Below are 141,515 nucleotides of genomic sequence, written 5' to 3' on the forward strand. Positions count from 1 at the left end.
CCATGGTTATGGTGACCTCGTGACCTCCGGCAGATTTCTGCGGCGACCTGCAGCTGCTCGCACCATGGGCTTGATTCCCACAGGACGCTCTCCTGGGTTCAAGCCCACAGGTCGGTCCGCGGGTTACAGCCCGGTCGGGCGAGAACAGAACCCCAAACAAAAAGTAGAACCGACGTCACTGCAGATGTTCCGTGCGGTTAAAGACTCTTCCTTTTGAGGATGCAGCTTTTCAACCAGAGCTAGAACCAAAACCTTAGATGCTGTTTACAGGGTTTGTACTCTTGGGGACATATATATATATATATATATATATATATATATATATATATATATATATATATATATATATATATATATATATATATATATATATATATATATATATATATATATATATATATATATATATATGTGTGATCCATATATATATATATATATATACATATATATATATATATATATATATATATATATATATATATACACACACACTAAGAACAAAAGACTTGATTTCAAAATGTAAAAATCTTGTTAGGGAGTATACATTTGTCACTTAAAATGTGTGGATTACAGCAAGAACAAAATGAAATATCCATCATGCTGACAGTAAGTATATTTTTGTCCTTTCTACTGTCATCACTACAACGGGAGCCGCAGACAAACTTGACTTTAAGACAGCAAAGACAATGGCATGTACATGATGTCATAGAGGAAGTCATGAGTAATCGAATTCAAAACACTGTTTCCTGTTCTTTTCCTTTTCCAGGTACTATGTGCACTAAATCCTTTTGACATGAGCCTTGAGTTTAGTATAAACTACACCCAGCATTTTATAGTCATTTTATAACTTAGCACATTTCCTACATTTTTTCTGAGGTCCGTTAATCAACTTTTTATTTTGCACCAAAACAGTTCTAGTTTCATTTTTCCTCCTTTTTTCTGTCTCTTAGAATTAAAGGAGTAATTGACCAAAAATGAAAATTTAGTCATTATTTGATGTTGTTCCAAACCCATAAGACTTTTGTTCATCTTCGGAACCCAAATTAAGATTTTTTTGGATGAAATCCAAGAGCTTTCTGCAATTGAAACGTTCCCCCGAGCCAGACACATACAGTAATAAGGGAATCATTATAATCAGTGATTAAACTACGTGTGGTTCAGCTTCATCAAAAATATCATATGTTGTGGATATAGGTTTGGAACAATATGATGTATTTAATGACAGAATTTTCTTATTTGGGGTGAACTAACCCTATAAATCAGAATTTGTGCTACTGTACCTTTAAGAGCTCGCGAGAGCTTTCTTAGGAGGTGAAATGTGTAAAAGTTTGTTCATAGCAAGAGCGTTAACTATAACGATACTTATGTTAGCATCCATAGCGTTTAAATGCTCAGACTCTTTAAGGCAGGATGGAGTGACATGATCAAGGACCTTATTAAAAATAAAGTCAGCCCCTCTATTAATTTTGAGATGCGTTGGAAGTCACATATGTTACAGTAAACGACAGCTAGAAAAAACACTTATCTTTCTCTTACTCTTACCAACTAGTTACCAGCTCAAATAATCATATCTATAATAGTATCTATCACACCTCACTCTCAGTATTTCACTGTGACTATACAGTCTATGCAGTGGCATTATTGTAAGTTTGTGTTGATATGTTTCTCACTTTGACAACAGCTACCAGACATTTTTGCAGTTTTGTTTCTATACATGCGTTTCTTTGGACTAGGACAGGGGTTTTGACATCCATTATTACGTCTATGTTTTGAGCTAAAAACAAATGAAGAGAGATCAATTCAATATTACCAAGAGATTGCCTTGCATATGACTTACAGATCAATGTAAGCATAAGTCCGTCTTATTGTTTGGGAACACACTTAAGTGTATTTTCATCACAGTAAAAAACATTTTAATTCAGCGTTGCTTGGTATACTAGTATGCATCCTATCCATGCCCTAGTTGAACTATACAAATCCTGTATTGTATGTTTGTTTGTTTGTTTTTTGCAAATAAAATAATTTTTGTACATATTTTGTATGAAACTGTAAGTTTGTGTGTGTGTATATATATATATATATATATATATATATATATATATATATATATATATGAGGTGGATTCAGATTTATATATATTCAGAATTGTAACTACATATTCTGAATATGTAGTTATATATATACACATACACACACACACACACACACACACACACACATATATAGATATAGATCGATAGATTTGCATCACTAAAAACAACCTAGCAACATTTGTCAATTTAGCAAGTGAAAGCCATTTTTAAATGTTTGCAATGACATTGAAATTGCATGCCCAAGAACAGCTGTAATCCCGTTTCCCCTATCATCTCCAGCTAAAATTAGGTGGGCCCCCCAAACAGATGGGCCCTTAGACCATTCCTGAGACATGCCAGCTATTTAACTCAGAGTCTGGGAGTAAAGGAAGGCATTCTTTGACCAAACAATGAGAAATGCATCTCTAGTAACGACTAGAGGGCAGGCAGAACAAAGAGCTGCCTACAGGGGACCGGCAGCCCAACACCCCTCCCACCCTCGCGCCGTCAGACCACAGTATGCAAAAGCGCTCATCTGGACCCAAAAGACGTGATTTGCGAACGTGAATCGGAGTAAAGATGCCCGAAAGTCAGCATCGCAAGAGGCCGCGCGGCGAGGGAGGGTGCGCTTCATTCTGACGTAGCGCGCTCGCTCCAGCCCCGCGCCTCCGTTGCGCTCGGTATCTCCAGCGCAAAATCAACCCAAACGCGGCGATCGTTCAGCGTGATTTGACATCGTGGCGTCCAGGAATCAAGAAGATGACATTTATCGCCAACGTGAGTGCGGATACGACTTTGCTTTCTGCATTTAATGGGAATCATGCCGAACGCTGCGCGGTGGAAGCTAACGGGACCGCCCGCTGGCGAATATTACATCACTGCCGCCGATTCAGATTTAACTGCGATTTTGTGCTTTGCTGAGAACGAACCAAGTCGACATTTATGCGCGTTGCTGCTTTGAAACGGTTAAATGCAGGCGCCGAAGACCTGTGCGCGTTCACCGTTATCTTCGCTCACATAACACGCCCGTCTTTACGCTCGCGTCGTCGCTGTCAGCGTTACATATCTGCACGCACACCGCTTTTAAACTGCCTTGAATGTGTTTTTTTTCTCAGCCTTGGGAACAATTCAGCGATCCAGAGAGCGTGGCCCGAAAGAGGCACGTAACGATCGCCGATTGCCGTAACGTTATTTTTTTTTTCTTGTTGTTTTGACGCTGACCCGGCATTATTTATTTATGTTTCTACTTGCCTGTATCGCGATGGTGCATTGCATGTAAAACAGGCAAGAATACACACGTGGCGAAATCACTAAATAGGCCCACAGATGCTGCTGTTATGTCAGATGTGCCGGAGCGAGGCCTGTGTTTGCGCATCGATCACAACACCAGCGGGTCGCCAACAAACACCTGAAAACATCGGGCCTTATAGGTGATAATACGAGCGTCAAAGATGACTGGAGGATAGAAAACGACGTTCGCGAACCAACACCGAAATAAGCCGCGCATAGGCCTGTTAATGACTGTACGGCATTTACGGTGATTCTTCATTTCGGGCTACTTTTCTGATCCCCGTTATGATGCTTTGTAAGTCTTCGGGAGCTTTTAATTTTAGAGGCTTTATGAGGTCTCATTACTGTGAAGGTTATTGTTGGAGAATTGCACATTATTTATTTATGATTAACCGATTAAGTCCAAGGTTTATCTTTATTATAAAAAATGCATGTTATTGTATACCAAATCCACTTGAATTTTAGATAACGGTTCTAATATTTTTATTACCTGACAATTGTTGAAACGCAGACATGCCTCTGAAGTGCCAGTGACTATCAACATCGTCTTCTATAAATATTGTTTTAATGCGCGCTCTGATAAACAAACGGCGAGCTTGTAACATTTTGGATGGTATCGACAGTAATTATGATCATAGCGAAATGTCCTATGAAACATGATCGTTTCTACGTAGAGAAATGGCACTGAATCTAAATTATTTTGGGGGGTCGCGTAACTGACACGGGCTGAAATCGGTTTCTTTCCCTCTCTGAGAGAACTTTCTAGTCTGATTCCATTTAACAAAAGCAGCTTGTGTTCAAGAGGTCACTGTGAGATGCTGTCATTTCAGTTCGAAGCCTGTTATTAACTCTGACTGTTTAAAATGGACCATGATGGTGCAATATAGTAAAACCGGCTGTATCATTTTTGTATAGCATGCAATTTTTCATAACAAACAGCGGTTTATAGTATTGAAATCATCATTGGTTATCGTAGAAGGGCTATGATTGAGCTAGATGTTTACTTTAACCCTGACAGACGTGAAAGAAAAAGTAAAAAAAATATATTTCACCCACACCGGTTTATTACTAATCTGGTTTTGTAAGTTCAATTTTGTGTCTGTGCAAACTTGTGTGTTTAGTGCTTTGGCCGTCATTGATTTTTTTTTTTTTTTTCAACCATGAGTCACACTGGGAAAACTCATTATGGAAACCAATATACCCCGTTTATCTATAGAAGTCTATTCAGAGAGAGTATACTCATCATTTTCAAAATGTGACATGTTTTTTTTCTTTCTTTTTAGATTTACAGGCGATTGTTATCTTACTTCAGGTAGCCAGAATGGCTGTTTGAAAGTGCCATCAATCTTTAAAGTATTTTATCAAATTACGGTATTTTTGTCAACACGGCCTGTAATTCAAATCACTTTCTGCAACTTCAAGTAGGCTTTGTTCGGTCTCGTGTTCAACTGTAAAAAGAATGAAGGTCAATAATTTAGTAGGCCTATATAAATTAGCATAACAACATCTAATATGTCATACTAAAAAGTTCAGTTGGAATTATATTCTAAATTTACCGCAGTTTACCTGCTTAATAAATAACGCAAGCAAGGCCTGTTTGAGTGCTTTTTGCCGTGCATGTGTGAGAATCATGCCGCCTTCTTGTCGTCGGTCTGCAGCTGTCCGTCTGATCTTAGCTAAACGCCCAGTCTGTGGAATGCAGTGGCCGTCATGGCCTGTAGTTATGTAACAATGAGACATGAAAGAGGGAGAGAAAAAGCATTTTCTGCCCCCTTAACCAGCCTCTCTGTCCATTTTCTTTTTTTTGGTTTAACTACAGCAACAGACGAGGATGTTGTGATTTACAGTAGCTTGACTGGTGCTAATAATTTCAGTCAAATGCCGGCCAATAGCTGCCCTGGTCAGTCCAACAGTCTATCACTAGTTGGTCCCTACAGTATGTCTCAGTAGCGTGTGACCGATTAGATGAAGTCAGGCTAAACTGACTCATGAATTACTGGAAATAGATGCTTCAGACTGTGTGGACTAATTTAAGGCCGGTTTTCAGACAGGTTGAATGAGTTTTCTGTAAATTAGTGGACTCAATAAATTGAGTAGTTCATCTCACATAACCAGTATGTCATTTTTTTGGAAGATCGAGGTTAAAAACCATTTTCATAAAGCTACTTGAATGAATAAAACACGATAAAATTAATCGCATGCATTTTGTGACAAATTTTACACACAATATATTTGTTTTAGAATTTCTTTTGAAAATAGTTTTGCAAAAATTTGAAAAGAATATATTTTAAAGCGGTGCGGTACGGAATATATTTTCTTGAACACACACAGGCTGGCAGAAACACACGAGTGTTACGTAATGGAGTTTAATCTGGCCAGACAGCAGGAGGACGGGTTCCGTGAGGGTTCTCACTGACAGGTGATATTTGCTGAGCATCTCTTGCTGTTATATGGCTCATATCTGTTAGAATAAAATGCACAGAATTTCCATATTGTGCATAATCAAATATTGACAATGTATTAAGTGTGTTTACAAGAACAACCTCAGGAAAAAAATTATTAATTACTGTACAGTTCGGTTTGGTTCATACCTGTTAGTTTGATAAAACATGATGCAAAGTAGATTTTCTAGGCATAAAAACATGCACATGATCAACAAATGTAAAATTGTGGTGATAACACTGGCCCAATAGGCCCAAGACGTCCTACAGCCTGCCAGTAACATTCTGTATTGGCCCCAGGGCCGTTCTTATTGGTGAGGCCTCAACCACATGTATAATAAATGCTAATAATCTAATTTTGTAATGTCCAAGTTTAGGCAATTAGAAACTAGAACTAGTTTTTAATGGCACTATTCCGGATTATCCCAATGATTTTGTCATGTGATTATGACCTACAACTTTCACCAACCCATACAGAGACTTACAGATGATGTAATGTGCTCTACTGCTTCACAGAGAGGGTTTTGGGTCGTTGTCAGGCTTTGCACGTCCTATTACTTTTTGCTGTAGCTGTCTGCCCACTCCGAACCCCAACAACAGGTCGCTGACCCACAGCCATTTCCTCCTTCAAGATTTCCGGCCGCCTCAGATAAGGTCAACGTCCACCACTCACCCCTCCCTTCCTTTCTGTAGTAGAGTCAACACCATTGATACACCAAGAAGAATATACTCAGTATCACTTTGACCAAACTAAGAGCTGTGGCCTAGTGGTTGCGTGCAGCAATAATTTACTGAAGTTCAGTCCAGTCCTGTTTCTTGTCCACATAACTAAAGGTTGCAAAAATTCAAAAATATAAACGATTATACTGTATACTGATACTGTAGCTTTATGTAGATCTTCATTGAAATCTGTGGTTATCTCCAAATGGTCACCTTAGTTTTCTAGTAAAGGCCCCAACATACTTTTGTTTGTGTGTAGGAGTGAAAAGAAGTCACCTTTACTTTAAGAACAGTAATAAAAGCAGCATGCTGTTAGCAAACATCCTTATCCTAGAATTTTTGTCTTGTTTCTGGACAAAATGTCGAAAATTCTTGTCTTGTTTTTACAAAAATAATTCAAAATTAGGTGATTTTTTTTTTACCTAGAACAAGCAAAATAATCTGACAAAATAATCTTTTTCTTGTCTTGAAAATCCTTCTTGTTTTTTTAGAATTTCTAAATATTTTGGCTGGAAACAAGACAATCAATGTTGGCTAGAAAAGCATTTTTGGCAGTGTCTGCTATTGACAGTGTATTTGGTTCATAGAAATATTAATTAAAATAATTTTTAAAATCATGCTTTGAAAATATGGTTAATTAATCACTACTTTCCTTCATGACTCATGTATGTTTAAGAATATTTGTGTTGGTTTAAATGTACTTCCTTTATATTAAATAATGTAATTACCCGTGTACCAGATCATAGCTTGAAAGCATTATCATCAGTAGACTGAGCCTAAACTGGATTTACTTTACTATTCATTTGTTGGTTTCTTTTTGTTTTTTGGTACTCAGGATTTGTCCCCATAGATCGTGTTTTTGTTATGTAACAGTCTTTGCTGAAAATGATATGATTACACAATGAGACACCTAACTAAAAAGCCCTTTCCTCATACAAACACAGGATAAAGTCTTGCATAAAGATAATTTAAAACCGAACCCTGTCTTCTGTCTTTTTTTTTCCAGATGTTGACCTTCCACAAGGAGATCCTCTTTAACCTTTTCTTTAATGTTCCTCACTTTCCAAAACCCCGGATTGGCATTGGACGTGTGAACTAGAGCTCCCAGAAAACCACATTCTGCAAATATCCGAGTATTCTTCATCCTCACCCACACTAGGAGAAGATGGATAGTCCGCCTAAGCTATCTGGGGAGACTCTTATAGTCCACCACATTCCGCTGGTTCACTGCCAGGTTTCGAGCTCAAGACAGTGCTGCGGTAGCCCACTGAAAAGGAACAGCAATCCCTTCAGCTGCCCAGAGAATCTGGGATTGAGCCGGACCACCTCCCTTCCTGAGAGAGACATTCTTCAGCGGGAGGCTTTGGTGTACAGCAGCCTCATACAGACGTCAAGCAGCAGCCTTAGCACTAGTGACACTTTTGGGGATGGAGGGATGAGGGGAGGAGACAAACATGGGAGAGGAGGGAGAGAAGGGAGCATGGCAAGCGACACTTCCTCTTTCACCTCGAGCAATTCTGAAGACCAGACTCAAGGCCTGCATATGAAGACACGCGAGCGTCCGAACTCGAGGCGTAACCCCTTTCTGCTCAACGCTGAAGACGAAGACGACGACGAGGATGAAGACAATCTAAATGGATATTTGGAAGACTCCTCCTTTCACCTGCACGGAAACCCGCATGACATCTCGAACGCAGCACTTGCAAACGAAGACTTGCCGCCGTTCCACCTGCATGACCTTGGGTTTACAGCTGAACCTTTTCTCCTGCATGGGTCTACAGGAAAACAGTGGAGTTCCACTAATGGGCCTAGTGGGGAGTCAGAGAGCAGAGACCACACAATAGCTGGGACTTTCGTTTTATCTGCTCACATGGAAGGCCTGAACTTGCTGAGATTAGATAGCCAGCGGCGCCATGGAAGCAGTGGTTCCACCCTTTCAATGGACTGTGGTGAGCAGGAATGGGGTGAGGATGATGATTATGAAGACCAGTCCATGCAGGGCGGCAGAGGAAGCTCAGAGTGTTCCAGCCTCGCAGCACCGCATTGCTCCTGTTGCGGCCTTTCTCAGCCATACCCTGAACCTTTTCACGAGTCGTTTTCCGAGTGCCACCAGGGCTACGGCAGTGATTCCTCCTGCAATAGCTCGGATGGGGTGCTGGTGAACTTCAGCACCATTTACAACAAGATGAACAATGTAGTCCCGGCTAAACAGTCGCTCAATATCAACAGTTCCGCCGAGCAATCCTGTGCCTCTTCTGTGTCTGAGCTCGTTGGGATGTGCGGGACAGAATGTAGCAGTGGACGTGGAGCTTTCTACCTGGACTTACACACGTCCCCGATCGAACCCCCCCAGCGTCCTTTGGCCACTCAAGAACATGCAAACTCTTCTTCTGTATCTCAGCCTCAAGGTGCCACTATGGAACTAGATGCCAACTGTAACTCATACCACAACCTTCTCGGAAGCGAGACGCTGTCCTCTGCTGAAACCTCGGCCAATGAGCTCACCTCGTGTCTTCAAAGCCAAGCTCGCTTGGTTGTAGCAACGCAGAATTACTATAAGCTTGTGACGTGTGACCTTTCTTCCCAGTCCTCTCCCAGTCCTGTGGGATCATCGGTCACAAGCTGTTCTGATGAGCACAGCAAAGGAAGTCCCACTCAGCCAACAGAGTACTATCTATTCCAACAAATGAAAGAGGATGATGAAGAGGAAGATGCAGAGGTATTATATTAATTGCTTTATCCAACTTGGTGTGAGTTTGTATTTAGCATCACTTATTCTTAGAGCTGGGTAGATTACTTACAAATTGTAGTCGGTTACTGATTCCAAATCGCAAATAAATAGGATAATCTTATACATTTACATTTTTTCATTTAGCAGCATTTATCTCCAAAACAACTTACAAATGAGGAAAACAATAAAAATCAACAAGAGAGCAATTTTCATTATGTCATGGTTTCCCAGATCAGCTTTGTGTGTTTAATAAAACGTTATTAATTAGTTAAGTCATAATAAAGTGAAATTAAAATAGATCATTTTAAAATAACTTACACTCACTAAAAAAATTATATTTTGTTTAACTGCATGTCACTTAAGTAAGGGAAATGAAAAATATGTTAGGGAGATTATATATGTATATATAATTATATATGTAACATATGTAATCAGTGATCAATAAAATATGTCAAAACTGTAGTACTTTAAAAGTAATTGAATCTAATTACAAGTACTTAATTTTCAGAATCTGATTACGTAATCCAGATTACATGTAATCAGTTACTACCGAGCTCTACGTCCTTTACATTCTTTTCTTTTTCTTTTGCCAGAATGAAGACAAGGATCCAAGTGAGACTGACTCTACCCGTGACAATGTTATTGAGGGGCAGGTGTATATCAACATCTCCCCACCTACGACAGCCTGTAGTTCAGTTGGTGCTTCGGGGAGCGGTCGACCTCGTTCCCGTAGCTACGATCGAAACTTGGACAAGTCTCCATCTCCTCGTCTTGGATCCTTGGAGCGCATGCTCAGCTGCCCTGTTCGGCTCAGTGAGAGTGCAGCCCCGAGCCCGCCTCCTCCACCACGTGTCACTTCTTTCGCGGAAATAGCGAGAAATAAGAGGAGAACTGGGGGGTCTCCGTCGCAGAAGACTGGGATGGAGGCCACGTCCATGCACTCTCACTCATCTGGGGAGTTCTCGCCCATCCTAGAAGACCTTCCACAGGGTCAAAGCCACAGTTTGCCACCACTCACTCGATGCCATAGTCAAGGAAGCTGTGATTTGTCCTCCCCGCATAGACCATGGAGTACACCACTGCGAGAATCGCCGGGAGGAGCGGGAAAACAGACTCGAACTAAAGCAGAAGGTAAGGAGTAAAGTCATTTTTTACAAAATCTCCGAAAAAGAATGGTTGAACTGTGTTATTTGTAATAGCTGGTTCATTTTGTGGATTGACTTATTTTGTGTTTGGATAAAGTTATTGTGACTGGTTGGATTTATTGAATGGGGAGTGACTATTAAATATTCTCATTGGTTGCATTTGTTTGTTTTAAAGTACTTTATGGTTGCTAGAGTGTTGCTAGTATGTTTGGGGTTGTTCCTAATTTTGGCCCAAGTCAAAAGAAAAGAAATTCAATCACGATCCAAACAAAGCTACTACATGCAGATTGATGCAAAAAGAAACTGTGAAATTATGAAACATCAGCGTGAAAAATCAAACTCAGATTCACTCTCTTAAAGAAATAGTTTACCCCAAAATGAAAATTACGGCATTTTTTACCCCCAAGCCATCCTAGGTGTATATGACTTTATTCTTTCAGGTGAACAAAGTCAGAGTTTTTTAAAAAATTAATCCTAAAATTTATATATAGCAGCAAATACTGTGACACAAAACTAACCTATACGCCTTTTTGCGGTAATCCCATCCCCTAAAGCAGATCAGTGGGTTTTTTATGACAATTTTGTTATAAAACATATTTCTAGTTTATAAAAATTATAAACTATAATTATAAATGATAAACACCCAACCATAATGATGAAGGCACAGAGAAACAATATCGGTTTTTATATATAGCTGATGAACGATACAAACATTGACAGCCAATCAGAATCCATCCTGCTATCACAAGCTGGTGAATTTAAAGTAGCAGACTCACATGGGCTTACACAGTGTTTCCTTGGTTACCACTGTAAACAAAACATGCTGCGTTTTTAAGTAGTACATTAATCTGCTTCATATGATTGCATCTGAACTTTTCTGAGAATAGCCAGTTCTTCTCAGAGATACATTCATATAAACCTCCAATTCAGGATTCATGATTTTCTTCTGATATTTCACGCATGATGAAATGAGTTTGCTCTGTCTGGTATAGTACAGTTGACTTATGTGCCCAGTTAAAGTTGTTTGTTATTAAAAATTCGGAAAGTTCTCCAAACATCATGTAAAAGTGCATGCAATCAGCATTTTTTAAAAATTTGTGCCATGCGTGTAACTCAAAACCATTTTACCATTTGAACCGGTATATTGCCCAGCACTTGGACTCTGCCAGGTAATCTCAAATCTTATGAGCTTAGTAATAACACATCTTCTTCCAGCTGCATTATGTGAGGTGTTATTCATATCTGTAGCGTAAGCAGTGCAAGAGTTACATGATAAAGTTACCTAATACGTAATTTTTTTTTGTTTCACCAAAACAAAATAAATAGGCAGCGTTTGATTAACAGGGGTTAGCTTGTTTTACTCTATGCTATGCTGCCCCTGCTGGATCTGACTGAGTACTGCAGTGTGCAGAAGCTCTGACATATGAGTACTCAGGCATGTGTAGCAAACAGCTTGCGCAATATCCGAGTGACGTTTCACACACACACCGTGTGCCGTCAGAGCACACGTAACACACACACACAACTAGAGGTGTACTCAGAGGAGCTTCATAAACAGACTGTTTTGGTCACAGTATCTTGATTGGCTATACACCTCTTTTGGTCATTATTTTTTTTGAAGCAGTGTTTTAAGGTATGTTTTTTGATTAAGTTTCTGTTTTATGCATGATTTTGTTTCTCTTTCATAATAAGAGCCTGTTGTTGCTGTTGCTCTCCCTGGGTTTGATTCTAGCTGTTTTAAATTGCTGTGTCATTCTCATAGGTTTTCTGGTTTCAAATAACCTGCTTCATGTGAGAATTATACGTATTCATTTATAATGATTTATGCAGCTTTAGATACCGTTAATACCTGCGTTACTGCATTATATGATACTCTGCCACAGACTCTGATGTTTTAATCTTCTAATTTTGTTCCTAATCTTCTTCTTATTTTCTCAGCAGCCCTCCTTGCTCATCTCTGTCTCTTTTTTTCCTCCCTCCCTCTAGGTGGCCTATCTAGCTCCACAGACTCCTCTCCGGTTGTAATTCGCTATAGCAAAGATCAACGTCCGACCTCATTACCCATTCAGCCTTTCACTTTCCAGCACCAATACGGAAAACCACAGGCAAAGCCTCTTCTTCCTCTTCTGGACGGATACATCAGCCATATGCAGACTCGAGGGGCTGTGGCGCCTGAGGGAGGAGAAGATGACTCAGAAGAAGATTGCAGGCCACCACACGGCACCTCCAACGCACCTACAACAGTACGGCCATCCCCACTGGGCAGCTACTCCCCAGTTCGCCTCCAAGGTGCACCCACCTCTTCTGGAACCTGCTCCACGTGCACTCCGACCCCAGGTGGACCAAAGCCACCTCGTTCCCTCTCTTGCCCCATCTCTGCAGGTCTTCTGCCCCAGCATACCCCACCTGGAATGACCACACATACAGAGACACCTAAACACGCTCCCTTACCTCCTACACCGCCTCCACCTCCTCTGATGAAGCAGAGTCCACTGATGCCTGCATTGCCCACTAGAAATCACTGTTTCCACCGAGGCAATTTACCAACGCTTCCCAGCTCTGGGCTCAGTCCTCTTGCATCACAGGAAGAACCAGTGAAGGTTTTACCAGCGTGTGTCACACAGCGACAGCCTAATGGTAGGTTTGGAGCAAAATTTGTCAATTCAGACATTCTAGACACTACTTTGTGTTGTTTTCGATCTTATTAATGACCTAATGATCTTTTTTTCTGCTTTCAAAAACAACAACAACAACAACAAATTTTACACGGTTTTGCCTTATGTATGTAAAATTTGTAATTTTTTTCTTCTGATTTGAGTTGGATAGAATCATATTAGAGGTGGAACGGTAGACATATTCGGTTTGCATGTGTACCAAACAAATAAATAATGCTGTTTGAGCGCTCTTTGACGTGGTGTGACAGATCATCTCAGTTCAAATGCAAAATAAACATGAACGGACATCTCGGTCAGTCAGTGTTTCCATTGCAGAATGACAACTTGTAGCATGGCATTTATCATGGTAGTTATCAGTGTCCATAGCTTGTTGCTTCCCAAGAGAAATGAAGTGTAGAAAAAAAGCATTTCTCTGTAATATTAGACAATGCTCCTTATATTTTACTTTACCTGTTAGTGATGTTTTAGTTATTTAATGTATAGTGAAAAAAATCTTTTATGAAACAAGTTATGACAGTCACTTATTATTATATTTCAACAACAAATAGAAATTGCATTGTGTGCAATTTGTATGTTTGCATGTTGCTTTTGAGTCTAAAAAATACATAGTATTTTAATTGAAACTGTTGTTAATTGTAATTTTTGGGAATTACTAGGAAGGGCTCCCTAGTTTCGAACAGAAGCTAGAATTTTTTTTTTATAATTGAATGTACTTAAAGAAAATGTCATTTGTTCAGTATACCATTGTTTAATTAAAAAAAAGGAATCTGTTTAGTTTTTTCCTCCAGTTGTTCTGAAGACATACCGAACCATGTCGTCAAAACCAAGATTTGTATACCGTTACACTTCTAAATTGCATAAGCCTTAGCTTCCTTACTTAGCTTGACTTTTCTATTCTTGAACTACTGCTAACTACTTCTCTTTTCTATCCCTCTATCCCCGTTTCTCCTTCTTCCCATGTTTTGCATCGCATCGCTTATCTTACCCTTCTAACTGTTCTTTTCCCTCTTGCTACTTTTCACTCTGTATATACGTTCATCCATCTTGCTTGTCATTCACCAATACCTCTTTCTCTCTTTTCGTATTCCATTCATCCTTTTCCACCGTCCCCATTTTCGTCCATTTCGCCCCCAGTGCACCACCTCTCCCCACAGGCACTGAAATGGAGAGAGTACAGGCGCAAGAACCCTCTGGGTGTGGAGCGTGGTAAAGACGGCCCTCATTCTTTCTCTTGCGCTTTGGAAACCAAGAGACCTGGAACTCGTGTCATGCGACGCAATGTGTTTGATTTCCCTCCGACCAATCAACCAATCGGCTTCGGCAGACTGAATGGTGCTGAACCAATTTCTAACACTCAACGAGGGTTGAAGGGAATGAGCCGGAAAGAGGGCTGGGGTGGGGTCATTTTGTATGTAGTTAGTGAATGTAGCTATTAGACACTTGTGATTATGACCTTATCTTTTGTCTGTCACCTTCTTCTTTTGTCTAGCACGGTGTCTGGGTTTGTATATGTTTGCATTTATCTGAGTGATTTTTCGTTTACAGGTCAGTCATTAAGGCAACTGCCGCAGTGTTACAGCGACTTCCTACCTGATTACTTCTCTCAGACGGAGCGCCCCCCGGAAGAATTTTGCTTGTCTCCTGACGCCAATACTGACAAATCCATCTCTATAGATCTGTTGCAGAAGAGAGGTATGTGATTAGTTTTTTTTGTTGTGTGTTTAAGTTAAGTACTTAAGTTAACCTCACTCCTGGTAGAGGTGTAAAAAATCCTTTACAAATGAGTTTGAATTAATACATTTTTGGCCATCTAGCAGTTAAAAAAAATTTAACTTGTAAGAAAACCATTTTTTTGATAGCGCTTCGGCTTTGCTTTGTGATAGGCATAGGTATATTATGGGCACATCGTGTCTTAAAACGGTGGATGGACAAATAAATGTAAAAAAGATGTCTGCTTTTTTACAACTGGTGATTCTCCAGAGGTTAGCTGTTTTGAATGATCTTTGGTCAGTTTTTCTCGTTCATTGTGAGTAACACAGCGCAGCTTCAAACGGCCTATTTTTTATCATTGCTTTCAAACTTTTTAGACAACGTTATTATTCTTCAAACCACATATTACTAAATTAGTCTTGCATAGGAAGGTGACACCGCATAGTGACATAGTAATAGTTTAGATAAGGACAAGATCGAGTAGCTGAATTAGAAAGAATTCTAACACATATTCTAAACTCAAGTGACAATTTTGCTGAATGCTTGCAGTACTCTTACCCATGCATCAAGCATATAGTGAGACTTAGATTAGAAGTGTTCTGATGAATAGCAACATATAATGTAATTTTCCAGCACTTTTCTGCTTTTGTTCCTGGTTTCCCCTTTTGTTGCATGGGCAAGAGCGGTGTAAACATTCTTAAAAACATATACGAGAAATAAAGTCATATAGGTTTAGAACAACATGTAGGTAAATAAATGATCACAGAATTTACATTTTCTGGGTCAGCCACTATTTTAAGCCATTCTTTTTGCCTCTCTCCCTTGTCTTGCAGTTTAAACAATGTCCAGATTGACCTATAATCTCCATATGGTCATATATACAGCAATATATTAACCTCAGCAAGCTCATCTTTAAAGCTTGATGTGGTTAAATATGAACCTTAGTGTTGCGGTGAGCCCTGTAGCTCTTAAATGATTTGTAGTTTTATTGCACCGCATACACACAGCATATGAAAATGCAGTGAATGTTACGTATCCCCTAGTGACAAGGAATCTGATTTTGTTTTCGCTGGGTTCTCATGTCAATCAAACAAGGCTCCTTTTGCTTTCCACTCATCTCATATATAGATAATTCCCATCAGACTCTCTAAAACTGCAAAAGACAGAGTGTGTTTGTGTTAGTTGGAGTTTAATTTAGTTTAGACATGTTGAATGATAGAATATTTTCATTCTGCATCTACTGTATATCCTTATGTACTAGGTTTGGTGAAGGCCATAAACACAGCAGTGGATCTGATAGTGGCTCATTTTGGAACCAGTCGGGATGCAGGAGTAAAGGTACAACATTACGTTGGAAAATAAACAACAACTTTTAAGTCAGTGTACTTGAGTTTAAATGTTTCACTAAAGGCAGTACAACCTTTGACGTTACCTTCTTGTTTACTTCCCCTATTTTATACAGGCTAAATTGGGCAATAGCTCGGTTAGTCCGAACGTGGGTCACCTTATTCTAAAGTACTTGTGTCCCGCCATTCGTGAGATACTGCATGATGGACTGAAAGCGTATGTACTGGACCTGATCATCGGACAACGCAAAAACCAGCCCTGGAGTGTGGTGGAGGCCTCCACTCAGCTCGGTATGAAAGGAATGATCTAGGTGATTATTTTATGAAGGAGAATAAAGGAGATGATTTACACTTATTCTTTCTGTCCTAGGTCCCTCTACACGTGTTTTGCACAGTCTGTATTCTAAAGTCAGTCAGTATTGTGAGCTGACCAATCGCAGTATGAGACTCAATGCTTTCATCTTCGGCCTGCTGAAGTAAGCTTCTTTTGTTTTTCTCTCTTTTCATCTCCTTGCTCTTCATTTCACTCTTTTTTTAATCACGTTCAATTTCGTACTGCTTATGGAAGCACATTTTTGTCCCTTTCATAATTTTTTGCTTGTTAAAGCATCAGCATGAAATCAGAATGGACTTCTTAATTTACATTCCTTTATTGTGCGATTCATTGGATTCCTGTCAAGGTTTTCTCATTGAATATAACTTTTCAATTGGAAATGCCTCGCCTTTTGCTTGCATAAGAACAATGACTTTAAAATGGAGGGTCTGTACTACTTTTTGCTTTTTGCATTTTTAAAGGTCTTTGAAACTTGCATTACTTTTAGCAGTCTCCTGAGAGATAGACAACACAGAGTGTGATGTTCAGATACAAGGATGATAGATTCTGTCTCGGGGTTGATTGATGGAATGAAATGTGCTTCTTAATCTTCTTGGAGTTTCTGACATCAAAAACGTCAAATGCATTGCAAATGCACTGCGGTTTCTGATCTCAATAACAGTGTTGAAGAGAAGAAGCTTTCTCAGTACATTCACTATCGGATCATGAATTTAACCAGTGACATGTATATGTAGTCTCTTTTTATTAATAAATTAGACTGCACCGTCTTTGATAAGCACAATAATACAAAGACAAATCTTAATATTTGGTGGAAAAACTATTTTAATTAGAACTATGGTTTGATTTAATAAAATATAGAATAGAATGCATGCTATTTAAATGCTGTGCATTTTGAGATTGCTTCATCTGAGGATACATGCAATATTGCTTTAGAATTTATTATAGTACTTTTAATACAATTTGCCATTTTCTACCTTTGCAATGGTGCCATAAAAAGGTGTGTTGGTAGGCAGCTCACTAGGATTTGAAACAGATTGATGGTGTATGATTTTTGTTTGCACTATAACAAGCCAGGTCTAAAAAAAAAAAAACCCTCAAATCTCGCTGTCTAAAGCTCTGCAGTGTGTTTCGAGAAGTCTTTAGAAGTCATCAAAGGCTTCAGTTTTGCTTTGATGGGCCTTGATGTACTCATCTCAGCTCCTGTGCAAACTTCCTCTTTTCCATTCCTATTAAAATTACTGTCAGAGACACGGCACTTTGATCATTAGTTTCAATTATGCATTCTGCAACACGCTGATCTCCCTCTGTCTGTCTTTCTCTGTGCTGTGGTCACTCTTCTTCTTAAGATCAATGCAAAGTACAGTAATCACTTTCGAGGCTCCTTGTTGTAGATGCACTTGTGGTATTTCACTTTAAAACTGATTTCCAAGGGTTACTTAGAAGGGGAGCCCCAACCCCTACGAGGTTTGGAGTAATGCTGCAGGGACATATATATATATCTGTGTGTGTGTGTATGTATGTGTCTGTGTGTGTGTGTGTGTATTTTGCGATCAAGATTTTTACATCACTCACTCAATGTTTTTCAGCTTGCGTTCCCTGGAATTCTGGTTCAACCACATTTATACCCATGAAGGTAGGACAATGCTTTCTTCAGTTACATTTATGCTGCAACATCTATGTTCTATCTTGTTTAAGCGTAGCTGGCTGTAATCATAGGAATTGTGATGCTAAAATTTCTAGATTCTACATTCCCACCATAATTCTAATAATTTGCATTTTTTATGTCACCATCTGTCTTTTTTCTTCTGGCATGGTTCCTCAGACATCATAGCAGCACACTACCACCCATGGGGTTTCCTACCCCTGTCTCAAGGAGCCTGCCAGCCACTGTTTGAAGAGTTGCTGCTCCTTCTTCAGCCGCTCTCACTGTTGCCCTTTGACCTTGACCTGCTATTTGAGCCACACCAGCTACAGAAAGGGGAAGAACACCTGAGACGCAAAGAACAGCTGTGCTCTGCTCGCCAAAGCCTTGACCAATCAGATCGCTCCACCTTCCAGCTCATGCGAGGCTGTGGAATGTTGGAGTCTGGAGAGCAGGAAGTGGGAATGCTGCCTCAGAGAGAAAGCTTCATCTTGAGAGATGACGACAGTCAGCTTAGGATTGAGGGAGTGACATTAAAAATGAAACGAGATGGGCGGAAAAGTGCAGGAGCGGAGCGTGAAACCCGATATAAAGAGGCTGGAGTTGGCAAAGAGTGTTTGAGAAAGAGTGACGCAGGACAGATAGAAGGCAGCGGGTGGTGTGGTGGAAGGATGAAGGGAGTTGGAGAAGACAGTGAGAAAGAGAAAAGGAAAGAAAGAGATGGAGATGGAGCCAAACAGAGAAACAGGCAAGCTGGCTGGTGGTACCAGCTGATGCAAAGTTCACAGGTTTACATCGACAACTCTGCTGAGGGCTCCAAGTTTGTGAAGTGGGAGAAGAGGAGGAAAGGCGGTGTTGAGAATCATCGGCAAAGCCACCCGCCTCCAAGAGAAGGTGTGGTTGAGGGGGCTGAGGCCATTCAGCAGATGGATGAACAGGTGGAACATGGTCGGACCAGCGGTAGCAATATTAATCGCGTTGGCAGTGGGGTCCACCACCAATCAGCATTGTCAGAACCCAACAAGGTCGCTAAGGGGAAGCCATCGTGGATGGGAAGTCCGCCGGAATCAGTGCTCACTGAACTGAAGAAGAGTAAGGAGAAGCAGCCAGACTGCCAGGATGCCTATGAAGGGCTTCGGGCCCAACCAGAAGCAGGGGAGGATGGGTCGGCACAGGTGCTTCGCTGGGGTCGGCTGTTTGGAGCTGGAAATGCAAGCAAGATGGAGAAGAGTGAGCCGAAACAACTCAGAAAACAAAGGTGAGTTAATGAGCAATATAATGGGGTTAATGGGAAGACTAAACTAAAAAAGCAAGCAAAAACCTCACACACTTATATAGCCAAATACGACTTGAAATGGACTGAAAACACGATCTGTGGGAGTTTCTAGTGAGTAATCAGCTCGGTAAAAAAAAATACTGTGATCAGTGTTTACTGAGATTTGATGACTGGTGAGCCGCAAAAAAAGTTAAAGGTTAACTATTAAAAAGAACAGCTGAACATCAGTTCACAAATGTGTATGAATTTGAATGCTCAAGCTTTTTAAGGTAAGATGGGTTCTGATTGGTTGCCAATATTTTCTTTCAACTCTAAATGTGATTTCAGTTATATTGTTCCTGTTTTGTAATTATTGTTTTGTGAACTTCTCATAGTTAAAACAATTATCCAAACAATAAAGCTATCGATCTTGGTGTAAATGGGCATATATATATATATATAAATGGGCATATATATATATATACTGTATATATTACAGATATTGCTGTAAATGAATCATTCATTTTTATGGTTGGTTCTACATATTTCCAGACGCTATCAACGTAAACCTAGTAAATTCACAGCTGATTTTCTACCTACGTGTTTGTCTCAGATTGCCGTCTGGTTGGTTGAGTCTGGATCGTTCAGTGCTGGATCTGGTGGCTCAGTCTGTCGGAGTGGGGAAAAGAGAGGACCAACAATCTTTTGCGTCTCAAAGCCAAGAATCCCACCTTGGCCCGACTGAACAAGCACAAACACAAAATCCGCCGACACGGAGACAAGCCCCACGGTAATGTTGTAAGACAAGTCATAACGGCTAGTCTTGTATTTCCAGAAGAAAAACAGTGCATGCAGGGCAAATAATAGCAAGCTGATAGCTTTTAGGGTTTCGAAACAAAATTGGGTTCCCCGACGTTAGCATTTTTTGTCACCTATAATGCGTCATCCATACATCAGCACTTATTCTGTATTCTCTGCTGTCTTTGTAATGTAAAGGTGGTTATAGCTGATTAAATAGATCAGAAAAAATAATAAAGTTTGCAAATATTACTGTACATCATTGATGTCAGTAGGTTATTATTTTTATTATATTATATTTAAATTTAATCTTAAATTTCTTGCTTAATACAAACAAAAGCCTGTACACCGTTCAACATAAACAAGATCGAAAAGATCAAAGTTTGACAAGAAAACTAAACCAGTCGTAAGAGTCATTTTTTATTTAGAGATTTACATATCGTCTGAAAGCTGAATAAATAAGCTTTCTTTGATGTATGGATTGGACAATATTTAGTTGAGATATGAAAAAAAATATATATATACCTTTAAAGTTGTCCAAATGCATGTTACTAAACATAAATTAGGTTTTGATATATTTATGGTAGGAAATTCACAATTTTGTCTGTTGCTACATATATACTCATGCTACATAAGGGTTTTGTGGTCCAGGGTCAAAAAAATAAAAACAGAAATGAAGAATAAGTGCTGCTTCGCAAAGTACTTTAATAGGCTTATTTAACGCAATTATAATCCATAATAATGTAAGCAGATGCATGTAATTGCCAGATTAATTCACCTGATCAATTCCCGACTAATATTCTTTTTTTTTCTTTTCATGTCTCTTTCAGTGAAGTGAAGGCGTTGTGCCATCATATTGCCACAGAGCCAGGGCAGCTCAGTTTCCACAAAGGTGACGTGCTGCAGGTGCTCAGCAGGGCAGACTCTGATTGGCTGCTGTGTGCTCTGGGCGATGGCCAGGGACTTGTTCCCATCATATACGTCACCCTGATCGAGGACAGTCAGGAGCGCTGAATCTCACAGGCTCCGATTGACACGGGTGTGAGATGCGGTCGGGGACAAAGAGGAGGGTCACTGCTTTTCTGAATATAAAATCTGCTGCACAAGGGAGCCTGACGGATTCATTTTGTGCTTGCATGTGTATGTAAACACCAATACACCAGTGCACACACACACAAACATCACACTTTGCTGTCGTGAAAGCACTCTCTTTGTTTCGGTGAACAGCATTGAGCCAACCAGTGATTAGAAAGTGTAGATCTAGTTACTGAGTAGTGAAATCGTTTGCAACGAGCCATCAGGTTTTGCAACTTAGCTTGTAATCATAAATGTCAATAGCCTTTTAAAAAGAACTAAAAAACCAAAATGAAGTTGTTAGATGACACTATTGGCACATATGCCTCGTCTTTACTAAATACTGTACGATTTTATGTAATCTAGATGTTAACCAATTCATGTGTTGTGACTGAGAGTGTGCTCACGTGCCGCTCAGAGGCTGTGGGTGAACCGGAGGTCATTGTCGAACATCTCTTTCTCACACTGTTTGTGCAAATAACTGTATGAGGCTGAATAGCACGTCGCTAAAAAGGGATTCCTCGGTTTTGGAATTAAAGCTCATTAACATGCCCCCCGCCTCGAATCAACCTGTCCAGAGGCAATTTTTCTCCAACCTGTGCTGCTGTGACGGGAGAATTGATCCGCTAATGCTGTCCCCACAATCTCTGTCCCTTCGTTTCAAGCTTTTTTCACTAATAAGGGACAGTTTACAGCAAGATCGCCTGCATGTGACCGAGTGCATCACCAATTTTGTGCTTTTCTGATACTTAACGAGTTGAAACAAGCTCAGTCTTTAACCTTAAATGTTCCGTTCCTTCTTATATCAACTTTTGCAACTCCTGCAAGAGATGTGGAAAGGGAAGATGAGTCTAATGTTTCGATTTTCTGTTGTTTGGATTTGGTTTAAGGAGTTTAATATTTATTAAAATAGATCAATCTGTTGACGAAAGGACAGATGTATAGATAGAACGGGAGTTTTTATGTAAGTAGCTAAATAGATGGTGAGCAAAAAAGAGATTTTGGAGGGGGTTGGTTGCAAATCCCTTACCCTTTCAATACATTCAATTCATGAGATGCTTTCCTCCAGTTATCAACATGAACTCGGATCTCTTAAATATCATCTACTGAACACCTTCCTCTGTTTTTGCAGTAGGAGACAAAAAAAGACATTTAGACAAGGACGGTAAAATACTACATGGCCTTTCGATGTGCTAAATTTAATTTAAGGTGAGGCCTTACGGAAGGGAATGTGTATTGTGTATTTTGTTATAGCATTAAATTCTTATTTCGGGACTTGAAATAATCTTGGGCCCTCGGTATGACACTTGATATGCTTTTGCTTAAAGTAATATATAAATATATATATATGATCATATTTTGATTTGATTTTTTCAAATTGCTTTATTGAGACATCAGTAGATGATCGTCGAAGTATGTTTTTGTTAAAACAGTTTTATGATTATTTTTTATTTATAAAATGCATTAGTTATTATTTTGTGTATTTGTAATTGTAAATATGTTGCGTTCTCATGTTCTCAAAAGGAAAATGACGTTATTGACTTGGTTATTAACAGCTTTAAACACTAACAGTTGATAACGAAAGCCGTTCAGATGTAAATTATGCTGTTATGGGATGTTACGAGTAGAAGAAAATGCTCTCACAAAAAGCTGTGCAATCTAGATTGTAGTGCTGCTGCTTTAGGTCAATCCTGGTCTCTTAAGGTTTGTCTGTCGGTCTTCCAAATACGCTTTGCTTTTCGACTAAATCCACCCGGTAAATATCGGAGAGAGAGAGAGAGAGAGAGAGAGAGAGCTTGCGAGAGAAATAGCTGTCCAGTGCCTTTTTAAACCAATGCGAGATTCAAGAGTGGTTCCTCACAAGTGGTTGGTGCCATTCCAGTTGCTTTTTCCTTCTGTGTGAAGCAGGAATAAATACTGGTAAAACTGGAATCAGATTATTAGAGGATAAACACCAGTGCAAGAGAGGACGTTTTAGTTGGGAGTGTTGGGTGATGTATGTTTGTGCAATGTTCTCTATCTCTCTCTCCCTCTCTCTGTCTGCTTCGATCCTCCCAATATTTTCTGGCCTGTATATACTGTACTATACCTGTAGCTCACCTGGATCTCCCTTCCCCGTGACCATGTTGTGCTCCTATAACATTACCATCATGTATGGATATCAATAACAAAGTGCTCATGTGAACACTGATGCAGCGCCTCTTGTCCTTTTTTTCCGTGGTGTATGTGTTTATGACAAGTGCTGTTTTAATGAAAGTGATGTTTTGAAAAGGTTTGCCCAGTTGTTTAAATGATTGTCTTTTTCAAGACCCAGCTGCCACTAGAATCACAACATAGATACACAGAATATATCTTCAAAAATTGGTTTGAAGCAAATGATAAAATTTGTCTTTTTTCCAAATACACATGGCTAGATGTGTCAGGCTACACATAACCTTCGTTAACATAAAACTTAAAATAGACCAGGATTATGGCTGTTTAAAAAATTAACTAGAAAAAATATAATATAATAGAAATATAATATAATATATATAATAATATATAATATATATTTATATAGATATAGATAGAGAGAGAGAGAGAGAGAGAGAGATAGATATATATATATATATATATATATATATATATATATATATATATAGATATATATATATATATATATATATATAGATATAGATATAGATAGATATATATATATATATATATATATATATATATATATATATATATATATATATATATATATATATATATATATATATATATATATATATATATATATAGATATATATATATATATATATATATATATATATATATATATATATATATATATATATATATATATATATATATATATATATATATATATATATATATATATATATATATATATATATATATATATATATATATATATATATATATATATATATATATATATATATATATATATATATATATATAGCTATATATATATATATATATATATATATATATATATATATATATATATATATATATATATATATATAGATAGATAGATAGATAGATAGATAGATAGATAGATAGATAGATAGATAGATAGATAGATAGATAGATATATATATAACTAAAGGTCAGTACCCACGTTAAAAAAAAATAATAAATGTTATCTACCAGCAAATATATATTTTACTTTAATTATTTAAACGTGGGTAATGACCCTTTGTTTAGTGTAAAATTAAGCAAATTCAGGAAAGACGGTCCTGTACAGCATGAAGAACGTCATGGGGTGACGTCACACGCAGCAGCAACATGGACGGATGAGCAGCAAAACAAACTTTCGAAGAGCCGTAAAGTGTTCAAAGTTACACACATATGCTGGAAAAAAACAAAAAGTGACTGTATAAATGTGTTGCTCTTTTGTAAGTTTGAGTCAGTGACGAGGGTAAGTAGGGAAAAGAAATAAAAAGTCTCGTATAAATAAATAACGGCGTAACGGTGACAAAAAGTCGTGTTGACGTTTGCAGTTAAATCTTGTTATACATTTTATTCAAATTTACTTTATAAGCATTTTTAAGACTCAGCAAGTTCCGTCGTTGTTTATATTGATAAGCGAAGCCACGAGACGAAGTTATGAATCCTACTATGACAAAGGCATAAAAATAATAATATTAAATGGGTTGCGTCGAAGTGTTTACGCCTTTGTCGTAGTAAGAACGTTGAGTAAAGATACATAGCAAAAACATTGATAAGCCTCAGTGGGAAGGCCTAAAAAAGCCTTCGCTACAGGAATATTTATGAACCGGATCGCTATAAAATCCGTGACTTTGACACGAGAACCGTTTGACAGCACCACGAAGCCAATCGCCGTAACCTTTTTTAAGGTGAAAACGTATCGAAACGTACCTTGACCTCGAGTTCAGGTTCAAAGAGTATGTTTTGGTACATCGGTTGTGTCGTGCTTCAGTATTTTTGCCGTTTGTGTCCCGTTACACATCACACGTATTCTGACCTTTGACGCTGCTGTTATTATATTCATAGGTTGTTTGCGAGAGCTACCATTCCCTCCCCCTCAATTCAGACCTTCAAGGCTGAACTTTCCCCTAGATCCCACACAAACACCGCTGAGGGTCCACTCCGTTAAATGACACTGCTGTTGATGTCTGCTGGCCAGTTGTAAAGAGAACAGCACTGAGTACTATACGCACGCTTTTCATTACGAGAGAAGGTCTGGACGCTGACTGACTGCTTCCCTCAAAGGTTTGAGCTAAACTTTTCCGTTTTCTAAAACTTAAATGCTTTTTTTTTTAATATTTGGTTTCTTAATTCGTTAAAGTTCTTGCAGGATATGTTAACAATTAACTGTAGGCTTTGCATGTGGCCACGTTTTTTAAAATGCTTACAGTTCTGTTTACGTGTGTGTGTGTGTAGGCATGCAGTGCTTCAGACGGTTTAACAGTAGCTGTGTGCTCTGGTTGAGTTTATTTAGTAGTTATTTTCCATACTATTTTAGTATTTATCAATATTAGCTTTTAATTCCCGTTTTATTTTGTTATATGCTTATTAGGTTTAATTTTTTTAAACCTTCCTTTAAGCTTTATTTTTAATTTTGTTGCAGTAATTTTATTACTTCATCCTAAAATTATTTTACTCCGGCTTTGTTTCAAAGAAAAGAAAAAATCGTTAAAAGAAAATTTTTTTTAAGAATTTTATATTTTGTTTCCTTAATGGAACTGTTAAAACATCCTCAGTTCCTCTACATTAATTAAAATTTTGCATGGCCACGAGAATATAATACATGTGAGCTATATATCTTACATAGAAATTCAGTATAACCTATGAATGAATTATTCACCCTTCAGCTGTTAAATATCAGGCAAGAGCACATATTGGTTGCATCATAATATTGTACACTGATGCCATCTAGTGTCGCACACTCTTCTGCTAACATAATTGTTGCATGCTTTTTCATTTGTCTTTTCAGTTGAACACTTTCAAAACTCGAGACATAAAAGGAGCCATCACCGCGTCCTACAAGAAGCCTTTAAATTTGTATATATGCCGTCACTCTTAGCTCGTACTCTTGTAGCCCATCTGAATGCATCATCAAGGTCTAAAGGGTGAGAGATGCCATCACAAACACCCACCACAGACTGTTCAGGAGAGCAGTCTCCTCCAGTGGACCTGAAACCAGCAAGCACTACAACAGGAAATGAGGAAATTCCCCCACTAGCTACTAGCGATTCCACTGACCAATCAAAAAGCACAGAAGAAGCCGTTTCCAACAGTTTTCCTATGGAAGCCAGTGAGTCAGATAGGCCCAGATTTGGTTCCAGTGTTGAGGCTAAAAAGAGAATGAAGTTTATTCTGGGAGCTTCTGAGGATAATTCCTCTGATGATGAGCCTTTGGTTATGGGTCAGGCCGCCAAACTTCAGCCCGAAAGCACAGAGACACCTAACACGCTACCTAGCACGTCATCGGAGGTGGTGCCACCCCCGAACCCATTAACCTGTTTGAGGTGAGTGTGCTTAGAGATGTTTTAAGCTGCTGGCATGGTAAAGTTTTAAAGGTCTGCATGAAAGGAGGGAGATATTTTTCTGTAAAAGAAAGGATAGTTTTTGAAATCTAATATAAAGTTAAATCAGAGTTTATCATGCCTAGGTTTCATCATGAGCTGTTATACAGTGTAATATTTATATATATATTTATTATTACTATTAATAGTTATATGATAGTTAAATGCAATCATAAGTTTCTCATAATTACTTAAACTAAAACAGCAGTAGTACAAAAAATAAAATAAATGACAACTACTTGCAGTTTTAACTATAAATCTTTATATATCTTAAAACCAGGGTCTATTTGCATAAGCTTTTCAAAGTTTTCTCATTGTTTTTTCCAATTAATCTCAATAAACATGCAATTGGGTTATTTTGATTAGGTTAAAAAGCTAAAAATAAAATATAAAAAAACATCTTTTGTATTATATTATCGTGTTTTAATAACATTTAATTTAATTTTGTGTTAGCTGTGTTCTTTGCTTTTTTGCTAATTATTTCTCTAAATATTTTTTTTTGTTATTTGGCAAACTACATTATTTACATATTTATTTGCCGAGCTACATTAGTTTTTCGATTGCATTGTGAAATTAATAGAAAAGTTAATAATAGAACAGTTGATTAATAGAATGGTTTAGATTCTCCCTCCCGTGCCTCAGTATGGCCGATGTTAACTTTGCCGTCTAGTCTTGAGATTCGCTCTTAATGCCGGTAGAGGACGCTGTGCATGTGCACATGAAAGAGTCCAATGTCAAACAGGACAGAGTTATGGACCAGAAATACAGCCATATGGTCATTCTCAGTGATCACATGACTTGCTCATGCTTGTCACCTGTTAAAGTGACATGCCACACATTTCTGTACTATTAATGGAAGCTAGTCTCCTGATGCTGGCTTTCAGAGACATTCATTTAGCGTAAAAAACATTCCCCTAGTCTAGATTGTTTCCAGAGACAAAATATACTCACATTATATTTAGGCGTGTGTTGGGACGAGATGTTTTGATGTGGTCTCTTGCTCTTTGTGTGCAATCTGTGGAACGTCGTTGTCCTTTTCAACAAGTCACCTACTTGGGTGGACTTCTTTTAGAACCAACGGACAGAGGTTTATAATACAGATCAGGACGCGGTCGTTTTGTTTTTCCAGTAATGGAAGTGAAAGTGTACAGGCCAAAAGGTAAGGTCGCTCTTTTGGTGGCAGTTGACTACACAGATCTTTTCTTGTGGTGACATTTGTTGAAACAGATCTGTCTTTGGTTGTAATGAAGAGTCACTTGTTACTATGTTTAGCAGTTCGGCAAACTGCAATCAACAAAATAAGAAAACTCTTCTCTAGCGTGCATTTAACATGGCTAGATTTGCAATTTATTTTATTGGTAATAAACCTCCAGAAAATTTGTAGTTTAACAGGCATTTTGCAAAGAATTGCATTTATTTGTCTGCAGAGGAACCACAAAAAAAAATGAACATCCTTACCATGCTCTTTGCATGTTTTTCCTAAACATGTGGTGTTACTGGGGGAGGGGACATGAGAGAGAGCAAAGAGGAAAAGGGAGGGAACATAAAGCATGTTAGATGTTGTTTTTCTTCTCCTGCATTATCAACTGATATTTCGCCATGGACAGAGAAGGAGGGCAAGCACTCAACTGGTTCCAGTGCCTCAAGAGGTTGGTACCGGACCAAACATGCACTTTGTTCGTTCTGTCCTCTAGAAGCGTACAGCATGTTCTTTACAAGAGTAGTACACTGAAAGTAAAAAAAGGGGTGTGGTTTCTGTGGTTCCTAGCAGTGTAGCATAACAGTAGAGATCTCAATTGCAAAGTAGTGTTGGAATAGAGGTTTGGAATGCAGGATTTCGCTAAAATGCACAGCACAATGCAGACTGTTAAAACGGTGCATGAAGTGTTATGTAATATACCCTGGTCATGTTAGCATGTGTCTCTCAGAGTTCAAATACTTGTGTAAGCTCATAAAGCAGGGGACAAAAGAGATCTGGATAATAGCCATGTTTGAAAGGTTCCCTGATGATACATGCAGTTTTCCGATAACAGAACAAAAATGCAGCTGCTCGTTGTTTGTGGACAGTTGAGACGCTGGAAAATTGAAAACACGTGGATTCTGAGAACATAGCATAATCGTTCTAAATCGGCTTTTCGGAGAAGCATAATAAAAATATAAATAATCAAAATTTATTATTTTCTCTCTCTGCACAAAATGAGACAATGACAAAAAATAGGTATTTTTACTAAAGTTTTTGGAGTGCATTAAATTGTAAAACACTGAAGGCTGTTAGGAATACAAATTAGGTAAAAACTAAATTTAGGTTAATGTATCAGCCAATATTAGATTTCTTTTTTTAAAATTGGTATATGCTCAAAAATCCATTTTATGTTTAGATTACTTTTGCCATAATTTTACACAATAAATGTTTTATTTTTTAAAATCATTTAATAGCGCCGTTAAATGTTATCTTTTAAAATTTTTAAAGTATACATAGTTTTGATGCCTAAATGCCTTTTATGTCTTTTATTGTTCATTTATTTAGACAAAATAATATAGAAGCTTAATATTTATTAGTCATCATAGCATGATATTGTCCAATAGGCATTGTTAATATTGATATTGTGTTAAAAGAATAGAAGGTTGCAACTCTGTTACAAAAGGTAACATGATTTGCTTTAAGTAATAGGTGTCGTTTTTTTCAAGTGACACATTCAAAAGATAGTAGTCAGCATCTCGGAGTGTTGTTTCCACTGATGACTGCAGAAAATGAAGCGTGATCCTGCAGGTGATCCACAACTTTAAGCTCCCGCCTTGTCATATAGTTGACAGTATTCTTAAATATCTTGTTTGTCTTCTGCGTTCCACCTTTTACTGTACATTAATTGCATTGCATTCACGTTTGCATAAAGACATGAGTCTGCAACTTAAAGTGTGAACTAGTTCTACAGTCCAGGGCTAAGTTAAGTGTTAGTCAGTAGCGTGTCAAGAATCTATGATAACACATTAAGCGTTGATTGGCTGATTTGCTTGTTCGAGCATTTATATTGTAGCACACTTTGTGAAGAGTACAGAGGCCAGATCGGTAGAGGAAACATTTTTCACACGGACGGATCACGTTGACTTTAAAAAAGGCATGCTGATTTGATGGATTCGTACCTCGTATGTTTGTTTTTGTACCGTTTAATATGCCTCTGTTGGCTAAAATTCTACTTTGTTGATGTTTCCTGTGAAGGCTTACGTAAAACTTTCCTGTTACAGCACTTTCCGCACTTTATATTCCCATTCACATATACCTTTCATTATTCTGAAATGTATTGTACATGACTAAATAATTAAAATGATGTTTTTTTTCCTGTAGGCCTAGCATGTCAGGCCCCCACCTGCTGAAAAAGGGTAAAGAACACAGGAAGATGGACATGCACAGAGATTTCACTGTCGCCTCCCCAGCTGAGTTTGTGACTCGCTTTGGAGGAAATCGCGTTATAGACAAGGTTAGAGTCATGCCTTTATGTGTTGTATTACTTCATTTACAACTGTGAAAAAGGGTTAAATATATATCTCTTATCTTAGGTGCTGATTGCTAATAATGGAATCGCTGCAGTTAAATGCATGCGTTCAATTCGACGCTGGTCCTATGAAATGTTCCGTAACGAGAGGATCATTCGTTTTGTGGTCATGGTCACACCTGAAGACTTGAAAGCCAATGCAGGTTAACAGACCAGAAAAAATGATTGTTCAACCTGAAACACAAATTTTTTTTGTATATGCATGTTTGTGTCCCTGGACCACAAAAACCAGTCATAAGGGTACATTTTTTAAAGTTGAGCTTTATACATAATCTGAAAGCTAAATAAAACTTTCCGTTGATGTATGCCTTGTTAGGATAAGACATTATTTGGCCGAAATACAACTGTTTAAAAATCTGGAATCTGATGATTCAGAAAATTTAAATATTGAGAAAATTGCTTTTACCTCTGTCCAAATATCTTCATTGAACATGATCTTTAAAATGAATCCTTTTGACCCATACAATATTGCTACAAATATACCCATGCCACTTAAGACTGGTTTTGTGATCCAGGGTCACATTTTAATTACATTTGTTTTTAAATTAAATTGATACATTTTTTATTACATTTTGATTGTTGGTTCTAGGCATTCATTTTCATTTTTGGTTTATTTTAGAAATTATGCCTAAATTTTACCCTGTTTTTTGTTAAACCAGAGTACATTAAAATGGCTGATCACTATGTGCCAGTCCCCGGTGGCTCGAATAACAACAACTATGCCAATGTTGAGATGATTGTGGATATAGCCAAAAGGATTCCAGTGCAGGTACAGCCTGTCCAATATCTGTCTCCCAGATACGTATTTTCCATCATTATTAACAATGTTCTTATTGTTTTATAAGGCGGTTTGGGCTGGATGGGGTCATGCTTCTGAGAACCCCAAACTACCAGAGCTTCTTCATAAATCAGGGATATCCTTCCTAGGTATTTCATCTCATTGGGCCTCATTTATCAATCTAACGCAGAAGTGAGCACAAATCAACTAACGACAGAATTCACGTGTGATTAATGATGCCGCCAACCTCATCGTATAAATGATTGCACGTTGTGGCGGATGAAAACAATCGTTATTTGAAGATCACAATAGTGTTACATTCGTTTATGTATTTTATATATTTATATATAAAATCCTATTACATTTCTCCAGCAGATGCTGTGGCCAAGATCATGTTCCTCAAAAATCTTTGTGTAGAAATGACTGTACGCACAATTTTTGGTTTAGCAAATGAGGCCCAGAATGTTTTTTAGATAGCTTAACTTTGCTAGTTGAGGACAAAGGGTGTTGATGGGGTTGTCTTTTTCAGGCCCTTCTAGTAAAGCCATGTGGGCATTAGGAGACAAGGTGGCATCTTCCATTGTTGCCCAGAGCGCAGAAATCCCCACGCTGCCCTGGAGTGGAACCGGTGAGAGATCCCGTTCATGCTAGAGCTCACATTGTAATGTCTTCATCCCTCTTTCCATGTCTTTTTTTCAGGTCTAAGGGTTGCTTGGTCAGAAGAAGAACAGAGACATGGCCGTGTGATCAGTGTTCCACCTGAACTTTATGTGCACGTTTGTGTAAAAGATGTGGACGAGGGTATAGCGGTGAGTTTTCACTACCGAATCGGTTACGTAATTCAGACAGTTTTGATTTAGTTTGCTGCTAATTTCGTGTTGTTTTTGTGGTTAGAGTGCAGAAAAGATTGGCTACCCTGTGGTAATCAAAGCATCAGAGGGAGGTGGAGGGAAAGGCATCAGAAAAGTGGACAGTTCCGAAGACTTTCCCAGCTTTTTCAGACAGGTACGCAGTCCATTGATGTAACTTTATTATTTTGTATATTTATAAGTTCGGTTTCACAGTGTCACGGTGTGCTTTTTCTTAAATACAGGTGCAGGCTGAGGTGCCAGGTTCTCCTATTTTCATCATGCAGCTAGCCGAACACGCGCGCCACCTGGAGGTGCAGATCCTGGCCGACCAGTATGGTAATGCTATCTCTCTGTTCGGCAGAGACTGTTCCATCCAGCGCCGCCATCAAAAGATCATAGAAGAAGCTCCTGCTACCATTGTCTCCACCACTACTTTTGAACAAATGGAGAGGGTGAGGCACAAATCTATGAATATTTTCCATCCCAGTTGCCATTTGATTGTTTATAAGCTATTAAATTGGGCTATAGAGTTCACACCATAGGCTAGCAGCTGGTTTGTAACCAACTCTGCATTTTATTTAGTTGCATGCTTTGTCCTTAAGGCAGAATGTAGCTACTAGGCTGTTCAGTTGCATAATTACATCAATAATCCAAGGACAGCCTTCAACTTTGTGTACACAAACGTGTATCGGAAAGATAACAATCAGATATACATTCTGATCCAAAATACTGCATTTATTTATTATGATTGATTTTATTTGACATGCACAACACGGAGCGATGCTCACCAAGGTGTTCTGTTTAGATCAGGTTCGTGTTGAAGAGTTTTAATGAAAGTTCATATTAATATTTGTGCATTTAATTAGGGAACTGTAATATGGTATTGATATTGGCATGCACTATTTATTTTCTGCTCTGTGTGTCAGTATGCAGTACGTCTGGCTAAAATGGTGGGCTATGTGAGTGCCGGTACAGTGGAGTATCTGTTCACTGAAGATGGAAGTTTCTACTTCCTGGAGCTGAATCCACGCCTTCAGGTGGAACACCCCTGCACTGAGATGATCGCTGACGTTAACCTTCCTGCTGCACAGCTGCAGGCAAGTAGCGCAGTGAAGCTTTGAGATTCTCACTGAACAGGACCGACTCTTATTTCCCAGATTCGTGATATAGTATGTTATTGTTGTTAATTCTCAAATGCTGATCATAAACTCTTTGTAGATAGCGATGGGGATCCCTCTTTACAGAATTAAGGATATCCGTCTTCTGTTTGGTGAAGCTCCATGGGAAAACACACCTATTAACTTTGAATCTCCAGAAAGCATCCCCTGTCCGCGAGGTCATGTCATAGCTGCACGCATCACCAGTGAGAATCCAGATGAAGTGAGCAGGTTTCGACATTGATAATAAGAGTAAAACATTTATGTATAATGCATTATAATGCATCATGTAGCATTGTACAATTTTGTGAAGAATTGTAACCACAGTAAATAACACTCATAAATTGAATAACTCATAAATAAAAACCCTTTTTAATTCATTAAATATAAGTTAAGTGTTACAGAAATATTTTCTAAGCAGCAAAATCAGAATATTAAATTTCTGCTGCTGAAAAAGTTTATCTATCACATGAATAAATTGCGTTCAAAATGCTTTTATTTTAAAACTACATGTATTATGTTAGGCTAACCAAGAGTTAACACAATACATATTATTGCTCTTTTGATTAATTCACTGGTATCATTTAGTTACTCCAGCTTAATTACAGTGTCTTTTATGCACTAAGTATTAATGTAGTAGTCTTTGTAGGTTACTTTATTGCCTCATTCATTTATTTGCCATTTTTGTCCTTACAAGGGCTTTAAACCAAGCTCAGGCACAGTTCAGGAGCTGAACTTCCGCAGCAGTAAGAATGTGTGGGGTTATTTCAGTGTAGGAGCAGCCGGAGGCCTACACGAGTTTGCTGACTCTCAGTTTGGACATTGTTTCTCCTGGGGCGAGAACCGAGAAGAGGCCATCTCGTGAGTTCCTTGAGATAAGCAACAGATACTTGAATGAAGTCTTTAATGCTTTAAAGACACTAATGGCTTTTAGACATGAAGGCTTTAATAAAGTCTTTGTTCCTACAGAAACATGGTGGTAGCCATGAAGGAGCTGTCAATCAGAGGAGATTTCAGGACCACAGTGGAGTATCTCATTAAGCTACTAGAGACAGAGAGTTTTAGGAACAATGACATCGATACTGGCTGGCTGGATCACCTCATTGCAGAGAAAGTGCAGGTAAGTCCCAAACCTGCGAAGAGAACCGTCCCAAATCAAGACAAGAGTCTCTTTAAGAACTTTGTTTTGTTTTCCTTTCATGCAAAATAAAATTTAAAGCCATTTAAAATAAAGTGACTTTTTTTTTTTTACTGTATGTTTCTTTTAGGTGGAGAGGCCAGATACCATGTTAGGTGTGGTATGTGGTGCTCTACAAGTTGCTGATGCAAGTTTTAGAGAGAGCATGTCTGACTTCCTACATTCACTGGAGAGGTATTTGCATTACTCCTGCACTCTAAGGCATTGAAGCCCAAAGAAACCACTATAACATTTTAATGTATTTCTTGATTTTTTTTTTTTTTTTTTTTTTTTTAGGGGTCAGGTCTTGCCTGCTGCTAGTCTTGTCAACACAGTCAATGTTGATCTGATCTATGATGGAGTCAAATACTGTCTACAGGTAAAACACTAAAATCCGTTTGATCATTTTTTGGTAGATCAATAACAAACGTAAATGCTTGTGTTTGTGTGATACAGGTGGCTCGCCAGTCACCCACCACGTATGTTATCATAATGAATGATTCAGATATAGAAGTTGATGTCCATAGACTCAGTGATGGTGGTCTACTTCTTTCCTACGGTGGCAGTAGCTACACGACCTACATGAAAGAGGAGATTGACAGGTCAGAGAAGATGATGTTTTGTGCTGTATAGCATAGTGTATTTTCATATGTACCAGCTGATGTATTTTTGGTCTTTTAACATATGATTTGTAGCTACCGCATCACAGTGGGCAACAAAACGTGTGTGTTTGAGAAAGAGCGAGACCCTACGGTGCTCAGGTCGCCCTCTGCTGGCAAGCTGTTGCAGTATGTGGTTGCTGATGGTTCTCATGTTCTGGCTACACAGCCTTATGCTGAAATTGAGGTAAAGAAGCAGCAAAGCATTTTACGTTTCTCTTTACAGAAAGCACATTTGCTGTGAATGACCTTATGTGACACTGACACATTTTAAATGGATTTTTAGAGTGGTTGTTTGCTTTTGCCATCTTTTTACAGGTCATGAAGATGGTGATGACCCTGCATGTCCAGCATTCAGGATGCATTTGCTTTTTAAAAAGACCAGGGACAGTATTGGAGCCTGGGTGTGTAGTGGCCCGAATGGACCTGGATGACCCCAGCTGTATTCATCCGGTAATTAGTGTGTAATTTCTCCTCACAAGATGAACCACATGATCAGATCCACTTTTTTTTCAGTAATTTAGTAGATGCTTTTATCTAAAACAACTTAGAAGCTAGGAGAATAGAAGCAATCAAACCAACAAAACCAGGTATCTTGCAAGTTTTTTTTTTTTTTAATAATAATTAAAAAGAAAACAAGTAGATAGGATAGAAAGAGAACAGAGAATGCTAGTGTTAAGAGTGTTGGGCAAATGTTGAAAATTTTAATTTCATAGTCCCATTTAGCTGGGTGTCCCAAAGATGTATTGGGACAGTTTGACTACACTTAAAAATGTACTGTATGAATGTGTTTGCCATATATAAGACAATTATTGCAAACTGGTAATTAGTTGTTAAGTGAAAATTATTATATATTATATAATTCTTGATAAAAAATCAGCTACTTAAAAGTAAACAAAAAAGTCAGTTCTATAAAAATTTGTAGCATAATTTGGTCCGATATTTAATGCTTTTCTTTAATACATTTAAAAAAAAAAAATTCATTCTTGTTTTAGTGTCCAAATAATTTTTAGGGCCACAGTTTTTGCTTTTTACTGGTGTAATTTATACATACACTGCCAATGCACTGCCATCTGTGACAAGAAATTTTAACCCTTGGTCTGCTCTATTAGGTAAAGCCGAATACAGAGCCATTACCTTCCCAGGAACCTTTACCTGTTGTAGGGGAGAGGCTTCATCAAGTGTTCCACAGTGTTCTGGAGAACCTGGTGAAAATTATGGATGGATACTGTCTACCAGAACCATACTTCAGTCAAAAAGTCAGAACATTGATCCACTGATCAGACTCAAAGTAGCATGAAAACAGTGTGCGGTTTGGTCTGTTAACTATAGCTATGCCGTTGCAGCTGAAAAAGTGGCTCGACACGCTGATGAAGACTCTTCGGGATCCATCTCTACCTCTTCTTGAACTGCAGGAGATTATGACCAGTGTGGCGGGGCGTATACCAGTTACTGTGGAAAAGGCCATTCGAAAGGTCATGGCACAGTACGCCAGTAACATTACCTCAGTGCTCTGTCAGTTCCCCAGCCAAAGGGTGAGTGATGAAATTAATACACTTATCTGGAACACAGATTGCGCTCATATCTCTAGACGGTGTTAAAGTGTTAGACAGTCAAGTGGAGCTTAAAATAAGCAAATTTAGTTCATACCACGTTGTATTACCTGGCAGGTTCTCTTTACAAAAATACTGTGTATAAGTTCAGTTGTGGGGACGCAAACTGTTTTAATCAGTTTTCAATCAACACTTCCAGATAGCAAACATCCTTGACAGCCATGCTGCTACGCTTCAGAGGAAAGCTGACCGAGAGGTTTTCTTCATGAACACTCAAAGCATTGTGCAACTGGTGCAAAGGTGAGAATTACCTGATGACTCACTCAGGCTGATAACATAATAGACTCTACCTTAGCTGTTATTTTAAGATACCCAGGACTTCTGTCAACTAAAAATGTCACTATGCACCTGTTTTTAATCATATTAGGTACCGAAGTGGCATCAGAGGGTACATGAAATCAGTTGTTCTGGATCTTCTGAGACGGTACCTTCAGGTGGAGATGCAGTTTCAGCAGGGTACAAATCCCAGTGTAATCGTAATGCTTCTTTCACAGCGGAGCAAACAGAAGATGATTTCAGATATATTTCAATATATCAGGAAAAAGTTAGATAAAGGACATAAACCTGAAAATTACCAGTTTTGATTAAAAACATTTTTTCTCATTCTCATGACAGCTCATTATGATAAATGTGTCATCAATCTAAGAGAGCAATACAAGCCTGACATGACTCCAGTACTGGAGTGCATCTTCTCCCATGCTCAGGTCCCCAAGAAGAACGTCCTAGTCACCATGCTTATAGTAAGATCCTTTCTAAAATACTTAACAGTGCTTATTTATGTCATTAAGCAGTGGCTTTGCAAGTTGATTCCGCACAGACATTATAAAAATAGCAACAGAATGTTTAAGTAGGAGTAAATTGTATTGTTGACAAATTTCTTGCTCCTTGATATTATAATGCAACTTTTGGTAACACTTAATTTTATGGTAACCTATCAGTTGCTTATTAGCATGTATATTACTATAATTAAGCACATATTAATACCTTATTTTACATCCCTAATCCTACCCAATACCTAAACTTAACCACTACCTTACTAGCTAGAAGAAGCCGCAAATAAGAATTTATTGAGGAAACAATTTGTAGTTAATAGTTAGCAAGTGTTACCTATTCTAAAGTGTTGCTTAACTTTTTTGTTCAGGACCAGCTCTGTGGCCGGGACCCGACTCTTGCCGATGAGCTCATGGTCATTCTAAATGAGCTCACACAACTTAGTAAAATGGAAAACTGTAAAGTAGCACTTCGGGCCCGACAGGTATGAATTTCAAGGGGTGTGATCTTTGAACTCACTCAGCACTTATGCGTTAATGTTGACTCTTTTCAAAATAGCATACTGTACTGTACCGTTTTATCAGTATGTAAAGCACTTTCAACTTTGATAACGTGACACTGAAGTCTAGAGTAATGGCTGCTAAAATTTTGGAAAATACTAAACTGCTATATTAAATTGTAATATTGCATGTAACCTCTGTGAGCCTTCTTTCAAAAGGATTTTTTTTTTTTTAATTTTACTGCAAAACTGGTAGCGTGTACTGTGTAAAGTATGCACATAGGATGACCTACAACATTTTTGCCTCTAAAATAATACTGTATCCCTTAAATTTCGAGTATAGCATCATATATTTTTATGTTTATTTAAAAAAAATCATATAATACACATTATTCACTAAGCAGTAGACCGGCAATAACAACTCTGTTTCTTCAGGTGTTGATTGCCTCTCATCTGCCTTCATATGAACTCAGACATAATCAAGTGGAATCCATCTTTTTATCAGCTATTGATATGTATGGGCATCAGTTCTGTCCCGAGAACCTCAAGGTAAAGCGTCAGCGTTTCTTTTGTCTTTACCCCTTCAACACTTTTATATGTTAGATCATCTAAATCCCGCATTTGCAGAAACTCATCCTGTCTGAAACCTCCATCTTTGACGTCTTGCCCAGTTTCTTTTACCACAACAACCGGGTGGTTTGCATGGCTGCCTTAGAGGTCGGTAAAGCTCGACCTCTTCTTGCCAAATGTTATGTTGCCAGGCCTTGTTAATGTATTGTGTGGGAATTTCTCAGGTATACGTACGAAGGGGATATATAGCGTATGAGCTAAACAGCCTTCAGCATCATCAGCTGCAGGATGGGACGTGTGCAGTGGATTTCCAGTTCATGTTACCGTCATCCCACCCTAACAGGTATAGCAGCAACCACATGTAGATTACTTTTATACTGAATAGGGCTTACATATACGATCCAGATACAAAGTCTCCAGCGTACCCTGATGACATCAAAATACACATATGGGATTATTGTGACCTACTTTTTGGCTTTTAGAAAGTTTTTGGAATGATCTTAATGAATAGCAGCTAATGAGCTAATAGCAATCAAATTTAACCTGGATACATAGTCTATACTCTATTTTCTAGTCTGAATGTTTCTGTATAATCCCTGTTGTATTTATTCTCCAATTTTGACACTGTTTTCTGTGTATCTCTCCTTTGAAAGAGAGCCTTACGCCTCATTGAGCCAGTCCAAAGCCACGTAATACACTCTTTATTTTTTAGCATCTGTATAATGAAGTAATATATAACAGAGTGCACAAAAACAGATTCTGTCTTACACTGCTAACTTCCCACTTTGGTGTAAAGCCTGGTTTGGGGTTCCTTTACTAAGCTATACTGGGAGACGGTACTGAGCACCGCACAGGGACAAATGGATTTCACACCATCACGCTGGGGTGATTGATCAACTTGTTTTGAGTATGAAAGAAAAAGGTACACAAGTAATTAGATTGTGACTTGTTTTACACATAATTGAAGTGGTTTTAATTATTTTAAATCGACATTAAAACAATTGCATTCTTTGTATATATGTAGACATGAAAGCCAAAATTCACCCCGTTTACTTTGCTCATTTGTGAATGATTCATCAAAATGCTCGTCTTTCTTAATCAAAATATAATAATCAGATACATGTCACATTATGGAAGTAAAATGGGGTGTGGACATCTATTCATGTCGATTTTAAATATTCAAAACATAAAATATTTGCTGAATATTTATAGAAATATTTACATTTCTTCAAAAAATGTAAAATCGTTACCTGCAAGTCAGAGCAGATTGGTCAATCACATTGAATCATGTTAAAGGGATAGTTCATTCAAAAATGGACTTTTTGTCATCATTTACTCACATTTATGTTGTTCCAAACCTATGAGTTTCTTATGTTTAACATGAAAGTGTTTTGAAGAATGCTAGTAAGCAAACAGTTGATGTTCCCAATTGGCTCCCATAGTTTCTGTCTCTACTATGAAGTTGAGTACAACCGTATGAATTCTTCAAAATATCTTGCATTGTGTCCAAGAAAGAAACGTATACAGGTTGGAAGCAACACGAGGGTGAGTAAATTATGACAATGTTATTTTTTTCCTTTAACTGGGGTGTTCTGTATATGAAATGTATACTGATTATATCGTTAAAAAATGATTCCCTTAGAGTTACATTTGCTTGCTAATAAAGGATGATTAAAATCTATTTAGATCATATTTAGACATATTTCTACTAAGATTGTTTTTAACATAATCATGATAGAAAGAGATTCAAAGTTAGAGGATGACGATCCGATGCTAACAACTCACCTGCTCTCATTTCAGAGGGAGCAGTCCTACTTTGAACAGGTAGAGTACAGCTCCTCCCTGCAACCAGTCAGCCTTGTGTGTGCAGAACCACATAGTATGTCTGCAGCAATGCATGCTGGATGCAACTATTTAATGACTTAAATTTAGCCTAAAGGGTATTCCTTTTAATTGTTTAAATTTGGATTTAATGGCTCAGATAATTTTGTCAGTTTGTTGGGTAAGTCTACAATCCTCAATTGGAATTAAATGTGCTTCACAGTATTAAAATGTGGAATGCATTTACCAATCCATTCGTGAACTGTTGCCTGTTTAATTTAGATGAGCCACATAATCCTGAAACCATAGAAGAAGATCTAAGCATTTAAATTGTGCTTTTTTTCATTAAGCACAAGCAGTGCCATTAGTTTAGTCTTTTTGTCCAGAATTGGTACCCATTATTCCTTACATTTGCCGGTTTGCACTCACAAACGCCCTCCTCTCTCCTCTCAGATTGTCCGTTCCTGTGAATGATACAGGAGAGTTTCAAGCGATGCGTCGCCAGGGCAGTGAGCTCTTCCTGGAGGGGGCACTGTCACCTCCCTGTCAGAGGATGGGAGCCATGGTTGCCTTCCATAGTTTTGAACACTTCAAAAGGTGCCGTCACTGTTTTTTTTTTCTTCTAAATCGAGATTTTGATTAAAAGGTTAATGCAACGAAAGGTGTGATCTGATATGCGTTTCAATTGTGTTGTAGGTGTTTTGATGAAGTGATCTGCCGCTTTGCGGATCCGCTCTGTGAGAGTTCTCTGTTCTCTGATGGCTGTTCCACCTTCTGTGATGGGGAGAGCTGTAAGGTCAGAGTTAGGAAAAGAAACCGTGATGTGATATGAGTCACAGTACAGATTTCTCATTTTGTAAGAAATTGTGAGAAAATTATATTAAGACATTATAAAAGGTGTCCTTTTATTACTTCTTGGACAAAATGCTGCACATTTCTTAGTGAAATTGAAATACGTCAAATAGTAAAACTAAGCTGAATTTTAAAACAAACTCTAAATTCCAAAAATTAATGGAATCCTTTCATAAGAACAAACTAAGGCTTTGCCAGTGCTCTTTCCATTTGAAATGACAGAAAATCACTGTGTTTTAATCACGATCCTAACAAAGATTCTGCATACATGCTTCATGAGCAGTTTCTAATCTAAATTAGATCATTTCATTTGAAGCAAAAACAGAGTGGTCTAACTTTACTTTTTCAAAACTATACTACATAAAAGATACCTGCACAAAAACAGCAGATGGGCTGAATGAAAATGCTAATTCACTTTCTGCCAGCAGGTGAAACAGTGACAATATAGCATTTGGTTGCCAGTGTAAAGAAAGCAGCGCTTTAATATGCAAAAAATACCATCTAAACCTTACTAAAGACAGTCATTTCCCCTGAAAGATACATTCATGCAAACTTTATTGTATTGCGATTCATTTAAAGTCTCAGCTAACTTAGTAATATTTGTATTGGTTTTGAAATGTCTGGGACTGCATCGTTACATCCCTAGATTTCATTAATATTTCACCCAACAAAAAAAAGTCATTTACTCCGCATCATGCCATTGCAAACCCATATGACTTAAATTTTTGGGTGAAACACAATCTTTAGTAAATGTTTAATATCACTGTCTCTATTTCAGAACATGAAGGAAAATCCCATACACATCATAAATGTGTCAATCAAACAAGCAGACACTGAAGATGACGACGCTTTAGTTCAAGCTTTCACTGCCTTTTCTAATTCTAAAGTAAGTACATTAAAGACTTGTTCTTTTAAATGTGCGTGCTGCTCCATGACTTAACGCTCTCATTTCAGAAAACTCTGCTCTATGAGTACGGAATCAGAAGAATCACATTTTTAGTCGCCCAAAAGGTGAACTCTCAGATGCACAGATGACAAAATATTAGAATTAAGATACAAATGAAGAAAAGCTAAAATGATAAATCTTCCCTCGCAGCGGGAGTTCCCGAAGTTCTTCACATTCAGGGCCCGAGATGAAGTAAGCGATGCATCTGTTCGATCATTTTAAACTGTACAGAGTAACAACTAAACATTGTCCTTCTTTTTAGTTCCATGAAGACAGAATCTACCGTAACCTGGAGCCTGCTCTGGCCTTCCAGCTTGAGCTGAATCGTATGCGTAACTTTGATCTGACAGCTGTTCCCTGTGCCCATCACCGAATGCAACTGTACCTGGGTGCTGCTCGCGTGGAAGAGGGGGCAGAGGTCACAGATTATCGCTTCTTTATCAGGGCTATTATTCGCCACTCTGACCTCATTACCAAGGTAACCAATATCACTACTAGACAGTATAAAATATTATATTTAATAGAAATCAAGCTACAATATATTTAAAACCTTATGATACGTATTAATTGTTACAATACAATGATATTATCCAAAGCAACATGTAGTGCATTTTTCACAGTCTTTTATTTTGTCAGTGTGAATATTTGGATCACAACTCATTACATTAGTCTAACATTATAAATGCATGTTTGAATAACACTTGGCATACATCCTGAAGTAATTTACTATCCTGAATAGAATCTTTACACATATTTGTGCAAAATAATTTTATTTATAGTACACTAGCATTCAAAATAGAATAGAATTGTAAATAACTTTTTCATCAGCAGTTGATCACACAATCCTCAAGAAATCATTCTGATAGGCTGATTTGGTGCTCAAGAAACTATTATTATTATTATTATTATTAGTGTATTTTAAGAGGTTTGTGAAAACTGCATATTTTTTGGTGAAAACTGTAGAAATTGTGAAATAGATTTCTTAATTGTCACTTTTGATGAAATGAATGCATTCTTGCAGAATAGAAGTATGGATTTTTAATTAAAAAACAAAACTCTAAACTACTGACCTTTATATATTTATATATTGATGTACATCGTCTCAAATTGCTTCCAACTTACACTTGTTTCAGGCTTGCCAATTGAAAGTAATACAGTAGTCAACATTTGAAGCGGATCAAAACCTTTCATCGTTGTCCTAAAGCCTAAAAACAAAATGTGTTCTTGTCTTAGAACAACTTTGATTAACCTTTTTGATCCACTTTAAGTGCTGACTACTGTAGATGTTAAAATGTTAATACTAATGCATAAATTGTAAATCTAATTATTTTTTTTCAAATAATTATTAAAAAAAAAAAACCCAGGATGTTGGTGGGTATTAGTAGGGTGTATTTATATAATGCTTATATTTATAAAAAACAAAAAAACAAAAAAAAAATCTTTTCACTCTTTGTTACTGTGGTCATTTTCTTTAAGTAATGCTTTTGTGAGGTTAAAAATTCCTAGGTTATTAAATATTATTTTAGTAGTAGTAGAAGTGTTATTTTTATTCTTTTTATTTTTATTCTTTTTATTATTATTATAGTTATTATTGTTCTATAATTGTCATTTTATTGTTCAGGTGTCTGAAAATGCAAAAATACCACAGTAAATATAATAATAAAAAATATATATATATTTTCTTTTTTTCACTCATTCTGTAGGAGGCCTCATTCGAGTACCTGCAGAACGAGGGAGAGAGGCTATTGCTGGAAGCGATGGATGAGCTTGAAGTGGCCTTCAGTAACCTATCCACTCGTACTGACTGCAATCACATCTTTCTCAATTTTGTGCCCACTGTTATTATGGATCCCTCAAAGGTTAGATTAAAAAACTTTTTCTTTCCGCTCTTAAATGTATTAAATCATTGCTACTGCCAGTGTTCCTGAGCTGTATTGCTCTTTCACTTTTCCTACAGATAGAGGAGTCCGTCCGCTCAATGGTGATGCGTTACGGTAGTCGTTTGTGGAAGTTGCGTGTTCTCCAGGCTGAGCTGAAGATCAACATCCGCCTCACCACCAATGGAGATGTCATTCCCATCCGCCTCTTCCTCACCAATGAGTCCGGCTACTATTTGGATATCAGCTTATACAAGGAGGTCACTGACCCATCCACTGGACAGGTACTATCTACATTCACTGGATTATGACACATTGGCATAAACAGAATAGTCAACGAGGAATAAATGTGATAAAGAGTTTCAGTCACAGATTTCAAAGGTACATAGACCAAGGTCTGACCCAGTTATTGCTCAAGTGCAAAACATTCAAAGGTCAAAAGTTCAATAGTACATCATCTCAGACACAACAGCTGCTTTATAGATGTTTATCAATATGATAAACATTATAGGTGTTTATCAATATGTTTTGTAGCATTTCTTTATCTGACCGTTTTCTACCAATATCAAAAAAAGGGTACAAGACTGCTGAACCACAACACAAAGTGTAGTTTGAGTGTAATTTGCACATGCACTTTCTTCTCTATTTGTCTGTGCACTAAAGTGCATTGCATTTCCTCTTGCCAAGTGAACTTTATTCAGTACTGACTGCCACTTTAGCTTGGCTTCCTAAAAACAGGAATAATATATATATATACAGTATCTGAAGGCCCCTTGGCTTCTCCAATTTTTTGATCATTTACTGAATAAGGGTTGAGGATAAGGATTTTTTTTAGATACTTATATTTCAAATTATAAATGCATGCATTCATGTTTTTTGCAGATAATGTTCCAGTCGTTTGGAGACAAGCAAGGTCCACTTCACGGCATGCTTATCAACACACCGTATGTCACAAAAGATTTACTGCAGGCCAAACGCTTCCAGGCTCAGACCCTCGGCACCACGTATGTCTACGACTTCCCTGAAATGTTCAGACAGGTGAGGTGATTCAGTTAACATTTAACCTGTTCTCACTGTGATTGTGGCTGTCTTGTTTCTGGAATGCATTGCTGGATTGACGTTGGCCCATTATCTTTGTATTTCCTTTCTGCCAGGCTTTGTTTAAGCTTTGGGGACCAGGAGACAGCTATCCTAAGGACGTTTTGATGTTTAATGAACTGGTCCTGGATTCTCAGGGGAGACTAGTGCAGATGAACAGACTACCAGGAGACAATGAGGTGCATCAATGATTTCTCACTATTCCTTTAGGGATTTTCTCTTGCACAGGACTAATTCTCTATGGATCGTAGGAGAATACTGTTCATTAATCAGAATTATGAAATGTCTAAGTCTAAGATAGTAAATGCAAATAACTTTTACCGCTTAAGTAAATGGATTAGCTCTATGCAAGTCATGTTTGTCCTTCCTTTTCAGATTGGCATGGTGGCTTTCCGCATGAAAATGAAGACTCCAGAGTATCCAGAGGGCCGAGATATCATTGTTATCTGTAATGACATTACCTATATGATTGGCTCATTTGGGCCCCAGGAGGATGAGCTTTTTTTGCGGGCATCTGAGCTGGCCAGAGCAGAGGGGATTCCACGTATCTACATCGCAGCCAATAGTGGGGCTCGAATTGGCTTGGCTGAGGAGATCCGCCACATGTTTCAAGTGGCTTGGATCGACCCAGATGACCCTTATAAGGTGCCCCTTAATGTGCTGTGAGATTTACTGTACTTTCATGTTAATATCGATAATGTTAGCGCACCTTTCTAATTATATTTGATGCATTTCGGCTTTTTTTACCCAGCTTTTGTTTAAGTCTGTTATTCTGCTTTGCCCCTGCAGGGTTTTAAGTACATATATTTGACACCTCAGGACTACACCCGCATCAGTGCCTCTAACTCTGTCCACTGTCACCATGTAGAGGAGGGAGGCGAGTCTAGGTAAGCCTACTGGTTTCAGTATGCACAGAAAGACCTCAGAAAAAAACTCATCAGCTCTTATATGTTCAAATAATGTCTCAGGTACATCATCACAGACATCATAGGGAAGGAAGAGGGCCTTGGAGTGGAGAATCTTAGGGGTTCAGGCACCATAGCCGGAGAAACGTCTCGGGCTTATAAGGAAGTCATCACCATAAGCATGGTAAGAGCGAACATCTACCCATAGTCTTGTCAAACAATTTACACTGTGTCAGAAGCAAAATGGCAATTGTTATTATATATGCATCTATGTTTCGGTCATCCAGTAATCATTCAGTGTTCCTCTAGGTCACGTGCCGTGCTATAGGAATTGGTGCATATCTGGTACGTCTAGGACAAAGAGTAATTCAAGTGGAAAACTCCCACATCATCCTGACTGGAGCTGGGGCACTAAACAAGGTGTGGAATTTCACATCTGCAGTCACACTTTAAAATGTGAAGAGTCATGTTTATGTGGGCTGTGTTTGCTTTATTCTTGAGAATAGATGAAGCCACTTTAATTCAGTCTTGTCTTGAATTCTTTTATTATGTATTTGTATTATGTAGGTGCTGGGTCGTGAAGTCTACACCTCCAACAACCAGCTGGGAGGGGTTCAGATCATGCACAACAATGGAGTGACTCACAACATCGTGCCTGATGACTTTGAAGGGGTGCTAACTATACTGCAGTGGCTGTCCTACATGCCAAAGGTAGTCTGTTTACAGATACTGTAGGATACATTCTAAAGCAAGCAGACAAAAAAACATTAATTTTTGGAGAATATTATGATATATATGTTTCCTTTTGCAATATGTGTGTGATGCTGCTGACACAGAAAGGATAAGATCCATAATGGATCTTACTCTAAACGGTTGTGTATATGTACAATTGAAATAATAAAAAAAATAATGTTGCACTTTTCAGTTTTACGGTAGGGGGATGGGTTTAATCTTCAAGTTTGAATTTTTATGCCAAATAAATAAATCAGCTGATGCATTGTTTCTAACAGATTTACATCAGTAAAATGTTATATGTGATTAAATTAACATCAAACCCTGCTTGTGTTTTATGTTATAATTTAGAGCAATCAAAGTCCCATCCCAATAATGCCTCCGACTGATCCCGTTGAGAGAGAAATCGATTTTGTTCCCACAAAAGCCCCCTATGACCCTCGCTGGCTGCTGTGTGGACGACCCCATCCCAGTAAGAATCGAATTAATTCACACAATCTGGTTTGAACGTAGACATACACTAGACCTGTCCACATGGGATGATGCTACAAACTCAGTCTTTCTTTTCTTTCAATGTGTGTTGATAGCCGTGAAGGGAGCATGGCAGAGTGGATTCTTTGACCAAGGTACATTTATGGAGGTGATGGCTACCTGGGCACAGACAGTGGTGGTGGGCAGAGCCAGGTAAGAGAACAGTTAGTGAAGATGTCAAACAAGCGTTCGATTTAACTGAATATTCTGAGCTGAGTGAGAGCGTGAATGTCCTACAGGCTCGGCGGGATTCCTCTTGGTGTCATTGCCGTTGAGACCCGCACAGTTGAAGTTACCATTCCAGCAGATCCAGCCAACTTAGACTCGGAGGCCAAGGTCAGAGTCCTGACCCTGTGAAGGTTTTAGCAGGTACCAATTATTCTTTTCATTATGCACTTAAAAAGTCTTTTCTGCCTCAGATCTATCAGCAGGCTGGTCAAGTTTGGTTCCCAGATTCGGCGTATAAAACTGCTCAGGCTATTGAGGATTTCAACAGAGAGAAACTTCCACTTATGGTGTTTGCCAACTGGAGAGGCTTCTCTGGAGGCATGAAAGGTATATAGCTAGTTTTAATATTAATGTACCAGTTGTAAAAGTTTAGGGTTATAAAGTTTTTGTTTTGTTATCAGCATATTAGAATGATTTCTGAAGGATCATGTGACAACCTTTAACCCTAAGACTTAAAAATTCAGTTTTGCCATCACAAAAAATAAATAACATTTTAATCTATATTCATATAAAAAGCCATTATTTAATATCTTTAATATCAAATAAATGCAGCCTTGGCGGGCATGTAAGCTACTTTCTTATCTGCAGAGTTTTAAAGGGTTTAAGTTCAACATGAATGTTTTGTGTGCCAGATATGTATGACCAGGTGCTAAAGTTTGGCTCTTACATCGTGGACGCCCTGCGTGAGTTCAGCCAGCCCGTACTGGTTTACATCCCTGCCCACGCTGAGCTGAGAGGAGGATCATGGGTTGTGATCGACCCCACCATAAACCTTCAGCACATGGAGCTCTACGCAGATCGAGAAAGCAGGTGAGCATGTCGATACAGCTCCTAAACCCGTTTGCTCCTTGCTCTTTCTTGATTGCTCACCTCAGTTCCTCTTTAGAGGAGGTGTTCTAGAGGCCGAGGGTACAGTAGAGATAAAGTTCAGAAAAAAAGACCTGCTAAAGGCCATACAAAGGATCGATGCTGTGTACTCCCGTCTGGCTGAGCAGCTAGGTACAGTAATTCCTCTCACTTGAACACAAATTTCCTCGCTGTCCTAGGAAATGTTTATCTGTGATGTGACACACGGTTTACTGTCGTAATCATTCAGGGAACCCGGAGTTAGCAAGCCAGGAGCGTAAGGACTTGGAGGCCAAACTGAAGTCTAGAGAGGAGTTCCTTCTTCCCATCTACCACCAGGTGGCGGTGCAGTTTGTGGACCTTCATGACACTCCAGGAAGGATGCAGGAAAAGGGCGTCATCACGGTATAAACATAAGAAAAAACCTAAATATTAGGCTCCATAGGTTGCCTTTTATGAAGAGAGATTTTTCAATAGCTGTGAATCTACCCCCGAGGGGGCTTTCTTTTAAATATTTCCAGGACATCCTGGACTGGAAGAACGCTAGATCGTTCTTTTACTGGCGTCTGAGGCGACTGCTGTTGGAGGAGGTGGTGAAGGGGGAGATCATGCAGGCCAACCAAGATCTGAGCAACGGCCACATACAGTCCATGTTACGACGCTGGTTTGTGGAGACAGAAGGGACCGTAAAAGTAAGGAAAATTAATTAATGTATGATGGGAAACAAAAAAAGAACAGAAGATTTCTGTTTTTCTCTCTTTTATTGAAATTGACAGTTTGGGAACTGAGCAAACTGAGCAAAAGTTGCTGTAAAACACTATTAAAAGTAGTTTCTGGTGAAGCTGCAATAAAATAGAAATATGTTTGTTGCCTCTTAAGCTATCTGACCGTAAGTATTCAAAATTCTAAAACTGAAATGTAAAGATTAATTAATTTAAAAAATTTAAATGAAAGCGGAAAATACAATTAAAAGTTAATTCAAAATACTAATAAATACTGTGATAATTAATACTAAAATAACACCGGTGGGCAGTGTAGTCAAGCTTTGCTAACTCAAATATTAAAATGTATCTCGATGTTTATGCCATGTGAAGTAATTGTTTGATAATTGGATGTTTCAGGCATATCTGTGGGACAATAACAAAGTGGTGGTAGAGTGGTTGGAAAACCATCTGTCACAGCAGGACGGGACACGTTCAGTCATCAGAGAGAACATTAAATGCTTAAAGAGGGACTACGCTCTCAAACACATCCGCAGGTAATTCCCTTCCACCGTATAGGCACTGAATTACATGACTTTTGCTGTTTATTTCTTTTCTAATGCATTAGCACACACTACTGTAAAATACAGTTGTTTGGGATCGATAAGATTTTAAAAAAAGCTTTTCAAAAATTTCTTAAAATGTAGTTTTTGTGTAGCAGTGTCACTTTTGATCAATTTAATGTCACTACAGAATGAAAGTATAAAGTACTTGTAGAAAAAAGTCCCCAAAATCACCTTCAATAAAAACCTGTAATAATATCTAATATCATTCTATAATATCATAATATCATCAATAGTATCTAATCATTCTCCAGTCTGTTTTACTTCGTCATTGGTTGTATAAGCAGACTTCTTTTAAAACCTGTCCTGCATTATATGTTTAGCTTAGTCCAAGCCAATCCAGACGTGACCATGGACTGCATCATCCAGATGGCTCAGAACATCACTCCCTCACAGAGAGCCAAAGTCTGCCACCTGCTGGCCACCATGGACAACTCCACCACCAGCTGATCACATCCATGTCATTTCAATAAACCTACAGACGGGTGACATCCAGACGGTATTATTAAATAACAGCGCTTTAATGCTTTAATGAGAAAAGACAGAAAGCACTGTTCTTTGGATCAAAACATTGGTCAGTAGCCTTAAACGCACAATTTTAAATGTCCGGCATTAGCACAGTCCACATGTTTATCGCAGACTCACAGTGACCACGACAACGTTTCTCAGAACATTTCGTTCTCAAGAGAGGGAAACCAGTGTACAGTGGAAATAACCGACTGATGAATGTACAATGAACGGACAAGACTGAATATTAAATGGTTTCAGGGAATCACCGATGCTTGGGGCACGCCTGAATGGGTTAGGTTCATGCTGTGTAGCACTTCCTCAGGAATATATGCAACGTTAATCAAGCAGAACAAACTGTTATCAGTACGATACGCTCACCGTGTGGAATTAGCATCAGGAGAATTATTGATAACTTTAATTTCTAGTAATATGCAGTAAGCATTGCAAAATACTTGCAGAGTTGTTAAAGTACATTCAGACGCCATGAAGTTCGTTATCTGTTCGTATTAGATGTACAAAAATCTGCTTGGTGTTAAATATATCACATAATAATGAACGTAGTTATACAGTGTTATTTATCAGTGTCAGGGCCACTGTATATTTGAATGGCTTGTTTAATGGCTTTAATTCTTCTGTTTGTGTGAATGCAGCCATACAGTGGAGCTACTGATGCTGTGCTGAACTCAGCTATTGATTCCGATTGATCAGATGCAATGCCTTGAATCGATTTTGTGTGTTTTTAGAACATACAAGTCAGATTAATACTTAGAGCCAAAGTGCCTGACTTTTGTCGACTGTTTATAAGGCTGTTTTTAAAAAGATTTGTAATTATGCATTAAATAATCTGTGTTTTCATCTCGGTGGATTTGTGATCATTTTTAAAAATTTGCAATTGCCTTTTTTGACATTTTGTTGTGTACGCTGAAAAAAAAAAGTTGTTGAAATAACTTGTTATAATGTTAATTTAAGTGACAACCGAAATATTTTAGTTGACTAAACAATTTCTTATGGATTTAAATCTGATTTCAGAGTCGGTGATTTTTGTGGTGGCTGTGCATTGAAATTAAATTATTGTAATCTTAATTAAAATGAAGGGTTTTAAAAGTGAAGGTAATCAGTGGGAAGTCAACCCTGTTAGCATTGAAAAAAATTTAAATTTAGAAAAGTAATCAAATGTAATCAGTTACGCTGCTTTAGTAAATAGTAACTCAATACGTTTAAAATGAGGGCAATCTGTAATTTATTGCATTACATTTCCAAAGTAACCTTCCCAACACTGGTAAAAAAAAAAAGTTAGATTAATACATCTTTCAATCTGAATGTGAAACTTTATTGCTTGCATTCAAAATATTTAGATATATACAATAAAAAATTATTCATGTCACCATTTCAGCTCTTTTCATAAATATAAATAATAAAACAAACAAAGAGCAGATACAGTCTATCACGGTACAACAAAAGACACACAACTACAGTTACAAGGCTAACAGTTACATGGACGAAATGAGAAGGAAACAAGTTCCTTTTATGTTACAGTAAAAAGCTTGGCAACACTCAAAATCATAATTCCCATAATTTGATCTTTGTTCTTTAAATGTTGTTTGCTCACAATTTGCATTAGGCGTATAGTGATAACAACACTGCAATTTGTATGATTATGTTTGGCCACGATCCCAGTATCCGTACCGGACTGCGCTTTTAGAGGAAATCGGTCCTACTCCCTCACCCTGCAGATTCTCTACAACCGCTGATTCGGTCCCTTCAAACCCATTGCATTTAATGCAGTTAATACAGTCAATGCAAATGACAACTTTAAATACTGCGACGTCACCATAAACGCTACTCGTTTTAGTTGAGCATGTTTTCTTTCTGATGTTGCGATCATTTTTGGCTGCCTTGGAAGAATTCTGTGTTGCGAGATGTTTTTTTTTGGAGTTTGAAAGCTTTATAGAGGGTCCCCCGGGAAGTAAAGCTCAGCCCGTTTAATTTCTTGCCGGTGCAATTAAAGCAAAACGATAGGCTTTGTTCCTCCCTGTGTGTTCATGTACTGGTTAGAAAGGGCATCCACGGCCGAGTATGAAGAGTAGAGGCCTGTCACCTGCAGGTCTGGGTAAGGCAGTCCTCCTGCGTTGGACACAGGTGTGACATTGCCGGTGTCCAGGTCACAGTCAGACAGCCGAAGTGGGGAGTTACTGAGTGTACCTAATGCCTCCAGGTTAAAGCTGTCGTCCTTCATCTCCTCCCACAGGTTTCCTGCAATCAGAAGAGGAGAACTGCGTTAGACATCAGCTTAGAAACAAACAAGCGTTCTTTGGCTTTTAATGCAAGTCGATTATACACCTTGCCAGGTGAAGTCCATGATACTCGGGTCCAGCGCGTCCACCTCTGAATTCACGTCGGTGTGAACCGTGTAGAAGTCGCCGTGCTGCTTGGCGGGATGCTGAGGGAGGGAGCTGTTTGCCAGGTCGGGGATGGTGTGGAGGGGGGGTGTCTGAGCGGGAGCGGGGGAGGCCGGAGCCAGGCGGGACTGATTCTGGAGCTGCATTTGAAGGTGCTGATGCATAGGGAGGCACTGGAGAGAGAGAGTGACCACTGGCTGGGGCTGCATCTGCGCTGGGATTGGGAGGGTGGGCCCTGGTGGGCAGCTGGGCAGGCGAGTCATGCCAGTCTCGATGGACTTTTGTCTGCAGCTCTCCGGTCTGTCTGTAATGAGTTTGTCTAGTTCGTCTGGAAAAAAAAACAAACAAAAAACGACGGGTTAGATTTCTGCAGTTACTTTCCTTACTTTTCCCCATCTGTACCATTTCAGCTAATGTATGAATACTGTAGGTTTTTTTTATAATGAAATGCCCGTGATGCTCCTCATCTGTGAGTAGCTTTATGTAAATGTATCTGATAAATGACTGAAGCCTGGAATACACTACATTACATTAAAGTTTTGCCCTATTTTATAGTCTGAAGCAGTTCAGATTTTGTGCAATAGCGGTTTATATGAAGCAGAATAGATGTTTCCAGTCAATATGTCAAGAAACAATGCGGGTAACACTTTATTTTGATAGTCCACTTTGGACATCGGTAACACTTTATTTCACAGTTGCACCTATTAGTTGTTCATTAGCATGCATATTACTAGAATATTAGCCATTAATTAGAGCTAATTAAGCACGTAGTAATGCCTTATTCTACATCCCTAATCCTACCCAATACCTAAACTTAACTTAACTACCTTACTATTAAACAGCAGCAAAAATAAGGATTTATTGAGGTAAAAGTTAACAGGTGTTACCTATTCTAAAGTGTTAACTAGACACTCTACTAACACGAAGTAACTTTTCAACTACATGTCAACTAGCAATCATTAGAGTATTAGTCGACCGTCTGCTAAATATCTTTTAACACTTTATTTTGATGCGTCCACAACATACAACGTACCGACTATCATAAACTTCGCAAGTATGTTAACTTATTCTAACCCTTAACCTAACCTAACAGTTTACTCTGAGAGCTAGTAAACATGTAGTTGCAAATTAATGAGAATTAGTTAGTTATAGTTAGTTACTTATAAATGTAAGAAATTCACTGCTGTGATGCTAGAGTTTTATGGGTGGTTGTCAGAGCAACGATTTCAAGCAAAGATGTTTCCTAGCACTGATAATAGTCAACGATTTGAGACCTGGATTGGCCATGCTGCGGCGGATGGCTGGGAGATCTTTGCGTTTCCATTTCTGCATCTCTTCCTCCATTTTATCGATCTTTGCAGGATTGAGTGCCCAAAGACAGCCCTTTCTGGAAGAACCGCTCATCTTGTTCTCCACCTTCTCGAAGCACTTGTTCAAGGACAGGTTGTGGCGTACAGAATTTTTCCATCCGTCAGGTGCCGTCTGAGATGGAGTAATCGACAGTACAGCGTACGGTAAGTAACAGTTATTTGATTCTGTGGCGTGTCTGGATTAGTCCATCTATTCGCCAGCATTCTTTTGCGTAAACCCCTCACCTTGAAATAAGGGAAGTGCTCTTTCATAAAGCTGTAGATCTCACTAACAGGAAGGCTGCCCGTTTTGCTGTTCTTCAAAGCCATGGCGATCAGACAGCTGAGAAAAGATATCAAACACAGTCGACTTGAGATAAATAAAATCGTTTCCCTTTCCAGAGCGTCTTAATGTTTTTCGGAGGCTGTCGCAGTGAACTTTTTTTTTCACCTGTAGGAGTAGATGGGTTTAGGGAAAGTCTTGGGCTGCAGGTCCTGGTTGTGAGCAGTAATACGAGCTTGAGGAAACAGGCTCTGGTTGTTGTAGTTGCCATAAAGCCCACCGGGAGAACACTAAAGAATATAACGCAGAAATAGTATTTTGATATATATATAATATCGCTGTGTTAAACACATAATCCCAGTTACTGAACCAACCTGTTGGTTTGCCTGAGTGAAAGTGAGAACTTGTTGAGGTGCAGTCTGGTATACTGACGCAGCACACGGAAACCCAGGGGAAAACTGGGGCATCTACGAGAACAGCACAGAATACATCTATCAACGGGTTGTGTGCGTGATACGAAAGAGTGTGAATCTGAAACATCACTCACGCTGCTGATGGCCAGAGGGCTGTGCTGCATTTCAGTCTGTAGATGAATCGCGGACCCTGCTGCTCCTGCTACCGTCATGCTGTTCAGCTGAGCTGGAAGTTTCAGCAAAGTGTTTTTAGGGATTCAGTCGACTACTGTTAAAAATCTGTCATTAATTACTCTGCCTCATGTCGTTCCGAACCCATAAGACCTTCGATCATCTCCGGAACACAAATAATATATTTTTGATAGAATCTGAGAGCTCTTAGACCCTCCATAAACAGAAAGGATATTACCACGATCAAGGCACAGAAACGTAGTACGGACATCGGTAAAATGGGGTTACACCGTAATTGTACGAAGCTGCGAGAATACTTTTAAAAAAAGCAATAACAATTTATTCAGCAATTCTCCCTGAGTTACTGCTTTCTGCCATTTTGGAGAGTATACCAGAACGTAGTCGATGTAATCAGCGTTGTTAACGTTCATTTGAAAGCGCACATGTTGTTTGCGCACAAAAAGTGTTCTATATATATATAGCATTATAGCATTTATATATATATATATATATATATATATATATATATATATATATATATATATATATAGCATTATAGCATTTATATATATATATATATATATATATATATATATATATATATATATATATATATATATATATATATATATATATATATATATATATATATATATATATATATATATATATATATATAAATATTGATGCAAATAGATAACCAGTTTAACGTTAAATTCAGAATTTGTCATTCTTATTTTTTTTTTTAATCCATATCTATTCATACACAGTCTATAAAGCCGCTGACCTGTCTGCCGCTCCAGCAGGCTATTCTGAGCAGAACCGGCAAAATCAGCTCGTCCAGATCCTATCTGCTGCAGACGGGGAACATCCACGGAGGTGAGCCAGGACAGGGACTGAAGATCACCAGGCAGCTCGTCCTTCAGCTGCGAAGGGTCAGTAGTCAGGAGTCTACAAAAACACAGCATAACTCTCAGCACTAAAGCACAAATATGAACTTTATGTAAAAAAAAAAGAACTTCGGTTCGAATTTATTATGTTACACTCATGTTATTTTTGTCCTGCTTAAAATAATTGTATTCTTTTCTATTTTAAGCTTTTGTTTTTTTTTTGTTTTTTGTAAATAGCTAAACAGTAAAGTCTATTAAAAAAAATCTATTGTTTGGGGAAGGAAATAAAAACACTCTCACCCTCTAATCCAGTGCAGGGAGAATTATTTACTCAGCCATTTCTTCATTTGGACTAAGCATCAAGAAAGCAGAGAAACCCTCTTGTATTCTCTCCAGACTTCACTACACACTCGCTATTCAGTCCAATAATTGGGGTCGCTATGACAACCCTCACTTTTCAGTTATTTTGTGTGTCTGGACACTTCAGTGCCCCCCTCTCCATTAAACCAAACTCTAACAGCGGTCAGGTGACTAGGGCCTTCTTCGCTGTCATTGGCTGAATCATATGTAAACAACGCATGAGATCATTTGAAACATGGGTATGTGGCACACGTTGCCTGCAACAGTTGGTCCAGCCCCATTGAAAAATGATCACCTATTGTGTCCCAAACGACAAATCTGCACAGCGGCACGTGGCTCTATTGTCCCCCCCCCTAGACCCTTCCTTGATTGTCTTTACCGTTTTTTTAACCAACCCCTTGCATTAATCTACTGGAATGACAGGCCTCACACAACAGAGAAAAATAGGATGCCATCTGTTTCCCTGTCCCTTTCCACCCAACCCCTGTCCCCTTCTGCCCCATCCCCCCCGCCTGGAGGCATCAGACAGTACCTAGGGGGGGTCGCTGGGAGGGGGTCGTTGGAGGAGTAGGAGGTCAAGCCACACTGCACACACAGTCTGCCACCTGAATAAATTACAGCATTGAAGGAAGAACTTGGGGACGTGGCCTTGAGCACCCTGATTGCTCTGGTTTGGATCTTCTGAATAATTATCCTTTTCACACACACACACACACACTTGCTAGCATGAAACCTTAGACACCGAACATGTCAACACTGCACTGTCATGTGCTTTGAAATGCCTTCCTGATGCCCATCCACATAAAGACACGAAAAAGACACCTCGCGAAGGGAGTGGGGTAGTTTAACACCCGGCTTTATTAAGTTCTGCTTCCTCTCGATGAGCGTTTTTCAGGCTCTTCCTGTTGAGTGTTAACATTTAATGGAATTAATATTGATTTCTCCGCCTTCCATTTTGTAGATGATTTTTTTTTTTTTCTTCAAATATTGATTTCCTCATTAATACGGCTCTCTATACTTATATTTCTAAAGTGTAATTTAATACTGAATGAATAAACTGAAAATGTTATATACTAGATTAATTTGAAAGCAGTGTCATATATGTATATATATGTATGCATATGTATATATATGTATGCATACGTATATATATGTATATATATATGTATGCATATACATATATATATGTATATATATGTATGCATATACATCTTATACTGTATAAATATTATATTCAAGTGTATGCTTCACACAAAGGCTGAAAAAAAACTATCTAAAACTGATTTTGACGTGACTATAACCGACAGTTCAATGTTGCCGAGAAGAGCATCCACTTGTTGTGTTGCCAGGCAATGGCTATACCGCAACATCAGAAGCACATTAAAGTTTAGTTTTAGAAAACACTGCAGGTCTGAGGTTGATGCACGCATATAATAGCGGTATTCGTTATAGTATAGACTTAACAACCGCGTCTCAGTAATGGGCAGGAGAGGGGGCTTGATTCTGTGCAGAATTCATAACATGCCACATAAACTCAAATTTAGGATCGTCAAGTGAAGGGGGCCTACGTCCTTGCACTTATTAGCATTTCTGAAGTCTAATTGTAAACCCAGCTGTGTATTGTACAGTTTACGGTCATTAGGGTGCGGTTATACAAGTGGAAGAAAAAAATGATTTTATTTGCTCATTGATGCACACCGTTACGTGTCCCACAGAAAGCGGGAGGCGGGCGCACACAGTCACGGTTTATCACAGCTCAAGTCGCCCTCGTTTACATTCTAATTGGGAGCCACTTCTCCTTGGTGACCCACGGGGGCCCCCGCCAAGGTCCCCAATCCCTCCGTGTGCCGACAGCGGGCGTGTAAACAGAGCTGATGCTTTCTGACAGATCCATTCAGAGCAAAGATGATGTATTCTCTCGCTCCTTTCTTTTTTCACAAACCCCGATTCCCTGCCTCTCAAAACACACCTTTATTTTACAGAATAGGGAAGGTGGAGATTGTATTAAGATTAGCGGCGCTCTTCTTCTTCACGAAATTATCTTTTTATAAGCTCTAATCTGCTCGAGGCTCAAAAGCAGAGGGTTCGGCCGTCAAAGTAAATCACCCCCTACCTGTAGTCTTGTGCGGAGGTGTGGTGACTTTGCGCAGGGTTTTCGTGAATTCCTGACATCCTGCTCGTAATTCCACTTTCGATCATCTTCTGGCAGATGAAACGCAAGTAAATAAACCGTGCAAAGAGAAGAAGACAAAAAAAAAGATTTTTAGAAATGTGCATTCAGTCATGTGAAAATGCAAAGGCACGTATAAAAAGTGACTATTTATATAGTATAGTTAAAAAAAAAGATGCACTTTATTTTAAGGTGTCCTTGCTACAGTGTAATTATACGTTAATTAACTACATGTAGGCTGCTTACTATAGGATTTAGGTTTGGTTTAGGGTTACTTGCATATGCATAATTAATTATTATAATAATAAATGCATTTAAATGCGTAACAAGGAAAGAGTTTAGCAAAAAATAAATTTAAAAAAATCTCCAAATGAGAACACGTTAATTTGCAAATATTAATGAAGTAGGAAATCACCGACAGCAACCTGAGACACAACAACAGAAAACGGATAAAAATTAAAAATAATATTTTTACAGTCCAGCGTTGAAGTGATATTTGATTTGTTGACTAAACGGAGATCATCAGACGTCATCGGTCACTGTTACCTGTCAGTCTGCTCGCGAGACTCAATATTTAAGTAACATTTAATTACACTAAAATGCGTCGAGTATTTCTTACAAACAGACGCGAAACGCGCTGCAGCCGTCTACCAAACATCGGCTGTCGAATCAAGTCCGGGTTTAATGTCACGCATCGGAGGTAATATGTCAGGTGCGCGTTTAAAACTAACAAAAACAAAAAAACGTGAAATAAACCGCTTTCTTACCTGTTAATGCCGCAGTTGTTCTGCGGTATAGAAAATCTGGGATAACGAGACGGAGGAAAGCTCTACTGTTGGTCGGGGCACTTGTTGTCCCGCAAGAAAAAACCGTTTTTTAAATTTCCCTCGCCTGTGCGGTTCTCTCCCGACGGTCATGCGCACTGCGCGAGGAGAGGAGGGGGTCCGAGCTCTGACTGACAGCTGTTGCCTTGCCTCCACAACCACCTAAATCATCTGTCAGAGCATCTCACCTGGTGTCCGGTGCTTTTATTTAACCGAAACTTGCTTTCCTCAAAGACGTGCGTTTTTTTTTCCTCCGTGCTTTGTGCGCGCGCGCGCGTGCGTGTGTGTGTAGTAGTAGTAGTAGTAGTCCACAGGTGCGCGACTTCCAAAAACCCCAAAAAGCTGAGAGTTTAAACAAAATCCTCTTTTTCTACCGGAAGCTTTGTTTCACAAGCTACGGATTCCTGTAAGCGAACGAGAACTTCTATGAACCCCGAGACCTGCGGCAAAGTGAGCAGTGATTTCCACGATCCCTTGTAACCACGGGCAACGCGAAATAACACGCAGCCTGAAAGAGTTCCTGATTGTCGTTCATCTATGTACAAGTGGAAGCATTATTTTTATACGGGTCTAAATAAAGACGCATCCTCTCCGTGCGGGTCTGTGAGATACTGTGTCCTGATAAGAGGGGTAGTTCAGTGTACTGCTCTTGATTTAACCGCCTTTGAAGCCGCGTCGTTAGCTACACTGCGGCGGGAAAAGCGCGCTGAGTGGCGCGCTGGGCTTGACAGATTTCACACAGATACGACAGGCTCGTAAGAGCAAGCAGAGAGTTAAAGTCTCTGCTGTGAAATAAATGTGAAAAGCAGCAGATAACGATACCGATTGCACGCAAAGCGTGTTTTAAATTCGTCATATATTTCATATAATATAGTTATATTAGTTACTATGCAGAGTGCAACAAATTAGCTACTTGTACATATCTAAGTATTCCACACCGCTGCTTTTTGCGCATTGTTATTGTAATTAATGATTGTGAGATTGACGTTTAATATGTGCATAGTGGAAAATGGAAAGCGGAATCGTTTCAGAGATAGGTGCAATAAGTGGCACCTCCACAGATATTCGCAAAACCCCGTCGTTTTCTGTTTGCCTTTTAAAGCATGAGTTCGGGAAACTTTTTGAATTTCGAAATGTAGGTTTCAAATCCTGCGGGGAGCGATCCGGCTGGTGACGTTAATTGACTTGAACCACATGGGACACTACAGATGGTAAATCGTCAAGTCACAATGGTCTCAATCAATGCGCGCTTGCAACGGACAAAAAGACGCTCCCGCTGGAGCGCGCTGGGTCCTAAAGCCCGAGCGCGCGGGGCTTCATTCGGGCTCGCGCTCTGCGCTGCGCGCGCTGTTTGCAAAGTGTGTAATGCGAAGGGAGAGATAATGTTAACACAGTCTGCTATGTCAGTTGGATTTGGTTGCTTTGTCATACGAACGATTTTTAGATCAAACGCGTTTCTAGACGCACCACACATGGTTTTATTTTACTGAAATTATTGTTTTTCGATTTAGTGTTTTAGTCGGTTTAGGCTTTATTTTGCATTTTATGTGTATTGCCCTAATGGTATTTTGCTCTTATGTCTGTTTATTTATTAGACACGGTTTAATCAGGTTCATTATTTGAATGCGCGTCTTAAAAGTGATTTTAATAGTAACTAAAATCAGGGTAACATTTTAGACTTTAGACATACTAATAGCAAGTAACTTTGCAACATGTCAGTCATTAGAGTATTAGTAGTCTGCTTAATGCTTCATTTTAATTGGTCCACAACATACTGACTCAACTTATAACCCTAAACCTAGTTTGTAGACATGTATTTGCAAATTAATGAGAAATTAATGGTTGACATGTAGTTACAAAGTTACTTATAACTAAATGTAGCTATGTGCATGCATCTGACTTTATGTAATATGAATGCATTTGCTTCTGTGAAAAGCTCTTTAGGTTTAGAACATTTCCTCTTTATGTTGTTAAGCAAAACTGTCACGTTGCATTTACCTAAAGCTCATTGCCGTTTGACAAACTGAGCTATACAAGTGCCAAACAGAAGTCACAACTCTGTTTCACACCTCAGATTGAGCTGTTTTGATTTTGATATTGTTTTAACCCAGTCACTTGTAGAGTGAGGTCATTCTTCATCTGTTCTCACCTCCGTTGCTTCTTTCTGTTTTTTAGACTAATGAGAGACCCTGAGTGACCTTTTGGACCGCTGTCTCCCAGACTGAACCAAGGATGACACAGGACCACAGCAGAGGAAGCCTAAAGCATTGTCTCAAGAAGATCTGCCTATGATGGGTCAGAGGGTTCATTAGGAAGCCTTAGAGAAGGTTTGGTGACCACATGTGAGAAGGAAGCATCCGAAAAGCAACAGGTTTTGCACCAAAAACTATTTTAATTCCTAAATGACTTTATCTTTGTTTATCTTTTTTTTCCCAAATGGAAGAGTTTTAGACAAAATCTAAAAGAAATACATGTTAGAGGAGCATCATCTATGATACATTATGCTTTGTAATACGTTATAAGCAAGAAATGTGTCACATTCTCAGAATGAAATGCAAATGAATTTAATCATTATTTAAAGTGCATGTGGATATTATATTTAAATGCTTAGGTTTATGATAAAAGCAGGGTTGCCAGCCAGTTGCTTTAATTTTTACAGCAGCATTTCTGTAATTTAATTCACAGAATTTTCCTGTGTTCTCAAATTACTGTATTTAACTGTAATTATTACAGTAAACTACATGAATGTGTGTATTTGCTGTATTTAGAGGAAGTATGTAAAATGCACTATATACAATATTTGTTCCCGATTGTTGAATGACTGGCAACTGAATTGTAAATGTATTTATTAACTGCGTATCATTTAAGAATTTTTGCAGCTGCAGAAAGTATATATTACAAAACCTATAACTATTATTTCACAAATCAAATAATTTAACACTTCTTAATCTTGACAAACATATCAATTAAGGAAGCTTAATTTACTTCAGTACAGTAAGTGTTGATTTGAAAAATCACTAAAAATTTCACAGCAGAAAGACACATTATGGTATGATAGTGTACATAAAAAAAACCAAAATCAAAATAAACCGTTTATCAAATGGTACATGGCATGTTGTAAGTTGTAAGTGTATGAATAGGTTTTTCAGGGACCTTAGAAATATGCATATCAAATATGAGACAATAGGCTTTATAGGGCTAAACTACCTGAATAAGGGGAGGTAAGGAAAGCCTTTACAACACTTTAGGTAACTATAATGTTGCAAAATTCAATATGTTTGCTTGTTTTAAACATGAGAACAAGCTTTACAACCTAATTCATAATATTAATACAACTTAATCTGTATGGCAACATCACTGACTAGCAAAAATGCAATAGAGTGCCTTGCCCTACATAGAAAACATTTGTAACTCTCAAATCAATTGACTGAGGCCTCTCGTGTTGGTGGTCACCTCCTATTCTTCTGTTCCTTTTCTGACCTTCAAAGTTCCAGTTCAAACACCACGTCTTGGGGGTCACCAATCAGGTCACCTTTTGACACTAGTCTTGACCTTTGGTCATATCAGAGGGTCATGGCTGATCCAAACTCTGACAGGGAGAGTGAATGAAAGCTTTCTTCTCTCTGCTATTCATTCAACACCTCCGAAAACGACTTGTGTCGTCCCACTTGGCTTATGTCAAAACGGTTGTCTTTTGGTTGATTTGTTTGAAGATGGTGTGGGTAACCTGTGTGAAAAAACAGTTAAGGAATGCTCCCGATGCCACATGGAAAGTATCTTTAAATTGAAAAGCCACTGCAATAAAATCTTCCAAAGTTTGGCAGCTTTCGTTGTATAATCATTAATTACCTACAATACGAATGAAAACTAATCCAATGAATAAAAGCAAAGAATATGATAACTGCTGTTATGGAGAATGCTAAGCTTTTGTGTTTATTGTTTTTTCCAGCTCTTACTGCTCATCAAGAATCCCACAGTAAAAGAACCGATGAAACATAGCTAATACTAAGAAAAGAGCCCATGAAAACGAGAGAGCGAGGTGGGATTTTCGGTGGGAACGCGGCAAAGCCGTTGTTATAATACACCCTTATTCTCCGCTTGGAATCTCTAATGGGAAAATCAAGTGCTGTGACTCCTGTATAATAGGATTTGCCGGGTCTCGTGCTGCATCAGGGCCCAGTGGGCAGCACAAAGCCTGTTAAGGCTGGACAAGCATTACTAGAAGGGAGGGGGTGGAGCAGAACGGGCCTGTGGCGTAAGGGGTGAAGGTAGCCTTGACAACAGAGGTTGTGAATGGGACAACTTTTAATATGACTGTGGATAGATGGGTGTGTGAAGGCCTACCTTTACAGTGCAGTGGACTTGTTGTTCGCAAGAGATACAGAACTATAAGTGCATTTGATGACAGCAAACAATTACTTTGAACAAGTTTAAAGTAATATTCTGTGTAATTCAACCGTCTGTGGAACACAAAAGAAGATATTTTGAAAAATGTTGGCCAACTTTTTGGGACCATTACTCGCAATATCTTATTTGTGACCCTGCGGTACATTCGTAAGGGTACATTTTTTAAAGATTGAGATTTGTACATTTATAGAATAGATACAGATTAAAAAAATTTGTGAAAATAGCATTTAAACCTGTCCGAATGAAGTCAATAGCAATGCATATTACTAATCAACAATTAAATTTTAATAGAGCAGGACATTTACTAACTATCTTCATGAAATATGATCTTTATTTAATATCTTAATGATTTTTGGCATGAAATAAAAATCAATCATTTAGACTTATTGCTTAAACTTATTGCTTAGACTTATTGCTACAATTATGTATTTTGCTGTTTAATTGCTATTATTTGTGATCAAGATCATATTTTATGTACCACGGGTGAAATTTAAGTCAGTTATACTTCAGGTTTGGAATGACATGAGTAGATTATTAATTAGATTATTTTTAGACAAACTATCCCTTAAAACTGAGTCAACAGCATTTGATGTAATTTGCATTGAATTAAATGGGGCTGATGGATCATTGTTAATATATAATCACTGTTTTTATAGTACAAATATTAGCATGGGCTTAATGTAAAAGTCATACATATTTTCTGTGTAAAGTTATATGCAATTTCACATTTATATTGCAATGACAGCAGAATGCCATAAACCCTGAAAAAATTATTTAAACTGCTTTAAAAATCAAATAAAGTTTCGACAGAATAATTATTGTAAGCATTTTTATACAATTACAAGCTTTGCAATTCTGCTTTAGGTGCATCAATGTAACTTCTGTCTAAATTTATTTATTTATTCATTTCTTCATTCATTAATTTGTTCATGAAATGTGGGATTTAGCTTATCTATATTGAACAGTGATTAATAATTTAGTAAGGGTCAAGTTCATAACCAACTCATAAACTCAAAAGCTTACAAGAAAGTTCAAGTGCACTCCGGTGGAAACTGGACTCACGTGTCACCTTGTTGAAATTAGCAAGACTGACACTGAACATCACATGCTTGTCAAGCTTGACACAGTATATCTCACACACTTGAGATTCAAGGCAAGTGCTGAAGGAAACTCAATCTTTTATGCTGGATTATTTGGGTCATTAGCAGAGCGAAAAAGACACCAGTCGTCTCAAGTATGAGTCAGATAACAAAGACAAAGGGAAAATAAGGTTGGGCTTCGTAGTCATCACTGTCTAAGACCTCTTCCACTCTAGTCCATCCAAGAACCACATGCTTCATAGGCCCTGCAAAATTTCAGGACAAGCTGTGATTGAATGGCTAACATATGCTGCTTGAGTCCTGAGCCAGCTGGCTTCAAGTGGCCAAGACCTCGGAGTGCCCCGATGACAACTTTATTGAGCCTCTTTCTCAAACTCACTGATTGAAATTACAGTGGTTAATTAGCCATTAATCTATTTCCCTAATCAAAGATCAGAAACAGTAGCCGCTCCGTTGTAATGTTTGGTTTTACCGTAGCGGAGATAGAGGACTGGGGGAAGGGTTGATATCCACGGATTGTGTTTCTGTATCTTTGTGTTACACCCAGTGCAGTGGTAGACACCTAGGTAAGCACTGAATAAGATCTCTGGTTCTCTGAACCCCCTCCTGACTGGGCCATGAATCATTAAATACCCAGGTCTTGCAACCAGAACATGGGTCATTACTGCGAAGAGCACAGCAATAATAGATGGGCATCCTCTCCGGGTTTGAGCCACCTTAGTTTGAACTGCTTGCAAGCCGTGTTAGAAAAACGGAATGAACTTCTGATGAGTTTTTGGAGAACATTTTAAACCAAGATTGTTTTTTTTTTTACATTCACAGTGGAATTTCGAGGTGTTTCGTGGCACATGTTGGGATGGTAGGATTTGCTTGGCTCTAGCTGGATGGTGAAAGGACTATTTAGGACAGCGTTGGTTTGGATGTGAGCAGTTCCTATATTTACATCGGCAGCTGACCAAAGATGCAGGTATGATCTGTGCACGCGTATCTAGAGATATTTGAGTGAACATTGACTGAACTTAAGTTCTATTATCTTACAGTCAGCCAGCAATTTAATGCAGCAAAGAAATAATGTTGGCGATGATGAAAAGCAAATATCAAAAGAACCAGCATTCAGAGTGATCATTAACGTGATCTTTTGCTCTTTTCAGTTTCTGCTTCCTGTTTGCTTTTTTTCTGTCTTGGCGGTGAAAGCTTTAGTGTAGTACAATATCCAACATGTCAACAAGCTGATTAATAATCACAAGCTGTAAACCTGTCAAAACTTCAGGTTCCTTTACTCTGAGAAAGAGAGATGTAACTAGACCTCACCGTTCACTTTAGGAGAGTGCTATTGCCCATTATGTCTAGTCTTTCCTATTCTTGGCCAGGCCTTCTGAGGAGTAGGATGTCTTTGCAGTATCTTTCTCTCTCTTCCTCCATTCTCCCTTCTCTCTTTCCCTCCTTCTCTGATTTGGTGGAGGTCAGCTCAGCTCAGCCGCGACTGACATTTTAGACCAGGCTTAAGGACCATCTCTTAATTAAAAGACAATAGCTTTTATACTAAAGAGGGAGACCTGATGTGACATAAGGGTGACCAACCTTGTGACTTAAGTGATTTGTCTTTATTCTCTTTAGAATAGAAAGACTAAATTTACCAATTACTGTGGAATACACTGATCTCTTGACTTTGGGGCTTGTTGTTTCTTGCAGGCTATGCAATTATTAAAATGTGGTTGACCATAATAGCTTTGTCTAAGGTGTGACCGCTTGCAGTGCTTAGAAATTGGTTGGCAAATTATGAAATCTTGCAATTATTGATGAGTTATGTACATATTTATTTATTTATTTATTTTTGCATTTTTTCATTTAGCATCCCAAGATTCACCCTGTGCACTTGACTAATCTGGAATCTAGGCAAAGAGAAACTTTTGAGTTTTTGATTACTTTTCCATATTTAATTTGTGCAGTTTTGGAACAGGTTTCCAAACTTCTGACCGTACACGTGAAGCATACAGGTTGCTCAGGCCTTTTAGAGTAACATCTTTGCCTTCAGTTTGAGTCTCTAGTTGAAGAAGAGGAACAGGCTTTTCCTGTGCCGATGTCCATGCGTCTTATCACACTCAAAGTGTCACACTATAAACATTAGCATCCCCTCTGTCCATTGTTCCTCATGTGACATTGAGTTCAGCTTGTTCCCATGTGGGGACAGAAACCAGAGAGGGGGAGTCTCCACAATAACGCCGAGATTGAGATTGGTTCTGACATCTCAAATGGGGGATCTTCAATGATATTGTTCACCTGCCCCTTTGGCTTAAAGCAGGGTGAGAGGGGGAGGGGCATGTTTTGGGGTTGCCGGCGAGGACATGAAATAGTGGGAATCCGCGTGAAGTTGATGTGAGGTGGTGTGTGGTGATTCACGACTTGCATGTGGTGGGATGAAAATTTTATTGGCGGACAGGTGGACGAAAATCTCCCATCCAAGAAACAGGCCCCCCCACCCCCGGACACAGCACCCTAGATTGCGGTGTTCATATAACTGTGCTGTTCAGAACAAGCCTCCATTGTGTGCCCCAAGGGCATGCTAAATGAGTGTCTCAGCGAGCAGCGGGACACAAACCGTTACAGCACAATTTAGTCTGTCCTGTTGTCTCAAGAAGGCCTCATTTCAGAAGCTCTCAGATCAGACAAATATAAGCAACCCCCCTCTCTCCCTTCCTCTGTCCCTCCTTCATATCTCCCTCTTTCTCTTTCCCTCTTCTGCTCCTTTGCCCTCGCCCCCTCTACATCCAACCAGCCCGCACCAGCCCAAATAGGCCAAATCTCATCTATTGTCCCGGGACTGCCCAGTGTGAAATTCGGTGTGACATTAAATGTTTTCTAATGAATAAATTTTGAAAGGATATGCAGAGAGAATATGTGTAATGGAATGTAGACTGCATTTTAAAAGCTTCTTCATTGTCCATCGTCTTTGGAATTTACAGGACAAAAAAACTGGCCTCTTTCAGAGCTAATGAGGTTTATGGGGGTGAAAGGGGGGCGGAGGAGATTTTGGGGGCTTCTAGTCGTTAGATTAGACTTAGTTTTTTTTTTCTTTTCTGTTTTTTCTTCTAATTCGCTATATGAAAGTCAAATAACCTGTGTTCTTTAAAAAATGTGAAGAGAACAAATTACAGCGAGTCTGTAGAAAATTAAGGACCACTGGCAATCCTAAAAATATCTAGCACGTAAAAATACACTTTAAAGAATGGAGTAATGTGTGCATTCAAAATGTCCTTCTTATATTGAGAAATACACTTCTCTGATTTTTTTAAATACACAATGACAGACACCAAACTAAGGAAGTAACTAGAGCAATTTCTGATCATTTGGGTTGAATTTGTGGTTTTTGCAGACAATAGTTCAGTTGCTTAATTTTTGGCCGAACCTCTTCCTGAGTCGTTTAAAGGCTTAAAAAACTAAAGAGATTATAGACTTTTTATTAGACATTAGAAGTTTTTTTTAACAATATTGAGAATAAATCAACATTTATTCACACACTGCTAGATACTGGCATTGATTAAACCTGCTTTACTATTGATGATGGCTTTGATTAAACCTATATCTCAGGAAATATTTCAGTGTATTGAAAACAAGCACTCTTGGCTTTCGAAAGTGCATCCCAGAGCCAAGTTGGAAGATATGGCAACCCCTGTTTAAGGTGTACTGAAAGATATCTGATATGGTCGGTGGAATAAATCCAATCACAACATGCTATTTAAACAGGTTTCTTAGCGAAAGCAAAGCTGTCAGTCATAGGGACAGGAACGTGGTCTACTCATTGCAGATGATATCTCATTACAAAAGCCTCTACAATAGAGAGCAGCATTATAAAGTACTTAGTTAAACATCAGCAGGGGATTATGCGGTTGGATGATTGTGACTCAATCAGAGACCTTAGACCCCGATTTTCAGTCTCAACAAATCTATTAACGAAAGAAAATCTATTGATGAAAAGGTGAAGAGTCAATAAAAAGCTCAGTTTTACTGCTAAAGAAATGCAGCATCCATTACGCAGCCATTGTTTTATCCAGTGGCCAATATTTCTTTGGAAATGAGTGACTGATTATTTGACAGAAACGGACATTCAAGCCTGTTTTGCTGCTTTAAAAGCTAGGCTTCTGAACTTTATGCCTGCAGAATGACACAATCCTCTAGAATTGATCAGTGTAAACAAATTGCATTGGGTCATGGTCGTTGTTGTGCTTGTCTTATTGGCAGAAAGGAAAGGTTAAACTGGGTCAGTTGGACTTGGAGGGAGCCCTGATTGCCAGGGACCGAGTTGGCATCCAGGACTTTGTTCTTCTTGATGCCCACAACAGTGAGACAGCCTTCTTAGACAATCTGAAGAAGCGTTTCACTGAGGATTTGATATATGTGAGTTAGACATCAAAAACAAAGGTTACTTAGCTTTTTCACTTTGCGATTAAACTCATGTCATCTCAACATCTCTACACTCTCAGACTTACATAGGTACTCTGCTGATATCTGTAAACCCATACAAAGAATTGGACATCTACACCAAGAAACAAATGGACCTTTACATGGGAGTGAACTTCTTTGAGCTGCCCCCTCATATGTAAGCGTTTAACTTACCTTTACTGGCAAACCAGTAACTCAAGGCATTTGTAAATAAATTAAAATAAAAGAACAAACATTTTATTGTCCTCCTCAGATATGCATTAGCAGATAATGTCTACCACACCATGCTATCAGAAGCAAACAACAACTTTATTTTGATATCCGGGGAGAGTGGAGCAGGCAAAACTGAGGCCTCCAAGAAGATCTTGCAGTACTATGCGGTCAGCTGCCCTAGTTCATCCTTACTGGACACCGTGAGAGACCGCATGCTCATGTCCAACCCTGTACTAGAGGTCAGTCCAACAATAATATTCTCAGAAAATGTCTGATCATTCACTATGTATGCTTTGCATTCATTACCTCTGCTTTTAGGCTTTTGGAAATGCTAAAACGATGAAAAATAATAACTCCAGTCGTTTTGGAAAGTACATGGACATCCAGTTTGATTGTCAGGTATCGACAAATACCTTACTTTCATCGTATTAAATACTATTGCAGGTTAAAAAAAGATTCACGCTTGTTTTAATGCGTAGGGAGATGCTGTTGGTGGCCATATCCTCAGCTATCTGCTGGAAAAGTCTAGAGTGGTTCACCAAAACCACGGTGAGAGAAACTTTCATATTTTCTACCAGCTGGTGGAGGGAGGAGAGGAAGACTTACTAAGGCAGCTGGGCTTGGAGAAGGACACAAAAAATTATAGTTATTTAGTGCAGGTATGATTTCTAATTTCAAAGCTGATGTGCGAAAAAGGGCTGTCATGATGTCAGATTTTTCACTGGTCCACAATAATAATATGTTGTGAGATATGATATATATATATTGTCATATGTCCAACCATTGCCAATTGCACACAGAACAATTATACTGAACACATCTTAGAACTTATTACAGCATATTTTTATTCCAAGTGAGTGTTTTAAAAACACTATATATATATATATATATATATATATATATATATATATATATATATATATATATATATATATATATATATATATATACTGGTTGAATACTGGTTGTATTCTCGAGTGTTTTCATAAAAAATGTTTTTGTCTCAATAGGGAGAATGTTCGAATGTGAGCTCCATCAATGACAAGAATGATTGGAAAACTGTTAAAAATGCATTATCGGTCATTGACTTTGATGCTAATGACATTGAGGTAAGGAGAACCACAATCGTATAAATGTTCTGATCTGCTAGTACTTTGATCATAAACGCATACATTTTGTCTTCAATATCCTAGCACCTCTTTGGGATTATAGCTAGTGTTCTTCATCTGGGGAACGTGCACTTTGATGGAGACACTAAAGGTTATGCTGTTCTAAACTCTAATGCAGCGCTGCGCTGGGTATCCAAGGTTAGTTTATTTATTACAAACATTTTCTTAATTACATTAAATACTAGTATACAATGACATACTTTTAAGGGATATCTGAGTAACTTACACTTTTATGATTATTTTTAGCTGCTAGGGATCCATGTACAGGTCCTTAATGAAGCTCTGACATTCAGGAAGATTGAAGCCAAATCAGAAGAGGTAAAATAATGTAATGTGATGATGCACTGTATTTTTTTATTTTTTTTTATCCAAAATCGTTATTGAAGCAAGTGATATTGATATTGAAGTGATATTGAAGCTGACTTTCTGAACTCTAGGTTTTGAGTCCATTTACTGTTGATCATGCTATCTATGCCAGAGATGCTCTGGCGAAAGCCATCTATGGCCGTGCCTTCACGTGGCTAGTCAACAGGATCAATGAATCTCTGGAGAATAAAGTAAGACAAAAAATAGTTACCATTAAATAATTACCATTTGATGCCAACGTTTGGTTATATTGTAAATCTCCTGGTTTAATTCATTTTAAACTCACTGGATATTGTTTGTTCAATTTGAATTAAAGAGATGTACATATTGTTGCTTTTTGCTAAAATTCTACCAGACAGATTTAAAGTATCATGGAAACCAAAATGACAAATTTATTGTCTTAGGATTCTGAGAGGAAGACGGTCATTGGATTGTTAGACATCTATGGATTTGAGGTATTCTTTGTTAACAGGTATGTGTTTGGAAATAATGGGACAGATAGATGAAAGACAGACAGATGCACAGACACACAGACAGAAAAAATGTGCTTAAACATTAATATTTATTGTTCATTAGAAGGGGTGTTCCAAATAGTTTTAGCAAATAGTCTAGATTGATAGATAGATTTGTGTGCATGATCTTTTTAATTGCTTGTTGATTTTACGTTTGCTTAGTTTTGAGCAGTTTTGCATTAACTACTGCAATGAGAAGCTACAGCAGCTCTTCATTCAGCTGACGCTAAAGTCTGAACAGGAGGAATACGAGGCAGAAGGAATTGAGGTGAACTACAACAAATCAAACGTTCATCATTAAAACATTATTATAGAATAATATACTGAGTTTCAATAAGAGAATAAGGGTCATTTTTTGACACTGTTTCAGTGGGAGACGGTGCAGTTCTTCAACAATAAAATCATCTGTGATCTGGTGGAAGAGAAGCACAGAGGGATCATCTCTGTGTTGGTATGGAATAATAAGTACTGTCTTTACACACTAACGTCTAACACACTGCAGATACTTTTAAAAAAGATTGCTTGTTGGAGCATTTGCTGGAGCACCTAACTGAAGCATAAGGAAACTTTTGGTGTTTCAGGATGAGGAGTGTATGAGGCCGGGTGATGCCACGGATCTTACTTTTCTCGAAAAGCTTGAAGAGAAAATGGGCAATCATCCCCACTTTGTAACGTGAGTTTGCATTTGATCATTACCTCAATACTAAACAAGAGTTCTGCTTTAATTAATTCAGCAGCGCTAGAAACCATCAGCAGTTTGATTCTTCGCTACAAGCCTCTGATGAGGAAGAATAAGCCAGACATTGTCGTATCTGAAACTAAAGCATTCACCCCCTGGTTTGGCCACATTGTCTCTCTTAAGCCTTTCATTGACTGACGCCCTGATGAAAGTGCACAGCAGTGTGAGAGACAGTGTTACTCACTCTTTATCCAGGTCAAATACAAATTAAGTTCCTGAATTACTGAGTGAGTGCCAAGGACGTCCATGTTATTGTACTCAACTGGTAGACCGTAGCACTAGCGATGTCAAAATTGCAGGATTCCCAGGAAACGTGCATCCATAAAACTCACAAAATGCATGAGCAAAATAAAATTAGGTATTGTACTAATTGTATTGTATTTAATATTATATCTATTATCAGTACAGATCACAAATGATTATTTGTGCAACTTAAATCAATTTTAACATGCAGTCTATGGTATGTTTATTCATCCAACTGAAAGATGGATAGAATAAAAAGGATTCTGCGCTTCTTTTAGACTTTTTAGTGACTCGATTTTAATTTTATAAACTGAAGGCATAAACTGGCTGATAAGAAAACCCGCAAGTCTCTGGAGAGAGGCGATTTTCGTCTTCTTCATTATGCAGGGGAGGTGACTTACTGCGTTGTGGGTAAGAGAAGACAAACACAAAAACGCATTTCAGATGTCAGTAAACCTCGGAAACATGTTTTCCGGCTTTCGCAACCATTTATTTTTTATCATCTATTCTTTTCAACAGGGTTCATTGACAAAAACAATGATCTGTTGTACAAGAACATCAAAGATGTAAGTGCACGGGGTGTACAATAAAGGATAATGCTGGCGAGGATGGATGAAAGGAAAATGGCTCATATTATTTGCATTCTCTTATTTTTGGTCCTACGAGATGAATGGGAGTAAATGTGTGTGCGCATATGCATTTGTTTGTGTGTAACCATCAGGCGATGCGCCTGTCAAAGAACCCTATAATACAGGAGTGCTTTCCAGCCACTGAGGGAGACAGCCGGAGAAGACCTGAGACAGTGAGTCCACTTGCTGTGTTAAAAATACTAAAATATACTCAATTACTGTGCACTAAACTGTCTTTATAAGCTAGTAAGGATGGTTCAACTTTTATGGAAGATACATTGGTATTGTTGGTACATATATGTCCTATTTGCTGTTAAAAAGAAGAGCAGCGCTATATTTGCAATGCCATTGGGTTTCCTTTGCTATGACATATGACCCCATAAGCAATTTCAAGAGATTTAATTGACTTAAAGACGCACATATAAATCTTAAATAAATATACAAAGAGAGGGATTAGCCTAAACCAGGATTAGACCATAGTTCAGTTAGGATGTTTAAGTAATTTTTATAAACACGCCTTAGAAAAAGCATTACTGCTGTGCATCCTCAGACAAAACAAAGGCATGCTTGACTTGTTTTAAGGTCAGCCAGTGCAAGTTTCTTTCAGCTGAAACAGCTCAGAGTTTATTTTTAGTCCAGTACTAGGCTCAAACCTTGTCTGTGAAACTGGGGGAATATGATTTTATATATTTCCAAAACTATGTGAAAGAATTTAGTTCATATATAATATCAAATGCTTACTAAGTAAATAAATTAATTAGTGCTGTCAGTCATTAATCATGATTAATTGCATTCTAAATAAAAATGTGTATTTATATATGTGTGTGTGCAGTGTATAATTATACGTAGGCTATATATAAATACACACAGACATTTTGAAATGTTTATATAGATTCTTTTTAAATATGAATGCGTGTGTGATTTAAATAATAGAATGAAAATCTCAGTTACAGACTTGATATTTCGAACTGTGTATGTGATCAAGGAATTATTTCCATACTTTCTATATACACAGTATTTTAAAGACTTAGCATTTCTCTAAATGCAGAAACAACTGAAACAAACAAATGAAATATCGCTTTTTAAAAATCTAAAATCAAATAAATACTTCTTTGGCAGCTATATGATGGACGCAGTTTTTCTTAAATATGAATTATGAAATTAACTCCGTAGGTGGCCACTCAGTTTAAGAACAGTCTTCTTCGGCTGACGGAGATTCTGACCGCTAAAGAAGCGTGGTACGTGCGCTGCCTCAAGTCCAATGACAATAAACAGTCAGGTGAGAAATGCCTAGAACTCGTGTGTAAAATGAATTGGTTATTTCTGGTGAAGTAGAATGATGTTCTTTTACTCTGCCTGTCCTCTCTTTCTATCGCAGGCAAGTTTGATGAAGTTCTGGTCAGGCACCAGGTGAAATATCTGGGCTTAATGGAGCACCTCAGGGTCAGACGGGCTGGATTTGCTTACCGGCGTAGATATGAGGTTTTTCTAAAGAGGTACACTGCCATTTAATACCATCGCATGCTCAAACAGAAAACTGACTTTTAAACTTGATATAGACTTAAAATGCTCATTTAACGCAACATTCCTAAGGTACAAAGCTCTTTGTCCTGCTACTTGGCCGCACTGGAGAGGTATACCTTCAGAAGGGGTGGAAAAACTGGTGCAACATCTAGGATATCAACCCGATGAGTATAAAATGGGAAAGTGAGCGCTTTTCGGTCTTTTACAGTACCTTTACGATTTAAAATTGTGTTTTTTTCCTGCATTTAATACTGTTTTCTCGTCACACAAACCCAAACTATATACCCTTCATATTCTGTCACATTTTAAGGACAAAGATTTTCATACGATATGCTAGGACGCTTTTTGCCACAGAAGATGCCTTTGAAATCTGCAAACATGAACTGGGTAAGAAACAGAATTCAAGAGAAACTTTTTTTTCCCCCTCTTATTATAAGCATTCGTTAACGTTGCTTTTACAGCTACAAGACTGCAAGCCAAATACAAAGGTTACAGAGCCAAAGGAGAGTTTAGAAAACAGAAGGAAGCTGGTGAGTAACAGAATTTATTGATTGAGTTTTCTGATATTTCCGAACACTTCATTGCAGCATAAAGTATATTTATTATGGCATACATGTATGCAGTCTTTGCATTTTTCTGTGATTCTGCCTTTTTTTTTAGCTACAAAAATTGAGACGTGCTGGAGAGGAGCGCAGGCTCGCAAAGAGAGAGAGCGAAGAGCCTGGGCTGTCAAGATCATTAAACAGTAAGATTAGCTATTAATATTATGCATTTATTTTAAATATCAACATCTGGTGTACGCCCTTTCACTTAAAAGGATATTTACACCCACTCATAAATGAAGGAGTGAACTATCCCTTTAAATGAAAGGGCATGGCATTCCCTTCATGACATGATTTTATCCTTGCAGGTTTATTAAGGGTTACATCACACGTCGAGAGGCAAAAACTACTGACAACTCTGAATACCTGGCCTTCGTTCGACAGAGCTACCTAAATAGACTGAAAGCCAACTTACCAAAGACTGTCCTGGATAAGACCACATGGTTGACACCTCCCCCAGTCATGACAGAGGTATTCAGAAATTCTCTGTTGCTAAAATCGTGAAAAGGATACGTAGAGAATTAAACGAAATCAACGAAAAAAAGAGAAAGTGATGCTCAATCAGAGAATGCACAGCTAAACAGATTTCTTAAAGGGACATTTCACCTAAAATTACTCACCCTCATTTCATTCCAAAGCCCAAAGACCTTAGTTCATCCTCGAAACACAAATAAAGTGCCCGTGTTATGGGTTGTGAAAGGTTCATATGTTGGTTTTGGGAGTCCCAGGCAACAGGTTGATGTGCATGTAAAGTAAAAAACACTATTATTTTCTTATAATGTGCATTTATTTTTTACCTTATTCATTCTATGATTAACTTTTCCAAATCCCTCTGGTGATCGGTCAGTTTAATTTAATTGTGAGCTTTTAATGCTCCAAAAGAGGCACCTAGTGGCAAAGAATGAATTCGCATTTTCATTCAGACCAAAGTTTGTCAGCATGAAACAGCCTTAAAAATGACTCGTGTCAATGATTCAGAGTCAACTCTTTTTTTGAGAGGCAGTCAGTTTAAACACGGTGCACTTTCAGATTTAAAACTTTACAGGACATTTTCATTCACTTAGAGCTGTGTTATACACTGCATGAAAGCTCATTTTCAAAAATCCATAATGGGGCACTTTAAGATATTTTTGATGAATTCCAAGAGCTTTCTTTTCCTCAATAGACAGCAACACAACTGAGGCATTAAAGAACATAAAATAGTCCATGTGACATCAGTGGTTCAATCATTTTTAAAGCAATTTTTCTCAAAGAAAACTAAAAGATGAACAAAGGCATGGAAAGACATGAGGGTAAATAATCACTTTAATCACTTCAGCCACATTAACATTGCATTGAATCCCGATTATCTTCGATTTCAAGATCTTAACTGAATGCTTTTTGATGGCGCTGTATTCAAATGTTAATGTGTAGTATTATATTAAACTGGGGTGTCTTCGGCGCTGCTTGTGATCGGAGACCTCAGAGATTCTGCGACAGCTGAACACACGAATGATGGTGAGGAAGTACGTGCGGGGAATTACGCCTCAGAAAAAAGCGCAGGTCACTATCACTGTTGACTTTGAGTCTTTAAAATACAGTTTCAACTGTTCAAATTTTGGCTAATAATAACAAAACTGTATTTGCACAGCTTCAGCAAAAAGTAGTCACCAGTGCCATCTTTAAGGGGAAGAAGGACAGCTACCCTTCCAGCATTGCTGTTCCTTTCGTGGACACTAGGATCAGTCAGTAGTTTACATGAACATTATTAGTTTTGCGCAGCTGCTTTTGTATGTCTTACGTACTTCCTTTTGTTTACTAGATGAACAAGACATCAATATGAGGGTTCTTCCGATTATACGAAATGAACGTATCAAGGTAAATCAGAATCTTTATGATGTACGAGGCGTGTTGTCCATCACACAGAAAAGAATAGGAACTTTTTTCTACGCATGTCACCTTAACACACTTTCTTCTCGCTGCAGTACAGCGTTCCTGTGGTGAAGTACGACAGAAATGGATTTAAACCCAGACCAAGGCAACTTATTCTCACTCAGGCTGCTGTATATTTGGTAGAAGAGGCTAAGATCAAGCAAAGAGTGGAGTATGTTTCTGTAAAAGGTGGGTTAGATATGTGTAATCATTCAATAAAATAAAAGTTCATTGTAGCACATTATAGATATATCCTTTTAATTAGTCCCCTGTAGCGTTCCTTAAGATTCTCATCAGGGCGGTATCCTCTAAGATGCAACTTTGTACCATATTTACCTCTAAACGGTGCACATTAATACCTTAAAGGCCTATAATGTACTAATGTCCTAATATGCACTCATTAGAGGTAGATAAGATACAAAAGTGAGAACAACTACAAATTCTGCCTGTTGAGAACATACTGTGTTCAGTAAGATTTTGCTTTATTTAGATTTTTAAATAGAAGTTATGCTCGCCCTTTATTTGCTAAAAAATATACATTTCGTTTTTCTCAGATTTTCCAAAATTCAAAAGTCTGGCTTATTTTTTTCTTTATTTATTTTGCAAAAGAAATCTTTTGTAGCATCATGTACGTCTTTACTGACATTTAAAGTCAATTTCATGTATTCTTGTTAAATAGAACTATTGATTACTTTTTCAAAATCTTACTTACCCCAAACTTTTTTTTTTTATTGTAATATTTCTTTGAAAAGCAGAGAGAACTAAGTCCGCATCGAATGTATCTTGTGTGCACAGGTGCTTCTGTCAGTAATCTGGCTGACTCTGTCATGATCCTCCACGTTGCTTTTAATGACCCAAAACAGAAGGTGAGCAAAACAAACTTCACGTCTAAGTTCAACTCTAGACTTGTCTTATCCGCTGATCAATACATTTTCAAGTACTGATGTAGTTTTCTGTATCTAAGGGGGACTTAGTACTTCAGTGTGACCACCTGTTTGAAGCTTTGACCAAACTGGCTATGATTGCAAAAAAGCAGAATAACATCAAGGTTGTTCAGGGAAGGTAAAATGAAAAAAAATGTCAGCTTCACTTTTTTTCACCCTGTAATGTTCGTTTGCACATGGCGTGTTAACATTTGAACTTCTCCCAGCATCAAGTTCGAGATCCAGGCAGGCAAAGAGGGAGGTGTGGATTTCAGCACTGGTCAAGAACCTATGATTTTTAAAGGAAAAAACGGCCATCTGATGGTGGTAAGCCATTATTTCTGTATTTCGGACTGATTTAACACTATTGCTCCAGTACTTAGACTCTTTCGTTATCAAAGGTGGCTCCACGGGTCAAGTCTCGATGATGTAAAGGATGACCGAGTCTGTGTATATTTCATGAGGGAAACCCTTATGGAAGAAGATATCATTCACCATCCCCCAACTGTGACACACACACACACACACACACACACACACACACACACACACACACACACACACACACACACACACACAAACCAGCATGAAGATTCAAAGCAGAACTCTGTGTTTAAACGGAAAACTAAACTGTTAATAAAAATAATATATATTTTGTTGTTTTCACGAACTCTGGTAAACGTTCACGCTTTGTTTGTTGAGCCATATTTCTAATATCCTTTTATACCAATACGTACAAACCACAGAAATAAAATGCAATGCAAATGCGCAGTTTGATCTACAAATTTATTTGTGATAACGCGTGTATAAATAATTTGTATGTAAAACATTTTATTCATGTGCACGTCTGTACAAACCTCTCTACAGTATTATAGATTTCATAGGTTTTTTTTTGTTGTTGTTGTTTAAATACACCTTTAATAAAACAATCAATCGCAAACCATCTGTGACGCTGCAGCTGAGGAGAGCCCATACTCTCGTGCATCTCTGACGTGGTCCGGTCTCCGATTACACTCATACTTGGTGTCCATTTCCCAATTACAGATATACATCCGAACGCTTCTGACTGCATCTCAGTTTCTTTGCTTGAACGAGATCCCTTACAGAACCACAGAAGCGTAATTAACTTGATGGAATTTAATACAGCGCAGCAGAAAGGTATTTAATAGCATAATCTATTTTACTGATTGTGGCCAAAAGGGGATAGAAAATGACAATTACTGCTTGAAAAGTGCCTCCTCATGTATGTGAGAGAAAACGGCGTAACATTACACTGCCCTCTATTGGCCAAACTCATACAGACCTGCCAAAAAAAATCCAGCACATTCAATCTTCAAGCGTGCATAAGTGTTTTTGCGCAAGCACAATAAAATGAATATAGACAGATTCGGACACTCTGCTCTAATGAGTATAGTAATAGGGTAATTACGGATTGAATTCTTCTCATAAGGCAATAATAATATCCTCCTTCACTGATCACTTGTCTGCCAAACCACACCGACATTTTCAAGATAGCTTCAACTTCCTGAATCTCACACACGCACACTAGCAGCGCTGTGCAATCCTGGCTCTAACACTTCAAAGCAAACTAAAACGAGAAGAAAAAGAGTAAACTAAACTCAAAAGACACAAAAACTCAATGTCTTTCACAGAATACACACACACAAAAAAAAGAACAGAATTAATCTATAAGGCACCAGAAACCCTACAGTCTTCACTCAAACAAACAATATGGTAAATAACATAGTACAAAAATACTACGGCAGGCAACTAAACTTGTAAGATATCCATTGGCTGCAAACCTATAATAAAAACAACAGTTTAGCTGATCGACTTGATATGTTTCGTTGGAATTCGATTCATGAATAGCAAACAGGGCGACAAGTTCAGGGAATGTCTTAAATGCAGTAAAGCCGTCTGTTGCGCATTTCTCATTTACACCGTGATGGTATCTTTTTAGCGGGGTCCTTGAAAATGCACAGCTGACGTTCGAGACCAATGTCGCACTGCCCTATATGCTACGGTCGTGTAACATTATCAATACTAGCCGTTCTGCGAGCATCCCTTTGTCTCTACGGAAACGGACTCGGGATAAACCTAAGTGACGTGTCCGTGTGCAAACAGAGGAGCGTAACCGAAGCGCTGGTAGTCGTTAAGGCACTGGATAGATGGGAAACGGCGGGGTCACTGGTGGTGGTGAGTGCGGTCATCGGGGCGCTTGATGTGGATCCGCCGCACTCTTTCAATGCGCTCCCTCTCTTCGTCCTCGTCGATGTGGTGGGAGCGCCCCGCAGCGCCCCCTGTGGCCTCCAGCAGTGCATTGTCAGGTCCACGGCCATCTTGAGACTCGTAGAGCAAGATGTTGAGGGTCTCTTCATAGATGCGAGCCTCTGGGAACTCGACCTGTGACGGAGAAAGAAAAAATAAAGTAAGTTACAAACCTACCAGAAGCATTTTGGACAAATGTATTTTTTATATGGTTCTCCTTTTTGGGGTTTGTGTGAAGGTGGATGAGGCTTTAAGACAAAGCAAAGAAAATCGAATTCATCATAGTGAGAGATTTCAATACATCAAAGTTTGAAAATACAACATACGACAGCATTTGCACTTTAATAACTGAGGAAGGATAAATGTGTGCAGTCAGTTTCATTATTCAAAAATGAATCAAAATTTTAACGTCTTGATTTCATCTTGAGGTCACTTAAGTTCTTAAACTGCTTGTTTTAAGTAGAAATCTTAGGATGTTTAGATATTTGTATCAGAAAACTATATTATAAAGTACACGGTTATGTTTTGCTGTGCATCCAAAATTTAATGCTTTGACTTCAAGACTTTCTGTGAATTAAAACTTTTAGCTTTTTTTTAGCTTCAACTTTGTGACTGGCATAACTCTTCACCTTTGTCTGCTTCTTCTCAGTGGCGTAGACTATTGACGTGCAGCACACCTCTGCAATCTTCCTGCCCTGGCCGTAAAAGGACCAGCAGCAAATCTCGTCACCGATCACGTCCTTGATGAAAAGCACTCGGCCGTTGAACCTCAGAGACAGCTTGTCAAACTGCTCAATGTTCTTCAACATGTTGTCATCGGAGTTGCTGCCGAGAGAAAAAGCAATCCGATCAGGTAAAAGCTCAACAGTAAGCTGCCCTTTAGTTGAAGTAACCGAAGATTTTACCTTGTATACGAATATTTATTGTTGCTCCTGTTGTACAGCAGTTTGACCGTAGGCTGCAGAAACACAGAAAGACAAGTCAAAGGTCTGTTCTCGGGTGAAAATAAAGATAACGTAATATGACGTAACGCGCACGTACCTTATTTGCGGTGGCAATGAGCCTCTGTTCCTCCTTCAACGACGTCACCAGTGGAACTTTACAGAACGGTTCATACGCATCTTTGTTCTGAAAACATTTGCAAACCACAAATGTAAAATATAAGTCTAAATAAGATTTTAAATGATATTTAATATTAGAACATGTATGCTTATTTAAGGGAAAGCCAAAAATGGAAATTCTCTCATTTGCTCCTCCAAAAAAAAAAAAAAAAAAAAAAGTAATTTTACTTAAAAAGTAGTTTATAAAAAAAAAAGAGAGAGAGAGAAAATAGGTGATTATATCCAGTTCTTCTGGAATATTCAGAGTCTTCTGATATTACACCGTAATGTAGATAAAACTTGACTGCTCTATGACAATTATATATTTTTTAATATAATAGATAAGAGAATTCTATAACCTATATTTCTGATTTAACAAAAGAAACACCACATATCTCTCAGGTTTCATAAAACCCATTTTCATTTTTGTACATTAAATGGCTCTAAAACAAAAAATACATTACAGAATTTTTATTTTAATAACATAAAATGGGATACTGTACCTGTAAAGCCGCCTGACACTCATCCACCAGGCCCTGCACCAGGTAATACTTTGCCTCTGCCAGCAACTCCTCCGTCTCCCTACGGCTCTCAGGTAATGGGACGACTCCATCTCTCAGGTAGTTCAGGATGGTCCCAAAGTGCTTCCCGCACCTGTCAATCAAAATCCAGCCTGGAGAAAGATTAGAGGCGGACAAGTGTGACTCGGGCACTGCGGAAGCACACAGTTGTGTCGATATGGTTCAGTAGCTATCTACCTTCACTGTCAGTGAGGACTTCCATACGCCCACTGAACATGGCCTTCAGCATAGTGTCCTGCTTTGTCAGGGTCTGCATGGTGGTGTAGTACAGCGCTCCCCCGACATTCAGCTTCACGTATTTGGAACTGGGACTGGACCCCTTGAAGGAGGTGGTCCGTGTTGTAGCTGCCGGCACAGCCGAGCTCACCACACTTTCTCCTGACATCTCTTCCTGAAAATCAGTTATGAAAAGTATGAAAATGCTGGACTATACTAATATACATACACACACATACATATCTAATATATATATATATATATATATATATATATATATATATATATGTGTGTGTGTGTGTGTGACACCATTTTCTTTAAGTATCTGCATGTCTGTCAAATTTTTAAACGCTCCATGCTACAATAACTCAATGATAATGTTTACTTTCATATTGCACTACGCACTGCTTCCAGCAAAAATCTCTCTTTTGCAGTTTCATGTACGGTATTTATGTAACGTTTTTGTGTAACTATACGTTTAGTCAGATGGTTCACCGTTGAATAGGTTTATAGTTGTTTCACTTAAATGTTTATTGTATTTTTATATTTATAGCAAACCACAAGATGTTCCACTGATTTAAAACATTTAGCAATAAATCTCAAATTGACATTTCTCTCATGGAATTAATGGTCTATTCACGTACATTACAAATAAACACACACGTTGTGTTATAAAATACGTATGAACACCGTGAGGTTACATTTCTTCAACTAATTACAAATTATTCTGAATATCAAAGATTTAAAAGAGGTTGCGGGGTTTTCGCAGGGCGGTGCACACCACTTCTCAAATCCCCCACGAGTATCTTAAATTCTATTAAATGTAACATCAACAAAATGATAGATTGTAAAACATTAAATCGTGAAGATCGTGAGAGAAACTCGTTCTTAAACTCGATTTAATGACGTCATGTCAAAAACCGCTCGGATGTTTTTTCTTAAACCCAGAAGATTTGGATAATTTCATTACTGTACATGTTTTGTTTTGCGTATATACACATCATTCGTATAACGGAATACGAAAAAAATTAATATTTAAAAAAATGTATTTAACGTTACTCATAAGAAACGGACAAGGAGCTAATGCGCTAAACTAGCACACCATCTTGTTCTCTCAATTTTATTAAGGAAATAAACACGTACATGCTAGTAACAAAAAGCTGATCATACGCCAAAATAACTAAATAACTAAAACGTACACCAAAAGAAGCATACAAATTAGACGAAACGCCAGACAAATGTCATTATTTACCATAGAAATTCCCCGAGTCTTTCGGGCCTCTTGGAACGGGAATTAGATCACTTCCGGTCGCAACCCAGACTCGTGCACGGTGCTTCAGGTCACGCGCTTATTGGCTGTTTGCTGCAAATACACGAACGCGCTTTTTATTAGGCTACGGTAGATGGGAAGTGACTCCGCCTGTCGAATGTCCTGTCGTTTTGTTTTCTAACTTCCCGTGATCGTAAATGTACGCTAATTTGCGAGTGTTGGGGATTCTGTGTTTGTGTATAGATTTTAACTTTGTGTCTGATAAGATTTTCAGTATTAGTGAACCGGTAGCGTTGACATCAGTACACGGGCACTTTTTAGATGTTTTTGGATGCACGTTTATCTTCAAACATCTTTAAAACAACATGCAACTAAAACTAAAAACAACACAATCATTTAAGACAAATTTAGCAAATCATTGGCAAATTTGACCTTTAAAACACCCGTTCTTGTTTATGCAATAAACAAAAAAAGTTGTTTATTACATGTCCCCAATATATGTTTACATGTAACAGACAAACTGTATCACAAATAGTTCCGCTTGGTAAAAAAAAATCTCCCTCTTGTTCCAAACTTCAAATTAAAACGTTTAAAATAGTTAAGTGCAATATCACTTTAACGTTGAAAGGACAGCAATGTACTAAGGCAAATAAAAAGTACGAGCCATATTTCTTGTGTGAATGCGGATTGTCCTAACGAAAATGTTCCCCGGAAGGATTAGGAGGTTACACCGTTCACGGATTAGAGCTGCGGTGTCTGGGACGCTCTTTTGTTTACATCAGTTTTCAATTTATTCTCAAACGCTCAGGTAAACGAAACCTTCCAGAAAACCCTAAAGACTTTCTTTGCTTTTCAACCGAAACACAAGTATCAAGTGACAACATTTCCCAAGCGTTGCCAGCTCGCTGAACGCCGCAACTGTGTTAGTATTTGCTAGCAGGATAGCTAGTGTGAATGTTATTGTCTCTGTAGGTACAGTTTATTCACAGATCACTGTTTTTATTTTGATGTGAGTTTTCTACAAATTTGAACCAGGTGTTAAATGTTAATTTTGTTTGCGTAGAGTGCTCATCCTGTTGTGTAATCAAAGTGTCACCTCCTTTTTTGAGCTGATGATATAAAGGCTCTGCCTTGTTTTGGTCCGTTTATGCTGCCAGAAACTCTCGGTCTTGATGCCACTTTCTGCTATATAATCCGTTGATGTGTTTTTTTAAAAAGCAAAGTAAAATGAGCATTTAATTTATAACATACGCTCATTTTCCAGAATAATTTTAATAAGTTTTTTTTTAATACAGCAACGTTTTACTCATGTTCCTAAATCAGTGGATTGCTTGTGCTGTTTTAAGACGTGCTATTGATTTTCGTGCATTAATAAAATGTCTCAAAGAAATTTATTCTTCTGATCTGTAGAGTCCAATGGACCTCCAGAACGAAAAATGTTAATATGTGATAGCATTCATGTGACCCGTGGAAGCAGAAGTATTACCAGTCACTACATTAGGTCAAGGTAATTTGTGTGTGTGTGCTTATGAAAGATTGAAAATGATATGCATTAATTTTCTTAATCATTTACCATGGTTTTAAATCCAGCTTTGTTTGTACTTGCATGCAGATTGCTCTCAGGCACGATGTCGATTTTGCAATGATGCTTTTTATAACATTTAACCAACAGTTTGGAGTGAAAACATGTTCACTGCTACCCAAACCTCCAAATCCCAGTTCCTGGATAAAGCCAGGATAGCGCGGGAGGAAAGGAAAGGGTATAAAGAGAAAGAAAAAGCTGCCACGCAAATCCAGGCTCTGGTCAGAAGGTTTATCTGCCGTTGCAGACTGCAAAGAGAAATAAGGTTAGGCCTGAAATTAATTCATCATGTTCAGACCAAAAGGTCTTTGCTGACTGTAAAAAAAAGTACAAATTAGGACTAAAACAACACAGAAAATGAAGTGCTAGTTGTGTTTAAATTCTTTGACGTATTGAATGTAAACTCTATTAAAATATATTTTAGTACTATTAATATACTATTTGAATTTTACTACTGTTTTGATTTTTTTTTTTTCTTTTTCAGTCTTCATTTTAACTTCAGATTAATTGGTAACACTTTACAATAAAGTGCCGTTTATCATTACTTAAGATGAACAATATATTTATTACCGTATTTGTTCATCTTTATCAACGTTAGTTCATAAAATACAATCATTGTTCATGTTAGCTCACAGAGCATTAATTACTGTTAAAAAACTTGTGATTGCATTAGTAAATGCTGAAATTAGCATTAACTAAGATTAATAAATGCTGAGTAGAAGTATTGTTCATTCTTAGAGTATGATAACTAATGAACCCATATTGTAAAGTGATACCAAATAATTTTTAATCATTTTGCTTATTTTTTTGCTCTTTTTTTATATTTCTAAATGATTTTCATTTATTTTTATTTTCTCTTTTTTTTATATTTCTAAATAGTTTTCATTTATTTTTATTTTCTCTTTTTTTATATTTCCAAATAGTTTTCATTTATTTTTATTTTCTCTTTTTTTATATATTTCTAAATAGTTTTCATTTATTTGTATTTCAATTTATGGCATTTACAGTAGTTTCTGTTTAAAAATGTATCACACAGATTTTGCCACATTTTATGTTTCAGGAAGGAGGTCGACGACTTTATTGCAGTCAGCGATGCAGGTTCAACAAAAAGAAATGCGTTGTCCATCTTCAAAATCGCTAGAAAATTATTATTTATATTGAGCAAGGAGGATAAGCTGGTGAGCATCTCATAACGTGAAGATTTTTATGGGAAGAGGATTTGTTTAGTTACTTTTTTGATATTGTGTACTATTATTGATGGCATTGCTGTTTTGTTTTTTTTCGTACGCAGAGGTTTGAGAAGCTATGTAGAATCATACTTAGCAGCATGGATGTGGAAAATGAACCTAAAGTAAGTTTTTCACTGAAACATTTTCTATTAATGTGAGTTTTGCATTGTTGTGACAAGCTGTTATCTTTCTAGGTATGGTATGTATCCCTGGCTCTTTCAAAAGATCTTACCATCCCCTGGCTGAAACAGATTAAAGATGTGCTCTGGGTCTCTTGTGAATTTCTGAAAAAACTGAAGGTATTGCCTTGTGATAATCCTAGTTAATACACATCCAACCTGTTTGTTGAATATCTTTTTAAAGTGCACGTTTTTGGGTTATCTTCAGTTATTTCCTGCTTTCCGTTTCTTTGCAGCCTGACATACTGCAAGATAATAAATTGGTGACACTGTACCTGACAATGCTGATAACCTTTACTGACACGTCCACATGGAAAATCATCAGAGGGAAGGGTTCGTGTTACATGTGATCAGAGCCGGTGAGATGATTTACACAATTCAATGCGTAGAATCCTACTAAAAGTTGTTCCTCTCGGTTTTCTTAAGGCGAGGCCCTCAAGCCTGCTTTAAACAGAATTTGCGAGAACATCATGGGACATCTCAATCAGAAGGGCTTCTACTCTGTTCTTCAGGTACCGCTCATCCAATCAGGCTGGTAGTATATTAATAAAGATTAATAAATAGTGTAATAAACGAAGCGGTCATTGTTTGTTCGTGTTAATACATTAATTAATGTTAACAAATGACACCTTTGTGTTTAGTGTTACCATATCGGGACGTTTTTGGTACATTTTGGTCTTTGCTGTTTGCAGATTCTACTTACAAATGGATTGGCAAGATCCAGACCTTCCCTTTCCAAAGGAACCCTCACGGCCATTTTTACGCTGTCACTCAGGTCGGTTGCCATGAGAACTGGCTTTGCTCTCTGAGACATCTCACAGTCTGATTACATCAGTAGCTGTTCTATTTCTGTGAAGTGACCGACAACGCGATGAGCTTGAGGTTCTGATGTGTTTCAGGCCTGTTATCGCTGCACATTTCTCAGACAACCTGCTGAGGTCTTTCCTTCTCCACATCATGTCTGTTCCTGCGTTCATCTCGCACCTGAACACGCTCACTCCGGATGTAAGAAAATAACGCATGCAGATGGATAATAATTTGCACACACGAAAACAGCGAGAATGTGATTTCACCTGCCTGAATTTGTGTTCTCTGCAGTGCATGATCACTATCCAAACCCATGACCTTTTCCGCAAGTTTGTCTTGTTTTTAAGTCGAGAGGAGCAGTGCTTGGATATCTGTGTTTGTCTGGAGGGAAGCCACACTCTCTGCTTGCTGGGTAAGCTTGTGTGTTTTAAACACACGCTTCTTGGAGTGTGTATTGGATTCTCAGAACAATGGCGGACTGGTGAATGGGATGCGTTTCTAGGATGTAATTGCACTGCTGGGCCGTTTGGACTCTCAGTTGATGATTTCTCGATCTCTTTGTCTCTCTGTGTTTCGTTTCCAGGTAACCTCATTCAGCTGGGATACTTCAATGTAAAAGTTCTAGAGCAGGAAGCCGGTCACTTTGTCAAGGATCTGACAGATATGTTGTCCTACTGTCAGAGATACGTGTCTCAGAAGAAATCAAATCTAACACACTGGCACCCGGTGTTGGGCTGGTTCTCTCAGACTGTTGACTATGGGTATGCCAATGTTATGTTGGCAAAATACAGCGATTGATTATACTTTTTGGATTTCTCTGTTGTGTGTATTCTTTCTCTTTCACTCTCTTGTTGTCTCTTTGTTTCTTTGCTGTCTCTTCAGGCTTAATGAGTCTATGCCGTTGGTGACGAAGCAGTTGCAGTGTCTGTGGGGAGTTCCAGTGATCTGCACTCTCTTCTGTGATGTTCTCAGCAAAAAGCTAGAAACTCAAGATCCCACTCCACCTCCCCCTCCTGCACAAAGCTCACTACAGAATAATCTGCCGGTCAAAAGTGAGAAACAGCTGTTTTTGAACTAGTCATTTCTGTTGTTACAGGTTGCATAATTCGATTATAATTGCACATGGACTCTGTTTCTAATGGTTATTAGAAGCTCATTCGTAAAAAAAAAAAAACTTAACTATTAGTTGCCTCAATCAGTGTTGCTGAATCATATGGGCCAGGACATTTCCAAAGACAAAACAACGTTTAAGCGGATAAAACAGCTTAAAGTCAATCCTATTTCTTCTTGTTATTGTGATTTTGGAAGAAAATTATTTATAAATATTTTATTTAAAGATTTTAATATATTGTTTATTCTGACTTCTGCAGTACCAGAAATATCTTGAAGGGCCTTCAAATATTGTCTTTAAAAATTGGGGCCCTTGGAGTCAAAAAGCTTGGTCTAAAGAGTGCTCTGTCTCTGAGTAACTTTTCCCTTGGTTAAGCGAAGGATACAAAGTTGTCGGTCATCAGGTCTCTCTTCATCCTGTTTTCACTGAGGACTTCACTTGTTAAACTGTCTGCATGTACAGATCTGTTCAAGAGAGCATTCCAGAAGTCTGCGTCTGTGAGGAATATCCTGAAACCGGTCGGAGGGAAGCGTGTGGACTCGGCTGAGGTCCAGAAGGTGTGCAGTATTTGTGTGCTGTATCAGACGGCCCTCACCACACTCACGCAGATCCGCCTGCAGATCCTCACAGGTACTTGCTTTTCGCATTAAACCATATGCTGTTTACACACTTATGAATGCCCATTCATATAAGCAAACACTTCACTAACATTTTATTCCTGATCCTGGAAAAAAAGGTTTAAAGCAATAGTTCAAATGAAAATTCTGTCATCATTTACTCAAGTAATTCCCAACCTGTATGAATTTATTTTTTCTGCCGAACACAAAATAAGATATTTTGAAGAAAGTTTATAACCAGGCAGTTTTGGGAATTCCATAGTATTTTTTTTTCCTACTATGGATGTCAATGGTGACTATTCCATTAAGTTTTACTCTTGAGTCCGAAATTCTCATCTGAAATTCACATGTTAAATAATCAAACTTCCGTCTGTCATTAAAAAAAAAATCATCCAGTTCAATTTGCTGCATTTTCGCATCCTTAGCAAGCATTTTGATAGAAAAGGTTAAAAAAATGCATATAAAATTCAGTGTGCAATGACCTTTATACTTGTAACAGATAATGTTTTTGCAGAATATTAGTTGTCCCAGAAATATTGTATGTCATATGTTTGTTTTGTATTGTTGTTAATGTTGATTTTATATTTCAAATCAAACTCTGGTTCCAGGACTGACATATCTGGATGAGCTGCTGCCTAAGCTGTGGGCATTTATCTGTGAGCTTGGCCCTCAGGGGGGACTCCGACTCTTTCTGGAGTGTCTCAATAATGATACGGAAGAGTCCAAACAGCTTCTGGCCATGCTGATGCTCTTCTGTGACTGCTCCAGACATCTCATCACGTAAGTGCCTTACAGTCCACGGGTGACAATTTTGGACCCATTTGAATTATTTATTGATCTAGTATTACGTCAGCGTAACAATTTGATATGAAAACTGTGATGCATAACAAATGTCAAATAGATGGCAGCGAATTTGCATGTCTTCTTTTTAATCACAGGATTCTGGATGACATAGAGGTCTATGAGGAACAGATTTCTTTCAAAATGGAAGAGCTTGTTACAATCTCCTCGTTCCTCAACACATTTGTTTACAAGATGATCTGGGATGGTATTTTAGGTGAGCAGTTATTATTAAGCCCTTGTATGTAGCCCTCTCGTTGTAGCAGATTATCACCGTTGGAGGCAGTGATAATGCGCTTTCTTTGTGTGGTCATTGCTTTGTTTCAGAGAATGCCAAAGGAGAGAAGCTGGACTTATTCCACAGTGTTCACGGCTGGCTGATGGTTCTGTATGAGCGGGACTGTCGCAGGAGATTCACACCTGAAGATCACTGGCTCCGCAAGTGTGTTGGCTTCCCATTCTGTATATCTGAGTCGAAGCATTTTCTTGTTTTACTTGATAGCTGTAGCTGGGTCCATTTGAATTACTGAACATTATTCTCACATACGGGAAAGATAAATGCCCCGGCCTACAAAACTCAAGGTCTCATTTGTTTTCTTTTCTCTGTATGTCACGTACAGGGACCTGAAGCCCAGCCTGTTGTTTCAAGAGCTGGAGAAAGGCAAAAAACGAGCACAGCTGCTACTTCAGTACATTCCTCATGTCATCCCACACAAAAATGTGAGAATCAAAGCTGAATATTATTAATGCTCATAGCAGGACATGAATGCAAAGGATCATACAAAGATTCAGTCTTCCTTCTATGAAAGAATCCAAGTTAGATCAAAATCATCGTTATTTAATCAAAAGGTCAAAATGTAAGACTTTTCTTTTGTCGCAGAGGGTGCTGCTGTTCCGTAACATTGTGACAAAAGAGAAGGAGACTTTGGGATTGGTTGAAACAAGCTCCGCCTCTCCCCATGTGACTCATATAACCATTCGCCGCTCACGCATGTTGGAGGTAATGGCCATTTCGTCTTTCTCGAGAGCTCACTTAAAGAGAAAAATCTTGTGTTTGATTGTTTTTATTGTCTTTGTTATAGTTTTTGCCATGCAAATAGCCTACAATGCTTATATGGCATTTAATAAACACATACTACTTCTGCTCGTCTTTCTCGACAACTGATACACAACGAGCTAATAAAAAGTATACTGTGAATGCAATGCAAGTCACTTTTGATAAAAGCATCTTCCAACTGCATACATGTAAATTAAGTAAAATAATAATGAGCTCTCTCATTATCTCATAGGATGGTTATGATCAGCTGCGGCGTCTGCCTGTCAACTCTATTAAGGGAGTGATCCGAGTGAAGTTTGTGAATGATTTAGGCGTGGATGAGGCTGGAATCGACCAGGACGGTGTGTTTAAAGAGTTCTTAGAAGAGATCATCAAGAAGGTTTTCAACCCAGCGCTCAATCTGTTTAAGGTATACACTGCAAGGCTAAAGGCTGCGGTCGACCCAAACAATCATGAGACCTACCATACTTTGCCACTAAAAACAATCTGTCTCTTTCAGACCACCAGTGGGAACGAGAGATTATATCCCTCCCCGACCTCCAGCATCCACGAGAACCACCTCCAGCTGTTTGAATTTGTTGGAAAGATGCTGGGAAAAGCCATGTATGAAGGCATAGTAGTGGACGTACCATTTGCCTCGTTTTTTCTCAGTCAGGTTTTGGGTCACCATCACAGCACCTTCTACAGCTCCATAGACGAGCTGCCCTCTCTTGACTCAGAGTTCTACAAAAACCTCACCTCTATAAAGGTCAGTGCCAGTGCTGCGCTACGACAACATCGGTTTAGGAAGATTTATGTTGTACCCAAATTGGTTTTGGTGATTTCTAATCTCTGTTTCATACCCCAAACACATTTTGGTCTGCACACAAACAGCAGGGTCTCAAAATCCAACAGGGCAACATTAGATGTGAAGGAAATGTGTTACCCTTGTTTATTTCATGCAGAATAGCTTTAATTTTAAGTTTACTGTAGTGATGTCTAAACATTTTTATTTTATTTCCTAAAAAGTGTAATGTACCGCTGCAGATACACCAGGGTTACCTAATATGACAACATAGCATTAGGAGTTACCGAAATCTGTTACCCTTCTCAATTCCACACACGATGGGTTTAATGTTTTTTTAAGTCACTGTGGTGATGTCTAATCTCTAATTTTAAAACACATTTTGGTCTAATGCAAAAAGCTGCACACAAACAGCAAGGTTGACGAATCTGACAAAGAAGCAAAAAGTTGCCTATACAGCCGACAAGGCAGTATTAGAAGTTACTGCTCTCTATTTCTTTTTTGTGTACAAAATTGCTTTAAATTTTTACTCAAATTCACTCTAGAGATGTCAGATCCTCAAGAAAAGCATTTTGGTTTGATACCAACAGCTGCACACAAATAGCAGGGTCACCAAATCTGAAAACATAGCTTTAGAGCTAACTGATTCCCTTCTTTAACCTTAAATGTATGTTTGTATAACTGATTAATGAAATAAAAAAACGGTTTTCTTCAGTGTTTGTTTCAGTTGTTATGATCTTGTAGTAATATCTATGACCACTTATTGATTTGACTTTCCAGCGTTATGATGGGGACGTCAGTGATCTGGGTCTGACTTTGTCTTACGATGAAGAGGTGATGGGGCAGGTCAGCAACTTTTGTTTCAGCTAAATTTAATATTTTTAATTTTTTTAAAAATTGTTTTTTTTTTTATTCTTTTGACATTATGGGCTTACCTAATTCTCTCATTTGCTCACTCATTTTCTTTTGTTGTCTCTTCACAGTTAGTCTGTCATGAGCTAATTCCTGGAGGAAAGACCATGCCTGTCACTAATGAAAACAAGTGAGTTCATTTTGTCTCTTCGGTCGAGTGTAAATAAAATTTCAGTGCTGCCTCCTGTTCACATTCATTACAAGAAGAAGAAATGACCCGATGAAAAAACAAATTAGTATTGGAAGCAGAGCGGTTCAAAAAGCAATTAGGGATTTGCAACCACAGACAAATGCTTAACTTATCTGTTTAAACCTGTTGTTCCCTCACAATTGGATTCTCTTATATCGGGGAGCTTTGAACAGGACACAACAGAAGATTGTTTTTCACTTCATGTTTTGTCATTAACCTTTAAGAACAAAAAAGTGGAAATGCACCGTTAATTAATTTGCTAACTATCCTTCAGGATCAGCTACATCCACCTGATGGCCCACTTCCGCATGCACACCCAGATCAAAGAGCAGACGGCGGCGTTCATCAGGGGCTTCCGCAGCATCATCAACCCAGAGTGGCTCCACATGTTCTCCACCCCTGAGGTTCAGAGGCTCATCTCTGGAGACAATGCTGAGATAGACCTGGATGATCTCAAGTGAGTCTGCACGTCTTAGCAGGGGCCCAGAAGGTTTTACATATTAGTTTGTTGGCTTTCCATAAAAAAAGAATTATACAGTGCATAAAACCTGCATTGCTCTCTATATAGTCAGTAAGGCTGGAAGCACCTTCAGTGAACAGAAATGAATTATCTGTGGAATAGGTCTGAAATTGGGCAGACACAATATCACAATTTCGTGACACAATTATTGCGTGCATATTTCTATCTATAAAAAATTGTTTTCTCAAATACATTTTTAAGCTAACTTTATTTTCTCCCTTTTGTAACTGATGATTTACAATAGTGGAGATATGTGGATGGAGTAATTTAAACAAAAGTGTATCAAAAGAACTAGAATCTATAAAAACATCCAAATTGGCAAGCCAGCAGTGTTTTTTTTTTCATCAGTGCGTAGAAAACTGCTTCACAGCAACATCCCATGAACCTTGGACTTACATAAAAATGATCTCTATCTCTATTCATGTAGACAAAACGGTTCATGAAACCCCACAAGCATGAGATTGAAGATACATAAATGAAGATACATAAACAGGGAAAAACTAATAAGAAATATAGAAACATGAATGAACAATCAATGAAAATACTTAATACAAATGTAATGATAATTGATAATAAAAATAAATAATAAAAATAATAAAATGATCAAGTAAAGAATCATATGAATGACTAATGATTATGTAAATAGATTATTGGAAATTAATTTAAAAAACATAAACATAAAAATACAACACGCACAATTTCCTCAAATGATATTGATTAAAGTCATAATTTTTTATTTCTGTAAAAATCATGGTTATCTTCAGTACCAGTTTGCTCCTCTATTCTGAAATAAAATTATTCTTTTATATAAATAATCCAGTATATAAATAACCTCTTGACTGTTACATCAATGGCAGCTATGTATTATTATTTAATTTCATTATTTAAATAATCTTTTAATTCTCACAGATGTTAAAATATCTTGAAATGCTTCCGCTAGCCCATGCAAGCACAAAGTTGGACACATTTCAGCAGGTTTATACCCACCGTGCAGATCTTTCCCACAGTCAGTACTGAAACTGTAACAATGTCCACAAGTAGCACTAATAATCACATGCTGTGAAGAACTGTCTTAAAAAGGTTATTCAAAATGATGCATGTGATTTTCTGTGTCTCCCAGGAAGCACACTGTGTACTACGGAGGTTTCCATAGCAGCCACAGAGTCATTCTTTGGCTTTGGGACATTCTCTCCAGTGACTTTTCCCCTGAGGAGCGAGCCATGTTCTTGAAGGTAATACTAAACACATCTTGAAGGTTTTATTTGGGTTTTGAGGTTTATTGCAATCTCTAATGTGGCTCTACTACTCCTCAGTTTGTCACCAGCTGCTCAAGACCTCCTCTGCTTGGATTTGCCTACCTCAAACCCCCTTTCTCCATCCGTTGCGTGGAAGTGTCAGACGATCAGGTTAGACATCACCCCATCCTCTTATTCCGTACGTTCTCCTGCAAAGATTTTGTAGCTTCTTCATCACCCCGCTTTGTGTTTGATTGCATACGCAGGACACAGGCGACACTTTAGGCAGCGTCCTGCGCGGCTTTTTTACCATTCGTAAGAAGGAGCCAGGTGGTCGCCTCCCTACATCCTCCACTTGTTTCAACCTGCTCAAGCTGCCCAACTACAGCAAGAAGAGCATCCTCAGAGACAAACTCCGCTACGCAATCAGCATGAACACTGGCTTTGAGCTTTCATAACCTTCCAAGCACATTTGTGGGCTGGTTTGTTCTACCCATACAAACTCATACATCTTCGAAAACTGGCAGCGGTTGAGCTAAAGTGGCGTCACAAAAGTTGAAGTAGGAGACATAATGATTACAATCTTGCGTCGTTGACATTTTGGCCTTCAGCTAAGGCCCCTTAACTTGAGTTGCTCAAGGAGAATTTTTTTCCATCAGTTTCTACTCTGTCTTGTCTACCAAATGGCAAGTGAATGAAGAAACATACTACGTTTTTAAAATCGTGGAACTGAGCTAAACATGTCCAGTCAGACTTGGAGACTCTGAGAAGATCAACCATAGAAGTTGAACGTTACCAACATTACCTTCAGAATTGTTTTTGAACCACTTAAGGATTCATATTTAGTGTCTTGTTCTTCATTCTCAGCATTTGAAGCCAAAAGAGCTCCAAACGCCTTACTTATACAATCAGTTTTAAACCAGCTCTATTTAATGTTGTCAAGTCAGGATCCTTCTGACCCCTCCATTATTTTCATCCAGAATAATAAATCGGGCTTAGTCTTTATCGGCTCATTTGTTGACAAACACTCCTAAACCTCCTCTTGAAGTTACAGAAGATGCAGTGGTGGATGTACAGATCTGCAGAAACAGTTCAGCGTTGTCTCTCAGGTCTATCACTCCCCCAGGAAGGGAACAGGAAAGCAATACTAATGCACTGCAAGCCATGCAACTCAAGACACAAAGGAGGCTTTTGCCTTTTTATATGGCAAATGCTTTCAAGCCCATAGCACGCTAAACTTCTGCTGGACTTGAGGATCAAGCTTTAAGAGGATACCCAACACTGTTGATCGACTTCAGCATGTCAGAACCAGCAGTATGTCAAAAAAGAGATGTCCCTGTCCTCTCCTTTCCTGCTATCTCTTCACATACACTACAGAGCCTTTTCCAGAAACGGCCCAATGTCATCGTGACATTTCTTTTTGCTCCTGATATTACACTCATTATTCTGCTTTTCAGGCCTAATATGTTGTCGTCTCGTCAGACTCATCTATTCATTAAGATCAGTTCCCTGTCTTGGACTTTTTAATTGATGAAGGCTAACCACTAAAAGGAATTTTACTCCCATTTCGGAAGTAACCAATGATCACATGACAAACCACTCTCCCTATCATCTCCCATTAACTCTTTGCTCATCGCTGCAGTGTATGCTACTGGAATTAAGCCATACAGTAAAGATGACTAGCTATCAAACCAGCTCTCGTAGGGACTTTTTTAAAGGGAGAGTGTTGCAGTAACTTCCCTGAAAGGTCATGGAATCTCGTGAAATGTTATTCCAAGTAGAAAAAAAACCATCTTCCTTTGCATGATGTCACTGGACTATTCAATTTTTTTGTTTTGTTTTGTTACGGAGAACTTTAGGGTTAATCTGTCGAGAAATTTCTGGGTTGTTTTTTCCCCCAAAATGTAAATGAAAAATATTAAGAAAATATGTTTTGCAAAAAGGAAGTGAAGCCTAATTTTACATCTTCAAGAAAACATCATGGTAGTATTTATTCATGGGTGTTATTTAAACTAAAAAATGTAATCATCAGGCTATATTTTGATGCAAAATATAATTTCTTGCTTTCCATTGATTTTTGGGGTTAATTATGTCCTGGACATTTCTTCATGAGCAGTAATCGGCTGTAGTTATTCCAGAATATTTATTGTATGCAAACCCTCTTTCCCTTTGTATGCCGTATATGCAAAATTATAGTTAAACATTAACTGTCTGCCCAGCCTCCCCCGGCTCTCCATAAATCAAGGCATGGAAGTATCTTCTGATGTATAGAGTCCTTTGTAGATGTGGAAAACTGGCTTTAAGCTCATGTAACTTTTTTGTATGCATTGCTGTTAATGTTAAGTTATAAATGTACTGTCCTAATGCACAAGGGCTTAGGCTGAGTCCAATAGCATTTAGTATTTAAATTTAACTGACATTAACATGCTATTCCCTTTGAAAGGTGTTCAAGTGCTCTGGTTGGTGTAGTGGATGAGGAATGTGTTTGACATAATGCTGTAAACGCAAAAATATTCACATTAATGAGGAGTCTTTATGGTGAAACGACTCAGCTGAATTACATGATGTCACAGAATTGCTCTCTCTCTCTCTCTCTCTCTGAAGGGGAAGCAACAACCTTTAAAGTGTCTGGTCTCTATTCCTTTGCCTGATGATGAAGTGTCTTTTGAATTTGGTTGCACTACGTGAACTGCAGGTTGTTATATACACAGTATATTACAAAAGCAATGGCATTGTAAAGTTCTTCATGTGTACAGTAATATTTCCTCTGTAAAATGTAAACTTAATTGTCGAACAAACATACAAATATTTGAATATCCAAATCTAAAAACTTTACTAAACAACAAAGGATGTGCACTGTCATTTGTTATTAGCTTATCAAGCCAGATTGTGTTGTGTGAAACTGTATAACGCTGAGACAAAATGTATGAAACTTGAGCTCTTAAAGGGATAGTTGACTCAAAACTTCTGTCATTTATTCACAGGGCCTGTCTGAGTTTCTTTCCACAATTGAACACAAAAGAAGACATTCTGAAGAATGTTGGTAACCCAACAGTTGATGGTAGACATTGACTTCCATGGTATGGAGAAAAAAAAACTCTGTAATCAATGGCTACCATCAACTGTAGGTAACTACCATTGACTACTGAGTGTTTTTTTCCATACCATGGAAGTCAATGGCCAGCGTTAACTGTCTGGTTACCAGCGTTCTTCAGAATATACTAACTCAATCAATCATGTTTACAGTGATCATTCCAGGTGAATCAGCTTATGTAACATCTCCAAGTTGTTTGACATTACTGTAACTGTGTTTTTCTGAAAGTTTTCCCTCAGTCTGTTTGTAGAGCCTGAAGTTACGCTCACCCATGGTGCACTGCTGGATGCGATTAGAATGATATTTGAGCTGTTTTTAAATCTGAAGAACCATGAGCTCCCACCAAGCCCTTCTCCATCCAGGTGGTTCAAAGCCCTGTGGAGGTTAGTACTGTTTGTACTCCTTTTAAAATTTAAACGGCTTTCATGTTTGTTATCTTCAGCTGTTTTTAGTTTATCATTGCGTCTTTTTAAAAAATGTAATAAAAAAATCTCTTTTTAAACATAGAATCAATTAGTTACAACATTGAGAAGAACAAATTTTTTACATTTTTGGTAACAACATATCATTTCCTGTCACTTTTGTGATCTTTCTCACACAACCTTGCTTTGGAAATGTGACGTCAGAGCTGATCACAGTCGAACATGACATTGCGATACCTTGACTAAACTTGAAATGAATGGAGCCCCTAAAGTGTGGAACGCTATTGGAAAAAGCCTGAAATGGCAGAAGAGAAATACACCTTAATAAAACCAAGCTTAGATTTTGTAGTCTAATGTTTTTGCTTGGATTACTCTGTGTACAAACCAGACGCTTGCCAGACATGTTCCTTCCCCGAGACACAAAGCCTCGCATTGTGTCTTGTCTCAGCTAGCCAAAAGTAGCTTATGACGAAGGCCGTAGCTGGTGTTCTGTCACAAGATTAGCAGGCTATTAGTATTTCCCTTTATAAATGTGCCAAGCAGTCAAATGACGAGGAGTGTAAAACCCGAGGATGCTTTCTTTTATGTCATTTGACTGCAGCAACAACAGTCCACATACATTAGATGTAACAAGGTGACATTGACTTAACTAAACCCTAAATTCTAATAGCTTCACGGTTAACAGTGATGGTTATTTGTTTGCCTTGAGGTAAAATGCAGTGCAAACATGCTAAAAAGTAAAATCATCATTCTGGATTTCATTGCAATGGTTGGGGCACTACTGGACACAATTATGATGCCCTCCATGTGGGAAAGTCTCTTTAATATGAAAACAAAAAAACAAATCTTATATATCTTAAAATGGGAATATTAACTGATTCTTTATTGTAAAACTCAATGTTTTATGTAGCTTTCTGCATCCTTCCAAACAACTATACAGAATGCAGTGGTAACACTACACAGTATCACTGTCTTCTTGTAGTAAACTACACATTAACCCTTTAACTGTCAATTGTAACTGATGCAATGTCCGATTTTATATAGTTAATGATATATATAATGATATATAGTTTGTCATTACATTACAATTACGACAGTTAGGGGGTTAATGTTTCCCTTTGTTAATTTATCATGATTATTCAAAGGCTTACATGAAAACACACGTCATTCATTCATTCAAGAGAGGTTTTTTGTTTTTAAGAAATACATTTTTTAGAATTTGGATTTTATTCAGCAGGGATGCATTAAACTGACAATAAAAAGTGACAGTAAAGACATTTGCAATGTGACAAAAGATTTCTATTTCAAATTAATGCTGTTGTTTTCTTAACTTTTTATTCATTAAAACCCATCATGGTTTCTACAAAAATATTAAGTAGCACAATATGCATCAATTTTTTTTGTAAAATAAACAAAATACAGATAGTAATTTTGCACAATAATTTGACCATTGTAGAGGCTCTGTGTAATAAATATGAAAAACAAATTCTCTAAACATTCACATTTTTTACTTTACATAATGATCGGTACATTATCAATGTTTTTGTATTTAGACATGTATACTAGGATTTAGAAACAAGCAACACTGTTCAAGTTTTTCATAAGACTCTGAGATGTTTTCTTCCTCTCCTATTCAGGTCTTTTGTAGATAGTTTCTCCATGGCCCTCCTTCGCTGCAGCATATCTAGCCACCGTGAACAAGTAGTCACTCAATCTGTTAAAGCAAGAATCGTTCGTTTATAAACCATATATCGATAAATTAAATGCAATTCTCAAAAGCGCTCCACAGATCCAACTGATATAGTTACTAATAGTTCAAATAAGTTAATACCTGTTCAGATATTTGGCAACTTCGGGATCGGTCTCACCTGAACGGACAACAGGTGCAACGCTGTAATAGATAACGTAAGACCTATGACCTTAGATAGTGACACGGCGGCAAGGTGACAAGTTGAACTGATATTGAATACTGCGTATGTCAGACTGACCAGCGTTCAGCCCGTCGACACACTGCTCTGGCCACATGTAAAGCAGCGCTGCTTTTCCCTCCTGACTGCAAAATGAGAGTCAATAATTACTTTAATTGCAGTATTTGTCATCGATATGTTTGTAGCAACCCAAAAAATCATATCAAGTACATTACATTAAGTACTCTGTGGAGATTGAGTAATCATACATATATATACACACACATACAGGAAGTATGAAGTTGGTGAGTGGAGGCAGCTCCTCTGTGAACGAATCAATCCACCTCTCCAACTCAATCACAGCTTGAGAGCTGAACTTGGTCTTCTCTGTTTGAAACGAGAACAACATAACAAGGTTTATGTTTCACCGCTTCACTATTAAACACATCGGAAATGTCCTGTGATCGTGCTCACTGATGTGACTGTCTCTAGCGGACGACCGGGGGGTGGCAATATTCGACCCTACGTCCTGTAGCACACACTGGATCTGTACAGAGCAGAGAAGTGTACAGGCACTTAAGGCCAACAAAATGCAAAAAGACTGGCATTTATGTGAAAACATTTCAGATCGGAGATCAAACGACTTCCAGTAAAATCAACTTGACACCAGCTGGTTTAAAGTAACTGCAAAAGGAATTCTGTGGAAAGCTTTTTAGGAGTGACTTCAGTTTTCAAATGCTCTCAAAGCCACTGTAGTTAAATGAATAATCCAACTTAATTTCCACAACCTCAAGATTTAGCATTACATCGTTCGCTCATTAATGGATCCTCTGCAGTGAATGGGTGCCGTCAGAAACAGCTGATGAATATGTCACTTTGAAGCGATTTCACGCTAAATTGATCAAAATCGGTTCAAATGAAGAAACAAACTCTTAATTCAAACATCTTAAATGGCTTATTGGTGAACAGATTTTCAATGCATTTTAATTTTGTGTGAACCATTCCTTTAAAATGACGCACTTTCTCCAGCTGATTTGTGAATGAATGGCCACTGTCGACGCAAAACTCTCTGGCTAACCTGAAAGAGGACCAGAGACGTTTTTGTAGTTAGAAATAAACTACAATCAGGATTTTACTAATTTGACCCCCACACTACGCTACATTAACTCTACATATTACCCAATTGCTGACGATAATTCATCTGTAGTTCCCAAAGCATCGAATATGTGATCCTCCTTTGGTCTCCTCTCGCCTGTGAAGGTACTGGAAAAACCTAATGAGGTAAAACATAGAAAAACAATATTTACACAAACCTTACGCTTCCAATTTGACACGTCTGTAGCATGAAATTAAATAACCTTTGTCTCCGGTTTTTGTGTATATCTTGGGAATTCGTCGGTTTTCTTCGGAAGTGCTGTTATACCTTAAAAAAGTGAGAGGACGTTGGTAACAGTTTTTTACTTAAATAAATGTCACGCCACACCGATATAGCCTGAGCACATGGGATGTATGGGATTTAACGTTCTTTTTTTTACCTTCTTTTATCCCAACACAAAGGCTGCGTTTCCTTTACGCTCACATATGTCCCTAAACGCAGGACACGGTGAAGACCAGCGCACCTGTTCGCAAAAAACGACATCGTAGACTTTAAAACATTTCCAAACGCGCTTCTGTGTTTACTATTGACAGTTTTGACAGCTCGCGCCGCCCGTAGTCGAGCGTTCTATCGCGCAACCGGTGACGTGATGTGGTGCGAACTCCGATTGGCGTTTTAAGAATGGGTGGCTATGAGAGCTTCGTCCTGATTGGTCGCTTTTAAGCCAGCGATTTGAGAAACTAATTCTGATTGGCCCAAGGTACAGCCACAGTTCACGTGTACGGCAGAGGACGAGCGGGCGTGATGCTTTTGACGCTTTGCTTCAGGAGTTCTCGATCATTTAGCAAAACTGTTATTTTTACGGCTGCCAACTGTCGTGCGCCGAATTTAGCTCGGAGGATGAACAGAATTACAAGATTTTAGCGCGTCTCGTATTCGGTTTGGTCAGCGCACACCGATTTGTCAGAAATAGCTACAAATCAGAAGTTCAGAAGCTGTAATAATTAAGATGCAAACACGAGGAGAGTTTTTCGTTTCTGCGCCAGGGAAAGTAATTCTCCACGGTGAGCATTCTGTCGTGCATGGAAAGGTGGGTGTTTAATCATCAGATGAGTTTTTCATCACTTTTCCTCCATTAAAATATTTTAGATTAAATCAATCAAAAATCAATAGTAGCGAAATATTTTTTATGATTATGGAGTAGGATTAAACATTGCAGAAAGAGGTTTTATGATCTGAAAACTAAATGTGGGATATATTAATTGTTGGAATAATATATAAAATAATTTCTATGTAGGTTTTTTGATGTATTGTCACTGAAGGTGGGTGTTATGTAATAATTTAGCAATAAAAAAAATAGCCTTACAGGACAATGACTAAATGTAAATGTAAATGCAATGGGTAGAAATTGTATCAGTGACAGCTCTTTTTTTCATAGGAATCTCCATCAATCAATATTTTTGTTTCTTTTACGGTCGCCATTTTATTTTTCAACCAATATTTAGTTTACAGTAACAGCTTAATTGCTTAAACGGTTGTCCTAAAGTCTGTTTTCTGTCCTAAACAGGTTGCTTTGGCTGTGAGCTTGAACCTGCGCACCTTCCTGCGGCTGCAGGTCACATCATCCGGTAAAGTGAGCATCAACCTCCCCAATATTGACACTTTCCTGTCCTGGGAAATAACTGCACTGCAGCCTCTTCTGGCAGGATGCAAAGGTGAGTGGAATATTTGGTCTTTAATAAAAACAGAGTTCACCCAAAAATGAAAACTCTGTCTGTATTTACTCCCTGTATGTTCCGTGTCTCATCATTGTTTGGATCGTTCATTTTAATAATCCGTGTTTCTTTGATTGTCCGTAGTTTTGGCAGAGCAGGGGGACCCGAAGGAGCTTGATGCGGCTCTTTTGAAGAGGCTGCGTGAATTCGCAGGACTTTCGGAGGAATCCACGGACACGAGAAGCATGGCGGTGTTGGCCTTCCTCTATATGTACCTGTCGGTTTTTGCAGAGTAGGAGCGCCATTGCACTCTGTCTCGTTTATTAAAACCGCATATATTTGAAATATTTGTTGTAAAATGGACTTTTGACATGTGCTGCTGTTTTGTATTTGTCTTTCCAGGTCTCCGGCCGGTATCACGGTGTCTGTGTGGTCAGAGTTGCCCACAGGAGCCGGTTTAGGCTCTAGTGCTGCCTATAACGTTTGCCTGTCTGCCGCTCTGCTGTCTGCGAAAGGAACCGTATCGTATCCTCTTACACCGCAGCAGGAGTCGGCCAGGTAACTCTTTATTCCAACGGATTATGGGGCTTTTATGCAGATAAGCGTTGTTTAATTTGCTTTTAGTGCTTTCAAAAGAGTTGTAAAGTACAAGGAGTGTCCTAAAACACCCAGATTTTGAACAATAAGGTCATTCCACCCTTGAAACGGCAACACACCCCTTCTGATTCAGATTAGAGATTAAGCAAGGACTAGAGATTCAATCTTTGTCCTTTGTCTGTCTTGTGGGGTTCAAAATACACTTTGAGGATAAAAAGAGACATCTGTTATTTTTTCTGCGTAATAAAAGTGGCTAAAAATAATACAAAATTAATAATAGTAATAAAAAGGTTTTTTTCATTGATTTTACTTTTAACACTTTTTTTAAATGTAATTTATTCTTGTGGTTGCAAAGCTAAATTTTGAGCAGCGCTTATTGATATTTTTGTATTAAGGAAACCGTGATCCATATATATATTTTTTTAATATTCTCTGATGAATTGAAAGTTCAAACCGAGACAGTCCGCCTGTTAACTGTGTTAGCATTAAGGTAGTTCAACCTCTTTTATCTGTTGGTTCTGAAGGTGGAGCAGAGAGGAGATGGAGCTGATTAACAGGTGGGCGTTCATGGGTGAGAAGATCATCCACGGGAACCCTTCAGGGGTGGACAATGCTGTGGGCACGTGGGGTGAGACTCGGCCTCATACGCGCCTGCTTCTGCTTCTGCTTCGTTTTGCATATTCATAAATTCATGCTTCATCATTTTATGCTTTTTACAACAGGTGGCTTTTTAAGATACCACGCTGGGAATATAACTCCGCTGAGCTGGTAAAACCGCACTCTGCAAAACTGGTTTTCACGATATATTTTGTCATTGTTGTAAAGTTGCTGTTCCAGTTCATCAGAAAAGCATATAAAAAGTTATTTGGGTGAAGTTACAGAAACGGCTGAATTTTCCTGAGTGTGTTATTGGGTTCATTTCCTCCCTAGGGTCCCCATTCTGAGAATCCTTCTCGCTAACACCAAAGTACCGCGTAGCACCAAAGTGCTTGTTTCTGGAGTGAAGGACAAAATTAACAAGGTAGTAAATGGCGCCCCCTTCCGTGTTTTTATTCCTGTGCCCTTCAATTAGCATAATGGCCGGTGTGTGTGTGTGTGTGTGTGTGTGTGAGGGAGGAACACTCCAGGGGCCCGGTGCTGAGTGCCTTTTATAAGAGCTCCAAATGAAACACTCCAACGCTCCTGTGCTCCGTTACCTTGACAACGGCAGCAGGTAGCCTCACTGCTGGCACATCCTGATTGGTGAAGTGGAATTCGGGTATTATCGGGGATGAAAAATGGCAGAGAGTCAGGACAGTGTTTAAAGAGGTCATGTTCAACACTTTTGTGGCATTATAAGTCAAAGCAGTTTTATTGTTTCCGCTCTCTTCTAGAGGAATGGGTAAAAATACTCACTCCTGCATCACTTTTCACTTTTTGCAACACAAAAGGAGATGATTTAAAGAATATCCAGTTCGGTGTTATGGCAGTACACCATGCTTCAACCTAACACTTAGGGAAGAGCTCGGCCAAAAACTCACCCTCAAGTAGTTCCAAAGCTGTATGAATTTTGAAGAAAGTTTGTGACCAGGCTGTTTTGGGTCAACGTTAACTTCCATAATAGGAAAACAATACAGTGGACGTCAACTGCCTGGTTACAAACTTTTGCAAATCTTTCTTTGTGCTCGGCATTCGTACACAGTTCATATGAAATTCATGGACCTATTTGAGGGTGAGTAAATGATGCATTTTGTAAATTTAAAAAAAAATAATTTGCTCTTATGTACAGCATCTAAGAGTGTCAGCAACAAAAAAAAGAGGAAGCAATTTTAAACAATCCTGACATTTGCTGTGTCTTTCTTGTGTGCCCGCTAGTGCTTCACACTCCAGTCCAGTAGGTGGCGAAAATGTACTATTGTTTTTGTATTTTTCCTTCCCCAATTCAGTTAAGCATAAACCCCGCCTTGCACTTCATTTCATTGGTCAACTCAATTACATAGTAATTAAAAGACCTCATTGATACAGTTCAGAGCTGACATTATTTTGAGCCATTATCTTTAAAACGGCAAGATTTTGAGTAGTGGATCTGTGGTGATATCTTAGCTTAAGCTGATCATTTTTCTCACCCGTGTTTGTATAGTACGTATTTGCCCTTTTAGTCCTCTGTTCTGTGTTACTTTGCAGTTTCCCTCTGTAATGAAGCCAGTTCTGGAGTCCGTCAGCGCTGTGTCCTGCACATGTGAACAGACTCTCACAGAGATGGCCACGCAGGGACCTTCAGCTGAGCACTACGACATACTGGAGGTACAAGCACATGGCTTTTCCTTCGTGGAGAAGGTGAAATAGATGCATATTATACATCAGTTGTGTCAGACATTTGTTCTACATTTTTGACAAAATTTTCAGGGTCATGTTTTCTGTCATGATAGGGAAAAATTAGAAGATTTAGCAATTTTAGTACTGTTAAAAAGTTTTTTCCTTTTTTTTTTTTTTTTAAAGATTTTTTTTCTCACCAAGGCTATATTTATTCGATTAAATATTTAATCGTATTGTGAAATAGAATACATTTTTATGAATAGAACCTTTAAAAGAACAATATAAAAAAATATATATATATTATATAATTTATTTATTTATTTATTTTTACATATATACAGTGTGTGTGTGTGTGTGTGTGTGTTATATATATATATATATATATATATATATACACACACACACACACACACACACACAGTATATATAAATATAAAAAAAAAAAAAAATATATATATATATATATATATATTTATATTTATATAATAATATATATATTATTAGTCTGTACTGTCACCTTTTTGAGCAATTTAATATATCTTTTAAATAAAAGTACTAATTTTAAAATTTAAACAGTTGTGTATTACTGTTTTTTGGGCATCATTTAATTATTGTACGCCTGGAAAGTGATACTTAAAGACATAACGTAACTAACATTGCTGCAATGCCTGCTTGCTTGTCGTCATTTAGTTTTTGCATGTAAATGAGTGTGTCAGAAAGACATGGGCTGGTGACTTAAAATGCCCAGTCAGCTCTATTAATTATGACCAAATCTTAGCTGAGACATTTGTCATACAGTCAGACACAAATGGGTCATTGCGACTGTGTTATTTAACGAGCTAACACCAACTGCGTTTTCTTTCCAGCAAAGATTAACGACTCCTGTAGCAAATATAGGTATTGCTTAATTCGAATATTAATGCATTAACAAAGGTTAACTAATGAGATCTCATTGTAAAGTGAAACCTGTTGGTCTTTTGCAGTTTAATCTGTTAAAAATGTATACTTTTTGTGTCTTGCTTTTTCTTTTTCGCTGTAAGAAATATTTTTTTTAACCTATTACTGTATTATAACACCACTTCTTTTTGCGACTCTATTTAAATAGAGTTGAAAACACCATACGCCATGATAAAAGCATTAGCAATTAACTGCAGCATGAATATTTGACACCGGCATATCCCTAGTCATACCGTACAGTCTGACTCCTGTCTGCCATGTTTGGGACAAACAGAAAATGTCGCGCTAATCGTGTTATATCACAGCAAAGATGCTATTCTGGCGTTACTTTACTCGTTGATTTATGGCTTGCGTAAGGCAGGTGAATCTGTCTCTGTCTGTAAATTTCTCTCTTTGACTTTCATTTAAATAAAAAAGTGGCGAAAGAGCAAAGAAGTGATCGATATTTTTATTCGGAGAAAGCCCTGATGCATTGACGGATGGATTTCATCGATCTTTTCAAGGCTTTTCTCTGCATGTCGTTTGTCTTCAGGAGCTGATTGATATAAACCAGCACCACCTGAACGTGATGGGCGTGGGTCACTCGTCTCTGGACACGCTGTGCAGGGTCACCCTGGCCAGAGGCCTGCACAGCAAACTGACCGGAGCAGGAGGAGGAGGCTGCGGCATCACGCTCCTACGGCCAGGTACCGCTGCACACGTCAGAGCAAACCATTTTTTTTGCATTTAGTCCTTTCTAGAGCATGGACAAATGCATAAGCTGTTAATTCCGAATCTCCCGGTTCATTAAACCCGTACCGATCGTTGTTGTTTTCGCGTGAAATGTCTTCCCGGGAACCCTACAGCGTGTGTTTTGGATATGCTACCTGCGGTTAATCAGTCTGATTGCTGCGGATTGTTTGAAAAGCCTCCGTGAGGGCGGCACCCCGCAGCCTGCGTGACTGTTTAGTGTGCTTCGTGAGGTGAATCTCGCTTGTCACTCTCGTCTGACAAAGCTAACAACTTGACACAGCAGCTGTCAGACCGGGCCGCACTCTTTGTTTATGCCCGAAGCCACTAATGTATTGAATTTTAATCAGGTTCTTAGAACCTTCAAAAACAGCCTCAAATAAAGAGGAGACGCAATGCCTGGCAGAAGCTGGGCAGCGTTTTATGACGCCTAACTTGTGTGTTTGACATTGTCATTTCTAGGCGCTACTTGTTAAGGCTGAATTAAGATTTTTGAGGTCACTCCAAGTGTGTCCTGTCGCTCTTGTAAATGAGACGGTTTACTGCCTCAGCATTATTTAAGACTAAACTGGATTCCTACCTGTCAAAAAACACACTGAATTATTTCGCTTGACTCGTCAAGTGGTCTGGTTTTTGTATTTTGCATGTAAAATTGCACCGAGTTTCATCTTCTAAAACTATAGAGGAACATTATCAGCCACCTGGTTACACACACACACACACACACACACACACACAGACAGAGACACAGACAGATTCTTGAATTTCACGTTTGAGAGTTTGGCAGATTGTCAGACCACCTGCGTTCGGTCAGTGCTCTTGACACAAACAAATGTGAACAAGTTGTTTCAGCTGGAACACTGTTATGAAGAAAGTATGTTAAGACGTTATATATATATATATATATATATATATATATATATATATATATATATATATATATATATATATATATATATATACACTTTTTTATATATATATATATATATATATATATATATATATATATATATATATATATATATATATATATATATATATATATACACTTTATTTATATATATATATATATATATATATATATATACACTTTATATTTATATATATATATATATATATATATATATATATATATATATATATATATATATATATATATATATACACACACTTTATTTATATATATATATATATATATATATATATACACTTTATTTATATATATATATATATATATATACACTTTATTTATATATATATATATATATACACTTTATTTATATATATATATATATATATATACACTTGGTTGATGATGTTTTTGAAAGAAGTCTCTTATACTCCCCAAGGTTTGATTAAAAATACAGTAAAAACTGTGATATTGTCAAATATTGTACAAAACTGAAAATGTAATTTAGACTGAAGTTTTAGCAAGCAGTCTTCTGGGTCACAGCATATTTGAATGTTTGAAACCTTCTAATCTAAAACTAAATAAAATCGTTTTTTTTGTTCTTTGTATAAGTAAAAAGAAAATGTATGGAAAAAATATAATAGAGAAGCTAGTGTTATTTTTACATATTTATGAGAACAAGCAGTTAGTAAATGAAATTTAATTAAATTCTGTAGATGCGTTTGTGGAATTTACGCATTTTAGCTGTGACTACGCGAAGTTCCTGTTTCATTAAGCGTAATTTTTCCAGGCCTTGGTGTTGATGGGGAGGTCTCTGTCCTTTTCTGTTTGCAGAAACGGACGCTTCAGTGATTCAGAGCACCGTTGAGGAGCTGAAGGCCTGTGGCTTTGACTGCTGGGAAACCAGCATCGGAGCTCCTGGAGTCCAGCAGCACTCTTCAGCTGCGCTCAGGCAGGACATCCTGAAGATCCTCAACAGCTACTGAGACTTAAAGAAAGCACGCTGTACTGTATGCATCGACGTTGCCAGGCGTTACTCTGGATCCTCGTTCGCCAAATGTCGTCTATCGCAATGCAGTTTTTTTACATATTTGGAAAATGTTATTTTCCATTGTGTTTCCATTCCATGCCATTGTTTCTTTTGAAGTGCGTGCATCTAAAGTTTTGCCTGCCCCTAGATGGCAGCAACGTGTAAAACAGAATTGATGCACCTCAGACAGCATGTATGGAATGTAAATAATAGATCTTTTAATTAAGCGTTATACTAAATTAATTTAAAAATAGCTTTTAATAAATTTCAGCCTTTTCGTGAAAGGCTGTCATGCACGACTTTATTATTTTCCGGCCTGCCTGTGTATTCCCAGCAAATGCAGTGCGATCGTCTCATTTGCCAAAATGTTTCTCAACGCGGATCACATTTCCGACCAGAACTAGCACAGCTTGGAGCGTTTTGGACCGAGTACAGCCGTTGTATTATTGTCACTAAACCCAAAGTAATTACTTTTCAGTTCTTTGCACTTTGTCGGAATATTTTGCACCGGAACGGTTTTGAAGCCAAGCAGGGGATGCTGGGACGCGCTTGGCTGTCGACCAGACGCACACCGAGTTGATCTGTGAAGCGCGGTGATGAAATAAACGCTCCGCACTTAGAGCGGAGCACATTTCCCCACGGTCCCAGGAGAGGGGTGTAATTTTAGTGGTGTTTTGTGAGGAACAGATAAAGAGGGCTATCTTCGGCGCGCAAGACCTGGAGCGAGAGAATAGGAAATGGATTTGCACCGAGATGAATGTGTTCCTGTAAACCGAAGGCCGGCAGGAGGACAGAGCCTCTTGTGCTTGAAAAAGTCAACTTCGAGAAGACGTAGGGAGGTCAGAGACACCTTTAAAAGTGGGTGGTGTCGGTTAAATGTGAACCTTCATTTCCGAAGCGAAGGGAACATAATGTGCAGTTTTTTTGTTTTTTTTTTAAATTCTACTTTGAGTGCATTTGTGGTGTTTTAAGCTATTTAAAAAAAAAAACGTTTAAGCGCCAAATTAGCGTATTAAAATGATTCCCGAAGGATCATATGACACTAAAGCAGCTGCGAAATTCTGCTTTGCCGTCGCAAAAATGTATTTGATTTTAAAACATATTAAGCAATTCGCGGTGCTATTGGTATTACCGTTTTCGATCGAACTAATGCCTTGATGAGGCATTTTTCAAAACCGTTCAAATAAATAACCTCCAGCTTTCTTTGTAGCAGTTCGAAGCCTTTGGAGTGCGTCGACATTTTAAGAGGGAGCAATCGCGGCACACTAAGGAAGTGACCTCATAGCTCCGAAGTGAGCCGTTGTCCTCTTGTCAATCACAGGCCACCTACCCGTACACAAACTCTATGAACATTGCTTTTTCCCCATGCAATCGGCTCTAAAGGGTAAAAATGAGTCGCGTCATCTTCCCTTCCCGTTTTCCCCGTCTCTGCCGCATTCGCTTTGGCCCGATCCAATTTGGATCTCGTCCTCGGACAGATTGAGGAATCGCTTTTCAATCTCTGATCTGCTGTAATGAAAAGAGAGAGGGTGCTGCCTGTGAATGCGGTAACCGGATTAGCGGAGGGAGGAGAGGGCCGCGGCGGCCGTTCGAGGGAGAACAGATGAGTGAGTAAAGCTGGCTTTAACCAGAAGAGGGGGGCCCCGAGACCGCCCCCCCCCCGGTCCGCCGAAATCCCCCTGACCTGCCGCTAGTCATGCGCCTCGTGTTTGTGCTGACAAACAATTCCACAAAAACGGATCCCTCAAACGGTTATCGACTTTTCCTCCTCCCGTTTCCCGAACGCGAGAGAGCCCCTCGATAGGGCGGGCTACGAGTTAAACACTATTGGCAGTTTTGAAGTCTGTCCAACAAACAGCTGGCAGAGGATGTTAGAGAGAAAAGGTCAGTTTGTGGAGGGAGGAGAAAAATGTGGAATAATTGATTTTTTTGATTTTATTTTTTTTTTTCCTCCTTTCGTTCGTTGTTTTTATTCATTTCTTTAAATGTCAGAAGGCTTTTGTGCAGACAGGTTGTTTGAATGAATGGGAACTGGCTGCCTTCGGTTGAACCTTGACCCTCGGTGTGGCGTCCTCTCTCTGTCGTGTCGAATCTGCGCCTTCGGCCCCCGCCGTAACCCCAGCTTGAATTTAATTACCGCTGAGCTCTTCAATTTAAATTGCATTGATGAAGAGGAATGAGGAGGAGGAGGGGCGAGCCGTACCTCTCCGTCTCTCCTCCCTGCGAGGCACAGATGGTATTTTTTATCAATGTCAGCCGCAGCTTCTTTCTGCGCTGATGAATAGATTCTAAGGATGGCCTGACATTATTTCAGATAACAGAGGCAGCCGAGAAAAGGGGTCAAGGATGGAGGGAAGCGGCAGAGCTATTGAAATATAATAAAACGCGACTTCAGGCCTTTTCCCCTCCTTTATTCCGTTAGCCTGTCGCCAGCCGAGGCCGTCTCCCGTCTCCCGCGCGTTCGTTTTAACGGAAGTTCAAGAGTGACAGTTCAAGTAATGAGTAAATGTTGTGTTTTTATTCCTCTTTTCTCTGGTGCTGTTGTGACTCATTCTCTGCAGGGATGTGACACTGAGCGTGATAGATATGAACTCTGCGTTGGTCTGTGTGACACTCTTGTAAACAGATCATGGCAGAAGAGCACGCTGGCAGCATGTCCTTTTTGTGAGAGTGGCGCAGATAAAAGCCAGCGACTGGCCAGCTGTGAGTGTTTTCTCAGCAGGCTTCACCTTTCATCGCACTTTTACAGGGAAAGCAACATTCATCACCTCTCTTTATGTTACCGTCCTTTCCTCTTTCCATTAATTTGCATCCTTTTCTTTTACTTTTCCTGTCCTGTCATCTTGCCTATCTTTCTCTTTTTCTACTCCTTTTCTTTCTTTTATTGTTGCTTCCTCCTCCTTCGCTTTTCCTCTTCATGTTTTCTTTTTCTCCGTTCTGATACTTTTCATTTCTTTTTTCTGTCCTGTTGTTTCATTGTTTTTATTTTCATTTTCTGATCCTTCCCATTTCCTTTTCCAATTCCTCTTTCCTCTTATTTTTCCTCTGTTTCATATTTTCTTTTTCCCTCTTCTGTTCCCTTTCTATTCCAATTTATTTCATTCTTTCCTTTGCTTTTAATGTTTTAGTCATTTTCGTCTTTCCTTTCCACCTCCATCCCCTTCTTTTCCAATATTTCATTTTTTTATTCTTCTTTCATTTCCTTTTTTATTCTTTCTTGCTCTATTACTTTCATATTTCGTTTTCATATTTTGCCTTTATTCCTGCTCTATTATCCCCTTTTCCTTTTCATATTTTGTCTTCCTTTCCTTTCCCCTGTTCCGTAATTTCCATTTCCTTTTGTATTTTCTCTCCTTTTTTTCCTTTCAATCGCTTTTCTCCTTCCTGGCATTTTCCTCTTTGGTTTCCTTTTTCCTCTCCGTTCCCCTCTAGTTCATTAGACTTATTGATTTTTAACCCTAGCAACTTTAGCAAAATCGAGGCTGGTGATATTTCACGGTGGAGCCTGGTGCGATTCCAATTCTCGAGGAGGCTTTGGTCTTGCCCACCGGTGACCTCTCACCTTCCTTCAAGAGCTCGTGGCTCTGCAGCTGAGCAGGGCTCTTTTCTCTGCTCCTCTTGAGGAGATGCTGCAAGGGTCAGGGTCAAGGTGGTGTAAAATGAGAGTATGTGTGGGAGTTTGTGTGTCTTTCAGAGTGGAGAAAGGCATTCCCCTTCTGCCTGGCCCTGGTGAGAAGTGAGAGCAGAGGTCAGCTGACCCCATTAAGGCTGTCGACTGCAGAAGAATCTGGCACAGACCTGCACATGTCGAGAGGATGAAGCGTGTTTGTGTGTGTGTGTGTGTGAGAGAGAGAGAGAAAAGAAGTCCTTGTGCGGGAACATGAATAGGTAGGATAAATCGGTGAGAACACAAGACTTCAGCGTCTTATAGACACTTCAGGTTGATGAATTCACTTAAGGTCCTGTCTTGATGAATGAGCACATTTGAACCAATATCATTGTTATTCGCGGTCTCGGCGAAAGCATCTCAGTTCAATGATGAATGATTCTGTGTAGTATGTTAATAGCATTTGTAATTGAAGATCTTTTTTCACAAACAAAAACGTTCCATCACAACATCATAATAATGTCATGGTTTTCTTTGCGGTAACACCATAGTACATGAATATAAAACCGTAATTAAATGGTATTTGAGTTGTTGGGAATCCTGCGGTGTGAATTTAATACTAGTTTAAGCGTAATTTTGATCATCCTTTTATAAGTATGCTTGCAACTTTTATAACCTCATATTAATGGGGTGACCGAAGAACCCTTTTCATACATATTTAAACTTAAACTGTGCACTTTTCCATGGGAAAAAAAATGAAACGTACACGAAATGTGAATCATATTTACCGTTTCATGGTTGTGGCACTCCCAAGAATACTATGATATTTCATCTGATACTCCGAACGCAACAGTCCTTGTTTTCTTGCTCTACAGAGCAGAAATTGCATAACATTCTTTATTATGCCAGTGCTACTGTGTATATATATATATACCGTATTGATTTTACAATATAAAATATCTGAACTTTACTAAGTGTAGTGTTTGGTTGCTCACGTCTACAGATCTAATTGCAGAGTAATGCTTTTGTTGTACTGTAGGTTTTGAAGAGCTTCATTGATTTTTATAGCAGCGCTCATCTCTGCTTGGCTAGCGCTCGGAGCATGAAGCCTGTCAGACTCTCCTCAGAAAATCTCTCGGAGCAAATCGAAGCAGTTGAGAGCGGAGGGTGTCGGGGAAGGGCACCTTTACCTGCTCTGAACAGAAACACGCACACACAAAGTAAAGAACCTTCCCAGAACACGGAGAGATTTTGTTGCTGTTTGAAGCTCTGTTCCAAAACCTAGCGAGCTGCCCTGCGCAGACGGCATCTTAACTGTAATCAAACTTTATATGCCACTGATTCGGAATGCACTTGACGGGCAGTAACTTTAATTGAGTGGAATTGATTTTTGACAATAACTTAAACCTCTGAAAATAGAGCTATTGTGAGCTTGTTAATCAGTGTTATATGCTTTTGTTAAAGCTGTCAGTCTACATTATTTATTAATTTTTTAAATAATCCTGTTTAATAGCGGAATTCCAGGTGAAAGGCTACAATGTGATTCTACAAAGAAAGCAAACGGCGCCACTGTTGAACCAAATCTTTATAATTTTTTATTTTTCTTTGTGATTCTGCGATTCACCTAGTAGCTGGTTGTTCGGTTTATGGCTAACTTTTTTTTTTTTTTTTTTTTTAAATCCTTACAGAAATAAAGTGGTCATATGATGTTGCAGAAAAACAACTACATTATTTTGTGTATTTGGTGTAATGCAGTGTGTTCCAATGGGTTCCAAACGCTCATTATTTTCACCATACTGTACAGTATTGTTGCTTCTCTAAACCCTTCCTCTCTGAAATGCATAGATTTTATTTTGGTTTGGTGAAGCAAGGTGTGCTCTGATTGGCCATCTATCCAGCTTTTTTGCTATTGGCCGAATACTGTGACCCCAAAAACAATAAAACCCATTACAAATGAGGCATTTGTTGCATCTTGTGGGGATATGATTATGGATATTAATGACTTATACTGTCGTTGCATCAGTCCGCGCCGCATAACGCTATGTTCGCATTCATGATTGGAGATTCATGATTGGAGAAATAACAAACATCAAGCACTACTCTATGCTGCTTGTGTTTGAATAGTAAGTAGACTTTTTTTAATAAGAAAATCTATGTTACGTACAGGCTGTGAGTCAGAAGCACCAGACTGTCCTTGCAAATCTATCACTTAATAACCTGTTTTTTTGCCCAGCCACAGATTTGTGCAAGGCTGCTCTGTCAGGTTCAGGAATCATTTCTCCATAAAATGCGCTGCACACATTTGAATATATGCGTTGAACTGTTCTGAAACAGTGTCAATCACCTCTGATTTCTAGTTATGACCTCTTTTGGAAGCCTGAAGGCGGCAGTTTCACTTTCGTGATGAAACGCAGCGTTTCCAGAACATGGCCCCGACAAAAACACTACAGCGAGAATACTAGTTCCACCTTCTGTTGTTGTGTTATGAAAATAGTGACGTAGACATGTGAGGGCTTGTTTAAATTAGGTGTTTTAGGTAGGCGTGGTTGAGTATATCTCTTTGGTTTTGAGACTTTAGTCTTTGCAACTCTAAGCTACGCACGAACAGCTTGTGACACTACAAAGAGAAAGGAAAACTTAAAATCTCATCATATGTCCCTTTTAATGGATAATATACAACTGAGCATTAAAATAATACATTTCGGAGGCTACCAGAATTAGTTTTTTTTTTGTTTCTTGAGTTAAATCTTTAATCCAAGTAGGCTATCGAATTAAAGTTTGGTTATAAATGACCGTTTCTCATGTCATCCACCCTCTTGAATGTATATTTTTCAGTCCGTTCTGGAATTGCTTTCTCCATACGTTGACAATTTGGCCAATGCAAGGTATTTTAAGAGCCAGCTTAATTAATTTGCCTACAGTTTGAACCTTTGCATTGGTGGCGTTCCTGTGATGTCTGAAAACGCTTTGAAAATGGTTTTGGAGCGGAGCTTGAGAGTACTGCTTTTATCCACCCTGGCCTAATACACAAAATAACTCCTACTCATTGCAATGTCAAACTGAATTTCCAGAGCTTTCTTAACAAGTTCACTGTGAATGACAGCTGATTGCATGGTGAATTTTCAGGTGTCTAAACGCAGCCTTTGTGGATGGACCGGACACGGCCGCGTGTCGGAAATGAATTAGCGTTTGTATAATCCCGTCATCCGACATTCCACTGTATTCTTTCTCTCCTTTTAAAATGCAGATGTTCATTTGATAAGACGGCATCCTCTGTCCGCGGAGATAAGCGTAATTTAATCCAATGCAAATGCAATTGCTTGAGCGCTTAATGGAGAATATAACAACCCGCTCTGATTCGGGGGCCCATTTAAATAAAAATTGAAACAAGCAGTCGGCATCCGCGCCGAGTTCAATCCCATCTCGTGCAGATCAACCGATTTGAATACATTAAAATCAAAGCTATGCCATCTTGATGTAGGCTATGAAAAATCATCCAGGATACTTAGAGCGATTGAACCATTTCATCTCCAGCTATCAGTTGCACTGGTAGAGATATACATGCTAATTCTGTGGTTTCATTCTCCATCCATTATGACTCGGACCTGGAGCTGGGATTTGTCCCGCGGTCACCTTGGCTTTAAATTATGTGTGCAAATGACCTGCGGCGGGCCCTGACCGTGCCGGCGCTTCTCCTTCCTGTCTGCCCACTCGGCTGCTGTAATTAGAGCCGCGCAGGTAGGAGTGTTCAGATTTCATCTGCTGAATTCCTGATAATATCTAATAATCTGAAAGCGTTTTAAAATTGGTCTCTCGTGCTCATGCATTATGCATGAGCCGCTGATTGCTTCTTTGCATAGATTAGCAATCATTTTACAGATATATTTTAAGAGGGAAAAACGCTCATAAGGACGTGGAGCCTTTAGGTTTCGCGTTGGCTTGCATTCGAGATGCTAGTTACAGGTAATTTAGGTCCCTCTCTCGCTCGCTCGCTTTCAGCCCCTGATTTCTGCCTCCGTGCACATCATCAGTGGAGGAATGTCTCTAATTTCTTGTCCTCTTTTCTCTTGATTACTCACTTGTTGAGCATCCAGGCATCTGCAGAGCTCGTCGTGTCCTGCGCCGTTTCCCAGAGTTCTAGTGCTGTTGAGCAATCAGCACACATTAGTCATCAGGAGGCACAGTCATCTGCATATATGTGAGGCTCGTTTCGCCGTCAAACGCTCAAGCGGAGTGACCTCTCCCTGGCCCCTGCGCCCCGGCACAGATCGGCGTGAGACAGAAGGTGCGGGTATGGTCTAATGAGTGGGAAAACGAAGCTGTAACCTGGCCTCCCAGGTGAGCTGTACTGGCTTCGTCTCCCCGCCAGCCGTTTGACCCGCTTGCCGTTGGGTGCGTTCATCTATATTAATGCTTGAGGTCTTAAATGCTCCGAGTCACCTTGGACTTCAATTGCTGTCAGGAGGAAAGGTGCTCTGACATGACAGTGATATTCTGTAATGAGAAAAAATGTTCCATTGAGCTTTCAAGTGGATTTGAGAGCGTTTCTTAACGTAATGTGTCACAATATGAGTGACACGGCGTGGGCCCTCAGGAACAGAAACCTAGCGCAATACGGACTCTTAAAGGAACGCAACGCTGTTTTTTCCTTTTCAGAAACAAAAGAAATCAATGCAATTTGTGACAATTGTTGGAAATCTCAGAGCAGCTAAAAAAAATGCTCACTTTATCTTGGTACTAGCCCTCTTATTAACTTGTGGACACTTGAATAATTATTAATTTTGTAAATAATGATTTTGTTATTTTTTACATGATTCTTTAGTCGAGTTGCAAGCATTCGCATCTTGGAATACAACAGTGTACAAAATTGCATTTGCATAGCTGGAAGCAACTGTGATCACATGCTTGCATTGCATATGTTTTGGCCAAAGTTAAGGCCATCCAAAATATAGAAAGCCCAATGGATCCTGTGCAATGAATGGGAGACATCCAAACAGATGATAAAAACATCGCAGTCCACCAATGACAATTGTAAAGTGAAAAGGTGGAGGTATATAAGAAACAAATCATTAGGGCATTTTAAATTTAAGCCATCACGTAGTCACTAGAGTTATTAACAACACCCAAGTCTATTCCCGGTTCTATCCTCTTATATCAAAACCTACCGACACATTTAAAAAACAATTTTGGACTGGTTTTGCTTGAAAGCAGTGCATATTTCTCTTCTAATTCGTACAAGATGATTTTGGCACAGAAGAAAACGGTATCATGTATAGAGTATGCGGTGGTTTGAAGTCAAGTCTTGATTATTTTTTTTTTCTTACAAACAGACAGCATTTCGTTTTACAAGATGTTAATTGATGGACTGCTTGTGGATTATTGTGTGGTTTTAATTAGCTGTTTGGACTCTCATTCTGACGGCACCCATTCACTGCAGAGAATCTGTTGGGGAGACAGAATGCTACTTTTCTCCAAAATCTTTTCCGATAAAGAAATAAATGAATCTATTTACTGGCTGACTCGAGGGTGAGTACATTTTTACTATATTTTGATTAAGGGGTGAACTGTTTTTGTTTCATTTTGCTGAAAATCTGAACGTAAAGTCATAAGATCTGTTCACACTCACAGGATAAAAGTGCCTGTGGCGGAATTTCTACAGACTGATATTATGTAGCTTTTTGCTCGTTTTGTGAAATGTCCAGTAAGTGATGCTAAAAGCATGTTCAAAACAGATTGTAAATATTTGATTTGAATATTTATTACGTTAGTTGTATCTACATGCAGTAAGGTAAAGTTGCTAAAAGGTTAATGGACCGTAATAATAAACCACCTTTACTAAATCCTACATCCTAAACATAACCAATAGTCTTAACAAAGCAAATGTGAAATAAAATAAAATCTATGACTTGCGTTTCAAGACACTCGTAACCAGGAGCCCCTATATTCAATATTTGTTTGAAAAGCAATAAAAGCTGCTGCCGTTTCCTAGCTACAAACTGCAGTGAATTTGTATGTATAGGTATGTTTTTGGAGTTTGCAAAAATGTAGTTAGAGATCCATTTTTCAAATGAGTCTGTGTTGCATAAAGTTGTGTCATGCTACTGCTGGTGTTTATATGTATGCATTTGTATCTAGCTGAAAATTACTAACCAGCAATAAAAAAAAATAAAAAATGCCGTGCAGCTGCACCCCTTTCATTTATCTGAACAAAAAAGTCAGCTTTTGCGAGCCTAAAGAGCATGCACAGATGCATGAAAAACGTCCAGGTAGCTTTGAAATGGTTATTTAGCCTAATTCTGTGTTAATTTTGCCTTCCGTTTAAGATGCATAATACTGTATGTGAATTGGGATGCAGGGTCCGTTTGGAGTAATTCACCTCCGATGACGAGTCTGCACTCTGGGCCACATGATCATCACAGCCTCACCTTTACTCCCGAGCTCCATTCCCTCTCATCCATTGCGTCCTCTGTCTTCTCTGGCTGTCTGGGGTGCGACCCTGTGGAAGTCGCTGCCCTCTTCCTGACAGTCCATCACTGCACGGTGCCGCCAGAGCAGGATTCTACCCGCCGGAGACAGAGTGTGATTGGGAGCAGTGTGAGAATGGCCCTGTCACACTCGATAAGCCGGCAGGACGCCCTGAGATGGGGACATATGGCATGTTTGACAGGGAAAGAGAGGGTGTGAATGGCACAGAATGATAAAATGGTGTTTTTTCCCCCTTTGGCAATGTCATGCTTTCAGGGAAGAGAAGCGTGCAGAGGGGCTGACCGCTATTCAGCCAGGCGCAAGACCGACTCAAGCCCTCAGCTGACATCTCCTTCAAGGTCCTGAGGTTCCCTCGCTCCTCTTTTTCTATCTCTCTCGCTCCCTCTTCCTGTCTTTCTTCTTCTTCGTTCTCTGTCTCCCCCGCTGACTGGTGGATTTGAATGGCACACATCACACGAGATCCCATCAAACCCTGAACTCTCCTCATTGTCGCTGGCTGTCAGGTTCGATTATTTCATATCAGGTTAGTGTTAGAACAAAAATGGGCTAAATGAGTAAGATCGATGTGATCCCGCTATTTCAACCTGCATAGTTCTCTTGAGATTGACTTTGTGTCATAAATTAACTCTATAAGAAAAAAAAGGACAATTACAATATATATATATATATATATATATATATATATATATATATATATATATATATATATATATATATATATATATATATATATATATATATATATATATATATATATATATATATATATATATATATATATATATATATCTGGTTCATTTGCAAAAAGAGATAACTCAGTGTTTACAATTCTCAGAAATCATGTTTTTTTTTCAATTGCAGTTGGGTTATTTTGATTAGGTTAAAAGATAACTACAAAAGGAACACAGTAAAACACAATAAAAACAACAAAAAAAACCTTTTTGTGAGAAAAAAAACACATACACATATGCAACAAACTGTACTGTTCTGCGTTTTTAAAAAAAAGTCTTAATCATTTAATGGTTAACTATTAAAGGGCCTTGAGGTCTCATACAAAACACGAGGATAAGCATCACTGACTAAATCCCTTCCTATGTTTATTTTATAAATAAAACAAGATTCTTCGGGACTGCATATGTTTAATCTGTCTGCCGCAGTTCCTGCTGTCAGTGTCAGTGGGGGTCTTGATTTTCACTCAGGCAGTGGCTTAGACCACTATCCTTGTAAGATGTCACAGAGTATATGTGTCAAACCAGAGTGCCACTGCTCCTTTAGCTTTCACTCAGCATTATTCCCAAGAGGCCTTCAGTCAGAGTAATCACTCACACACACACACACACACACACACACACACACAGCTGATAATAAAACAGTGAAGAAAATAGCTAGAAGACTTTTGGAGAACAGTACTCAACCAGCAGTTTGAGACCTAGCATTCAGGTTGCAAATGCTCACCCTGACTTCAAAGTAATGAAATTGTTGACATTTACTTCCTGCTGCATGTTCCAGGTGTTACGCACAAGCTATTTTTTGTACTTTTTTTGTAGCTTAACAAGAGCGTTGTGAATATTCTTCAAAACGTCTTTTGCCTTCCGTTGAAGGAAGAAAGACCAATGGGTGACGTGAGCTTAAATTATGACAAAACTTTAATTTTACGGGTGAAATAATCCTGTAATGTGTCAGACCTTAGACAGACAAGGCTTTTGTTGGACGTTTGTGCATCAGGTCTCGCAGTGTAATGCGGAAGGGAACGTCGCAATATTAGTCTCTTTCATGTTAACTCTTTGGTAGGCACCCAAGAATGATCAGGAAAGTGTTGTTGATTCTCTTTGCTCTCTGAATAAGGCACTTAATCAAAGCAAAAAGTTACTCCAGGGGCATTTCAGCATGGTGCCTTCGCTCTCAGCAGGACAGCTGCTTCAGTTTAGTGTTTTGATGAAAAGGAGGGCACAAAACAGACTAATATCCGTGCATTAAGAGAGCTAAATTTAAATAGAAGCCGAGTGGGATTTGTGTCGTTAAATCTACAGTATGCTGCTTTCATTGGGTTCAGCATCTGTCTTTGTGAGAATTTGGATTGTTGATCAAATGTTTTCAGCGCTCATTAATAGGATGTTTTTTGTTTTTCCGATGATTTCATTAATAATTTTCCTGGCATAGAAAGTTAGTTCTGGGTTTAGCTTCTGGGTTTTTATACTCGTTCTATATACTGTATTCTACCATTAAATTCATTGCAGAAGAAATCTATTGTTTTTTTGGATATTTGCTGGTTTGTATTGTGTTTGCATTGCGCTTTTTCAACGCAGGCTTGAAAAAAAAATAGTTTCTGCCTGCACAATTTGTGAAACTTTCAAAGTGAGTGGCGCTGGTTGTTGCAACAATTCAGAAATTAAATGTCTTGTGAGTGGCAATAGTTTTAACAAAAGCAAATGTAGGGTAAGAGCTCATTTGCAGAAGCATCCATTACGTTTTAGCCTGCTTCTAAACTCTTATTTGTACACGAGCGCACCATCACATCAAGTGCTGTACCGGGTGAGCTACAGAGCAAGTTTACTACATTGTGCGAGGAGCCACGTGCAGTCTGCCCCTAAAATCAACCATTTGTACTGCCGCTAGTGGATATTTAAGCTGTTAACTGCAGTGAGTTGAATGCATTGAATGCAAAAATGTAGGTAAAACCTCATTTTTTCCAGAATCGCGAAGAGGTCATTTTCAAAAATACATAATAGGGGCGCTTTAAAACCTTTAATATTGCATACCCTTTCACATGCCTTCAAACAGTGCACTGCAGAGTATGCAGAAAGCCTCTTTTCATCTCCTTTGAGAAACGGAAGAAAGCTATTCCCGTTCCTCTGACGTAGAGGAGAACATCCCACAGGTCGGCCGGGGTCCCCGATTGATATCGCGCTCGCCGACTGTTACTCTCCAACACCGAAATGTCCAGCGCGTCGCAATTTACCTGAAAACAATGGCTTTGCGAAAGACCATCGGCTGCCCGGGTCCGTGTCAGATGTAAATGAATGTTAGAAAAAACTCCCAGAACTCTAGCTTTTGATTGACAGTCCTACTGCTCCTTAGAACCAGGGCTCGGATTCTTGAAAACACAGTCAAAAGCTTTTCATGACAGCATCGCCTCACGGATAAGACGCTCCTGTGCGCCGCTGTTCTGAGATGTACTCACAAAGTCTGTCCTTCACCGAGCACAAAACATGAAAGAGTCTGCCTGATATTCCTCTCACTAAGAAAAACATCCTCTTAACCGCGAGTGGCATTCAGAGACCTGGGAACTGAATGAAGCCTCTTTTATCTGTATTCAGCCGAACAGTCTAAAGCCACTAAGACACATTACTGTGCTCAGTCATAATGCTTATATTTCTTCTCGCTGTTCGACATGATATAGATGGATCGTATGTGATAGAAACGAACATTTGAGAGAGAGATTATAAATGGAAAGCAGCAGATAGTGTGCCGAGCAGCACCATTCATGTTTTTATGCCTCCTGTGCCTAATTGCCAGGCCCTCTGGGTGCTGTTCCCTCTGCTTGCCTCGGGCAATTACAGGAAGTTGTTTTGCATCCAAATTCTCCAACATGATTTCTTGCATGGCATTAGCTGTCTGAGTAGTCGTCATTAGGTGCACACGAGCCACTTGATCACAGTGATGGCTGCTGGACTTATCACGTAAAGTGTACATTTACCATAATGCAGGGCTGGAATACTTGATTCTAATTGGCTGGTTGCAGGATTCAGCTGTCAGGTATTTTATAATGTTCACTGTCGTCTGTGGTAATGAAGTATATCAGTCCGCCACTAAAACCGGCACTACTTTTATGCCTCTAATAAACGCAACTAGCAACTCGTTTGTCAATTGTTGAGAAAGGACCTACAGTATTACTGTAATAGATGTTAGTCAGGGTTAATTTTCAACAGGAATGAAAAAGAGAGCGTTTAATGGATTGTACTGTTGTTTAACAACATGCCGATTGTTCAAAACTTTCATTAGACGGCAACCATTTGAAAAGTTGTACGTTTTTAAACCTTTATACAGCGAGTGTCACTCACAGGCTTTAATTTATCTGTGTTTAATTTAATATAGCGCCTAACCTGAATATAGTCTATTTAGTTGCAGTAATGTTCTTCTAAGGCAAGTACTTTTGAGTGACCTTTAAAATGATGTGGATTTTATAATTTGTATAATTAAATTATATACACTACTGTTAAAACGTTTGCAGGGTTTTTTTTTGTTGTTTTTGAACATTTTTTGAGTTCTTATGCTCATCAAGGTTACAGTTATCTGATTAAAAATACAGTAAAACAGTATTATTTTGAAACATTATTAATGTTCAATGGAACCCTTTTATTTTTGTATTTTTAATGCAATAATTTATTCCTGTGATGCCAAAACTGATTTTCAGCCACCATTATACCATTATTTTTATCGTGGGCGTAGATGTTTTTTTTTTTTTTTAAATTAATTAATTTTTTTAAACTGGGGGAACCAAACTGTCAGCAGTCCAATTTTTTTTCAGTCCAGAAAAATCACCAGCTCTGTCACAGAAAATAGCCTAGCATACGATCACTATGGTTAAAACTACAGGCACAAGAGTAAGTGGCAATATTTGTTATTAATTAATTATAAAGAATTGCAAACACCACAAAACCACTAAAAGTAAGTATGGATTAATAACTCACGCACTCTTATTACTTCCAATGTAGAAATGTTTGTATATATGTATATATATATGTGTGTGTCTATATATATATATATTAGACATTTTACATTTATGTTCTGTCACTTTTGTTTTTAATGTAACCTTGCAAAATAAAAAATATCAGTATCTATTGAAATAAATCTTACTGGCCCTTTTGAACAGCAGTGTAATAATAACTTAGTTTTTCTTGTTCATGTACCTGATCAATAGCCATGCACAGTAACATAGTCTGTTTCGTGTTAGGCGGTGATGTTTGCACGGTGCACGTTTATGTGCACATCAATGTGGGTAAGAACAGTTTAGATGATTTGTTATCAATGTGGCAGCTGCACAGACTGTGTTGCAAATTCGACTGGACTAAATTGACACATTGTGCAGAGCACCTCCATAACCCCCCTCCCCCAGCTCCCCGCTTCCCACCTCTGTAATTAAGAGAAACATTTTGTAGTAGATTACAGAGGGGCTCAGAATGCCTTTGTGCTGGTCTGTCTGATTAATAAAAGGCCACTAATTTCAGTTGAGGAAGGCTGTATGCTCCAAAACACCACCTAATTACACATTAGGGGTGTGAAAGGCCTTAGCACTTCTGAATGGTGGCGTGCCCACACCCACTCTAATTCCTGATCGGCCACCGGCATCTCAGCAGCTGTCAGAACGTGCAAGGAAGAGAGATGAGTGTTTGAGATGGAGATGCGGTGTAATGCGTCAGACACCGATGCCGCTGACCATTTTTTTTCGTTTTCCACCAACCAATGGAGCAAATTAGGCATAAGCACGCTAATTAATCACCGTTTGAGGTTTTTAAGAGGCATTTGCAAAGCGCATGCAAATTTGCAGGGCTTTATCTGTCCATTTGCAAACTGCTTTACTTGGACAAAATTACTTATGTTTTTTTTTTTTTATGATTATGTATATTTATTTATTTCCAGTATAGTGTTAAGAGAATGTTAAAAGTCGTCTTTAGTGCCCTCAAAACATTACTCACTTGTTAAATATATCCTTTTTTTAATCTATTTTGTCAAAAAATGTTTCAAAAAGTTCCGAAAACATTCAAAGCAACATTCTTTCATGTTTAAAACATAAAAAAGTGAGAAGATTAGCAACACGTGTTTAGAACATATTTTTATAGTGTTCATTACTGAATTGGTTTTGTGTCATTTTACATATTGGTGGTTGAGTTTAAGTTTTAGTCATTTTGTTACGCTTGTCACTATATCGGTTTCATATAGCCTCAGTACTTCAGTTTAAACACTGATTCCAGTGTGCTAACATTTCATGATTTTCATATTTTTCACGTTTAAGTTTTATTCATCTAATATTAGTTGCTGTCGCTGCAAAAAGCTGTCTCTGATTAAAAATGTATATTTCCTGACTGCTTTATCGCTGCAAATCGCTCTCGGTGTGAATTTATATAACTAGCCTAAACATTTGATGTAAGATGCTTAAAGTGCCCATATTATGTGTGACGAAAGGGTCATATTTTGGTTTTGGAAGTCCCCTACAGCAGGCACTTTCGAACATTTAAAACTTTGCAGGATGTTTTCATTAACTTAGTGCTGCATGAAAGGTCGTTTTGAAAAATCCATAATAGGGGCGGCTTAACTTTTTTTGTTGAAGCAAACAACACTTTCCTCACAGAATATCTAGTTTGTTGCATCGTAGATGATGTTTAGAGTCGTGCACCGCAGCGCATTTGCATCAGAGCATTATTGCGTTTGTAAGGCGGGGGCGACGGCAACAGCTGCAGAGAGCCGAGTGCGCTAAATTACAACGATTGGAAGCTGCTGGCTAACAGGCTGGCGAGGTGACGGGGAAAAAGCAGGTTTTTACCGAAAGCTGGCGTTATTAACCGAATCGAGCAGGCTCTTTTCAGACCCGCTGTCCTGCGGGATTGCTTTCTGCTCGTTTTCCGCTGAAAGCTGCGGCCACGGTGCATTAACGCATCTTCTGCTGTTCCTCTACGCCGCGCGTGAACCTGGCCGCGTGCTCGGTTCGGGGTGGAGGGGTCGACTGGCTCTCTCAGCGCCCCGGACTCCGCCAGATGTGATGATTGAATCAGACACCCCGTCAAAGCCGATGCCAAGCCCGCGATGTCGCCCGGTCCTCGGGCAGAAACCGGCTGCAGGTGTATCTCTGCGCACCTGGAGACCTCCGGGGGTCACGTGAAGGGCAGAGAGGGATAGACGGCTGCGGAAAGAGGGATGAAGCGCTAAAGAAAAATGAGAAGCCGAGGGGGTTAGGGCTGTCTTAAGCACGCTGGATCTCCCCCTCTCTCTTACTTTCCCTCTCTCTGCCTTTCATCCATCACAAAGACATGACAGCAGAAAAGTCATTCTCCAAAGAGAGAGCAGAAAGCGGAAGATAATCCTTTTTTTCCTCACCGCTGATAGACTGTGTTGAGGGTCTCTGGTTGCTGAGAAATTAGGTTAAAACTGTTGGGGGGAGAGCAGATAATTGCCCCTGTCTGTCAGCGGGACCGGCCCCTCTGCAGTCACTCACACAGCCAATGACATTTGCTTCCGCTTTTCTCCACCGCAGTTTTGTGGTTTTTGTCAACTGAAGCTTCACGGTTTTCCCCAGACAATATTATAGATGGCATTACGGCCCTTCTGGCTGACTAGAACACAACGGCGCTCTGAAACAATATTGTAGCTATTCCCATAGCGAAAACGTGGAGCGCAATATACCCTGGTAACTGTATGACATTTGGTCACTGCAGTGCCCGTGTATATTTGTTTGGTAACATTTTTTACAGCAAAGTTTTAATAGTTAATGCGTTGCCATTTGATGACTACGTGCAATACGCTATTTGCACTATTTATTCATCTTTGTTAATATTAGTTACAGTTCATAATAGTGCATGATAAGCAGTCCATTTAAACAATGCTACAAGATAGCTGATTTTTAATACTATATTGATAAATTAATGGATGCTTATGTATTTTTATGATTAGAGTTTATGTAGACGAATGGAAAGAATCAAAGATGACGGACCGATGACAGCCTTGTCAATCAAGTATCGTGGGATGGGCCTTTGCAGAACTACATAATTTTGAGAAAAGGGATTTGTGGATTTTTATTATAATAGGATGGATACACTTCCAACACATTTCTGTTCCAAAAACAAGTTTTTTTTGCATCCGATGACACCTTTTAATTGGCATTTTGTATTTCATTGAAATATTTACTAAGCATATTGCTTGATCAATCTATTTCTCCGTTATTTTTTTTACCATCAAGCAGTTGATATTTTTATAGGAGATATCAGAAGGAATCTTTTTTGTACATTGTCGTGATGCATGAAGAAACCAGTGTCTTACCTATTTCTTTTAATCAAAGTTGTATTGACTTGTTAAATCAGCCGTTTATTTATCTATTGTCGTCCACAGCATGAATAAATTATTGTGTTTTGGCTAACATTTTAATATCAATGCATCTCTACCAATAATCAGTCGACTCTTTCCGCTGTATTCGGCTGCACTGAAACAAGCCGCTTTCTTTGATGATTTCAGATTCATTAGCTGTTAAATAAATAGAAGAATAACAAAGTTCTTTAAACACTAAAAAACATGCATTACTTATGATAATAAATTCAAATAACATGAAACATCAGTATAAACGAGCAGGTAAAATGACTGGGCGCCAATGACAATGGAAGCCTTGCACATCACTCGTCTATATACTTATACTCTTTCATTATTAACAGCTCTGGTGAAGTGTATTTACAAGCTGTTCTACAAAATAATCACATTCGAAGTACACTTTGTTCATTTGTATTACTCAGTACTTGATGAGCCTCTGTCTCGCAGTCATTATTTCCTTGCTCTCTGGTTTGATAGCTCTGTATCATTTGGCACTTTTCTCACTTTTCTTCTGTTTTAGTTCGGTATGCTTTTGTTCTAAGAGGCTTGTTAGTTCAGACGCCCACCTGTGTTTGCATAAAGAGCTTGGTCAGCAGGAAAGTGAAGCCCTCCATGCACAATTCAGCAAAATCCTCATCAAAAAGAGCTTTCATCAACATATTGTCCTTTAATTACATCTGATTGTGAGATTGAATCTCATGGCGGTTCAAAGTGAGTCATTACGCTGATGAATCCATTAGAGGAGAGCCTCTCAAACTTCATCATATGCAATGTTTCTTTTCAGCTCCAGCCATAGGCCTTTTTCCAAAATTTTAGCATCGCTGCCTGTCAGCATAGACAGCCAAAAATGAAAATTCGGTCACCGTTTATTCCTTGTCATGCCCAACGTCTGATTTTCTTTCATTTGCGGAACACAAAAAAAACATTTTGTTGTCCAAAGAACATCAGGTCTCCTCTTTTGAGCCACATAATAAAGAAATGTGTAAAGCTTTGAAATGACAGTAAGGTGAGAAACTGATGATAGATTTTTTTTTTTTTTTTTTTTTTTTGGGCGCACTGCCTCTTTAAGGCAGCATCCTAAAAATAATTGAATCTCATAACAGTCAGTTTGACATGAGCTGCAATTTTCTAATAGTCCTATGTCTGCACGCGCTATCATTATTGGTGGACTGCATAATTGGCCATAGGTTTTGAAAATCTGGTCAATAATAAAATGTAATGCCAGTAAAAGATTCTATTTTGGTATGAAATCTGTTTTTTTGGCTGAACATTCTGGAGGAATAATGTATATTGCATCAGTGAATAATATATCATATCACAAACATGATGAATGTTTATGCATCATTTGTGTAATATCTCCATATGTGGGCAGAGACAATCATACGGAAATTGCACTCAGTGACAATAATTTCTTCCCATTTGCATTAAGGTAAAACTCGCTCGCATGGCGCCACTGTTTGTAGTCTCGTTGAAAATAAATGACTCTTTAGTCACTAAAACAGCCACTCACATTCATCACACGAATAGCTTTTTACACAAAGTTCAGTTTGGTGTAGCGTACAGTCAAACCGAAATGTATTAATACACCTTCAACCTTTGTCACATTATGTCTGTTTATTTGCTATGTTTTAAAAAATGGTAATAAAATATGACAAGGACTCAGAGTTAAGCTGTGTCAGAACAAATTCATCTTCATAATGTCAGATAACTTTGACGGAAAGGCATGTAATGAATTACAGTCAAACAAAGTATTCAGCTGTTAAATTTAAGTACACTATTACCAATTTAGGTCTTAGCAATCAAAGGAAAACTTACTTTTTGATCTCAAATTTTACTGGTTGCTCACTGTATGAAGAATTTTTGAGTATAATACAGTAAGGCTTGCTTGCTGCTTCGCTGCCCTAAAATGCAATGACTTCGAAGGTAGCGTTTTTGCAGAAAGGCACCTTATGAAACCCATTTGGGACAGACTTCAGTGTATCATGGTTCAGAAGCTCTCAGATTTTATCAAAAATATCTCTTTTTCTGAAGGTCTTACAGGTTTAAAACGACATGAGGGTGAGTAATTAATGACAGAATTTACATTTTTGGGTGAACCAATACCTTTAACATTAGCTAATGTATCGGTACGGTTCTTGTAAGGGTCAAGTTTGGCGAAACGTGAAGGTTCGTAAATTCATTTTCGCCTAATCCGCACCTTTTAAGCATCATCTCGTCGCTTACCAGTTCGGGACAGCATTCGAACAACGATGGCGCCTATGATGAGGCGCTCCCGGCTCGCCGTGTTTTAGAACAATCCCATATTTGAGCAAAGCTACCCCCAGCTGAGTTATTTTAAGCTCTTTGTGTGTAGAACCTCTTTTCATGTGTGCCTACCTTCCTGGTTTCCGCCTGCAACATGGCAGAATTTCCTCCTACCTGCGAGGCAGTCAATTCTTCACACGATACGTCTCGTTGTGTGCGAACGGCCGGCCCAGGAGAGAAAGGCAGCGGAGGAAAAGAGACGAAGGACCTCGTTTTTCTTCATCCCCTGCCTACGCAGAATGCCGCTCGGCCGCCCTGCTCGCCGGTACCCCGGGCGGCCCAGCCAGCTGGTGTGTCCTGCACCAACGACCAGCCATTCATTTCCCCCCGCCTGTGATTTATGGATTGCTGTGTTGGTGTGGGCGCACGTGTGTATGTGCGTGCTTGGCGGCACCGAGCTCTTCTCCCGCTTGAGTTAGTGCACTGTCCGGCCTCGTCATGCTTTGCCACACAATGGGCTGGAGCAGCTAATTTACACGGGCAGACAGTCACATATTTCAGCCTCTCGCCTGCTGGATGAAGATGGGTGGCTTTCATGAGGGATTGTGTATACAAATTGATTTTCACTGGAGCCTTCAGCCCTGGACTAAGGCGTATTTTGTCTTTCTTTCTATTTTTCCCTTAATCCCCGTCCTCCCCCCTTTACTTTCCATTTCTCATTCTCGGTTTCCCTTATCTCAGTGGGTTTCTGTGCCTCTCTCTCTCTCTCTTCATCCATCTCTCTTGTTATGCGTGCGTATATGTGAATGTAATGCGATGTGACTGGGGTGAAGGTGGGCCGATCCTGGGTTTCCTGGCTGTGGTGCTAGGCTCTGGCCTCTTGCTGGGGGCAGAAGGGAAGAAGGTCAGGTCGGGGCAGGGCAGGACTGGCAGCCTGCAGTCTGGGAGTATTAATGCTTCTCGCTGACCCCTGCGCTCAGAGAGAACCGGACAGAAGAGCATGTTTGATTCATGAGAGCCCCGCAGAGGTGCTTTGGGGCTTTTGGCTGCACTGTCCTTTTAGCGCCGAGCGAAGAGGACCACCCCCGAGCTCCAAGGAGGAGCCGTCCAATGCGGGGAAGGGGTCGAGCGCATCTCTGCCCCGGGGTAAGAGACGTTCTCACTTTACAGTAGCGAGTAAAGACAGAAAGTTTAACCCGGCGTAATGCTTCCCTACAGAAATCGTACAGCTGCAGCGTAATGTTTGTAGATTGGTGTCGTACCGGTTTTGTTTTAAAAGAGTTCTGCGGGGGAGGTCATGGATTTTAGGGGGGCGAATGAGACTGTAAACAATCTGCTTTCTCCACAGCTTAGCTTGTATTGCCGTTAGGGCGGCAACAGCTACAGATTTGGGGTCAGTAAGATGGTTATGCTCGCAAAGCCTGACCAAAAATACTGCAAAACAGTTTTACTGTTTAATATTTCAGTGGAAACCTTGATATGTTTAAGGAGCCTATGCTACGTAGAAAGAGCAGCATTTATCTGAAATAGAATTTGGATTGCATTTCTTAATATAGATATGCTGACTTTGAACAGTAGGCATTTATATACAGAATTCATTATTTACATATTTTAAATACTATCGTAAATGAATAAGTTTAAAGGCTAAATTAATTTATCTCAATATTGACGTATTTTCTCAATTGGGGGATTTTTTTTTTTTAGTTCAAGCAGAGAAACTGTTCAAAGATTTACAAAGTTTAAGAATAGTGAATAATGAACATTAATAATTAACTTAATATTAATTATTAATATAATATTAATATTCTTGCTACCATTATTTTTCCTTTTTTTTTTACAGTTTGTTTTTTCTTTTAATTTTAAATGAAATTTTGAGTGATTCCATAAACAAATCTGAGCTTTTATTCAGTTTATCATAATAAACAGCTTGAAGCAAGTCATGGAAATAAATAAAACCTTTGAACTCGGGTTTAAATCATAGACACTTAGTTAAACGTATATGTATTTGCAAATACATATAGAGACCACCAATAACAACATTATAAGCACATGAAAATGATCAAAAAGTATTTATATATTGTAAATATATTACCCAGCTTTAACAGTCTTTCAAACGCAATTGAGATGCAGACGCAGAAGGCCACGATTCATGGGTCACCCAAAGTTTTGTTCGGGGGCTGAATCGCTCTGTTTCTTCTTCTCCAGCACCCAGAGACGGATTAGAGTCCTAATCCTGACAAATGCTAGTTTTAAATTCAACCTCAGCTAACAGAGAGGCTACAGCAACCCAGCTGCTTTAGGAAAGACGTGTTTGCATATATGCACACAGGTCATTTATGTATGGGATATGCTGTATGTGCGCGATGTCTAAAGAAGGCTTAGACACTCCACGAGAGCCGGAGGATTCTTCGAGGGAAGCATTTACATCTATAAAAGGTGCTGTAATGAGAAATGAGCATGAATATAAATACGTTGTCATTAGCTGGACAGAGAGGGGCGATACTAAAAGCAATAGTTCACCCAATAATGAAGATCTTGCTCATCCTCGTTATTCAAAACCGTACACTGATGTCAATCTAGTCCTTTTCTATGGCTCATCTTACCTTTTATGTTCGTGAAACGCATCTAGCATTTTAATCCTTCTTAGCCTTCATTTCCTGCATGCTTGTCTTATCCTTTTCCCCGTTGTTTTCCGGCCAGAGGCTTCTTTTGTTGGACTGAGAGTGCCTTTAGTTCTGTTCCTCGGTGTTTATGCGTCTTGTGCTTTGGCTTTTGTTTTGGTTAAGATTATGTCTCAGGATTAAAGGGAAAATAATCTTGTTTTTACTGTTGGCTTTGACCTCACTGATAAGTGATATGTTTATATATATAAAATCAAGCTGAGAAAGGGATCGGTTTACGTGCGTGTGAGTGTTTAAATTTTGAATATGTAACTGAATTGGAGTCAAGCTTGGCCTTGCTGTTGAGGAACGCTTTGAATACCAGTGCGTTTGATTTATTAAGTTCTTCAGCGGATCTGTCTGCGGGTACGTTATCAACTAATAGGATCTCTCCCCCCCCCTTCCCTCCCGCTTGCTCTGTCAGATGGTCGACTAATACTGATATTAATGAATTCATTGCTTTAGTCAGAAAATCAATACACGCTTCTAAAGCATTTGCGAATCTGAGCGTGCCCAGATACTGACCCAGTTCCCATGTAAAGCAAGATTCATAACATCCTGCGGTTTGTTTACCAGTGCAGGGATATATCTTACCATAAATACATATTACAGGGGTGGGCGGTTTTATTCTTTTTTTTTTTGATGATGATGATGATGATGAAAGCGGTATAAAAAACATTATTTTTAAAGTGTATTTTATTAACCGTGTCGTTTTGCCTGTCGTCGCCATCCAGCAGATTAAATACTGCAATATTGATTGATTTTGTTTTTTATTTGAAACTGCAATTTTTTCCAAGCAAACAGTGTTTTTGCATTACTTAATGCTTCAGAAATAACATAAAACATTCTGGCCTGTTTATAGACACACAAATATTAATGATGCAGTATATACAGTATTTGTACCGTATCAGTATTTTTAAAATTGTGCTCGATAATTTCTGACTTTTTTATATTTAGTTTATTTTTCTTTCATTTAAAAGCACTAATATTTTATAACGCTAAGAAAAAAACTGTATTAAAATTAAAAAATTAATATATTATTTTTATACTGAGTATTATAATGGTACGATGCCTAAATTCACCTAGATTCATTTTTGTTTAATCAAAATGGTACAGAATATTATTGCATGCTATTTATTGGTTAGCGTGTTTTTTTTTTTATACATTTTATTTACATAACGTGAATATTATGCTTAATTTGTACTTTCTGTCAGTTTATCGATAAGGTTTTTACGCATCCCTCACAAATATGGTATAAACAGTTCATATTCGATCTTCAACCCTATTTATTAAACACCGTCATAAACGACAACAGCAACAACGTATGCTGCCAATATTAATATAAAAAAGAATTGGTGTGGAAAATCTGGGGCATTCATAATGTTTTTGCTGCCTCAAAGAAACTCAGGCGCATCCCCAAACAGCACGAATCTGTCTGAAGAGAGAGAATGAGAGTTTGCGAGAGAAATTTCTCCTGGTAAACCGGCTGTAAGATGTCAGATAAGACAGATCGTCCGTTGATGTTGGTTTGGTAAGGAAAGCAGCCCTTTGTGCGCGACTGCTGTGTGAGCGTGTTAAAGGTCAAGCAGCAGGGACGGACGGAGGCTGGCCAGAGGTCAAACTGTCTGGGTCATTTACATACGGATCAGAGAGATGAGAGCAAAACAGAGCAGAGGAAGCGCAAAGAGGTTACTGTACGTTCTGTGCTGTGCTGCTTATATAAGCTCGCCTTCTTTTGAGGCCTGAATATACATTTCATTCAATGTCACAAAAAAAAAACAACTAATTACCGCATAATGTAAGAGTCGTGCTGTACTTTTAAATCTCGCGTTCGGGCATTCCCCGCTCAGGACTGCAGAACAGATGTGTGCGCTCAGAAATTGTGCCACAATCTGGGAGCATCTTCCTCGTGGGAGATCCTAATTGGTTTCTCCACCCCCTCCATCCCAAACAAACACTCTAATTCTATATTGTCTCTCTGCGAGATTAGAGAGCCACAGAAATCATAGCTGATGACAGTATCAGAGTGTGATTAAAGAGTAGTATGGCCGGATTATAGCTGTGTTCCCTCGCTCTCGGCGGTATTTTGGGGATTATTGTCCTCAAACCGATGGGCTGCTGTGAGGAAACACTGGATTATGAAAGAACAGAGCCATTTAGCCGCCCGGCTTGGATATTTTTAGGGCCTTATTTGGGGACGGGTCATTAAATTGCTCTTTAATTTAATGCATGTCGTTAATAAAGTGGCTGAAGCAGAGAATTGAAGAGCTCTGTGTGACGTTTGGATGTAAATGGATGTAATAATTCTTGAAAAACATCTGTCTTTTTAAATGTTCATTTAAAGGAATAGCTCCCCTATCTCCCCTTCTTTATTTGTGTGGACAGATAAACCAAAAAGCAGCATCAGTCCATATGACTTGCGATACGACGATGGTTTCAACAGACATAGTCACCTCTGTTAGTTTTAAATTGTGATATGTTTGCCAGATCAGGAGGTTTATTGAAAAGAAAAATAACTGGTGGATTTCAATACGGAAATTACTGGCTCATGCAAAGCTATAATGTGGATTTGGAATACAGCGCCAATCACTTGAAGGACTTTTTTGGTGTTTTTTTTTTTGTCTCTCTCTCATTTTTCGAGCTTATTGATGTGGTTGCTGTTGTTGTTTCTTGGGAAAGCTATGCGTGGAGATATAATAACAGCGCTCGGGTGAGTAAATAACGACTGAATTTTATTTTGGGGCTTTGCTAACATTTTAATAAGGGTTTGTTTATGTTCTGTGTCGCACATGTGGATACTGAATACATCGTTCGCGCTAAATCATGTTCAGTTCTACAATCCTTCACAACAGCTTTGATCAAATACATTGCCTTTCTCTGCCTCTCTCTTTGTCTCCATTTCAGCATTCACCTCTGTTTCTTGACTTGACTTTCTTGCGTGCCTTCTTAGCATTCAGCTGTGTGGCCATGTGTATCCTGGTATGTCTTTCACACCAGTGGAGGGCGTTCCACAGCACCAGAGCCTTTTCACAGACCGGTGTGACCTCCTGACCCCTGCTGAGCGGCGTCTCTTCAGTGTCTGCCACAGAGCTGTCCCCTCCGCCCCGAGTCTGAGGGTCAGGGTCCCGCTCTCAGACAGAGGAAATAATGGAGACGCAATCTCAGAGATCATCCAGATGTTCTTCTAGTCCGATGAAAGAGACCTCCAGACATTCTTCGTTCCAATTAGTGCTGCCCTATTACGAAAATCAACACATCTGCTTACTTTGCACAAGTCACCTATCATATTTCTGCTTTTAAAGCTTTGCTTGATGTGACTACACTTGTTCATGATCTATGCAGAAATTGGCCACACAGCGCCTGACCACATCGCATGCTTTTGGTTTGCTTTTTGCGTTCAGCAATTATACTATTAGTGTTTCGGATGTTTTTGAACAAATTTTCGGTAACACTTTCTATGAAGCCCATTTTAATAATACATTATAAGGGTTTTCTTAAGGCATTATAATGAATGCATAATGCATTATAAAAACATTATAGAACACCTAATGAATAATCAAAGTAAAGTACATTTTACTGCTTTAAGTAAAATGGCAAGATATGAGGCTTATAATGCATTATAATAAATATAGAAATATATTGATTGTGATTTAAGTGGATGAAACATATTGCGTTTTATAAATGATCATAATCTCAAAAGCTATAACCACAAATACGTGAATATTATGACACATTAAAACTGTTCTTATGAATGCTCATGAGACGATACAACATATTCTAAAGGTATATATAATGCATTATGCATTCATTATAATGCCTTAAGAGTATTCTTAGAATGTATTATAAATATGGACTTCATAGAAAGTGTTACTGAAGTTTCTGTTGCCAGATTTTAGCAGCATTTATTCTCAAAGATATTGCAAAAACAGGATTACTGTGAAATATGATCATCATTTAAAATAACTGTTTTCTGTTTTGAATATCTTTCTAAATGTATTATGATTTAAAATGTATACCTGTGGAATTTTTGGCATTTTTCACATGATCCAGAAAACCAGCAAGAAACATTTCGTAAATGTTGAAGTCATTTGTGCTGGTTAGTATTTTTTGTAGTTACTATGGTAAAAAAAAAAATAATGTTTTGAAATAAAATACAATTTCTTCATTTGAAAAGAAAATGTAATAACACTTTAATCCTTTATGTATAATGCATTTTATAAGTAGTTTGAATGCACTAATTATGTCTTTTAATGCAGCATTGTACGAATATAGCACAATTCATTCTTAGACTATGCTTTTTAAATGCCGTTCTAATTATTTACAACAAGACGTAATGAATTACAACACCCTTTAATAACCCTTTATAATACATCGCACATAAAGGCTTTAAGTAAAGTGTTACCGAAAATGTTACGGCGTTTTGCTATGCATCGTTTTTTTCTCTGATTGTTTGCCAGTGATTGCCAGGGTTGGACCGGGTTGATTGCTTACAAAAAGTAGTGCTTCAACAAGTCACATGATTTGAACTATCATGCGTATTCCCAGCACAGACGACGTGGGACGTCACGCACTGACATTTAATACTTCGAATCAGGTGTCGCTTCAAATCCCCAGATTATGAGCAATAACTGTGATTGCATTAGCAAGCGCTGTTGGTAGTTCCAAGTTGTTGAAGTAAATTGCGAGCATGTGTGGTTTCCGACAGTGATGAAATGTGCTGTCAGTGATTGGTCAGATGGACGGTGCTGTGGAGGTCAGGACACAGAACATTTGCTGTGTAAATGACCGAGCGGCGTTTCCCCAGTGCGAGCGAACCGCGGGTCAAGCAGATGCGGCTGATGGAGCTAAGTGTGTGGCTGAATCAGGTCTTATAAGAAAGGGGCTATTTACTGCATTGCGGGGCCGCCGTCTCCCGGGAACCGATGGAAATTTATGAGCGGGGACTATATAATGGAATGCGGATGAAATGTATAAATGTGCGAATGTATAAATAAAAATGTTTATGTAAAAAGTCGACACTGAGTCGGTTTCCGCACTATCATTTGCCCGGGATTTTACCCTGAGGGCGGGAAATCGGAAAGGAGCAAGGAGGGGTCCGTCTTTTCCTCTGTCACTCCCGTCGTGCCTGCCAGGCTCCATTTAGATCCGTCAGTTCGGTTTCTTCATTCATCCCGTCACGTTGCTGTTATTCACTCATTCATTCTGTCACCATTCATCCTGTCATCTCGGACAATGAGTATCGCAGTCATTGTCATTTATCAAGAGCCCTTTCATCCTCTGTATCTCGCCGGTGTTGGTCTTTGTGTAGTTCTTTTGCAACACATTAAAGTGAACCTTTGATTAGTTTTTCATTGGCCATCTCTTGTTCTTAAATCATCTGCTGTTCTTAAAGGTATGGTTCACTCGAAAGGTGCATTTTAATAAGTCGCTGTTATCTAAAAGTATTACAAATCTGTTGTAGTTAATTGAAATAAACCAGAAATATAATAAAGTGCATATTTTAGATGGAAAACCCCAACTTAAATAAAAAATAGATATGTTGACTTTGAAGGTAACTAAAATAGAAGGCGTTTATTTTCTGGAAGCACTAAATTAAAAGTAAAATATCAAATAAATTAAAGATCAAAAACAAACAACGTTAATGCTTAAAGTGCAAAATAACAAAAATTAGAACGCACTATCAACTTTCTTGTAAAATCTTGTAAAAACGCTGGTATGTTAAAGGTACAAAAGAAATTCATAGCAGTATACGGTACATTGTTGTACTGGTTTACATTCAGATTTTCTTGTTTGCAAATTACAGTTTACGCTGTAAAATTTACAGTTGGCCATAAATGTGTTTTTCTGTATTTTTTACTGAATTATTGTGGCAGCCACGGCAAGCGTAAAATTAAAAAGATGAGAACTGAAAATCAATTTGAAAAGCTATATGAAAGCCCAAATAGCTTACGAATAATTGTAAAGTAGCAGTAATTTACCTTCTGTCCTTTAAAGAAGTTATTTTTAAGGATGTTTTAACTGTATAAAATAAAAGTCAATGATGACTACTCCAAAAAATACATAAAAAAAAGGAAAAATCGAAATGTCTTCTTTTTTGTTCTACGTTAGAACAAAACTCAAACAGGTTCAAAACGACACAAGCGCGAGTAAATGGCGGCAAAATTAAAATTTTTGAGTGAAGTACCACTTTAATGCCTCCTTTTTTTTTAATGTACCGTTTTTGTTGTAGCAACGTTAGCGCCAGCGGTGAAGAAACGCATCTCTAATTTAGCCTCACAATGTAAGAGTAATTACAGCGCGATTTCTTATTCACAATTTCTGCCAAATTCTGCCAATAGCCATGTGGTAGCGACCCTCACAGATGAGACGGAGCACGGGCGCATGCGAACGCTCCGTTCCAAATTGGAGCCGGCCTGGCCCCCGAGGGCTCGGAAACATAGGAAGAGAAAGTCAGAGTACGCTTTACGAGCCGCTCCTTCAGTAAAGTAATTAGGTCTTATTCTCTAGCGCACAATGGAGGCTTTTCTGTACAGCGGGAGGTGGGTAACAATTGCAGGTTGGATCCGGCCTTTTTTTTTTTTTTTTTTTTTTTTCAGAGATCTACGGTTTCTCTTGGTAGATGCATCAGTCCAGGAAGTGTGTATTTAGTGTGTATTCAGGGGTCGGTCCGGTGCACAATAAAACTGAAATTAGAGAGGCCGAGAGAGAGCCAGCTGTGACACAGGTCGCCTTGTTCAGACACATGTGCATAATGGATCGCTTTCATTCCACGGCCGTCGCATTTGCACACGCGGAAAAGAGGGGAGAGAGAGAGAGAGAGTGAGTGAGTGAGTGAGGGGAGAACAAATGGGCATGGCTGTTAAATTAAGTGTGGAATGAATGCATTATGAGCTATTAGGGCAAAGAAAAGGAGTGTCCTAAAAACACAGGCACGTAATTGTGAATTCTGATGCTGGAGAGCATTCATAGCCCCCACGGCTTGCCTTGCGGACAGAAAATCCCCCGAGAGCTCCATGCCCCGGACTTGGAACGGTTGTTGGGGTGATGGCTTTGTACAGTAAGGGTGGCATAAGCCGAGTTTTTTTTTTTTTTTTTTTTTTTTTCCTTCTCTGCATTTAGGTCAGACTTTACCTCTGGTCTTCACTCCATCTGGCCCTGCTGCTCGGGCGAAGGTGCCCAAAGCCACGGGGCGGCATTCTGGCATTTTCTAGAAGCGCGTGCCCCGTCGAGCAGAGATCAGCCCAGCGTGAGATTTCCTTAGCGTGGGCTCCTTTAATGCAGTGTTGCCTCTCAGCACGCCTGTTTCCCGCCTTAATAGGTAAGCGGCCCACTCTCGCATCTGAGTTTCAGGTGTTTTCTCTGTTTAGCGGCGTTCTCTGGGGAGCCGCAGCCTGAATGGATTAGGCCACGTTTAGACGGATGACTGCTGGCGACCAAAGCTTTAAATGTATTAATCCCTCTCTTATCAAGCAGGAAATGATGAATCGCCTGAGCCTGCTCCAGGCTAACCTCTGCTGTCGTTTGAACAGAATCAAAGCTTTAAATCACACACTGCAGCACCTGGCGATGTGTGTGTGTGTGTGTGTGTGCGTGCGTACTGTGCCCTGTTTTAAAGTGATTTAGTAACGCTTTGATGGGGTGAGGGAGGTTAGGAAATGAGTATGAAAAGTAAATTAAGAATTCTACATGGGCTTTGATAAATAGAATTGCTGACTGGGGAAACTCGTGCGGCTGTTGTCGTGTTCCATCCAATCTGATAAATTCCACCCGTGGCTGCAAACCAGGAGCAGCAGTCAATCAATGCTTTTACAGCCTCTTTTTCATGTGAATTATGCGCTTTATGGCCCTATCTGGCACCTGTACTCCATTTCTCAATGCCCTTGCCCTGTACCTCAGTATGCACTTCCAAAAAAAGAGGAACATCAGCACTCCGATTGCTCCCTGCGACGTTTGAAATTCCGCCGCTCCTCTCGTTTATCATTTATAGCTCCGGCTTAGCATCCCGTGCACCAAAAACTATTTCCACACGGCATCGCGAAGTGCATGTTAGGCTTCAGTAAACACTTCGAAAGGTTTATAAATATCAAAACAAAATCAAAGGCTTGTTTGTCCTGTGATGCGACGGATGCTTTAGCGTTTCTTCTTTTCTAACTGAAAAATGATGGCCGGCTATGTTGCGCGGGATACGGTCGCCGTGTTATTTTCCCAGCCCGTTATTAATTAACATCCGTCTGTCCGTCTAATGCACACGGACGCATACATACTAAGAGAGAGAACTGCATCGAGTGGGGAAAAAAACCCCAAAAACCTGCCTCGGAAATGTCTCAAAAGCTATTTGGCACGAGTTCTCTGATCTCATCACATAAAGGAAACTGTTTTAAAGTGCGTCCCAGACTGCTTGATATTTAGAGTCTAAAAGGCCACATATGGGGGCTCCATTGGACATTATTACAAAAGGTACCAGATGCGATTTTGTTTTTTTATTTTAAAGATTACCATTGTATTTCACGGAGCCTGTCGGATTAGCATTACGTAATTTAAACCTTTCAAAATACACCCAGGCTCATCTGTTAAACTGTCTGTTGTGGCATTTAGAAGTGATGGTTTGATGATTTTCTTCACAAAGCATCAATCAAATTTAAATGTCAACTCTTCGTGGCGAAATTCAATGTCCCTTTATTTCATTTCATAAAGTTAGCGGCCTCTCTGTAATTTGTAAACACCAGAACTTTTCTTTCTGATGGCTTAATGGTGCCCGTGGATGCATTATTGAATTCGCGCATTTAATCATATTTACACGGCATTAATCAAATGCCATTTCGATTCATTTTCATACCCGTATGAAAGAGGCAAACGTGAGTGTATTTAGGACAATCAATGTCTGAATGACTCACAGTAGCTGCTTCAGTTGAAAACGGCAGCGTTTGTGTGAAAGCACTGGGATTCTATTATAAAGCATCTGTAATTTTTGTTCATTATATTATTATTAACTTCTTTGTCAAGGCATGCTCGCAATCATGATATTCAGTACAGCGGCATTCTTGCTTTTGCGACACCGCTTCATTACTTTTAGGTTTCCATTCATTAATAGCGTTTAAAATGCACAATTTTAAGATCAAAAGAGCCTGTTTGCGCTCGATACTTTATAATTTCAAAAAGATTAGAGGGAAAAAAACAACCAAGAAAACAGGCAAACCGAGCGCCAACCAGACCAAAAGAAGAATCAAAGGAGTCTTTCTAGCATCTCTTATAACGGCAAAGAAGTAGGACAGCGATTTCTTTTATTCAACATTAAAGGATTAATCATTTCTCCGTGACATTTTCTTTCAGCTGAAGGTGAATGTTTGCGTTTGTGTGTTTTTAATATAATCTCTTTATCTGTCTTGTTATTTTTATTTGTCACAGTTCTGCTCCGTGTCACTTCGATTTGAATGATTCTCAGCGGGATTTATGAAACATTAACTAGAT

At 38.7% G+C, this 141,515-nt stretch overlaps 9 protein-coding genes and 2 long non-coding RNA genes across 25 annotated transcripts in view; 6 read left to right on the forward strand and 5 right to left on the reverse strand.

Annotated features, from left to right (window-relative positions):
* The window catches only part of atp8b5a (ATPase phospholipid transporting 8B5a), a 21,252-nt gene extending 20,919 nt beyond the window's left edge, over positions 1-333 (forward strand). For all 4 annotated transcript variants that reach the window (XM_043240221.1, XM_043240218.1, XM_043240220.1 and 1 more), the window contains one exon: positions 1-333. This exon is cut by the window's left edge and continues 104 nt beyond it. In XM_043240221.1, the coding sequence (XP_043096156.1) occupies positions 1-217 (217 nt within the window). In that variant the 3' untranslated portion in view covers positions 218-333.
* Positions 334-2,555: 2,222 nt separating this feature from the next.
* On the forward strand, positions 2,556-23,424 carry rusc2 (RUN and SH3 domain containing 2). 3 transcript variants are annotated; one of them, XM_043238668.1, is made up of 13 exons: positions 2,556-2,849; positions 7,530-9,242; positions 9,848-10,385; positions 12,386-13,036; positions 14,209-14,469; positions 14,620-14,766; positions 16,046-16,122; positions 16,247-16,421; positions 16,501-16,606; positions 18,051-18,097; positions 18,287-19,364; positions 19,975-20,151; positions 20,990-23,424. In XM_043238668.1, exons 2-13 carry the CDS (start codon positions 7,689-7,691, stop codon positions 21,171-21,173), a joined length of 4,995 nt encoding a protein of 1,664 aa, XP_043094603.1. In that variant the 5' UTR covers positions 2,556-2,849; positions 7,530-7,688; the 3' UTR covers positions 21,174-23,424. The 3 variants fall into 3 exon arrangements, with proteins under 3 accessions (XP_043094603.1, XP_043094604.1, XP_043094605.1); XM_043238669.1 differs by having other exon boundaries at positions 2,560-2,849; positions 14,209-14,406; XM_043238670.1 differs by lacking the exon at positions 14,209-14,469 and having other exon boundaries at positions 2,561-2,849.
* On the reverse strand, positions 4,409-27,874 carry LOC122344984. The gene is made up of 3 exons (XR_006250957.1): positions 27,746-27,874; positions 14,665-14,750; positions 4,409-5,823 (listed from the first exon to the last, which is right to left on the reverse strand). It is a non-coding gene; the product is annotated as an uncharacterized LOC122344984 (long non-coding RNA).
* On the reverse strand, positions 19,172-25,265 carry LOC122344983. Its single transcript, XR_006250956.1, has 3 exons — positions 25,125-25,265; positions 19,962-20,030; positions 19,172-19,309 (listed from the first exon to the last, which is right to left on the reverse strand). It is a non-coding gene; the product is annotated as an uncharacterized LOC122344983 (long non-coding RNA).
* acacb (acetyl-CoA carboxylase beta) lies at positions 25,340-50,945 on the forward strand. 7 transcript variants are annotated; one of them, XM_043238660.1, is made up of 55 exons: positions 25,340-25,478; positions 26,203-26,737; positions 30,138-30,270; positions 30,350-30,488; positions 31,005-31,114; positions 31,191-31,272; positions 31,653-31,751; positions 31,823-31,932; positions 32,018-32,128; positions 32,217-32,426; positions 32,901-33,071; positions 33,193-33,354; positions 33,829-33,992; positions 34,101-34,251; positions 34,400-34,503; positions 34,606-34,687; positions 34,765-34,910; positions 35,004-35,154; positions 35,286-35,420; positions 36,080-36,226; positions 36,314-36,502; positions 36,720-36,820; positions 36,948-37,036; positions 37,196-37,320; positions 37,722-37,835; positions 38,286-38,399; positions 38,478-38,567; positions 38,645-38,763; positions 39,074-39,109; positions 40,221-40,244; positions 40,695-40,838; positions 40,938-41,037; positions 41,872-41,979; positions 42,048-42,104; positions 42,190-42,231; positions 42,302-42,517; positions 43,743-43,898; positions 43,997-44,200; positions 44,799-44,954; positions 45,071-45,193; positions 45,390-45,659; positions 45,804-45,901; positions 45,983-46,103; positions 46,229-46,339; positions 46,487-46,630; positions 47,003-47,123; positions 47,239-47,335; positions 47,422-47,518; positions 47,602-47,737; positions 48,043-48,220; positions 48,297-48,409; positions 48,507-48,661; positions 48,778-48,948; positions 49,378-49,514; positions 49,904-50,945. In XM_043238660.1, the coding sequence occupies exons 2-55, from the start codon at positions 26,346-26,348 to the stop codon at positions 50,028-50,030; spliced, it is 7,182 nt and encodes a 2,393-aa protein (XP_043094595.1). In that variant the 5' UTR covers positions 25,340-25,478; positions 26,203-26,345; the 3' UTR covers positions 50,031-50,945. The 7 variants fall into 7 exon arrangements, with proteins under 7 accessions (XP_043094595.1, XP_043094596.1, XP_043094597.1 ...); XM_043238661.1 differs by lacking the exon at positions 40,221-40,244; XM_043238662.1 differs by lacking the exon at positions 39,074-39,109.
* Positions 50,946-51,313: 368 nt separating this feature from the next.
* On the reverse strand, positions 51,314-59,531 carry foxn4 (forkhead box N4). Its single transcript, XM_043238672.1, is given in 10 exon segments — positions 51,314-52,343; positions 52,431-52,817; positions 53,764-53,971; positions 54,085-54,181; positions 54,290-54,411; positions 54,496-54,588; positions 54,669-54,760; positions 55,493-55,656; positions 58,069-58,157; positions 58,893-59,531. Coding segments are annotated over 10 exon segments (1,653 nt in total). The 5' UTR covers positions 59,043-59,531; the 3' UTR covers positions 51,314-52,092.
* On the forward strand, positions 55,512-78,292 carry myo1ha (myosin IHa). 2 transcript variants are annotated; one of them, XM_043238671.1, is made up of 34 exons: positions 55,512-55,640; positions 61,125-61,320; positions 65,279-65,423; positions 68,696-68,851; positions 68,938-69,053; positions 69,150-69,348; positions 69,428-69,508; positions 69,589-69,768; positions 70,120-70,218; positions 70,303-70,416; positions 70,525-70,596; positions 70,716-70,835; positions 71,049-71,116; positions 71,319-71,424; positions 71,527-71,607; positions 71,738-71,829; positions 72,455-72,549; positions 72,658-72,704; positions 72,860-72,940; positions 73,941-74,046; positions 74,146-74,263; positions 74,361-74,474; positions 74,602-74,678; positions 74,753-74,821; positions 74,952-75,036; positions 75,202-75,364; positions 76,352-76,435; positions 76,524-76,617; positions 76,695-76,750; positions 76,858-76,993; positions 77,600-77,670; positions 77,769-77,866; positions 77,955-78,054; positions 78,129-78,292. In XM_043238671.1, the coding sequence occupies exons 3-34, from the start codon at positions 65,418-65,420 to the stop codon at positions 78,153-78,155; spliced, it is 3,111 nt and encodes a 1,036-aa protein (XP_043094606.1). In that variant the 5' UTR covers positions 55,512-55,640; positions 61,125-61,320; positions 65,279-65,417; the 3' UTR covers positions 78,156-78,292. The 2 variants fall into 2 exon arrangements, 1 of the variants encoding a protein (XP_043094606.1); XR_006250955.1 differs by lacking the exons at positions 77,769-77,866; positions 77,955-78,054; positions 78,129-78,292 and having other exon boundaries at positions 76,863-76,993.
* A 207-nt stretch (positions 78,293-78,499) lies between these two features.
* kctd10 (potassium channel tetramerization domain containing 10) lies at positions 78,500-83,274 on the reverse strand. The gene is made up of 7 exons (XM_043238673.1): positions 83,145-83,274; positions 81,854-82,067; positions 81,599-81,768; positions 81,037-81,123; positions 80,901-80,953; positions 80,625-80,820; positions 78,500-80,130 (listed from the first exon to the last, which is right to left on the reverse strand). Exons 1-7 carry the CDS (start codon positions 83,145-83,147, stop codon positions 79,912-79,914), a joined length of 942 nt encoding a protein of 313 aa, XP_043094608.1. The 5' UTR covers positions 83,148-83,274; the 3' UTR covers positions 78,500-79,911.
* Positions 83,275-83,819: 545 nt separating this feature from the next.
* ube3b (ubiquitin protein ligase E3B) lies at positions 83,820-97,072 on the forward strand. Of its 3 annotated transcripts, none has more exons than XM_043239841.1 (27): positions 83,820-83,970; positions 84,573-84,669; positions 84,835-85,009; positions 85,805-85,922; positions 86,036-86,095; positions 86,168-86,272; positions 86,389-86,485; positions 86,579-86,664; positions 86,845-86,927; positions 87,052-87,157; positions 87,251-87,371; positions 87,543-87,720; positions 87,842-88,011; positions 88,533-88,700; positions 89,296-89,467; positions 89,626-89,744; positions 89,855-89,969; positions 90,148-90,247; positions 90,408-90,527; positions 90,817-90,993; positions 91,084-91,332; positions 92,149-92,214; positions 92,352-92,410; positions 92,745-92,927; positions 94,111-94,222; positions 94,304-94,396; positions 94,492-97,072. In XM_043239841.1, the coding sequence occupies exons 3-27, from the start codon at positions 84,849-84,851 to the stop codon at positions 94,681-94,683; spliced, it is 3,210 nt and encodes a 1,069-aa protein (XP_043095776.1). In that variant the 5' UTR covers positions 83,820-83,970; positions 84,573-84,669; positions 84,835-84,848; the 3' UTR covers positions 94,684-97,072. The 3 variants fall into 3 exon arrangements, with proteins under 3 accessions (XP_043095776.1, XP_043095777.1, XP_043095778.1); XM_043239842.1 differs by having other exon boundaries at positions 83,900-84,084; XM_043239843.1 differs by lacking the exon at positions 83,820-83,970 and adding an exon at positions 84,015-84,130.
* Positions 97,073-99,037: 1,965 nt separating this feature from the next.
* Positions 99,038-101,374, reverse strand: mmab (metabolism of cobalamin associated B). The gene is made up of 9 exons (XM_043238430.1): positions 101,184-101,374; positions 101,007-101,071; positions 100,828-100,921; positions 100,669-100,726; positions 100,123-100,195; positions 99,938-100,035; positions 99,730-99,794; positions 99,573-99,632; positions 99,038-99,455 (listed from the first exon to the last, which is right to left on the reverse strand). Exons 1-9 carry the CDS (start codon positions 101,285-101,287, stop codon positions 99,371-99,373), a joined length of 702 nt encoding a protein of 233 aa, XP_043094365.1. The 5' UTR covers positions 101,288-101,374; the 3' UTR covers positions 99,038-99,370.
* Positions 101,375-101,529: 155 nt separating this feature from the next.
* Positions 101,530-109,276, forward strand: mvk (mevalonate kinase). The gene is made up of 10 exons (XM_043240291.1): positions 101,530-101,834; positions 102,312-102,459; positions 102,604-102,751; positions 102,862-103,017; positions 103,581-103,684; positions 103,779-103,824; positions 103,987-104,077; positions 105,220-105,339; positions 106,841-106,994; positions 108,782-109,276. The coding sequence occupies exons 1-10, from the start codon at positions 101,754-101,756 to the stop codon at positions 108,931-108,933; spliced, it is 1,200 nt and encodes a 399-aa protein (XP_043096226.1). The 5' UTR covers positions 101,530-101,753; the 3' UTR covers positions 108,934-109,276.
* Positions 109,277-141,515: the final 32,239 nt, after the last annotated feature.

Source organism: Puntigrus tetrazona, chromosome 5 (assembly GCF_018831695.1).
Source record: "Puntigrus tetrazona isolate hp1 chromosome 5, ASM1883169v1, whole genome shotgun sequence".
Lineage (NCBI taxonomy): Eukaryota > Metazoa > Chordata > Actinopteri > Cypriniformes > Cyprinidae > Puntigrus > Puntigrus tetrazona.

Excerpts from the sequence above, each read along its gene's own strand:
- rusc2 (XM_043238668.1), top strand. The coding sequence starts at position 7,689 with ATGGATAGTCCGCCTAAGCTATCTGGGGAGACTCTTATAGTCCACCAC. Across the intron at positions 18,098-18,286 it reads CCACATTTATACCCATGAAG|ACATCATAGCAGCACACTAC; the intron begins GTAGGACAATGC and ends ATGGTTCCTCAG. Across the intron at positions 19,365-19,974 it reads AAACAACTCAGAAAACAAAG|ATTGCCGTCTGGTTGGTTGA; the intron begins GTGAGTTAATGA and ends TGTTTGTCTCAG.
- acacb (XM_043238660.1), top strand. The coding sequence starts at position 26,346 with ATGCCATCACAAACACCCACCACAGACTGTTCAGGAGAGCAGTCTCCT. Across the intron at positions 31,115-31,190 it reads CCAAAAGGATTCCAGTGCAG|GCGGTTTGGGCTGGATGGGG; the intron begins GTACAGCCTGTC and ends TTGTTTTATAAG. Across the intron at positions 42,518-43,742 it reads ACTCTGACCTCATTACCAAG|GAGGCCTCATTCGAGTACCT; the intron begins GTAACCAATATC and ends CTCATTCTGTAG.
- myo1ha (XM_043238671.1), top strand. Across the intron at positions 69,509-69,588 it reads ACATCCAGTTTGATTGTCAG|GGAGATGCTGTTGGTGGCCA; the intron begins GTATCGACAAAT and ends TTTAATGCGTAG. Across the intron at positions 70,219-70,302 it reads TTGATGCTAATGACATTGAG|CACCTCTTTGGGATTATAGC; the intron begins GTAAGGAGAACC and ends TCAATATCCTAG.
- kctd10 (XM_043238673.1), bottom strand. Across the intron at positions 81,769-81,853 it reads AGTCCTCACTGACAGTGAAG|GCTGGATTTTGATTGACAGG; the intron begins GTAGATAGCTAC and ends ATCTTTCTCCAG. Across the intron at positions 80,821-80,900 it reads AATAAATATTCGTATACAAG|CAACTCCGATGACAACATGT; the intron begins GTAAAATCTTCG and ends TTCTCTCGGCAG.
- ube3b (XM_043239841.1), top strand. The coding sequence starts at position 84,849 with ATGTTCACTGCTACCCAAACCTCCAAATCCCAGTTCCTGGATAAAGCC. Across the intron at positions 86,096-86,167 it reads ATGTGGAAAATGAACCTAAA|GTATGGTATGTATCCCTGGC; the intron begins GTAAGTTTTTCA and ends TTATCTTTCTAG. Across the intron at positions 89,745-89,854 it reads GATCTGGGATGGTATTTTAG|AGAATGCCAAAGGAGAGAAG; the intron begins GTGAGCAGTTAT and ends GCTTTGTTTCAG.
- mmab (XM_043238430.1), bottom strand. The coding sequence starts at position 101,287 with ATGTCGTTTTTTGCGAACAGGTGCGCTGGTCTTCACCGTGTCCTGCGT. Across the intron at positions 99,633-99,729 it reads TGTCGACGGGCTGAACGCTG|CGTTGCACCTGTTGTCCGTT; the intron begins GTCAGTCTGACA and ends TATCTATTACAG. Across the intron at positions 99,456-99,572 it reads GTTGCCAAATATCTGAACAG|ATTGAGTGACTACTTGTTCA; the intron begins GTATTAACTTAT and ends TTGCTTTAACAG.
- mvk (XM_043240291.1), top strand. The coding sequence starts at position 101,754 with ATGCAAACACGAGGAGAGTTTTTCGTTTCTGCGCCAGGGAAAGTAATT. Across the intron at positions 101,835-102,311 it reads ATTCTGTCGTGCATGGAAAG|GTTGCTTTGGCTGTGAGCTT; the intron begins GTGGGTGTTTAA and ends TGTCCTAAACAG. Across the intron at positions 103,685-103,778 it reads CAATGCTGTGGGCACGTGGG|GTGGCTTTTTAAGATACCAC; the intron begins GTGAGACTCGGC and ends TTTTTACAACAG.